The sequence below is a fragment of the Phyllostomus hastatus genome, unplaced genomic scaffold, assembly GCF_019186645.2.
Source record: "Phyllostomus hastatus isolate PE091 unplaced genomic scaffold, TTU_PhHast_1.1 phas_contig_210, whole genome shotgun sequence".
In the NCBI taxonomy this organism is placed as follows: domain Eukaryota; kingdom Metazoa; phylum Chordata; class Mammalia; order Chiroptera; family Phyllostomidae; genus Phyllostomus; species Phyllostomus hastatus.
The window spans coordinates 5,791,134-5,898,321 of record NW_025333737.1 but is presented as its reverse complement, the minus strand read 5'-3'; the positions used below and the strand labels follow the sequence as shown (position 1 = coordinate 5,898,321).

The following is a 107,188-nucleotide window of genomic DNA, read 5'->3' as shown; positions in this document are numbered from 1 at the left end:
AATGTGGATAAAAATTTGGGAGGGGTATCTCAGGAGTGAGGAGTCCCAGCCCCACACCAGGACCCCCAGCCCAGGGTTCCAGTGCAAAGAAGGTAAGTCCCCACATTTTTGTGGCTGCAAAAACCAGCGGGGATTGAGTCAGTGGAAAAAACTTCTGGAGCCCCAAGCAGTTCAAGAACCTCTTAAAGAACCCACACATGGACTCACCTACTCAGGCTCCCTCCCTTTAAGCTCTAGCACCGGGGTAGCAGCTTGAAAGGCACCAGTGGCATACAGGGAGAATGTGAAGTGTCTGGCATCAAGGCAAGCAGAGGCCATTGTCCCTTTGCGAAACCTTCTCCCAACATAGCCAGTAAGCTGGAGTCTGAGACTCCATTAACCTGGCTAACAGTGTTTGACCTTGGAGATCCCCAGAGGCTCTGCTCCACCCAACTTATGAGCCCACCCAAGCTGCTTTTCCATAAGAATGGCTGGTCTTGGCTCCTAAATCCTATCAAACAAGCAGTAACTCGCTTCAAAGAGCCCTAGCGGCAGCCATGTTAGATTCACAACTTGGCTTTGCTTGGGAATCTCCAAGCCCAGAACTAGCAGCCTTCTCAGATTGCTTTACAGCTCAGGCAGGGTGCCCTGAACAAAACACAGGTGGGGGCTGGCCTTGGCCTGAACCACCCAGGAAACCCCAGGGCCAGTGGACAGCTACAGACCACACTGGAGCACCACCACCCTGTCCCTGCACAGCTGATCCTCCATGGACAGTGGAGGTTTGTGCTCAGTGGTCACAGCCAGTCCTTGCAGCTGACTGGCCTGGGTAAATCCCTCCCATTGACCTGCCAGCAGTAATTAAGGCTCAACTGCAAGAGGAGGGGGTGCTCAGCCCACAAAAAGGGCGCACCTCCAGTACCCAGCATGGGTGACAGCAAAGGCTGTGCCACTGGATCCCACAGGACACCTACTACATTAGGCCACACCACCAAGACACGGAGTCAAAGCAGCTCCACCTAATACATAGAAACAAACACAGGGAGGCTGACGAAACAAGGAGACAAAGAAACGTGATCCAAAGGAAAGAACAGATTAAAACTCCAGAAAAAGAGGTAAATGAAATGGAGATAAACAATCTCTCAGATGCAGAGTTCAAAACTATGGCACAAGGAAGCCCAAGGAACTTAGTGAGGACCTCAGCAGCATAAAAAAGACCCAGTCAGAAAGGAAGAATACACTCATTGAAATAAAGAACAATTTATAGGGAAACAACAGTCGAGTGTATGAAGCTGAGAATCAAATCAATGATTTGGAACATAAGGAAGAAAATCAATCAGAACAAGAACAGAGAATCCAAAAAAATGAAAAGCCTCTGGACTAACTTCAAGAGGTCCCATATTCACTTCACAGGGGTACCAGAAGGGGAAGATAAAGAGCAAGAAATTGGAACTCTGTATGAAAAAATAGTGAAAGAAAATTTTCCTAATTTGGTGAAGGAAATAGACATGCAAGTCCAGGAGGCACAGAGAGTCCCAATTATGATGGATGCAAAGAGCCCCACTCCAAGACACACCATAATTAAAAGGCCAAAGGTTAAAGATAAAGAGATACTTTTAAACGCAGCAAGAGAAAAGTAGTTGGTTACCAGATGGTTGCCAGGTGGGAGGGAGGAGGGAAAGAATGAGTGAGGAGGTGAGGGGATTGAGAAGTACAACTAGGTAGTTACAGAATAGCCATGAGGATGTAAAGTGCAGTAAAGGAAATGGAGCAGCCAAAGAACTTATATGCATGACCCATGGACATGAACAATGGTGGGGGAACTGCTTGAGGGAGTAGGGGGTGCTGGGTGGAGGGGGGCCACAGTGGAAAAATCAGGACAACCGTAATAGCATAATCAAGGAAATATAATTTTAAAAGAACAAAGGAGACACTCAGCCACTTCTGCTCTAAATGGTACACAGAAGTGGCGGGGACAGAGGAGGCTGGAATTAAAGTAATCCAGAGGCAGGTTAAAGAAGTAGAGATAAAAAACAGTTCAGTTAGTGACAAAACCTAATTTAGGAGGTTCCCCCTCTATTAACACTCCTGTCCCAAGGTATTTTTCCATTTACAAATAAAAGGTGAAACCATATTCTTCTCAAAAGTGACAATTTAAGAACAATTGAACAAAAATCAGAGTGCTTTTAAGAGTAGTCACAACCCTACTTCCCTCAATCATCTGTCCCTGAAGCAAACCTAACCAGCAAGCCTGCACGCCTCTAAAAGACGTCACCAGTTACCTGGTGACAGCGACCACAAGGGAAAGACCCGAGGACCCGAGAGGCTTCCAGAAAATCTGCTTTGCCAACTTTAACCCCTTTGTAATAGAAACTTCAAAACTCTAGTGGTATTCTTCTGTCATCTCTTATTCTTTCCTTCGTCCTGGCATTTTAAACTGAACATACTACACACTTATAACGGCATAAGATCATGTTGTTAAAGGCTGGCTCCTACCGTGGACACTGTACTAACTGGACGTGTGGAGTCAGGACACGTGGGTGCCAGCCCTGGCCAAGGCACAGACTGACAGTGCGACTCTGGATGAGTCCCTTCTACCTTTTTGCTCAGTGGTACTATGGAAGTATGGAGTGGGACAGTTGATCTTTGTGACCTATTCAAGCTCTGAAGTTTAGATTTTCAAATCTAGAGAAATAAGACGCATCATCATACTATCATGTGTGTGGGGGGGGTGGGGGTACATTCCCCAGATACCCAAACTAAACATTCTTATGGGATTCTTTCACCTCCCAGTGTGCCAGTCATGTAACTGGGCACATGGAAAGCCAACATGGATAAAGTTCCAAAAGAAGAGCTCCAGGTGTGTGCTCAGGAGTGGAACTGATGCTCCCTTCGCTGTCTGCGTGTCGCACAGCCCTCCAGGTGAGCCCCAGCTGGGCCGGAACGCCGGGGTCGGGCGAACAACATCACAAGTAAAAGCGAAACAAAGCCAATACCTTTTACAGGTCCGCTCTTAGTCTTCCTACAAATCAAACATGACTACAGCAGTTTTAAGTTCTTCCTGGTATTATACCTTTTCACATCCCAAGACAATCAGGTCAATTTTCTTAACCAATAGTAAATGCTGCATCAAGGGTTGGTCAAATCTGGCCCACCGCCTATTTTGTACAGCCTGTGAACTAAGGATAGTTTCTACATTTTTAACTGGTTAAAAAAAAATAAAATATTTTGTAACAAGTGAAAATTTTATGAAGTTCGAATTTCAGTGCCCGTCAGTACAGTTTTACTGGAATGGAGCCACACTCATCCATGTGCAGGTCGCCTGGACTCCTTTCTCATTACGGCTGAGTCGAGTCACCACAAGTCTCAAATAACCCTTAACAGAAGCCTCATCTCACCCTTAACAGAAAAAGTCTGTGGCCTGTAAGTTACATCACAGCCTACACAGCCATCTCATTCCAATAATAAACACTTCCAAGGATCACCGATTATAAAAGACTTATGTGTAAACTCTGAATAGGAAAACAGTGAAAGAAGAAAAAGTGTTCCTATGGAATTTGGATCTTTCAATGTATGAAGGTAACACCGGAAATTTGTCATGTGTGTGCATCAATATGCAGCTTTCAAACCTGGAAGGGATGACAACTTCTCGATTTCACTGCCTGACTTCTGCAACTGTCTCTGCTAATGGAGACGATCAAATCTGTAGACCAAACGCCACCACCAGAGAACCCAGCTGCGGAACAGAACAGCACTACACAGGCAGGAAGTATTTCCCAAAGATGTCAAGGTCTCGCCTTCCAGTAAGGTGCCCACACTTTCTGAACCAGAAATAACTGGGACAAATGGTCTGACAAGTGTGAGTGTGCCACGGGAGGCCAGGGGACAGTTTCCGAGCCAGAGGCATCTGAGATGCACTGCTGTGATACTCACGGTGAGATTCCACAGAGCTGAGGGCCGAACAGGTTAACAGACATTTGCTCTCCCAGAGGGAGACTTCTGATAAATAGAATTATAAGAAGACAAGAATTACTCGCAAGCTTAGAGGTTTTAATAAGTGGGCTACTGGGGCTGTGAATCTGGGGATCAAGGTTTTTGGAGTACTCGGGCTACCTGTGTGGAACATTCTCACACTGTAAACATAAAATAAATTTAGCATCTTGACATGTGGTATTTCTCGGAAAGTATCTAGTCCCCAATCAGCTTCCTAGAAACACAGGGATATTAAAAATTAAAGGATGATGTCAAATAAATGTTTAATGAAAACTATGTCACATACTTGTTTTTCAGGTTTACAGGTGTATTTAAAAGACACTTTTACACTGACTATTACTAGTACAATTCAAACAGAAGGGGCATCAAAGCCAACACCAGTTCCGTTCTGAGGGCCTGTTTAGGAAAGATCGATGCCCCACCTAGAATTTGAGCACTTACCTCGGTTTGCCCCCTGCTATTCATTATTCAGCTGCTTTTCCTGAGGCCAGGAAAGTTCTCATTCCATTCAGGACCGGCTCAACAGTATCTCCTTCCTTTTTTGGTGTCCTCCCAAGACAGGCGATTCACACGGTACACGTGTGCACAGAGAAACCCAGAGCCCCCTACGTCTTCCTTCACGGGCCATTTCTGAATGGTTATGTGCTCCCCACACTCCTAACATCAGAGCCGACTCCTGCTGTAGCATTTATAAGCTCCGACAACGTGGGCTACCGCTCATTTTGTTTTGTCAAACGTGAAAGATATCTGAGCGGCAAGAAGCAACAGACCTTTGATGTGCTAAGTAAGGCTAAGTTATAACATTATGCCATGGGACTACAAACCTTCAAAGCGAAGTTTCTTCCCATGACTGCCTCACTGTTCATTAAAATATTATAGCAAACAGCTTCAGAACTGTCCATTTAAAAGATAAGGCAGTTGGTGCAAAGTGAAAGATCTCCTTTTAGCCTTCCATTTTCCTATTTTCTTATTACTCTTACAGCTTGCATACTCTTGAGTAAATGTCACAGCCAGAAGCAGCCTATTCCTATATTTATGCACCTAACTCCTTACATCACCTCATCTCTAAAGGGCACATGAAATGAAAACCATCTGCAGGAGCCTGTGGGTCAGAGAGGAGACCCCCGAGAGCATTCCCTCTGCACACCTGCCCCGCGGGACTGGCGGCAGAGGAGCTGCTGGCCTGGGGGACGTGTCAAGAGCAGGCGAGAGCTAGGGCACTGCTGGGCTGTCTTTTGTGAGTCAGACACTTAAACTTCAAATAAAAAGATTTAAGAGAGAAAAACCTAAATATATAAACACACCACTTTTCATGTCTTGACAAACTACCTTCTTGCCTCTGTTTCTCACAAATGCAGCAATCAATAAGGAATACTCATTTAAAATAATATTTTAATTTGAACAGGAAAGAACTTGGAAGGGAAGAATTAACCGTCATTGGAAGCTGTGTAACTGAGAAATTTATTTGGTAAATGGGATTCTCTCAGAAAATAATGACAACGAGGAGCCCTCAAATTTAGAACAAACACCAGCGGAGGGGAGATAGGGAAATTATGCAGGTAAACATGGCCCACGTTACCTACAAACCCATAGTTAGTGAGTTATGCTGTTAGTAGTTGTTCAAGAAGTGTGATCTTATGAGAAAACATTCCTTGGAATGGCAAAGGGTCCATGCTAAAGGAGAAAATAAACGTGTAAATCACAGCAGAAACCACATTAGGTAGGTATGTGCAGAGGGAAACAATTGGCCTTTTCTAAGAACAGATGTCCCTACAACTTTAAAATAGATTTCCTCTTACACATACAAATCATACTCATCTTCTTTCCTAATGGGTATTATCTTTTTGTATAAAAAATACTTTTCAAGTTAAGAAAGACAGAAACCAGCCCTGGCTGGCATAGCTCAGTGGACTGAGCGTGGGTCGCAAACCAAACAGTTGCCAGTTTGATTCCCAGTCAGGGCACATGCCTGGGTTGCAGGCCAGGTCCCCAGTGGGGGGGCGCATGAGAGGCAACTACACACTGATGTTTCTCCCTCTCTTTCTCCTTCCCTTCCCCTCTCTCTAGAAATAAACAGGATCTTTTTTTTTTTTTTAATTAACTTTAGCCCTGGGTGGTGTGGCTCAGTGGATTGAGTGCCAGCCTGTGAACAAAAAGGGTTGCCGGTTCGATTCCCAGTCAGAGCACATGCCTGGGTTGCAGGCCAGGTCCCCAGTGGGGGGCAAGTGAGAGGCAACCACACATTGATATTTCTCTTTCTCCCTCCCTTCTGTCTCTAAAAATAAATAAATAAAATCTTTTTTTTTAAAAAAGAAAGAGAAAGCACAGGATTTCACCCACATCTGTACAGAAATATTTACTTTGTGAGACAAAAAAACTCAAGATCACAGTACACAGTGGTTATTTATTTAAATACTTGAAAAGGTCAATGATGGAAAAAATAGGTTTATCATGGGAGTTTATATTCATTAGATGTACTTTACCATTTAAAAAAAGTGCTGCTTTCCGGCTGCCCTGGCCGGGTACAGAACACTTCATGACACATGCAGCTACTGGAACGCACTACAGCAGACACAGCCTCTCTGAATGATTCATGTACTTCGGGAGGAAACTCACCAGTAGTAATGGTGACTGTTTATTTAAACTAAAATATCGGTAATATACAAATCTGTTTCTCATTTGATTGAAAGGGCTACAAAATTCAACACAGCGACAAAGGAAACGACATGATCACGTGGTAACACCTCTGGCCTACCGGCCCCTTCCAGGGGGCCCCTGGCTCGGCTCCGCAGCCGTCTGGACCGCACGGTGGCTGCAGGGCTGGCCCGCCCCCCGATGACTGAGAGAGGCTGTGCTGGTAAGCTGACACTGACTCGTTTGCTTGGAATAACGGAGAGAAAATGGCAAAGATCATTCTGAATAAGCGTGAAATAAATAAGTGATCCACGAGTAAACACAATCTGAGCTGACTTAAACCTGGGAGAGTGAGGCAGCTGAGCACTAACAATACCGTGTAGAAACATCTAGAAATATTGTTTCTAGAACTCAGTTTGGGAGACCATATCTTGCCTGAATATGTACATTATTTACAAAATATTCCCTTTTGGCCTCTGGAAGTTAGCCATTTTAGTCTGGCTGTTAAGCTGTTTCTTTCCATACGCTAGTCAATACTGCAGTTACAACTATCATGAATTACAAATAATTAATAAAGTAACTCTGCATGTATAAATATGTCAATATTTCTAGCAGAATTTAAAGCATTCAGAATGTACATAAAAGTATTTGTTTTTGGTAGGGGCCAGTATTTTTTTTTTAATCACCGCTGTTTCAATAATGCTTTGTACATAGCAAAGCCCAAAACGGCAAAAACAGTAGCACCAAAACTTGCTCGAAGCCAAAACGTGGAGCTCTTGAGGTCAGCTTGTGTCACGTGCCTGTAGTCAGAAAATATAATTAATGTTTAAAACATGGTTAGTATGAAAATACCAGTATTAACAGTCTACTTTCAGGGAAGTATTAGCACACTTGTCAGGCTAATTGCATACAGTAATGCTTACCAAAAGTATTTATCAATATAGCCACATGTACACTGCTTAGATAATCATTATCTTATAATGTAGACATTAATACAATTAAATGTCTTTATAATTAGCTACTACTTGGGAGTAAACAACATCTAAATTTTTATACGTTTTCTTCACGTGGGAAATGGAGGACTTAGGCAAATCAATGTACCACTTCATAATACCACCATGGTTGTTCAAGATGAAGGGCAAGATGGGGATCTCACTATTTTGCGAGTCAGCTTCATGGAACTTAATGTGCTTTCTTGAGTCCCCAGGAACTGAAAGCTATCTTGTAAGCAGTTAAGTGACAAGTGACAATACTTTTCTAAGAGCAATGCTTAAAGTCAACTTTGGAAATATTGAGCCCCATAAAAATTTACCAAAATAATGCCAAAGGGGTTGGGTAGGATTTAGCAGTTTGCATTAATTTGGTTATTGCTAATTAAAGAAAGGAAAACAAACAAACCAACAACAAACCAACCAACCAACCCTGGTATTAGACAGGCAGTGACAATGTAACAACTAAAGGACATGATGTTAACGTGACTGACTGAAAAGTAAATGACGTAAAACAAAAGAAAGCCATGTTATGCATGACAAGAACAGGGACAGCCTGTATCACAAACCGAGTTTGTGAGCATGCTCAGTTAATAACGCAGCTAAGCACCCTCAAGAGTCTCAAGTATGACAGCTTACCATGAAGAGGATAAAGCTTTAAAGCAAAGGCTGGAACATTTTATTCAAGTATACTTTGAGGTGAACACAACCGAGGTGATGTAGTAAACTTACAGAATTAAGAGCTTAGAGAGACTGTCTAGTTCAGATTATTTGACAACTAAGTTTAACAAACAGATCTGAAGTGAAAGTCAGACATCATTAAAAGACCAAGACACTGACATATGCAAAAGAGTTAAGAGCCAAGAATACAGATTGTGCAAAAGTACTTTGCCTCAGTAACAAAGAGTGAACAATCAGATTAGTTACCACCAAGTGCAATCTGTGCATCCCTAGAAACAAGATTATGCAATGGCCCAGAGCGCCCCATGCTCATCACCGTGGCAAAGCAACACACTCCAATTGCTGATCCTCCCCCGTTTCTATTAGAGAAAAAAACCCACTCCTTACATAAGTATTATTTTACAAAGCAAACTGATAACGCAAATTCATTCCACCTTGTGAATTAGTTATCGCAACAGGCAATGTTTTATTTATTTATTTATTTTTACTTAGGTTTTAGTTTTTCCAGTTGGAAAAACTGCAACAAGGCCAACCCACTGCTTGTGGGCAATGTTACCTGGCTTCAAGAAAAAGTGGACCATGAGATGACTCCATGAAGATGGAATCTTCAACAGAGCTGACGGCGTGCACCTGGTGAGTAATACTGCCTTCGTCGTCTGCTAACAGCATGGCACCCCACTCAGCTACCCGGGCTCTTAACCTTTTGTACACATGCATACAGTTTGTAGTTCACAGCAGAGCTCACAAGGGGACTCAAAATAACGTCTCTCAATTAAACAGCCCACACGGAAACTGAGTTGCCACCCTTTTAGATGCATCTCACACTTTCTATATTTAAAATAAATGTATTCTATTGCAAATCACAAAACCTAAAGAAAAATCTATCTATATGTACTCTTTAAAACACTTGCATACAGGCAAGGCAACCTAAGGCTACAATATACATTCTCTATGTATCTCTCAAGGCTGGTCTGAGCATTCCAAAATGCTAAGTGAGGGAAGTGGCTGAAAGCAATACCCTAGGTGGTACCTGCCAGTATGTGGTAACCATAAGTATTTGTTCAAAATGAGACTGACAGTTATTAGTCATGAAGTTTATAGATACTTCTAATTTCAGAGTACCAAAAACTACAAAATACATCCATGAAAAACTGAGTCCAACAGCCCAAACTCAGAGACTGCTAGGAACCCAGAACAAGGGTTAGAAAGCTCATAACTCCAAGGCAACTGAGATGTGCAGAACCAACCGTGGGAAGGCAGGTTAAAAGTGCATCAGAGCTTTTACTTCAAGCTTTGGTTTCTATGTGACTTTTGTACATTTTCACTGATGGAGGACTTTTTAAAAACTTTTTTACATTTATTTATTTTTTTTTACTTAGGGAAAGAAAGGGATTAGGATTAAAGCTAGCTGTAATCGCATTAAAATCAGTCAAAATAATTTCTCATATATATTTAAGTATGAAATCTGCTGCACACAGCTCCCTTTGTTGTATTTTAAGAAAGTATTACCATTCAGAAAAAATAATGTATTCTGACTGACTTTATTGCTTAGTTTTCTTTTGCATCTCAAGACAGTAATTATATTCCCCAAGGTGTAGTAGAGCCTTCAATAGGCAAAACAGCAGTTCATATTTATATAAGACAAACAATGTAGAGACATGCTCAGAGATACCTAAACACTTAAGGCAACTACTGACTCAGAAAATATATTTTAATGATGCCACTGATGTCAGAGTTGTTGTTTCAGGCACTGTTAGACATGGAAAACCACTCTTCTAGACCAGAAAGCTACTCAGATAACTATTTTATGCCTTTACCAGGTGAGTTTAAAAGCAGCACTAACTAGGTTCTATTTACAGAAGAGAAAGGTCTGTGATGGGTGGCACTGTGGCCACTGCTGGGCTGACTGAGACGCCTAAGCAGAAACAGGGCCGTCTTAGGGGTGTTCCATATCTGATAGGAACCGAGTCACTGCTGTCACTTTAGGTCACAAGTAGAAGCAGAGTAACAGTTTATAAATGTGCTTCCCAATTCATTTCTAAATTCAAGCAAAAATAATTCTTCCACAATTCAAAATCATAATCCTTTCAAAATAACACATAAAATACCATCTTACATTAAATTATAGTGTCTTATTGCGTACTTTTTAGTTCTTCTTAAAGTTTTAAATATTAAAAAGGTAATACTCATATGCTCATTGTAAGATATGTGCAGAATAAAAGCAAAAAATCACCTACCACCCTAACTCACCTAAAACAACTAATTAAAATTTGGGCTATTTCTTTTTAGACTTTTTCTATGTATTTCTTACACAGATGCAAAATAATTTATGTAATTTTATATTCTTTAAAAACCATTACCTAGCCCTGACTGGTATGGCTCAGTGGATTGGGCATTGTCCAGCAAACTGAGAGGTTGCCAGTTCAACTCCCAGCCAGGGCACATGCCTGGGTTGCAGGCTGGGTTCCCCGTTCAGTGTGTGGGGTCGGGGGTGGGGTGGTGGCAGCTGCCAATCGATGCTTATCTTACACATTGGTGTTTCTCTCCATGTTTTCCTCCCTTTCCTTCTGTCTCAAAATAAATAAAAATCTTTTTTTTTTAAGCAGGATTCCTTTTAAAAAATATTTTATTTATTTATTTTTAGAGTTGGGAAGGGAGGGAGAAAGAGAGAGAGAGAAACATCAATGTGTGGTTGCCTCTCATGTGGCCCCCACTGGGGACCCAGCCCGCAACCCAGGCATGTGCCTTGACTGGGAATCGAACCGGCGATGCTTTGGTTCGCAGCCCAAGCTCAATCCACTGAGCTACGCCAGCCAGGTAAATAAAAATCTTTAAAAAACAAAATAAAACCAAATCTTATGAAAGGTCTTCTCCTTACACAGGTGTGAGAGCAGGTCAACATACCCTTAATAATAACCAAATTAGGACTTGGGTATTATTGAGGCTGCTACTTAATAAGGCAGAGAGAGCAAATGTTTCAAAATTCAGGCAATAAAGAGTAAGAATTGTGTCTATGCCCTGGCCAGATGGCTGAGTTAGTTGGAGTATCATCCCATGCACCAAAGGGTTGTGGGTTCGGTCCCCAGTCAGGGCACATACAGCAGGCAACTAATTGATGTTTCTCTCTCTCTCTCATCAAAGAACATCCCTTAGGTAAGGATTAAAAAAAACCCCTGTGCTTGTGAACAGCCACCCCAGGCATATAAGATGCTTTTTGATTAACTCTGCAATTTACACTGAATATAAGAACATGACCCAAAATCTTTATTGGTTCAATGCTTTTAATCAATAATAAATAAAGGGAATATATCAATTGCAATATTTAGAAACACAAAATAATCATATCCTAAAGTGTTCAACAGCATTAAACCCATTCTAGCTATTCCTAAATGGGGTATTTTCAATTTTTTAAAAGATTTTATTCATTTATTTTTAGAGAGAGGGGGAGGAAGAGGGAGACATCAATGTGTGGTTGCCTCTCATGTGCCCCCTAGTGGGGACTTGAGCTGCAACTCAGGCATGTGCCCTGACTGGGAAATGAACCTGCCATCCTTTGGTTCGCAGGCCCGAGTTCAATCCACCGAGCTACACCAGCCAGGTCATTTTTAATTTTTTAAAAATAATGTGTCACAGGATGTTATATATCTGGGATATGGAAACTATATTAAAGAGATCTACAAGTCTGCAAAAATTAGAACGTCAGGAAGGGGGAGAATTCAGTGACATCCAGGTATCAATTAACCTTCTTGAGGTTGCAGGCTACTATGCAGAAGAAAAGTATAGTAGAACATACTCAAAAGCAACAAAGCCAAGACTGTAGGATGAGTGGTTCGACCCATTTTAATCAGCCCTTCCATACAGCTTGTCAGAAACAAATGTGAATTTCCCATTTTTTCATTTTTCTCACTTACTTTATCCTTTCCAAACAGAACAAAGAAGTATACAAATGCACTAATATGAATGATCTTCTAATTTTATAAATCTGTTCACATATGTACCTCAGGTATGGAGTTTCAAGTTACTACTCTGAAAGAGCCTATTTAATGGTAATGTATGTACCCTAAAGTTACTAGGGCTCACAGATATCATATGTAGCTTTCTGCTACTTCAATTACACATCTCAACTTGAAAACTGTACTGAGGTCAACCAAACTGTAGTTTTATACTTTTAATAACTCCCTTAAAAAAATCCTCACCCGAGGATATGTTTTTATTGATTTTAGAGAGAGAGGAAGGGGGAGAGGGAGATAACGAGAGTAAGGGAGAGAGACAGGGGTGCAGGGGTAGAGAAAAACATCGACTGGCTGCCTCCTGTACAAGCCCTGACCAGGGATCGAACCTGCAACCTAGGTATGTGCCCTGACTGGACATCGAGCCCACAGCCTTTAGATGTGTGGAACCACACTCCAACCAGTTGAGCCACCTGACTAGGGCAATAACTCACTTAAAAAAAAAAACTTTAAATCTCTCTGCTTTTATTCCTTTCAATGCTTCTGCCTGGCAAAGTAATTTGTTGAAATTTCTAATAAAAATGTCTTTACTGCTAATAATTAATTTTAATAATGACAATTCTCCTAATTGAACTAGTAGGCATGAATATTCTATTAAGATATTTCTCAAAACAGGTTAAGAAATCAAAATATAGTATCCAAGAAAGATGAATTACAACACAAAAATCGTAAGAAAGCTGTTAACTGAGCATGCCTGAATAATAACATACCTTGGAAAAGGACACAGGTGTGCATCAATGTCAAAAAAAAATGCTTTAGCAAGCATTAGAAGAATAAAAGTTTGGATGATCATAGGTACACGGGAAATATGCCATGGGAAACACAACATCTATATGATAACTACCGATACTTAAAGATCAGACTAAGCCAACTCCACCTTGTGTGACCTTTAATATATTAACCAAGTGGCAAAAGTATTTTAAATTATAAGCAGCAGCAGCTTATTTAATGAGAACCTGTAACATAATCTCTCGTATAATTTTAAACTTGTGACTATGTACCCAAATTCAAAGAAGGAATACAGAAGTTCCATACGAAACAACACAGGACAGACTTCCTTGCATACAGTATTTCACGGTAACATAATATCCCAAGAATTCTCAAACATTATCCCAAGAATCTCTGTAACATTAAGATCTGTAGGAACCTACCCTTTTCATAAAGCAATCCTACGAAGAGATAGTTTATTTTGGCATGACAACAATAAAATCCTTTCTTCAAAAAAAAAAAAAGTGAGGGCTCTTCTATTAAGTAACATGATTTTGTTTATTTTGGTATGACAACAGTAAAACCCTTTCTTCAAAAAAAAAAAAAAAAGGTGGGGGCTCTTCTATTAAGTAACATGATTTTAAATTGTGTAAAAGAGCTTAGGTGATTATTAAAGCAATATGGGCAAATTAAGTCAATAACAAATGGCTTCAATGTCACATACATTCAACTTAAAAAACACACTAAAACCAGGGTGAAAAATGCAGTGGGTGTGACGACTGTCCATGGCACCACTGGGGCTCTGCAAATAGTCAGTGTGAACTACGCCCTTGGTTTTGGAAGTAAAACGTGGTTACCAAACTTAAGGAGTAACATGAACAAATAATGTATACGGCTAATGCAAATAATAAAATTGAATAAAAGAAATCCTAAAACCAAAATAAACATCAAAGAAATTCACACCAAAATAATAAACTTTAAAATAAACAATTCTGATTGATTTATAAGTTAGGAGGAGTGGATTAGACACAGAAAACTAGCTGATAAAGGGACTGAAAGGAGATAAAAAAAATGACTAAGGGGCAGAGACAAACAAATGAGAATGAACACCTAAAGGAAGGGAAGGAAGGGACAAATTAAAGTTCACAGCACACTACAGTATAATAACATCTTCATGAAAAATAGGAGAGTTTCTGAAGTCAGAATAACAAATACTTAATAAACTGAAATCCTGGGTAGTTCAAACCAACAATCAAGCTCACGCCTAACCATTTTAATGCTTTCACATCAAAAAGATAATTTAAGAATATATTAAGAAAAAAATATAATCAAAAGATATTTTCCCAGGAACATGATTTATCCTATTTGAAATGAAAGCATTGCCAAACATTAAAATCATCTGACCACGTTAATCATCCTCCACATGTATTTAAATTCAAATAATTTCAGGTATTTGTAAGTTATTCTAAAGAAAAACATAAACCTATCCAGATCTGGAGGGGGAGGCCATAATTACCAAAGTTACAGTCAGATACATAGTTTAATGCTTCTTTCATATTTTTTCTTTCTTTTCTTTTCTTTCCTTTTTTTTTTTGTTGTTACCAGACAGGGGTCTGGCCCTAAAGTGGGTCTGCCTAAGGCCAGCTGTAGTGTGTGGGTTCTTGACTTGCCGTTGGAAAGATGTCACAACCCAGATGTCCAGGTGAGGAAACATCTATTAAAGCTGGGGACAGTGAAACAAGGAAGGGATCAGCATAGAAGATGCAACAGGAGAGCCTAGGCTGGGCTGCCTGAGCTCACTGGGGAGTCAGAGGAAAGGGGGCTTTGGGGACAGGTTCGGGGGATTAGTCTGAGACAAGCTGCCAGCTGCCCACTGCTTTAGAGGTTAGGAGAGCCTGCTTGTGGAGAAAGGAGTGCGGGGAGAAGGGAAAGGGAATGGCACCAGCTATTCCCAAGAGGGAGTGTGCACCTTCTCTCATATTTTGAAATCAATATACATTCAATTAAACTGGAAAAAAATATTACTACTTTCTGCTTAAAATCTGTACTGCCAGTAAATAAACTAAAAAAAAAAAAAGACAATCTTTTCTGGTCAAAGACACCATAGCTAGGGAAAAAATGGATGATTTCAGAAATGAATTTATTAAAATTGCCTAAGTGTAAATTAACAGGCTTAAATCCTCTCGTCGTCAGGTTATAAGTACTTCCTTTTTCAGCCTGGGATCAAGATCACTGAAAATATAATTAAAGTTTAAAGAAAAAAAATTAACAACATAATATCTAGAAAGATACTTAAAAATAAGTCCATTATCCTCTTCATCCTCAAATTTTGCCCCAGCTCAACACAGATCCTATCCAAAGCAGGTACTTAGGTATTTACATCAGTAACTCAAGGTGGGGCGTGTGATTCAGAGAAAACTGTCCTGGGACATGTATTATCTCTGGAAGGAACTCCTGGTCCAGCTAGCGGCATTTTCACGTGTGCACTGGAACAATGCACTAATTTGAGACCAGCATGTACATATCAGTATCTGTCTATCGATTTCTTTGCAGACATTTGATGAAACTTTCAGCTTCAATAAAATTTTTAAAACCACTCTTTACAGTTCTAGATCAAATATTAGGCGTGGCAGATTTCTAAAGACCAAAGACGTAAGACATAGTGTTGAGAGAGAATCCTCCTTACTGAATCAGAGTGAAAACTTCTTAAATGACTTGTATGCAATCAATCCTTTCTGTTTCTGTAACATTAAGATATATTTAGCATGGTAAGCCAATGGTGACCAACCACCAAAGGTTACCAAGACCTGAGAAATACTAGGATAAGGTGATTCCATTCTCACCTCATCACCCTGTAATTTTTTCAGATTTTCACGAGCAAGGAGTAAAACGGAAGAGGAAGGGTGGGTGGGAGAGGTTCTCATCCCTTAGGTGCACTTTTGTGTCTGTGTGTCTCCGTTTCACAACTCTGAGCTATAGCTTAAGACTGAGGTTGCGAACTGGTGGCCTATAAACATGTTTTGTTTGCTCTGATTAGTACTTTTAACATTTGATTGCTATTATTTAAATATCAGGAAATTTCACATACAAATCCTGATTCCTAGTCTCATAGAATCAGAAGACCTGGTGATGGCATGGGACCAAGATAATTGAAAATGTAATTAAAGTTAAAAAAAACAAAACAAAACAGATGGGCAGAGCTGAGTTGTGGGTCCTCTTTTAGACAGGGCCATCACAGTCCCCACCCCTCTTATTTCGTGAACTTGGCCATCTTCATTCATTCGAATTATTCATCCAGATCCTACAGGCATTAATTTGGGCCTCCACCCCCACCAGCCTTACCTACATCCTTTTGTAACTAGAAGAAACTTCAGTATACAACTTTAAATTTCTACTGTGCTTCTATAATAAATTACTGAAATGCTACAGGGGTCAGGAAGGAGTTCTTTGAAAGGTACACTGGTCTCCTCCCTCATCCTTTTCATTCCTTCCATGCCTGACTACCAGATGTCAGTGATGTATCTCAACATGATCATTAAATTTCTTCTAGTTTATAAATACATACGACAAAATGTACTGATTTCTCTTCAAGGATCACTGTACAGAGCAATGTACTACGAGCAAGCTCATCCAGTCATGCATACCCAGCCTATTTCACTTGGAAGCTGATTAAACCGATCTAAGAATAAAACTGTCATTAAGATGCTGACAATAAATCAACCTGCAATTTTGGACAATCAAGAGTTTCTAGAATAAATAAAATAGATGGTTTGTGATCAGCAATTACTAGGTGCCAAGGTGGGTTCACCAAGAATAAGACTCCGAAGAGTCACTTCCTATTTAGATAAAATTACTTTGCTGGTAAATAGAAGGAATGTGGTAGAAATTATATAATGATTTTTTTTAAAAAGCCCCCCATGAAATCTTTCAGAAGACAAAATATGGACTGGATAATAAAATATTTTGAAGCGACAGAGTAATCTTTCCCCAGAACTGTGAACCTTTACCCCTGGGAAGAGCTCTCCAGTGGAGTGCTACAGGGCTGCTGGCTTCAGCGCACGCTCTCTCTCTCCAATCTCTGGGAATTCAACGGCATTTTTTAATCAACTACTAGAAACATAAAAAAGACAGATCTACCAAATCTGCAAGTAACACAATGCTGAGAGAGATATATAATGGGACAAATGATAAAAATAATGTTTGAAATGACTGAGTTAGAACAAATGGATCAAAAAGAATGACATTTAAAAGAGATACATATGTATCTGCAATTAGATTCAAAGAGTCAACTAAAAATGGCAGATATATACTTAGAGAGGAGGAGACACTGTCTTAACAGCACTTCAATTGGAAAATATCTGGTTTCAATTAACCCCAAGATTAATGTGCATCAACAGTGAGCAGGGACTGCTAAAACGTTAAGTCACGCAATAGATAAGTGCTGTCCTAACTGTGGAACACAAGTCAGATCATACCTGGAGCACTAATCTCCATTCGCAGTGTCACCTTTCAAGAGGTACTCTAAAAGCCTTAAGGAGCTTTGCCCTGGCTGGTGTGGCTCAGTGGATTGAGCACCAACCGGCCTGCAAACAGAAAGGTCACTGGTTTGACTCCCAGTCAGGGCACATGCCTGGGTTGTGAGCCAGGTCCCTGGCTGGGGGGACTGGGAAAGGCAGCTGATGGGTGTTTCTCTCAGACATCAGTGTTTCTCTCCCTTTCTCCCTCCCTTCCCTCTCTCTAAAAATAAATAAATTAAAAAAAAAAACAAAAAAACCCTAAGGGGCTTTGAGATGAGGACAACCAGGAGTGATGAAGTCACTAAAACATCGAATTTAAGAAAAGGCTGAAAGAAATGGGGATGTTCTACCTGGAGAAGAGAAAATTAGGGGAGGCATGATGGCCGTCTTCAAATGTCTGAAGGATTGCTATGTTGAAGAGGGAGTAGAATAGTCGTATGTTGTTCTAAAGGGCAGAACTAAAACTAAAGGAAAGAAAGTTATAGGGAAATCATTTTAGTTAAAAAAAAAAAAAAAAGCAAAAGCAAAACCCTCTCCAATGAGGAAAGCCATCAGCAGATAAACAGCAGTCTCTCAGGAAGGCATTTTAATAGGAAGTTAGGCCAGAAGGATTTTAGAATCTCTTCCAACTCTACCACTCCCAAATCAGAGCTCCTGAACATTGTTTGGTTTGAACTAGCCTGCAGTTTTTCACAGTTGTCGTGGGAAAATCTGTACTACTGCTTTATGAGGTGCCATTCAAAGGATAGAGGCAGAACTTTACCACCAAATGAGGGTGGTAATCCCTTCAAAGCAGTCGCCTGAGATGGCTACATTCTCATTCCAGAGTTGCTAGTGCTCGAAACCTCATCAAAACTCGTTCAGAAAGCTTTCGTAGTCAGTTTCTGGCTCACATAAGATACAGTCTTGCTGTGTCATAGGCAGGCCCACCATATTAAGCCCAGATGACAGTGACATTGGAATGATTTCAGAATCCTAATTCATCCTTAGATACATAAAAAATTTGACATCAGAGAGAAAATTAATACTATACAGGCTCTTGATTGCCCCCAAAATGTAAAATCAATTTGAACTAACGTAGCATTACCAAAATAAGAATATAACCTCCCAAGTTCATTGCTTTGAGGGAATGTATTTTTCTTTCTTTTATCAAAGTATATTACTTTCTAGGCATATGCCATATTTTGGACTCAATTATAAAGACCTCAAAAACTAGTACTATAGATCTTTTTTCTTTTCCATATTCCTCTGAATCCTTCAAGTTGGTTATTATCCTCATTTCCAGAAACCAAGCTCTTTCAAGTAAATATTCCAGGTTCTTACGACAGATAATTTTTTCAAACCCAAGATATTGTTCACATTACTATGGTTTTAGTAAGTGGTATTATTTGAGTGTAAGCTAAATACAGTATAACATTTGGGATCAACATGTCTTTCTTTTCCTCACTACAAATGTCCTAATCTATTTCTACAACTCTCAGCCAAAAGATTTTAATCTTATACATATTATCCTCTAATACAAAAGATACTTTAATTCCCTTAATGAAAAAAGAACACCTAAACTCTCACAGCGCCCTAAACATATCTATTAATTTGAAGGCATCATTAAGAATGATTCCAATTCTGAACACGCCACCACAGTGAGAATTCTAGTGGAAGGTAGCTGGGCATCAGTCAGCTCGTTGTGTTTGCGGTGAGTATCTATATAATAAACAGGTATCCACTGTTTCCTTTTGTATTTTAACAGAATGCCTGGTACCCAGTAAATAAAGTTAAGAACCTGTTAAGAACTGCAGTGAAGATTTTGTTCTTTACAGATTGCAGCAAGTCTGAGTTGAGGAAGTTCTGACAGATGCAAAATGTACACCTGTTGCAGGTGCACATACAGCGTAACCGGGCATGGCTGCGAAAACACACAGAAGGACAGGAGTTGAGTTCTTACTTACAAATACGGCACAAGTCAGGGTGTGCCAACTTAAAAAAAAAGGCTTAGGCATAAGCAACACTAAGGAAAAGGATAGTGTGGGGCATGCTAAAGTTGTGCAGAATTCCACATATATCAAAAATACAGTCAATAGCCATAGCTCCCACCTCCCTCCCTATAGGAAATCTAAAGACAAGGGGGGCTAGAATTATTATTCCAAGAGTTATAGTGGAATAAATATGCACAGCAATAGATGGCACCCTCATCTAAATTAATAAAAAGAAAAACTGAGTAAGCCATACCACCCACCAAATGGACAAGTTTGCTAACATTTAAATAACCATCCCCTCCTCCTCCTCCCTCAGCATACACACATGCCTGAAAACCAGGAAGGAGAAGAGTGACAAATACACAAAAAAGCCAAAAGATGGGTATATTCAACCCTGATGAGATATGAACAACACTGTTTTCAATTATCAAGCACTCTGGTTCCCAAAGGAAATCAAAGGGCTTCATCTTGAACAAAGTACAGGGTTAATTTCATCTGCTACTAAAACACAGTAGCTAAGGATGATAGCATGAAACTCTGGGTGAGAATGTAAAAATCAACAATGGATCCAATTGGTATTAGGTATGAAATTTAGGGAAGCTTTCTGACTCCTTTCTGGTTGAGTGGAGTTGCACTAGTTGGTACAGGCACGTGGGGCAACCCGCTTCACCTCCGCCCTAGCAACCGAAGCAGGGGGTCTCCAATGACTGTTCAGTGGTCAGAGCCACGCAGACGTACAAAGCCACCACACCACCCCTGAAGAGGCACTGGCGCAGAACCCCCTCAGAAGAGCGCCACCTGATGAATCAATGCCATCACTTCCTGTAACACCTGAACATTTTTTAGAGGCTTCTCAGTCAAAGGACTGGCCCATTCTGACTGGCTTAGCTTGTAAGATCTGGTGAGACCACAGCGCAAGGTGGCATGGTTGTGGAGATTAACAGCATCCCAATAATGCCTAGTTCCCAACATAAAAAAAAAAACAAGAATTAATTTATTAAAAAACTCTTACAGGCTCAAGACATTCCTTTTTAAAACTTTACTTGTGATGATGAACATATAACTGCTACTAAGTCACTACCAGCTGTCATACTGGAATCCATCTGTTATTTTATAAATTGAATCTGACTCTTCAACATATACAGGCTCCACCCACCAAGAGGAGGGATGCAAAGTATGCTTAGCAACAGGGAGATGGCTTCATGAGAAGGAGTTTGGGATTAACCATATGGACAAGTATCCAAGTATGTACATTTATCATATATACACACACATACACACACACACAAATTGCAGTAAAATGTTTTCAAGATGCAGATCTAAAAACACAGTTGCAGTTGTTTACAAGATTAAAATAGTGCATTTATACAGTAAAAAAAGACACCATAATATACAGTTAGGCAGTAAGCCTGACCAAGCAGTGCGTTTCTGACTAATTACTAAATGTTAATTATGGCAAGAAAGGAGATTTGCTCATCTATAAGAAAATATCAACAAAATCCCACCGAAGCCGTAAGGAAAAAGTAACTTACAAAGCAGTTTTTAGAAAGACCCAGATTTTTCTCAAATTCTCTATTCTATCAGTGCTGCCCGTGCCTCGGGAGAGTCTGTCTCTGTAATGATCCTCTCTGTAGATAACATACATGAGAGTTTTAAAGTAAAGGTGAAACACATAATAAATAAGGTTGTGTGTATCTTACAGTAATAGAAATGGCCTGTCTTCCAACATAAATAGAATTTCAAGGGTTTACTGCATTTTTAAAAGTACTAATTAGTCAATGAAACAGCAATACAGTTAACTTTGACTCAAAAAATCTGTAACAAATTAATAACTTTCTGAAAAACCTCAGTTTATAGCACTGTATGACTACTCTATTTCATACTGTAGTTTCCATAAGAAAAATAATTTAGAGAATAATATAATCATAAATAGAATGAACTATAAAGTCCTGAGAAACGCACTGCCTGAAAAACTATCTCGTTACAAAACAGAATTTACACACAGCACTGGAGGAGAAGGTCACTGGCAGCCATGCAGTCCTAAGGCAGCCAGCCAGCCATGGCGGTGGCCACAGGTATGTGCTTGTGCACATGCATGTGCAGATATGCAATAAATGTACACAACACTTGCAGCACAACACAATGGGAAACATTCATATAGAGAAATTCCAATTCCAACTACCTTTCAGAGCACTTAAAAAAGGCATTATGTCCTGAACTCAAACATACCCATAATTTAAATAAAAGATTTTAGAATCTTTCACACACTTAAGGTCAATTAGTTGACATGAAAGTATAAAAATGAACTTTTTCCACATGGAAATGCCTTATAAGCATAGAGCAACATGTGCCAACTCATTTTATTACAGTAAGACTACTGTTTTTTTTAAATGCTGGGTGAGGGGCTGAATTTTATTGTACTATCCTATTAATATAGTTACAGCCTGCTCAAAAATACACAAATGCTGTTAGAAGTAATGTTTATATAATATTATGGCACCCAAACCAAGCTTGCATTTACTCAAATTTGTACCTTCTCATTACAAAGTCTCTTTCTGTTGCTGAACAACTTCTATGTGACAAAGAAAGATTCCACCCTCATGGCTAATAATGGCATGCAATGTTGTTATGAACCATGCAACATGAAAATGGTGACAGAGCAAGTACTTACGGGTACATGGCCATTGTTGTCAGTTTAACAAAGATATCTTTACTGGGTGCATCAGCAGTATTGCAAGTGAAGGCTTGTGGTGGAGGCATTTTGTGTTTCCTGCAGAAATCAGTAGGTGAAATACTATATTCTTGTTTAACTTCATGCAGGTCTGACTTTGCAGCTATGATTAAGCAAGGTATTCTGCTGTCCATAAAGTGTTGCTATGGAATAAAAAATGAAATCAAAATCTGATGACAAGTTCAAAAATCACTCAGTTTAATTAAACGTGTACTAAAACTTTTCTCTGGATAGGAAAAGTGTCAATAATTTCAAAGAGCAAATGAACTAAGAGGCAAAGACTGGCAGCAGTCCAGGTCAGTCTCATAAGACCGGGGCCACTTTTCTAATGCCAATAACAATGTAAACCTGTAATGCTCTTCAGATTCAATAAAATAAAAAAATTTTTTTCTTAAAAAGATACAGTATTTTGAAATAAAAAGAAATCCACCTAAAAAATGCATGTCAATTCCTCTACCCTAAAACATACTACTTTCTTTTTTTTTTTTTTAAGATTTTATTTCTAGAGAGAAGGGTAGGGAGGGAGAAAGAAAGGAAGAGAAACATCAATGGTTGCCTCTTGCATGCCCTCTACTGGGGATCTGGACCATGACCCAGACTGTGACCTGACTGGAAATTCAATCAGTGACCTTTTGGTTCATAAGCCAGCACTCAATCCACTGAGCCACAACAGCCAGGGCAGAGCATAATGTCTTTGTACTACCTTTAGTCATTAAGCACAAGCATTTATATACTATGTTTATGTAGTTGCAGTCATGCTGGATATAAACATTTCAAAATGTATAATACTGAATCTACCATGTTTTCAGAATTCAAAATCATTATTTTTAATGGTTGCTTAATAGTCCGCTGGATTATTTTATCATTTTTTAAAATTGATTGATTGATTTTAGAAGGAAAGAGGGAGGAAGAAGGAGAGGGAGGTAGAGAAAAACAACAATTTGTTCACTTATTTATGCATACATCGGTTGCTTCTTGTATGTGCCCTGACTGGAGATCGAGCCCATAACCTTGGTGTATCAGGAGGACACTATAACTAACTGAACTACCTGGCCAGGGTGGATTATTTTATCTTAATTTGGTAAAGCATCCTTCTATTCTTAGACATTTGAATTACTTCTAGTTTTTTGCTACTAAAAACAATGCTAGAATAAATTCCTTTGAACACATAGTTTTTTGCTTTAGTTGGTCTGAAGGTTGTGGGTTATTGTTAAGCGCAACATATAGTTTTTTACTCTAATTAATTCTTATTGATTATCTCAAAGTGACTAGTAACTTTTCAAGCCTCTTGTTTCTCCCCTTGCTCTATAATTATGCTTGAGGTAAATGGCAACATATAATCCATGTGCATTGCTAACAGCCAAGAGGAGCTTCCATTAATACAGAACTTCATAACCAGGAATGCACATCAGAGTCATGTGTGGAGAAAATGTTTTTAAAAACACAAATGTCTAGCACCTTACTGCCTCAGAATAAAATGAGAATGTTTAGAAACAACACAGATGTATGTGTTTTCAAAAAGCTTCATGAATGATTTTCTTGGTTAGACAACACCACATTACAATTCCATTAAACTCCATATAAAGTTAAACTCAGTTACAGACCAAAAGAGAAACAAACCTTAAAAATCCTGGCACAGTATTCAAAGGATTTGGGGTTACTGACATCATATACCAAGCACACAACATCACAAATGATCTCAGCCTCCGTAAGAAATTCCGATTCTGAAATATCATGCATCTGTAAAAAGAAAAAGATAATGAGAAACAAATATCATAATATCAATGTATAATGAAAGTCATGATGTTTAATTACTTGTTTAACTTGTTCCTAATTTTAAAAATACTAGTTACGCATTAATTTTCAGGCCATTTTTAGAAGTAGGAAATGCAGATAAACAAGTAGCTTCTGATTTTGTGAATTAAAAAGGTGATTAAGGTCTACAGAAGCTGCCGTTTACTGAGTGACTGAAGTGCTCTGGGCAGGCCTTTCACCTGCATTCTCTACATTCCACAGACAGAAAGACGGGCCAACAAGGTTAAGTCAACTGCCTAAGATAGCGCATCTAACAAATCACTAGACCAAAAAGTGAACATAGATATGACTCCGAGCCTATTTTCTTTCTGCATCACTTTTCTTCCCACCAATCAAAAACACAAAGCAAGGAACTCTTTGCACTGTAGTCTTCCTGTTCTACTTTATTGCCTACACTTTTTCAATGTTAACTATAAAATTTCTGAAGAAATATCTCATCTATGATATGGTGATGATCCAACAAGATGAAATTCAGTACCAAGTTATATAAGGTAGTGCCTCTTTGTAGAGGAGAAGAAAGGGGAAGTGTAGTGTCAGAAGTGACTCAATATATTCCAAATAAAACAGAATATAGCATGCGTATTCAGACATGAAAGATACCAATTTACGAAGAATAATAGAAGAATAAAAGCAGGAAAGCTAACAGTCAGCAGTATTTACTGAGTACACACTAGGCAGAACTAGTAGGAAAAGAAGAGGGATAAACTAGGTTTAATAAGAAACTGACAAAACTTTTACCATAAAGAGTAAAATACGTATAAAATTCAACTGATCATTTGTCTGGCAGAATAAATTATTTCCAAAAAGAAAAAGAGAGGGAATGGGCTTTTTCTAGTACCTATCACTTGTTAGGAGTCTCTCAGACTAGCTAACTTAGTAAGAGACTTGGGCTCAGAGGAAGGAAGCCACTTGCTGGAGGTGACAGAGCTAATCAGTGCTGGGCCGATTAGCTCTGTTCAGAGAAGTGTTCAGAAGTGTGGCTGGACAACCCATGCTCTCCTTCCCTGTGTCTCACAGTCCCCTTTCAGTAACGCTCTTCTTCCCCTCGTTTTTTTAGGCTCACGCATTTGTTAACTATGTCCCTTCCCTGCTAAATAGGTAAGATTCGATTCAGGTCAAACATACATTACACCAAGCACTTGCACTAAGTTTTTCATATTAATTTCTAATTAAGAGAAGAGGATAACTTTTTAAAAACAAAAGTGCAAGAAGAAGTAGAAAGTTCTTTTTTTACTTTCTTATTGTAGTATAACATACAACTAAGCACACAAATAGATGCATTTTACTTACAGCTATACCCATGTAATCACCAAACATATCAAGGGAGTTAAAATCAATTTCAGTGGGAAAAAAAATCACACAAAAGTTCCATGTACAGCTATTAAATCAAACCTAACTAGTTTTCAAAGAGGCTTTTAAAAACATACAAAATAATTAATAATTTTTATATTCCATAGAATTTCTTACCAACAAGTACTTCTCTTGCCCATACACATAAACAGTGTTAATCGCATAGTAGGATTTATGGTCATCACGGATTTTCTTCTGCCTCTGAAAATAACCGAAATGTTCAGTATTTACAGTAAGATATTACAGTATCTCATTGTCATCAATACCTATACCTGCAGGTCTGTCATAAATAAGAGGGCATTCTTCCCTACACTATGTATTATTTATGAGTACGAAGGGGAAATGGACTTTATGTTTCTTAGTTCTTAAGGTCTAAGACAAAAGGCGCATCTGTTCAGCACAGAGTGAAAGCAGTAGCTGGAAAGGAAGTCAACACCATTACTGAAATTGTATTCCAGAGCCCCCTGCTGGCAATTCTCATTACATTGTAATTTCATCTGATATGAGACTCATCTGGAAATAACGTCCATCCCCCTACTCGAAGAAGCAGTAGTCAGAATTAGATTTCAGTATTCAATTTGAAGTATTCACTGTACATTTACTTCATGCCAAGCACTGTTGGGGCTTTCACATGTGCATTCATTCAATCCTCATCTAAACACTGGCTTAAAAAAAGGGCAAATGATAGCTAATATCATCAAAAAAATGAAGAATGATGAACACATAATACAATATACAGATGACGTATTATAGAAATGTGCACTGGAAAGCTATATAATGTTACTAACCAATGTCACCCCAACAAATTGAATAAAAAAGAAAGTATATTAAAAATAAAGAGTAAAACAAAACAAAACAAAACAAAGTATAAAGCCAGGTCAATAAGATTATTGTTACACTTTAGATTGTACTAATAATATACATTGGTCACTGAATTCTAGTGATCATCTAATAAGGTTAATGGCTATAAAAAATATGTAAACTTGTGAGTATAAAAAATTCTGAGAATTCTTACCATCAAGTTTCTTCCAAGAAGAGCCTGAAGAACTCCACTTTTTCCACAGTTTTTCATCCCAATTACATTACACCTGAACACATTTCTTTGGGTCTGTTTTTTCTGAAGGTCTATCTTCTTATCTCTTGTTACTAAAAAGAAAAAAAGAACCTACTTAGGTACCACTGAGACTCACTGAGCCTCCATTTTACCTTCTGCATAATAGGGTATTACTACTTACCACCTCTATCAATAAACATACCGTACAAAAGTCAAGATGTGTGTGAAATAAAGGTACTATATAAAGAAGATGGAGGCATAGGTAGATATGCTTCACTTCCTTGCACAACCAAAAGAAGGATAACAACCAATTTAAAAACAAAAAGCAACTAGAAACTGCCAGAAAATCTAACTTTGTGGAAGTCTGACAACCGAGGAGTTAAAGAAGAAGAAACATTCATCTAGGCTTAGGAGGGGCGGAGACCAGAAGCTGGTGTAGAGAGGATACACAGCAAGGCAGCGGCTGGCAGACTGGGTGGGCAGGGCCCTGCCGGTGGACTGGGTGGTCCTACATTCCGGGAACAACTGGGGATCAAGACAGACTGTGCAACCCAGGGTTCCAGCACAGGCAAGACAAGGCCTTAGAACCTCTGGCTGTAAAAACCTGTGGGGGTTGTGGCTGTGGGAGATACTGCCAGACTCACAGGACAGTCCGTTGGAGAGACCCACAGGGTCCTAGAATGTACACAAACCCACCCACCCAGGAATCAGAAGGGCCCAATTTGCTTATGAGTAGTATGGGAAGTGACTGAAAGCATGGCGAGAACCAACCAAGTGGCACTATTCCCTTTCTGAGCACTCCACCCCCACACAGTGCCACAGTGCAGCAAACTGGTCTGCCCCACCCTGGAGAATACTTAAGGCTCCACCCCTTATAATAGAACAGGTGTGCTAACACAAAGAAACATGGCCCAAATGGAAGAACAGATCAAAACTCCAGAAAAAGAACTAAGCCACAAGGAGATAGACAACCTATCACATGCAGAGTTCAAAACACTGGTTATCAGGATGCTCAGAGAAATGATTGAGTATGGCTGCAAAATAAAGGAAGAAGTAAAGGCTAGACAAAGTGGAATCAAGAAAAATATACAGGGGACCAACAGTGAAGGGAAGGAAACTGGGACTCAAATCAACTATTTGGAACAAAAGGAAGAAATAAACATTAAACCAAATGAGGAGAGGCTTAGGAACCCCCGGAACAACTTTTAAACATTCCAACATTGGAATCATAGGGGTGCCAGAAAGAAAAGAGGAAGAGCAAGAAATTGAAAACTTATCTGAACAAATAATGAAAGAGAACTTCCCCAATCTGGCGGAGGAAATAGATTTCCAGGAAGTCCAGAGATTCCCAAGAAATCGGACCCAAGGAGGAACACACCAAGGCATATCATAATTGTCACCCAGGACTAAAGATAAGGAGGGAACCTTAACAGCAACAAAAGAAAAGGAGACAGTTATCTACAAAGGAGTTCCCATAAGACATCAGCTGATTTCTCAAAGGAAACCTTACAGGCAAGAAGGGGCTAGAAAGAAGTATTTAAAGTCATGAAATGCAAGGACCTATATCCAAGATTACTCTATTCAGCAAAGCTATCATTTAGAATGGAAGGGCAGATAAAATGCTTCTCAGATAAGGTCAAGTTAAAGGAGTTCATCATCATCAAGCCCTTATTATATGAAATGTTAAAGGGACTTATCTAAGAAAAAGAAGATTAAAACTATGAATAGTAAATGACAACTAACTCAACTATCAACAACTGAACCTAAAAAAACAAACAAACTAGCAAACAACTAGAACAGGAACAGTCACAGAAACAGAGGTCACATGGAGGGTTACCATTGGGAAGGGGGAGAGGGAAGTATGAGGGAAAAAGTACAGGGAATAACAAGCATAAAGAGTAGGCAGAAAATAGACAAGAGGAGATTAAGAACAGCCTAGGAAATGGAGAAGCCAAAGATGTTGTATGTACGACCCATGGACATGAACTACGAGGGGTGGAATGCTGGAGGGAATGGAGGTACTGGGCAGAGAGGGATAAAGGGGAGAAAAAAATGGGTCAACTGTAATAGCATAATCACTAAAATATACTTTAAAAAAGTACTAAATATAATACAGAAAGGCCTCACCTACTAGAAAAGCTGCATTTCTGAAAGCTGGCTATAAAATGAACTTTTAGTAACCAAATGAAATGTATTTAATCGTAAAATTAGTATACTTTCATAAGGAAAATGATATCCTAAAATGAATTCAAATTACAATAAATATAGTCAACCTTATATTTCATTGATTTTGTGTGTGTATGTATCTTTGAGTTTGCAACTTGTATGTCATAACAAGTTACAAACTCAAAGATGCTCTCTCAAATCTGCACTCTCTTGGATCTATAAATGGCAAAGGGATATGCACTCTGGGGTTCACTGGCCTTTCAAAATGTAAATCTGTAAAAGAGGCAGACCAGAAAATGATGCTGTATCAGCAGAGCAATGGGATCTCTCCCTGAGATAAAGAGCTCTTAAGCTGTAGCTTAAAAGATTCAATTGTAACTAAGCATCCATATGATGACGCATTATTTACCATTAAAGATATATAAAAGCATAATTAGAGATACAGAAAGATGTCCACAGTATTTTGTTGCATAAAAAAACCTCACGCTGGCTAGCAATTAGTTCCTTACTCTTTGATGCTGAATTAAATACTGTCTAATCGGTTAAGTGTTAAAGGGTATTTGCTCTGTCAATTTAACATTAGTTGTCTTCCTATGCTGAAGCTTCCTGTAAGATACAGCATTTTCTCCTCACCAATTAGGAAAGATATGGCATTTTTTCCTCACCAATTAGGATATAAGAAACTCTTCAAATATCAGTTCCCTAGTGTGTTATTTCCATACCGTGGGTTTTTTTTAAGTGGAGGACACTGCTTGGCAAGAATTACAAGATTTGTGAGAAACTGATTAGTGTGGAAAATGGAACAAAGGCTGAGATATGTACTATCAGTTCAATACCAGGATCATGTGTTATTGGCATTGTTTTTAATGTTCAAAGAAAATTAAAACAGGACAAACCATACTTTGAATGCTCATGGCCCTCCCTGATTTATCCGTGGAGTAACCTCAGGGGTAAACTGGAAGTAAAACCTCTACTTTTCCTTTTTCGATAAACAGTAAAATCAAGCCTCTCAACTAGAAGGAAATGACCTAGTCACAAGGAAAACAAATGAGAATGTAGACACAACAACAAGCAAAGACATATTTATTTTCACTTTTACATATAGAAGTAAAATCTTAAAAATTTTTCTAATTTTTTTTTTACTAATCAGTACTTGGACACTCACTTGTAAGTGCTGAGGCCTGAGACTCTTGCTCGGTCAGTATGGAGTAGCCCAGGTAGCCCAGGTACTCCAGGCACCGCTGCACGTCTAAATAGGTCGTGAGCCTGGGAGACAGAAGAGTTTAAGACGCGAGAAGTTCCTCAATGAACATTTATAGAAAAGAAAATGCCAGTAGCTCAAGTAATTTTACCACCAGACCCAGATAAGTTTTATCAGACTACTTTAATTTCCCATTCGCCCAACCACGATTTTTTCTACAATGCTCTTCTTAGGGCCAAGAAGGCAGGAGAATCTAAGACATGGAGGGATTCCTGTATCTGCTCCACCTGCCCAGAGAAATTAAGGCCACATACACAAGCAGTGAGCTGCTGGTAAAATCTAGAGCTGGGATTTTTTATATAATCTGCTTCCCAAGTTAGGGCTGGCCAAAAAGTTTAGGTTTTTTCCATAAGATGGCCCTAGTAGCACTTACAGTCATCTTTAACTTCATTCAAAACAATTTTGTTAGATTATATTTGTAACAGCTGTCACATCAGCATCATTAAAAAAATGATCAAATTGGTGAATTTCTGTGCAGGCATTTTAATATTAAAGATGAAAGAAAATAAGCAATTTTCAGTATATTAAGCTTTATTATTTCAAAAAAGGTAAAAATGCAAACCAAAAGTTTTGTGCAGTGCATGGAGAAGGTGCTGTGACTGATCAAATGTGTCAAAAGTGGTTTGTGAAATTTCATGCTAGAGATTTCTCACTGGAAAATGTTCCATGGTTGGGTAGACCGCTTGAAATTAATAATGATCAAACCAAGACACTAATTGAGAACAATCAACATTATACCACATGGGAGACAGCCAACATACTCAAAATATCCACATCAATAAAGTTATTGGTGGAAATGAAAAATGTGTCTTTTATTTTAGAGAAAAAAACCTTACAGACTTTTTGGCCAACACAAACACAGTATACTGCAACTAATGGCTAGTTGAGAACTTATTTAAATCTGAAAAGGTTTGTGAAAGGAGCAAAAATAACAGAAACGTACTTGAACTCAGTTTATTTTATGATTTGAAAAAGAATACATTCTGGCATTCAAAAAGTTAGTCACCAAGACAAACGTAATTACATGAGTTCATACAATTAAATCATACATGACCAGAAGATTTTCTTAGCACCCGAGATAAAACAGCAACTAAGCTGTACCCAGACTGTAGACAAACCCTCACTAAGAATACATTAAAAACAAACAGCAAAAAACCCTTAAATTAAGTCTTCAGTGTGAAGTAAAATATGCTCTCCCCATATTTTGAAGGTGTAAGAATTGTGCAGTAGCAATGATGTTTCCAATTCTCTTAATCAAAAAAGTATTAAAATTTAGCTCATTTTTGATGTGAGACTTATAACCGTTTCCCTGTACATCATCCAAAAACAAACAGATCCATCCCTTCCTGATAAATTTCTAGAACATCTAAAGTTAATCTTAGAGATAGCAGCACTATAAAGCCTGCTTATTATAACTGAAGCACTTTCTAAGATCGGGAAACTTGCAAATGATTCATGTAATGCACTGTATTTCTAAACTAGTGGTAACTTCAGAGGAAACAGATGAGCTCTATACTCACGTCCACTGGGAGAGGAATCCCTGGTAGGTTATCCAGCCTTTTTCATTGGTACAAACTGTGTTATTCACGTCTGGCCCCCAAGGTATGTAAGGGAAAACTTTAAACAAATCTTTAAGCTCATCAGGTGACAAAGCACAGTCTCTATCCTGAAGATACACAAGGAAGTGCACACAATGTTTAGATATCTAAGCCAATAATTCCCAAACACAAAAGCCCCCAGTCTAGTAAATCTATGCTTCTAAAAACTAACGCATGACAAGAAATTTTACATTTTATCAAGAAAATTTCTTACACGTATATAAGAAAACTTATAGAAGAGTCTATAAAAACCAGACCTTTTCATCTCGAAAAAGTAAAAGTAAATAAATAAAAGAAAGTATTTTTGCTAGTTTAACTTAAGAGAGTATACGCAATTTTTGGCTCTGTGACATAAGTACCCCATAGCTAAGGGAACACAGTTATTAAATGCTCACTGAAAAATATTTTACCAAGGAAAACTGCAGCTACAAGCTTACCAAATCATGCTTGTCAAAGGTACTTTGGAGAAACAAATATGCATGATGATTTAATTCAGTTGTGCAATCAGGAGGTATTTTTAGCCTGTTGATGAAAAAATTTAAGAGTAAAACAAATCATTAATCAAATATTAAAATTTAATTTAAGAAATGAATATAAAACTGTGGTAAATCTTTTTGTGGGATAATGCCATTTACAAAATGTCTCTGCTGGAGCCATTCAGATTTTTCCTGGGAAAAGTCACTAGAGGGGCACAGCAATCCTCAAGGGTCACAGTAACGCTCATTCCCAGGTGACATGTAAGGTTTTCTTAAACATATGTAAGAGCAGGTTGAAATAAAAATTTTACAAATAATACTGATCAAACTGTAATGAGTTTGCTCCTCCTATATAAAAACAAGTTGTAAGTCGTAATTATGCCAACACTGTAATGAACTGAAAATGATGTAAAAAGACATATTTCTGGCTGATTTGACCTTGCTGACCCACCCTAAATTTAGTTCAGCAAACATTTATCAAATGCCCTGAGCTAAGTACTAGGGACACAAAAACAAGACAGGCTTCCTCCTCTAAGAAACCACATTCAAGTGCGAGAAGAACCACAAACAGATAACCGCACTACCTCAACGGAACTAGAGCACAGGCTGAGTGTGGGTCAGCTGAGAACGCTGGGGCAGCCCCCAGGAAACAGAACGTCTCCAGCTTAGGGGTGGAAAGGTGTCAGCACTGCTGAGGGATGCTGTTACCTGAATTAAGGCTTGAAAGACAAGAGGCATTAATTTGAGGGGAGAAGGAGAGAGAGAGTGAAAATACCAAGGGCAAAAGCCTTGAGTAGAAAACAACATGATTGGTGGACTATAAATAGTTCAGTATTTACTTCTAGAATAAAGGCAGGGAGTGAGCATGAGCAGATCATGAATGACCTTGTATACCATGTTAAGAAGCTTGGGCTTTATCCTGTCTTGAGGGGAAGTGCCATGGCCAAATCTGTACTTATGTATCTTTTTAATCTAGCAGCAGTGTGAAGGACAGAGGTAGAAAGTGTAATAAGAAAGCTAGAAAGCTTCAAGTGGTGGCTCTGAGAGGCTGTTCTGCAGAAAATTCAAGGCAGATAACATAAAGAAATTGAAAGAGAGAAGAGTGTAAGCCACAAAGCCTTAAGAAATGGTGTTTCCTCACTGCCATACTTAAGAAAGCAATAAGCAACCCCTTATATAATTTATCACCCCACGTAAGTGGCACAGAAAACTACAAAAGGTCCTGGAACAAACCCAAACATTCATTTAATACAGATTTATTGAAAAATCTGGAAAATTACTTGAACCAAGATTTAATAACTTTGACAAGAGAGGTTTCAACTCAGAACTGATTAATGGACCAGATATCCAACGAGAAGGAACTTTGCTTCCTCAGTGATGGGGGAAGAAAAACACAACAAAGCCTTTCTGAATGCTTACACAGCTAGAGGCGCTATGCTAACACGAAGAAGGACATCATGAAGATTACATGCTAGAAAAGTGAAGAAGAGGCTGAAGCCTCAAAGGCTAGATACTGGGCAGTCACTTCCCTGTTACAGGAGTGCCATCCTACAGCAAGGGAGTCTCCTGTTTTGGGGTGATTCGGGGTCCACTTTTAAACAAACAGAACTTACAATAGCATTATCTAAAGGAAAATAACCACAAATAGACTGATATTAAGGAAAAATCATTATTTTATTTTGAGCTAAGAACAGGCTATAGCCCTGGCTGGTGTGGCTCAGTGGATTGAGCACCAGCCTGTAAACCAAAGGGTTGCCAGTTCGATTCCCAGTCAGGGCACATGCCTGGGTTGTAGGACCGATCCCCAGTAGGGGGTGCATGAGAGGCAACCACACAGTGATATTTCTCTCCTTCCCTTTCTCCCTCCCTTCCCCTTTGTCTAAAAATAAACAAACAAAATCTTAAAAAAAGAAAAAAAACAGAGGGAGGAGAAGGACTAATGAAAAAAAAAGCTAATCAATATATCAATACTTCTCTCCTGATTTCAAAAACACTGCAAAATTCATTGATTTCAAAATTTGTTGTAGAATGAATTTTAAAAAAATTCTTTTATTTTCCATGAGAAAAGGAAAAGTGTGAGCCATGCTATAAATCAGTGGGCATGATTTTCACTCCTGAGGGAACATTCGGCAGTTTCTAGAGATGCTAGACATTCTCGGTTGTCACAGCGGGGGAAGGAGGTGCTAAACATCCTGTAATGCATGGGACTGGTTCTACAGCAAAGAATTATCCAGACCAAAGTGTCAATAAAGCTGAGGTTGAGAAACCTTGTTATAAACCGCTCTATAAATCTAAATTATTCCTGAGTACCTTAATGCCTTCCTATGTGCTAAATAAAACTTGAAAATACTTGGCAAGTGAAATCAATGAGCAAGCCAAAGGTACATACAAGGGGAATAAATACTCAGGTGTCAGATCCAGATCATCATCATAACCGAATCGTCGCAGCACAGTCCAAGTAGTCTCGTGTCTCCCTCTTTGGATAAAAAGTGTGTGTAAAAATAGAAAACCTGAAATAAAATGAATTAGTAAATACAGTTGATGTGAGAAAGGGCACAGAATCCATGGGAGAAAAGCATGGAACACATAATGGCAAGAGCTACATTCATAAACATATGCACACAAGTTTTGCATGTTGAAGGTCAAATAAAAACAAAATCACAAGTGTCTCAATAAAAACAGAGCTGATTTCAGAATCATTTCACGTAACACCCAGGCCAGCAAGAGAAGACCCTGGATGGAAGAGCCAAAAACATATCCCAAGGAATGTATTGACATTCACAAAGTTATATGATAAAAACAAAGGAAACTGTTTTATAGATCTTTGTGTTTTATAATACAATATTCTGGTTTTCATTTATTTTATTGTGATTCTATCACACATTCTACAGGGAACATTTTGTACTTGGTAAATTTTACTGATAGACAAAATGTCCTCCCTAAAAATTTCTACTTGAGATGCTTATCAGTTGAAAAAACTTTAAGATAAATTTCTTTGTACCAGAAATCTCTTTTCCTCTGATGAGCCTCCACATTCCTGAGATCTAACCAATTCCCTTCCTCTAATTTACGCTAGCAGTAAGGACAACAATCCCTACCAAACAGTCTGTCTCTTTCAACTCCTACATATCCAAGTTAGATTTTAGGAACACCAGTACATATTAACATTTCCTTAAAATATAAATATGGCTGTAAAGACTTTCACCTTATGCCAAATTTTGAAACTATGAAGTTCAAAAAGGGGAAAACACCATGCACTCACCTTTCAGTGTCAATCCACTATCAGCCACACCGTCACTTATATGTTTTCTGACTACATTCTTGACATCTTCCAGAGCCTGCGGAGCTAGTGGAGTGTTGAAACAAATTCTCTAGCAAAAATAAATACAGAAATAAATATATATATTTTTTAAAAACTGGCATTAAAACCACAAATAATACACAAAAATATTAATCTACAAAGTAATATTAAATCAGTGAGCTACAACCAAAAGAAACAAATTCTATATTACAATGATCTCTGTCTTATTTATGTAAAATATGTCATACTTAGAAGGAAAGAAACTGTCCCTACTCTCCCCACCACATTTCTAAAACACAGGGCTCTTTGTGAATCTATGTTATACAAAATCAAGAAAGAAAAATAATTCAGAGTTCAGACTTCAAGTCATCCTTAATATATCCACTGTGCACCATGAAAATACAGCTACCGAAGAGTCTCCTTAATTCCTATGCACAAGACAATTTTGATCCTAGACAAAGACTTAATTAAATAGCTTGATGTGAAAGATCGTTTTACATAAAAAAAATTCAAGTTTATCAACATATCATTGTTTAAGCTAATTGTTTAAGCTAATAAATTCTTATAGCTTTACTCAGCTAAAACAAACAAACACCGCCCCCCCCAAAACACCAACATATGCACATGCCAGAAAAAGAGAAGGCCACCTGAAAGAAGTTGAGTTCCGCATCATTGAGTGTGCCATCATTATCTTGATCAGATATTTTAAATATACGAGTAAGGGCTTTTATACAGGCTGGTTTCATCTGCAAATCATTGAGAAGACAAACAACTGTTTTCATTAAAATAGTTGGGATTTTCAAATGACTTTAAGTAAGGCTAAGAATAATTCTGGCTGTTCTCATTGTCATATATGTAACAGCAAATACAACCAACATGAAAAATGAATGGAAGCAAAGCCATTCACTTCTATACCCAAACCTTTTTAAGTAAATGAGGATCTCTATTTGGAACGGTCCAACTCTCCCTTCATGACCACGAGTCTTCCGAGGGTAGTTCATCTTTAGAGAAGATTCGTTCTCCCAGTCACATAAAGAAATATTTATTTATGCCCTCCCTCATTTCATAAAGAATTTCAGTGGATTTATATAACTGAGGGTTTTCCTTCCCAACTTTGGATTTTTTTAAAAATTTCAGCTTTATCGAGGTATAATGAACTCGTGATTTTTGACCATCCACCTTCTGGTATCAGAATGAAACTAAGCGTTTTAACCTGTGTTTCGTGCACGTGTGTTTGTCAAAGCCGGGACATAAAATGTGCTTATTTGCAAACAGGCAGCAAAGCAGTGCTGGTGGTAAATGTAAAGCTTTTACCAGCTTCCTATTATCAGATAAGGGTTACACTGGAAAAGAATCCCACCTTTTGTGGCTCTATACAACTTTTTAAGTATGGCTACTGGAAATATATTTTGACAACTTTCTTAACATTTGTTTTAGGATTTACAATGGATAGAACAAATATCTGGCTATTTAAAATAAGGCCCACAAGCTTCCGTTTTGTGTAACTGCCACAGGACAATCACTGTGAACAACTGCAAGAAAACGAATCTTTCGGGAAGATCATGGAGCTCCGTGTAAACCTGGAAGCAGGTCTGTGACGGACACGCCTGAGTCACAGAAACCACACGGCAAGGTGAGGAAACGCGCACTTATTAACCTCAGCCACGTGGCCGTCCAGAGCAAACAGTAACGATGAGTCCTGACCATGCTACCAAACTCAAATGCAGAAAAGAAATGCCTTTAAACATCGCAAACAGTTATTTTCCCAAACACACACAGACAATCCCTTTTTGTTTTAAATGGGGTCTCTAGGAGAGCAATTTGATGTAATGAGAAAAAGATAAAACCTAAGAAATAAAGAGATTAGAAAGAACTGAGAAAAAAAATTAAGCATTTAGAGAGCACTGGATAGGGCTTCCTTTATAAAAGAGTACTAAGTGGACTATCATGTATAACATCTACAATCATGGGTGAATTGTTTAAAAATAAAGAATGGAAGATATTGCTTCTATTAATGTGATCCTAATACTAGATATTCAAGATTAATGATGATTACATTGTTATATTTTATTTACTCTCCTTTTAAAAATTGTTACATAATAACCTAAATGTTGCAAAAAGTAGCAATAGCTAGAAAAATACAAAAAAAGAATCTAAAAATAACTTTATTTTGTGCAACTGGTTATTCCTCATATCCTAAAAACCTCCATTAGAAATGTAATTCAAAGAAAAATAAAGTGATATATTTTTCATGAAAGCTGGAAACTCATCAGAAGCTAAAGTGTTCTAAGAGATACTGGCTCAGTATGACAGTGAAATATTAACCACCTGAAAATATAACACCAAAAAATGACTCCTTTTAAAAAATACTAAAAATTATTTCATTAAAAGCTGCAACATTTTTTTTACAGTAATAAACTCATTTTCCACATGCATCATCTGAACTCCCACGCAGTAAACATTATTACACAGAAGTCACATATTTTCATTATTAGGTGAACAGAGGCTCCACGGGTCCCTCTGCTTCCGAGTTCATCAACACTGAAAACATATGTGCAGTCTAGGCTTTAATTTTTAATATGATCTTCTTGATGACTCCAAACTGTGTTACAAGGTATTACTGATGTCTAAATAAAAGTTTCTGGTATAGGCTTAGACTCAAAGCTTGTTCTTGTGTAAAAAAGGGAAAGTCTCTAAAGATCTGAAGATTTTACTTCAGGCAGGTTCATCCAAGAAATGAGTAACAGATGGTGGTATTTTATGCAGGGAATTGGAGGAGGGGTAGGGGGTTGGTTAATAGAACTAATAATTGATTTAGAAAAGAGTCGCAATTGAGAACAAACTAGTAGGGGGGATTTAATGTACCACTATTAGCCTGAGGCCTCAGAGGTAAATCTCTGAGACCATTTCCCAAATTTCCTTGATTATAAGATATAGCACCTGGCTGAATCAGAACACAACCTGTGTTTTTAATAAGCATGCCTAGTGATTAAGAAGCAAATCTGGGAAATTCAGGATTAAGAGTAAATTAGAAGGAAGTATTCCAATTAAGGGTCAGTGAACCAGGATTAAGGAAAAGTAAATCAGGGTCAGATTGAGGGACAACTCAGATTAATCACTTATACCAGAGGTCAGCACTCATTTTGTAAAGGGCTGCAAAGCAAATAATTAAGCAAAATCAAGAATGCCATGGAGATACTTACACAGCAAGAGAGAATCAAATTTCCAGTTTTTACTGATGGAATTAAAAATATAATAGTAACTGAGTATAAACTTGCTATATAGGTCTACTAACTAGAAAAATAAAAATCTTTTTGGAGAGTTAACATTTTGCTAAATTGGGGTTCAAAAATTAGTGTTCCCTATCCTAAAAACTGATTTCAAATGTTTATCTGTTAATGCTGATGTGTAATCAGATTTTATATATATTACCTTTGAAAGAGTTATAAACTGCCAATACTGATATATAGCCACAAACATAATTTTTATTGGGCACAGTCATTGCTTGGGAAGTGTCTAGAGGACTACATTAGATTCTCTTCTTGATTTCTGCCTGTTAGTGTGTCATCACACTGCAGACTGATGAGTTCCAATGGAAGGCTGGGCAGGAGCTCCTCAACTGCAGTCAAATGGAGTATGAAACATGGAAATTTCCTTTGCTGGAACCGTAATTTGAGTTTAGAATATGTATCTGCTTTGCCAACTAAAAATCGACTTTTCTCATCCTGTTTTGGCAGGACAGGTAAAGCACTGATAATAAAATAAAACATCACAGTATAGTAATACACTTAGTACTTGAAATACTGTCAAGTTGTAACTGCGTCGGTGAGGTTAGCTCTGCACCAAGCAGCACTCAACAGTTCAGCCGCGCACGTCAGCACTGAGAAGTGACGCAAGTGCCACATAAGCTCTGCTGCCACGACTCAACTTGGTCTTTGCAGCAGGAAGGCAGCCACAGACAGGCATAAAGGAACGAGTACGGCTGCGTTGCAGTAAAACTTCATTCATGAATGATGGAGTCTAAATGTCATGTAATTTTCCCAAAACATCACTTGTTTTGACATTTTTCAATCATTTAAAAATGTATTCTTAGCTCACAGGCTATACAAAAAACTAATGGCAGGCCAAATTTGGCCCACAGGTCAAAGTCAGCCAACCACTCATCTATAGTATAAACTGTTTCTGAAAAAAAACTGCATTTTTATTTCTTAAAAACTCAGCAGCAGAAAGACAACTCACGAATAGGCAAAAGACTTAGACAATTCTCCAAAGAAGATAAACAAATGGCCAATAACCACTTCAGAAGCTGAGCAACACCACTAACCACCAGGGAAATACAAATCAAAACAACAGTGAGACACCGCTCACACCTACTAGGACGACTACAGTAAGTAAGAAGGGGCTGGAGGGGAATGAATGACAGGTGCTGGCAAAGGTGGCAAAACTGGAACTTCATCCAATTTAGTGGTTCCTCAAAAAGTTAAACATAGAATTACCAGGAGAGCTAGCAATTTCATTCCTAAATATACACTCAAAGGAATCGAAAACAGATATTCAAACTTGTCTGTTAATCTTTATAGCAATTCTACTCAAAATAGCCAAAAAGTGGAAACAATCCAGAAGTCCACCAGCAGACGAGTGGATAAACAGAACATGGAACATATCCACACAATGAGGTGTTATTTAGTCACTGAAAGAAATGAAAGGCTGACACGTGCTACAACACGGGTGTACCCTGAAAACATGATGTGAAAGAAGTCAAATACAAAGACCACATACTGTATAATTGTACATGTATGAAAAGTCCATAGAAGGCAAATCCATACAGACAGAAAGCAGGTATCTAGTTGCCAAGGGCTGGAGAGCTGGGGGGGACTACTAATGGGTACAGGACTTCTTTTTGGCATGATGGAATGTTCTGGAATTAGATAATAGTGATGAACACACAACTGGGTGAATAGATTAAAAACCACTGAACTGTACACTTTAAAAGGGTGAATTTTATGGCATGTGAGTTAATTTAAAAATTAATTAATTTTAAAAGTTCTATGGCAAAATACTGTTAAATTTTAGATATTTCATGAAGGCACTACTGTGTTTCTTAGCTAAAAAACAAAACGAGTATCTGAGTTGTGTCACATGTTGGACCCACATCAAATAACTGCACAAGTTTTTCCTTTGTGTGTGTTTCTAAGTTTGTGGACTTTATAGCAGCGAAGCAAGCAGACCCTTAGCTAAGTCTTTGGACTTCTGGTTGTTATTGCTAATTCTTCTGTTTGCTTTAAGGCCATTTTGTGAAATGGTATTTGATCTGGAATACTTTTCTGAATATTTAATGTGAGTACCTGAAGAAAAGTACCTAGAAAATGTAAGTATAATAAGCAATAAATTTCATAAGCTTACAACAATACTTAAGAGTTACCAAAAAATCTCTACCATACCCGAGTCCCTACCTACACATTCCATCCCCTACTAACACACACTGGGGGCCAGCGGGTTACCTCTTTCTCCTCCGGGCAGTACAGGGGCCCTGTGGGATGAAGAACAGCTTTCTGTGCATAATAAAAGAGCTCTGATATGTTCTTCAGGTTTTTTGCCGAACACTAAAAAAAAAAAAAGTTTAAAATTTTACAGTCTGAAAGCAACTATGAGAGCTAAAAACAACTTTAAAACTATCAATACAAGGTAATAAGATTCCCCGAACAATGCATTTTTCTTAGTGGACATCACAAGACGACTGCCCACAGAGAGCTCAGAGGCTGACTTCCAGTTCCCTGGTTTGGTTCACGAGACTTCACCGACAGCAGGAAATGCATCCCCTCTACATCTCCCACTTTCCTGTTCCAAACTTCAGTTTTGTGAGAATTCACCAACAGCAAATTTCAAAATCAAATAAGGCATACCTCCACACAGGTTTCTATTTCAGTGTACTGGTTCATAATAGGGAGGATGGTCTCCATACTACTATATTCCACTAGGTCTGATTTGTTCCCAACCAGTATCAAAGGCAGCCTGAAATGGACAGGGCACGTTGCAATAAGAAAGAAGGCAAAAACCATTAGATTTATATTTTAATGCACGTCACAATCCATTCTAACTAATAAGCTTTACTCAGTCTCCCCAATGTGAACCCTCTATTGTAGTCAGCTCAAGCCCACCAGAGAGCATATTCAACAAATGTTTACTGAGTACCTACGAGAAGCCAGGTGCTGTTCTAGGCAGTAAGGACATAGGCAAAGTCCCATCCCTGTCTAGTAGTAAAAATCAGGAAACGGACAATAATCAAACAAATAAGACAATTTCCAAGTCTGTAAGTGCTATGAAGAAAATAAATAGTGGGATATGGGATAGAGTAATGAAGGGGAACTACCCATATTTTGCTATGTATGATGCACTCCCATGTATAATGCGCACCCATGTTCTTGGCCCAAACTTTCAGGAAAAAACCTTTTAATTTTTTAATTCAATTTTTTATTTCCATGTATTTAGAAACAAAACCAATTATTGTATTCCAATGTATTGTTTTGCATACAGATATAGTTATTGCCTTCTAGAGTTACACTTTTAATGCATAAGCATAAATAAAAGAATTTAAAACATTCATATAGATATGGAATTAGTACTACCCATGAATATTGTGCATCCTTATATATCCCTCACAAATTTGGGCATAAAAGTGTGCATTATACAGAACAAAATATGGTAATTACGTGTGATAGTCAGGGAAACATTTCTCTGAGAAGGTGGCATTTGGATCAGTGAGTGAACAATGAAATGGAATCTGCCATATGAAGAGCCAGCAAAGAGCGGGCTGGAAAGAGCATGTACAAAGGGCCCAGACTGAAAAACATCCTTAGTCCAAAGAACAAAAAAAAAAATCCCAGAGTGGCTGAAGGCTCCCAAGCAAAAGGGAAGAAGTAGGAAATGTTGAAGAGAGGAGCAAAAACCCAAACATGTAAAGACTCACAGATGTAGTAAGGAGTGCAGGTTTTATTGTAAGTATAAAATGGGAAACTACTGGGGGAATGACATGACTGCTGGACCTTTTAAAATGCGGTCATTTGGACTTCCGGCAAGATGGAGGCATAGGTGGACGCACCGTACCTCCACACACAACCAAGATTAGAACAACAACAATTTAGAGGCAGAATAACACCCAGAACTGACATAGAATTTATCTGAATGGAAGTTGGACAGCCAAGAAGTTGAAGTAGACCCATTCATCCAGACCAATAGGAGGGGCGGAGACCACCGCGGGTCGCAGCACACGGAGTGTGGGGAGAGGGGGGCACCTAAGGCAACTGGGAGCTCATAAGCCATCCCCGGCATGCAGTGGGTCCTGAGTATGCAAGCAGCAACTGACGGACCCAGTGAGGCTATGATTGTGGACCAGAGCGGAGAGCGCAGCCCAGGATCCCAGGGAAGGGACTGAGATCCCAGGAGAGTGGGGCTGCCGCCATTGTTCCCCCCTGCCCCCACCCCCACATACAAAGCCACAATCTAGTGACTGGGGTGCCCAGCCCTGGTGAACACCTAAGGCTCCGCCCCTCACCGTAACAGGAGCGACCAGACCAAAAATAGAGAGAGAGAGAGATGGCTCAAATAGAAGAACAAATCAGCGCCCCAGAACTCATCCTTTTGAGCGACCAAGAAATAGCTAACCTATCAGATGCACAGTTCAAAACACTGGTGATCAGGAAGCTCACAGAATTGGTTGATTTTGGGTGCAAATTACATGAAAAAAAATGCAGGTTACCATAAAAGAGATGAAGGAAGATGCACGGAGAGCCAATAGTGATGGGAAGGAAACTGGGACTCAAAACAATAGAGTGGACCAGAAGGAAGAAAAAAAGAAAAGAAAAGAAAACCAAACAGGAAACAATGAAGAAATAAGAATTCAAAAAAAAACGAGGAGAAGCTTAGGAACCTCCAAGACATCTTTAAACGTTCCAACATCCGAATTATAGGAGTACCAGAAGGGGAAGAGGAAAAGCAACAGATTGAACACGTGTTTGAACAAATAATAAAGGAGAACTTCCCCATTCTGGCAAAGGAAATAGACTTCCAGGAAATCCAGGAAGCTCAGAGAGCCCCAAAGAAGTTGGACCCAAGAAGAAACACACCAAGGCACATCATATTTACATTAGCCAAGGTAAAAACAAAGGAGAGAATCCTAGAAGCAGCAAGAGATAAGGGGACAGTCACCTACAAAGGACTTTCCATCAGACTGTCAGCTGATTTCTCAAAAGAGACCTTACAGGCAAGAAGGGGCTGGAAAGAAATATTCCAAGTCATGAAAGACAAAGACCTATATATATCCCAGATTACTCTATCCAGCAAAGTTTTCATTTAGAAGGGAAGGGCAGATAAAGTGCTTTTCAGATAAGGTCAAGTTAAAAGAGTTCATCATCACCAAGCCCTTATTTTATGAAATGTTAAAGGGACTTATCTAAGAAAAGAAGATAAAGAAAAAACATGTATAGTAAAATGACAGCAAACTCACAATTATTAACAACTACACCTAAAGCAAAACCAAAAGAAACTACGCAAACAACTAGAATAGGAACAGAACCACAGAAAGGGAGATCACATGGAAGGTTAGCAACAGAGGAGTGGGAGGAGGAGAGAAGGCGAAAAGGTACAGAGAATAAGTAGCATAGATTGTAGGTTGAAAATAGATAGAAGGAGGGTAAGAATAGTATGGGAAATGTAGAAGCTAAAGAACTTATAAGTATGACACATGGACATGACTAAAGGGGGGATATGGGTGGGAGAGGGTGTACGGGGTGGAGGAGAGTGAAGGGGGGAAAATGGGACAACTGTAATAGCATAATCAATAAAATATATTTTTTTAAAAATGCGGTCACTTGTTATCATTCAGTGAAATATTTAGGGGATGATGTGGTATGTTACAGCTGGAAGATTAGATATGGAGGTTGAGAGAAAGGCAAAAATAAAAAAAAATACAGGTCTTTAGCTAGACAAAATGAGTAGATCTCCTGAGACAGTAAAGATGGAGAGGTCTTTTTTTTTGGTGGGGGGAGACAGGCAGGGAATTAAGGGTTTTGTTTCAGACAAGGATTTTGTTTCTGACCGACCTATCAGAAATCTACATGGGGAAATCAAAGAGAACTAGCATAGTGGAGAACTGTCATTTGTGCCTCTGCAACAGATTTTGGAGTGAAAGCAAATCATCTTGTTGGAACTCCAGATTGCAATAGAAAAACTTACAAGTATTTATTTACCCTCTTAGTGTAGTTATACATTAAAAAAAACCTGACCTACTATATGACCCAAATATATATTCCAAACAGAGACAGAAGAGTTTCCAAAAATGTAGTAGTTTCCAACCAAAGGTATGCTCAGAATAATTTAGGGAGCTTAGAAAAAATACACATGTCCAAATCCTACTCCAAACCTACTGATTCTAATACTCTAAGGGTAGGGCAAAGGCATCTATGTTTTTTTAAAGTACCTCAGATGACAATGATGAGCACCCCCCCCCAATTAAGAACCACTATAATAAGGGAAAAGGGGGATGGGTGAAAAAGGTAAAGGTGAGTAAGAAGTACAAACTCCCAGTTCCAAAATAAACAAACCACGGAGATGTGGTGTACAGCACCAGGAATACAGTCAGTAATAGTGTAGTAACTTTGCACAGTAACAATGGTTACCAGACTTAGTGTGGTGATAACAGCATGAAGTACATACATTTTTATTTTATTATTGTTTTTTAAATTCTCACCCAAGGCTCTGTTTATTGATTTTACAGAGACGGGAAGGAAGAGAGAAACATCGAAGGGAGAGAGAAACATCGACCTGTTGCCTCTCATACCACGCCCTGGCCAGGGATCGAACCCGCAGCCTTTTAGTGTATGGGGTGATGCTCTAACCAACTGAGCCACCTGGCCAGGGACAGGATATAAATTTTTAATCACCATGTTGTAAACTTAAAAACAAATATAATAGTGTAGTCTAACTGTATGTTAATAAAAAAAATTTTTAAACACTGTAACAATGGTCCAAGGAAGTCCTAGGAAGAATAAATGTGGAACAAATATAAACTTAAGGGCCCTGGCTGGGTAGGCCAGTTGGTTAGAGTGTTGTGCAGATTCACCAAGGCTCTGGGTTCTATCCCCAGTGAGGGCACACACAAGAATCAACCAATGAAATCATAAGTGGAACAACAAATCGATGTTTCTCTCTGTCTTTTTTCCTCCCTCTCTCTAAAATCAATAAATTAAAAAAGTTGTTTTAATATAAATTTAAAGGAGGAAGATATTGAAAAGTGTAAGGGCCATATCATAAAGAAACAGACCACCTTGGGACAACCACAAAAAAAATAACTATGCTGATATGATTCAGGGAGGGAAAACACATAGCCACACCTGAGAAAGCTCAATTAGATCTCCAAATGTTAAAAGCTACTTTCATTTTTTTAAAGATTTTATTTATTTATTTTTAGAGAGAGGGAAAAACAGGAAGAAAAAGAGGGAGAGAAACATCAATGTGTGGTTGCCTCTACACACCCCCACTGAGGATCTGGCCCACAACTCAGGCATGTGCCCTGACTGGGAATCGAACCAGCAACCCTTTGGTTCACAGGCCAGCACTCAATCCACTGAGCCACACCAGCCAGGGCTAAAAGCCACTTTCAGATGATACTAAAAGGACTAGAAACCTAACCACAGCATTTTAGGAAGCTGTCATAGTAAAGCCAAATTTTAAATATCCAGTGGTCCAACCAAGTCCTTGATAGATCCTGGCTAAACTGCCTTCTCTGAAGAGTCCCTCCTGGAAGCAGCTTTAATAATTAGCAAGACAAGCAGGTGTCAGAGCATGCAGGTGGATGCTCTGTCTACCACACCCTTCTATGATGACAGAAACGTTCTTTATGTGTACTGTCCATTACTACAATCACTTGAAATGCAACTGAGTATATTCAAGAAACTGAATTTTTAGTTTCATTTCATTTCACTTAATTTAATTTTAAATGGCTACAACTGATTAGAGGTTATTGCACTGGGTGGGGTAGCCCTAGACGGTCATACTGTTCTTTTCTCCTTGACAGTATGTCGCTATGAAGTTTAAAACCAAAGAGGAACAATCAGAGCTGCAAGGCACAGCATACACAATACCATCTCAGTCAAAAGTCTGCTTATGTAGACTTGGGAAACAAGGGTCAGTGACCACGTTCATCTATTTAGAACCAGATCCTTAGGTTTCAAGGCACAAAAATGCCCAATTAAAAAAATAAATATAAAAAAGCAAGTAAGGGGTGGGGGGTATAAAGGGACTAAATGGTAATGGAAAAAAAATATAATAAGAAATAAATTTTAAAAAATAAAATAATAAAAATTAAAAAAGCAAATAAAGGACCAGATGTATACAATACATAGGTATTAGTTGCTTTCCTAACATTTCAAAAGACTCAAATGTTTCATAAATAACATGTTCAATTCATAAATAACATGTTCAATTATACAATGCTACAAGAAAAATGTTTTGTTTCCATTTTGACTTAAAATTCAAAGCATATATACCTACAACTAGCACCCTACTCAGAAAAAAACAGAATGTATGTTCTCCTGCTTTTTCCCTATCATATACATGTCTTCCAAAGAATTTCAAAGAAATCTCCCTGTATGAATTCCTAAATGAAGACCCCTACAGTTTTTTAGAGAACTTATAAAGCACTTACACATGCATTGTTTCACTGCATTCTTAAAGTAACCACAAGAGGTATTACCCTCATCTGTGCTTACAGCTGAGAAAATGGACTCAATGAAATCGAAGTCTTAAAGCTTACAAGCAGCCAAACCAGATTTCAAAGGTCTTTCAATTTCCTCCAAGTCCTGTGCTCACACACACCACACTATGAGCAACCAGTGACAAGGGAAAAGGCCATTACTCATCAAAGGGGCATCTCAAGAGAGGGCGTGTACTTTTCAAGCAGCAGTTTGAGAAAGAAAAATCTAAGATTATCAAAATATTTAATATATGAAATTGGGGATCACTACAGTATCAGAGCTCCATTCTGTGCTTTGCTCTCAAATATCTGTGCTGCCTCAAATAATTCCTCCCCCCAAAAGGAGTGTGTATGTTTGCAAACAGGGACACAGACCTATAGATAAAGCAAATGCAGCAAAATGGTAACAACTGGTAGATTTAAGTGAAGGGTTTACAGGTATTCATCACACTACTTCTTGCAACTCTTTTGTAAGTTTGATATTGTTCAATATACAAAATTTGAGAGAAAAAAAATACCTGCTGTCTTTGTCTGTTCTTTCATTTATGAGAGGAATCCATCGACTTGTTACCTGAAATGAAAATTAACAAGAGCTAAGCCATACGAGGATCTTCTTTGAAAAGTACCTGCCCTCCAGACCCCTAAAATTCTAAGTTGAGGATCAATTCTGAAAGTACCCCCACTGAAATTTAATTAAATATAGTGAAAAAGTCACACGTTCATACCTTATCAATAGAATGCTTGTTGTTAACAGCATAAACTATGCAGATGACATTAGCCTACAACAAAAATTAACAAATTAATAGCATTTTTGTAATAATAAACACTTAGCATGTCTCTAAAAAGAAAAAGTTCCTAAGGACTTACAGCAAAAACACACACTCAAAGTCAGCAATAACAACAAACTAAGTGAGAGAACGAAAAAGCAGACTTTTTCTCACTCATCACTGTTTTCCCACAAAAACCCTACGACTATGTTTTAACTCACCTGTGATATTTCTTGATGAAGTTGTTCATCACTCTGTTCTGCTTCTACAAATGACAAAGTAAAAAAGAGTGTAATATTTTCCACATGTCCACAGAAACTAATGGCCAGGCTAAAATTCACGCGACGCCCGTCTAACACCCTCAAACATCCCACATTCCTCGTGTCCTGGTCAAGCACCAGACTCAGTGGCAAAGACCAGGGCAAGCCAGGGGAAGGAGAGATTGATAAGGAAGTGGCTGGCACCGACAGACAAGTTTACAAGAAGGTAACTCAGACAGAGAGGAGCAGAAGGCATTGTGTTATAAATCTAGGCCGGTATCTGACCAGAGTTGAGAAGGGTCAGGCAGGAGAGATCAGAAACCCAACCTAGAAAACTGGGTGCTGAGAAGTCAGAGGCCCAGACAAAGAGTCTATCCACACACAAGGTTAAAGGGCCACATGAGAATCTGGGCAGTACAAGCTTGAGACCCATAGAGCAGATCTGAGTGATATTAACCCGGTCCCAGAAGCAAAACTAGAGCATGAGAATGAGGAGTCAAGAATTCCCTCTGTAGAGTGTATCTCTGGCCAGAACTGGTCTCAGTGAGCGGGTGCGCCCACAACCCCAAGGTGCTCGAGATATGCATGACACAGGTAGGACAAAGAGGCACATGAATGGAGAGCAAAGCCATTATTGACACATCAATTCTGATCATCTTACATTACATTTCCCCCCAATGTCCTTGTTATTTGAGCTACACAAACTAATATCATAAATGATTTCAACTGTACTTTACATTATGCTAAATAATTGGTCATTTTTAATATCTTATTAAAAATTGGTCATTTTTAATATCTTTTAATATTCATATGTTGAATAATCAGTAGGTTAAGATTCCAATTCTAACACTGAAGTGAATCTAATTATATGACCACATATATTAAAGAAGAATAATTCTATAAATAAAGCTAGAGATGAAACTGTAACAGAAAGCATCCACCCCCCTCAGACTCTAATACAGTGCTCTCCAACAGGAATGTAATGCAAGCACAGATATGGAATTTTTAATTTTCTAGTAGTCACTTCAAGAAAAGTAAAAAGGAACAGGTAAAATTACTTTTATTTAACCCAAAATATAAAAAATATTAAAATACCAATATATTCTCAGAAAAATTATTAATGAGCTATTTTACATTTATGTTTCATGCTAAGTCTTCTAAACTCACTTGCATTTCACACAGCACACTTCAGTTTAGGACTAGTCGCACTTGAAGTGTTCAAAGCATCTCGTGTTTCGGACTACACTGTACTAACGTTTCTGTTTTAGGCTACATGGAATACTATTTTAGCAAAACAAAGTATTACCAACATAGTTAGACCCATTTTAAAAAACAGACTTAGGTTCGTAGCAAAACTGAGTGGAGGGTACAAAAATTTCCCATATACCTCCTCCCTCCACATAGCTTCCCCCATCATCAAAATCACCCATCAGAGTGGTACATGTTACAACTGACCCTTTAAAAGAAAAAAGTCCCAGGCGGCAGTAAAGGGTAAAGGGGGACAAATACATGGTAATGGAAGATGATCTGAGTTTGAGTGGTGGACACACAATGCAACATACAGACTGTGTACCACAGAGATGTACACCTGAAACCTGTATGATCTTATTAACCAATGTCGCCCCAATAAATATAATTTAAAAATAAAATAAAAAGTCCCAGCACAAAACAATTTAATAATTAAAAAGTAGTAGTGTATATAAAAAATTTAAGTTATTAAAAGCAATATAGATGTGCTTCTATTATCGTACAATGTAGTAAGAAAGCTTACAACTATCTTAACTATTATTTTATTTGGGACACAGGCTGAAAAAGTAAAGAACAAAGTTAGAATTCAACAAGTCTTAAATCTGGAACTCTTTCCAAACCATCGTAGCATGCCTGATAACAAAACATGCCAATTCAAGGAGGGTAATGATGTACCTACTTCTTGTCATTTACCATCCCTCCTTCCTTTTCACTATTGCTGAACACAACTTAATGGATTAGGGACAGAACTGAAAGATGGAGCCTTTAAGAGGGCCTGGGTGGGAGTTAGCAAGAAGATATAAATAAATGAGACAAGAACAGTAAAGGACCATTTACTGCTGGAGAAAAAGGATCACTCCTCTTTAACATTTTCTAAAGCTGAGTAAATACCTTTTCAAGGATGATTAAATTATCCCTACAGCCTCACCTCCAGTAAGTCAATAGGTCGTTCATTACCTGAGTAATCTACAATGTGTGTCGGGACTCTCTCAGGGGTAACATCAGCTGGAATGGTGATTTCTTCTGCCCGGGGAGGAACCTTCATTTGAAAACAAATACAGAAAAGAAAAACCTTTGGATATTATCCATCAAACCTGTTCATAGATTACGTAAATTCATCTATATATAAGCTCCTTTCATCCATACCTATCATTACAGGTATGTGTTGTACTTTTAAATGCTTATTTTTGTTAAAAAATGCTTTACTTTGTTCTTTATCACAGACGCAAATATATATTAATGCTATATGATAAACCATTTAAAAAATACACATCTGTATGAGCACAGCACATACAAGGATACTTCAGATCTGACGCAGCCTGAAATAGTATCTAAATTTGGTATTTCAAACATTAGGTTTTTAGCCCTGGCTGGTAGGCCTCAGTGGACTGAGCACCAGCCCACAAGCCAGAGGGTCGCTGGTTCAATTCCCAATCAGGGTACATGCCTGGGTTGTGGACCAGGTTCCCAGTAGTGGGTGCATGAGAAGCAATCACACATTGATGTTTCCTTCCCTTTCTCCCTCCCTTCCCATCCTCTCTCTAAAAATGAATAAATAAAATATTTTTTAAAAACATTCAATTTTTAAAAAATATGTTGTTTTCATTCTATTTTGTTGAAGGCTTTAGATACTCTACAAATGAGAAACTATGTCAATCTAAAATAAATTCTCAAATAAAACAAATAAATTATCGCCCTAGCTGGTATAGCTCAGTGGATTGAGCACGGGCCTGTGAACCAAAGGGTCACTGGTTCGATTCCCAGTCAGGGCACATGCCTGGGTTGTGGGCCAGGTCCCCAGTAGGGGGAACATGACAGGCAACCACACATTGATGTTTCTCTCCCTCTTTTTCCTTCCCTTCCCCTCTCTCTAGTAAATAAAATCTTTAAAAAAATGATCAAAATTCATTTCTTCTGGAGGATAACTGATTGGCTATATAATAAATCCTATTCTTGTTTCTTCTTTTTTTTTTTTTCAACACTGTCTAAGTCTGTATAACGGCTTGTCTCATGGAGGAGAGCGCCGGAATAGGTTAGACTGTTGCTGTAGCAAGCTCACATTGAATAAGTCTTATTCTTAATGATTACATTGTTTAGAAAGACTGGATGATTTTACTCATTTAAAAATCCCTTATTCATACCCAAGAGGACTATCCTAAAATGGCAATTCTAAACTAAATTAAACTATCATAGAAAACTTTTAGGCATTACATCCTGCATGATCATAATTAATGTTGTTAATTCCATAAACAATAATACCATAAACCACATGAAAATACGCTTCATTTCATGAATTAAGTAGTTAGTTATTTAACCATCTTATTTAACAAGAAAAAAAAGCAAAAGAAATAATGAATGGTTATATGGCTACTGTTGAAAATACTATCCCATCACATTTCTGTCTAAATACTGAAATTATACAGATATTCCTACCTAAACAAAATTTTTTAAAGGATAAATATAAACTGTGGCACTAATAACACCTGGTATGTGAAGAAAGAATATTTAAAAAGTGTATTTTCATCTCATTTGCCTTTGTCCCATTCCCCACAATAATATCCTGACTACCTAAGGCCATAAGCAATGATCCCTCATAATGGGACTTTCAAATTGTAAATATATCTGTTGCCAGTAATATAATAAAGCCACCTTACCTTTGGTGGCACTCCCACTGGTAATCTTATCTCATTTGAGACCCACCATAACCCTCCGAGGTAGGCCAAGATGGAATGAATCAGTTTCTCCACTGGTGAAATGATGGAAGTAGATAATAATAAAGGTTTTCAAATGTGTATCGGAATCCTAGTGGTTCTCTCAAAGATTAGGGGGTGTCAGGTGAAAGGCAGGTGGGGATCCAGGCCTTTTACCCTAACCTTAACTAAGGAATACTCATCTGTTTTGTTCTGGGCTTATGAGTAACGTTTTATTTTTAAGAAACAATTTACCCAGAACAAAAAAGAGAGGATTATACGGATTAGATTACCTCTAATACCCCTCTGAGCTCCCATTTCACAGATGAGACAAATCAGGCACAGAACTGACATATATCCTAGCCAAGGTCAAAAGCAGGAAATGCAAAGGATGGAGGTGAACTCAGAGCTAGCGTGGTTCTTTCCCCTACACTGTATTTCCAAGATGTCTTGTGTAAAATAAGATGAGCCTTTTCAAAGTCATGATTGTTAGAAAGGAAATGCATGCAAAAAAGGAAGAATTTGTTTCGTTTTAGCTCGATTTTGATAAATTTAGAACATTTTAAAAATAGAAAAGAAATAAAAATGTTTACCTCTTCTGGGAATTCTTCACTGACCAGAGACATAATCAGTGATGTCTTCCCAACTCTAGCTGTGAAAGTAAAAATGACACTGCTTTAATCAAGTGTCCAGGTTCTACATAAACTCAAATTCAGCAACCACATAGAAAGTCTGTTGTTAGCTAAAATCAGAGCCACCGAAATTACAAAGTTTTAGTACAATAAAGTATACCTCTTTTTCTGCTTAGAAAAATTACACATACTCATTGTTTAACAAAGAATTACCAAAACTTATGATCTAAAAGTAAAGTTCTTCCATAATGTCCCCCATTAACAGTTTAATACAGACAGTCTCCTGGATTTTCCCTACACTTAAATTAACATATTATAATAATTCACCACACTGGAACCAGAATCCACACTATTTGGCAGTCCTCCTTTATCACTTAATTATGCATTTGGGCAATGTTACATGTCACCTTATAACAATCTCTGGGTGGGGGGTAGTTATTATTTAATGGATACACAGTTTTTGTTGAGGATGCTAAAAAAGTTTTAAATCTAGAAAGTGGTGATGGTTACATAAAATTATAAATGTATTCGTTGTCCCTGAACTGTATACTTACAAATGGTTAAAATGTTAAATATTATGGCTTCTATATTTTATCACAATTTTTAAAAATAGCAATGATAAATCCATTTTATATTAACATTTAAAAAGCTTCCTACCTTATTTTTTGATAGTTGTATAAGAATCCATTGTATGCTGTGTTCATCTAACAATGCACACTGAGTTTTCACTTTCATAAACATTGCTACAATGAGTATTTCTAGAGATGGAAATTAATCTCTAGAATTCATTCTACAATGAATTTCTAGAAATGGAACTCAAGTTGGCATGCATAATCTTTTGTTTTTAATAGATATTACTAAATTACCTCCAAAAAAGGATAAACCAGCTTACATCCTCACCAACAGGTCAGCGTGCCTACTTCTGTATAGCCTTACATTCTTTGTTTTTTAGGGTATCACATCGAAAGGATTAGTAAGAGCAAAGACCCTTTCCTGTTATCTTTTCTAGCCTACCTTTTTTTTTGCACAAGCTAAAAATCTTAATTTTTATTCTGAAATGTGATCTCTGTTCCCATCACTTTCTGATCATATAATTACTACCACAGACATCCAACTGCTTATCAACTAAATCCTTTTGTTATTCTAGAGGAAAGCAGTCCACCTGCCTATTAATCTCTGCTATAATAGCAAATTACTGTTTCCAAAAGTAAAGTCTAAACATAAAAGAACTAGAAGATTTTAAAGTTAAGTCACACTCTTTTTTTTTTAATGACTAAAAGAACGGGTGAACTAAAAAACACAAGTCCCTAGGAAAACAACAAACAGCTAGAAAGGAGCATACTGGCCAAAACTGAAAAGGTGTGCCATGAACAAGGGAGTGCCGCTGGTGGAAGGACAGGCTAGGTGGTCTTCTAGCTCTGGTTTCCACAGTTCTTTACAGCCGACTTGTGAGGGAACGCTTGGGCCTTCTCCTTGTGGCTGAAAATAAACACTGTCACTGAGTTCCGACCATGCCAGTGAATCCAGGAGCCATTGTCACGGAACTGCTAGAACCTCGTCATCGATGTCAGCTTATCCAGCTCCTGCTAAATGTGTTCAGGTGAAGACCTTGGGGCCCTGGACAGTGATTTCCTCAGGATCTCACTAAAAGGTGAGTTGCACACCTAAGAGAATAATCCATTTCCTGGTGGCTAAGCCAGTGTTCTTTCTCCTTGTTATGCCAGACTTTAAACAGTATTAACACAAGTTAAAAAACACAGAGAAGGAATGGGACCTGTAAAGTCAGCAAGCACTGCCTACACAAATACTGTTATACATAAGTTAATTAAAATAGTCATCGATTTACTGCTAACTAACTCAGCAGCTCTGGCTCAATTTTTATAAAACTTATTTTGAGAAAATTTTAGACTTACAGAAAAACTGCAAAAATAGTCCAAAGGAGTTAGGTCTATCCCCTAACTAAATTCCACGTATGTTAACATTTAATCACATTTGCATTATCACGCTCTCTAAATATATATATGCTTTAAAAAAAATTAAACCACTTGAGAGTAAGCGGCAGATATGATGACCCTTTACCCTTAAGAACCTTAGTATGCATTTCCTAAAGCCAAGGTCATTCTCCTACATAACCATAGTGCATTGTCAAGCCCAGGAAATTAACAGCAATACAACACTACTACCTAATCTACAGACTTTATCACATCTCGGGTCTGTCCCACTATTATCTTTGATAGAAAAGAAAAATCAGGGTGTTTTTTTCCTGTCCAGGATCAAATACTGCATTCTGTTGTCATGCCTCTCTAGTCTCCTTTAATTTGGAAGATCCTCAGCCTTTTTTTTACCTTTCAAGACCTTAATGTTTTTGAAAACTAAAAGCCATTTAATTTGTAGAATATCCCTCAGGTGGGCTTGTATGGGGCCATCTCATGGTTAAGTTCAGGTTTTACGTTTTTGGCAAGAATACCACAGGAGTGATATTGCACCCTTCTCAGTGCACCACAGCAGGAGAGAGATGATGCCAATTTTGTCCCGTTACTGGTGATGTCGGCTGTCATCACTTGGAGGAGGTGGTGCCTGACAGGTTCCTCCATCACAAAGTTACTATTTTTCCTTTTGTAATTAATAAGTATCTTATGAGGAGATACTTTGAGACCATGTAAATATCCTGTTTCTCATCAAACTTTTGCCTACTGGCTTTAGCAGCCATTCATGACTTTCCTAAAATTTTTTATTTCTATCAAACCTTCTACATTACTTTGCATTCTATCACAGGGAAAGACTTCCCTTCTGACTCATATTAGCATGGTCTCACGGATTATTCCACAGTTTATAATCTGTTACTGTCATTATTTGGAGGCTCAAATTGTTCTAATTTACTTTTTTTTTTAAGATTTTCTTTATTTACTTTTAGAGAGAGGGAAGAGAGGGAGAAAAAGCAGGAAAGAAACATCAATGTGTGAGAGACACCTGGATCAGTGGACTCTTGCATGCTCCCAACTGGGGACCTGGCCTACAACCCAGGCATGTACCCTGATTGGGAATTGAACCAGCGACCCTTTGGTGTGCAGGCTGGTGCTCAATCCACTGCGCCATACCAGCCAGGTTCCAGTTTCCAATTCTCTATCCCCCTTCTCCAATCTCTCTTCTCATTAATCTACCAATACAAATGCCAATCCATGTTTCTTACATATTCTTTTCATTTTCTAACTCACCTTATCAAAAGCCTTCCTTGAGTCTCAATTACCTACCACATCAAGTCGAAACTATTCTACTGGCCTTTGAAAATCATACATAATTTAACACAGCTCATCTATTTAATCTCATTTTCCACCATTCCTCACATGCACAAATTGCTCCAATAAGGCCATACGGCTGTGTGTAAGTACAAAGAAGCCATGATATATCCTGTCTCCTCACATGTATTTTTTTCTTCACCTAAAACACCATTATCTCTCTCCCCTCTACTTCTCCAAGTATTAACCATCTCTCAAGGACACCTCAAATCCTACCTCATCCCTAAAGACATTCCAAGGCTACTATATCCCTCCCCTTCTTCCTTTGAACTACTCCTGTGCCACATAGCTTATACCAAACTGTTATGAACATAAGGTACATACTTAACATGTATGCATTTACATTAATGCAATACCCATATATTTGGAAACACCTGGATGATGAATTGAATTTTCTTACTTTTATGACTAGGACAAGGACCGCTATCAGGTCAACCAGACTGAATGAACTGCGTCACTTTGCCTGACACCAGAGTATTGCTACAGCCTCGGCACTGCTGTTTGGGAAACGAGTTCCACCTCCTGGAGGTTCTGGAACTATCCCTTTCAGCGCTTTTCTTAAGAGCAATTGAAGAACTGTGGATAGTAGATAACTGCTCAGGCAATTTAAGAAATTCTAAAGTTACTCTGTTCAATCTGTTTTCAATAAAAATTAATTAACATTGCAATTTCAAATAACGTTAAAGGAGGGTGTCATATAATAAAGAATACACCTGGTCTTTATCCCCAGTTTCTGGAATAGAGCTTCAAAATCTCTTGGGATTTCCTAAGCGACAGGAGAGTCTTCTGCTAGTCTCTTTCAGCCACACTCGAGCTGACCCTCCAACTGTGACTCACTGTGGGTAAGGGGGGGCCTGGATTGCTTCAGGATGGAGGCTGGTTGCCAGAAAAGCCAACCATGTGATGACAGTGTTGGGAATTCCAGCCTTACCCCAAAACGTCCAGGGAGGGGGAGGTGCTAGAGATTGATTTCAATCGCGTGCCCAATGATTCAATCAATCATGCCTACATAATGAAGCCCCATATAAACACTCTGGACATTAACACTCAGGGGAGCCTTCCAGTCCGTGAACACTGACGAGCCAGGGAGGTGGTGCACTGGGACTCCACAGGGACAAAGCTTCTAAGCTCGGGACCCTTTCAGACCTTGCCCTGTGGTGGTGCCCTGTACGCCTCATCTGGATGTTCATTTGTGTAATCGTACGTGTAGACCTTTCCTGAGTTCTGCAAGGCACTCTAGTGAATTATCAAACCTGAGGGGCTTATGGGAAGCCCCAAATTTGTAGTCAGCCAGGAATAAGTGTGGGTAGTCTGAGGACCCCACTTTGCATGCTGATGTCTAAAGTAAGAGTAATCTTGTTGGAAACCTTGACTTTTAACCTATGGGATCTGATGCTAGCACAGGACAGTTATTGTCAAAACTGAATTGAATTGTAGGAGACCCAGTTAGTATCTGAAAACTGTCAGAATGCAGAGGGTATGGGAGTTTTGTATTTATAAAAGGAAGTGATGGCTGAAAAACTGAGAAGCACTGTAACAGAAATTCTATCCAAGAGTATGAGTTCCACTCAGACACATTTGCCATCTACCTAAACCAAGTCTTAAGTGGGGATAATACGGAAAATGTATTAAACAGGACAGATAAAACTGCCACACAGAGGTAAGGATCGAGTGCTATGTTCCATCACTCTAAAGAAAGGAAGGGGAGGCAGGAAAGCACAGGAGGAGAAGGGAGTATCTACTTCTTCTAGAAGGCTGGTAACATAGCAGGAAATAGAAAAGCTCGTAAAAGAGAAAAGGCATGTGTGTCCTCAAGACAGTATCGTGCCTGTGTAATACCCAGGCAACCTTCTAGCATGGCACCAACGGTTTCCTAAAGGACTTCCTAGCTGTCCTTTGTGAAAACCTGGGTGGTTTTTCACAAAGGGTGTTTCCGGAAAGATTAACGAACAAGTATTTCACTACCACCTACAGGAAACCCCACAAGAGCAGGGAAGCTGTTTTTCTTGTGCACTGCCAAATCCCTAGCTCCTCAGAAATACACTTAGTAAACGGAGTTGTACGGCTCTGTGGTAAAGGACATGGATGTGAGATTCTGTGCCTGGCTACTTTTGAGGGAAAGAGAGGTAAATGCAATGGGGTGGGGGCTTCACCTTATCAGTTATGTTTTATTTCTTAAGCCAGCTGATGGGCATTTGTTGTATTACTTTTTATACCTTTTAAATAAATATTATACCAAATCATTATTGGTGAAAAAAAACAGAGAATACATCCTTTGGAATCAGCCAGAACTGGACTGAAATCTTAGTTCCAGTGCTTACTGGCTGCGTTTCTTCAGGCAAGTCATCAGTCCCAATGTGCTCATCTCAAATATGATGCTGAGAAGCTTCACTGAAGTGGTTAAGAGAATTAATTAAGATGACAGATGGATAATGCTTAAGACAATGTGTGACACACATTAAATACACACATGTTGCTGTGATGATGATGAGTTTGAATTAAAGGAATTAAGTGAGCACTGGAACGGGCCAGAAAACGTGGATTTGGGAACCTGTTTGGTCATTAACGGTTGACCCGGAGTTGTCATTGACACTCTCTGGGCTTCAATTTTCTCATCAGTCTTTTTTTTTTTAAACTACATGGTATAAATGCTTATATTCTATGGTTAGTATAAACCATCCTGTATTACACCTAGAAAACAGGCCTATAACAGATGAAAAAGTACAAGTTGCATTAGATCACATACCTGAAAGTAGCCTAGAAATAGACTGATCTCCAAATTGTATCTGTTAACTGATGAACTGTGTGTGGGAAAGTGATTTGGCGGGAATATTCATCTATCTATAAGAACAAGTGGGACCCGCCAAGCCAATGTGGGGTCCAGTAATTTCTAAAACTTGTTGACTTATATGCAGCATTTCATAACTTTTTTCCTTAAATAACTCCTTTCATCATGGCTTTGCAAAGGGACTCAGCAACCCCAAACTTTCAGCTAGCTCAGCTAGTATTCCTCTCGACACCCACAGCGGTCCATCCTAATTCCACATCATTCTGCACAATGGAGGCAAAAGTTACATTATGTAAAATGAGTCATGCCACTGTCCTCTTTGTCCAGCATCCCGAAATCTAGAACTTGGGCCTCCTGTCTATTTTTTCTTCTTGGCAAGTAATGCTGCAGAGCAAGAAGAGTACCTCTGGGAGAGAGCCCTAGCAGGGTTCCTTGCAAAGAGTGGTGATGTCTGGTGAAGACAAGTAACACACAGCAGAGCTCCCTGTCAATCACCAGACAGGAGAATGCTTCTGCTGTGAAGTACAATCAAGTCCACAGGGCCCTGTACTTTATGCAGCTCATCTGAGTAAGGAATATTAACTTCCAGGTAGTTAAAACAAGCCTTTTAGAACATCCAATGGCTGTACAATTCCTGTGACCTTTAAACTTCTGGGCCTTCTGGCCCCAGGAGAGATGCCTGTTTTTTCCCTAGTGTCTCCAAAATCCCAAAACTTCTAATAGCACAGATGTTCCCAGAAACTTTTCCATTTTTGAAGAACTCTCCTGTATACCTTATATACCTCTACATTCTTAACCTTATCTACTATGTTGGGAATGGTAAAAATTAATTAGATACTCAGTAATTCAGATGCTCCTAGGTAATCAAAAGGAAAACAAGCCTCACTTTTGCTTGGCCCTTGAGAATTCTGTCTGCCTTAATACCTTTAAGACCTTGATCCTTCTCATAATCCCCTTTTCAGAATTACGTTTCTAAATCACTTATATCCTACAACTCCAAGGCCCTCAACAGTTTCCGAAGAAAGCTACCCCACTTTCAACAGTTCATAATGTTAGACAAAATGATCGAAGTTAAGTCAATCACCAACATCAAAAGGACTACTAGTTTCCACAGAGGTTAGGACTTGTTCTCCTGTATCAGACTCACGGAGAATCCCTTGGCACAATTCAGGCCTTCAGTGGGTGTTCTATGACACCTTCAAGTCCCTGCCTTTACCATAATCCCGACAATTCTTCCTCTTCTTTCTTGTGAAAACTCATTAGCACAACCTTTTCCTGGCCACAGTCCCTTCCTGCTTTTTCCCCCTTCATCCCTACTGGTATTTTCAGAAGAGAAAGACCAACATTCTCAGGAAATTCAAATTTCTTCTCAGCTCAGCTCATCAAGGCAGTTCTGGCTGCCCATACACAGCAGGCTCCGGCCAGAGTCCAAACCCGCCACCAGGTCTATTCCAACAGGGCAGGCCACGGAGACGGGAAAGGAAACACCTCGGCAGCACGGGAGGTACTGTGAAGACAACGGCCGTGAAAGAGCTTTACTTGTGCTTGGTCATACAGACGTCCAAGACAGGGCCACAAGAGTGGGGATGTTCTGATTCAGGTTGTTTATATGAACACTCCCCACTCATATCTTGCCTCGCTAGTTAGAGAACAGGAGGTAGCTTAACACTCACTACAATAAAACAATTCCACCTAGTTTCTGAGGTAATTGCATAATAAAAGACCTTTTAAAAATAAACATAAATCTTTTCCACATAAAAATACAAGAGCAATTTCCTTTTTTAAAACAAGTTCAAAATTAGAGCAAGAGAGTACAGTGAGTCTGGGAGAAAATGAGCGTGTTTTCATTAGCACCACTTCGGGTTTCCTTAGGAAGAACGGTGAGATGGCAGATACTGCAACTAGTAAAGGGTCGCAGAGGTCGAGGGTGGGAGGTGGGATGGCTGGTGTGGGAGGAAAATGGGGACAACTGTACTTGAACAACAATAAAAATAAATTAATTAATTAATTAAATAAAGGATCACACAGATATGATTTAGTTAAGAAATGCCTAAGTGAAACTAATCTAGGGCTTTTTGCTTCTCTTATGCCCACCTAACCTAACCTTGAGCGAGACCACCAAAACATAATAATAACCATCACAACAACAATAACAAAAAGCAGGTTTAAAATTAAAATAGGCCAGCCACTTTTAAGCTAATTTTGGTTGAGAACTGAATGAGTGCCTTAAAGATAAGCAAAAACACTTTAGAATTTTAAAATTCTGAATTTAAAAAAATTTTAAATTAAATATTTATATAAGCCTATAATCAAAAAGTTCCCTTAAAAATGGCAGATGAGCATAAACCCAACATATGTTTAACTGATAAGTTAAAATTTTCACAAAGGAGCAAATTCCCAAGCTCTTCTCTAATTACTGTGCCAGTTAAATTTTATATTTACTATAAAATACAGTATAGATATTTTATCTAATAGTTTTGTAATAATTTCATTTAAAATTATATACAAAAAGCATACAGTATTTAATATAAATATTAATATGAAAAACAAAAATATAATTCTTTGCCAGCCAGCCATCCAATCTCTATTTCCTCTGTTTTGCCTGAGAAATAGTGCAGTAACCCTATAGAAAAGAAGCATGGCTACAATCATTCCCAAGGACAGAAGGCCTTCTGATTCAGTTCAGCACAACATGCCACAGTTCTGTGTGAGACGCCATGCTTCTAAGTAGGTCATCCATGGGAAACATAATTCATCACTATAGAATTATCTAGATTTAGCCAGGCTAAAAATTTCTTTGTCTTTCATCACATCGTTTGAACATCTAGTTCTAAATGACAGCAAATTCCTAATATTCGTAAAGTGGAAATAACATTTTCTGGTTCCAATCACCACCCTACCAGCCATATAGGCTATTTTTCTTGATAGCAAACACTGCATGCTTCAGTGGGGCCTACTCCTCACTTTTATTTGCTTTTTATTAAGAAGACTTGTTGGCTCTTCCTAAGTTATTGAATTAGAATACACAGGGAGGAGGAGGGTGACTATGGAACTATAGCTTTAAATGGAAAACTTTAGCATGTGGAGAAAGGCTGAGCATTGTTCCAAAGGAAAATTCTATTGACCACATGCAGATGAACTGCAGGAGGGCTAAGACTGTGGTTCATCCCTCTCCTTCACACCAGATCCACAGCACTGCCTGCTGGTGCCAGAGGAGCAAAAACAACAGCGAGAAAGGCTGCATCCTCGGTCAGAAAAATCACCCAGGGACTAAACACAGTATCACTGAAATTGAGCTGTTTAATCTTCAAATATCATTCTTACAAAGACCAGAATTGAAAGCTATATGGCTTTAACAGGACCATAGGAAGTTTTTTTCTGAAGTAACTACTAGTAGCTCTGGCCGGGTAAGTCAGTCGGTTAGAGGATCATCCCAATGCACCAAGGTTCTGGGTTCAATCCCCAGTCAGGGCACATGCAAGTGTCAACCAATGAATGCATAAATAAGTGGAAAAACAATAAATGTTTTTCTCTCTCCTTTCCTGCTTGTCTAAAATCAATAAAAATAAATGTTTACAAAGAAAAAAAACTACTACCTTATTCCTAAAGTCTGACTCTTATCCCTAGCTTATTCCTGAAGAATCTTTCCCCAACTCCTTCAAAACTAAGATGACTTCTGGTGTTTCAAAGAGAAGCTGACCTCTTTTTGGCAAGGACTATAATTCCTGGCAGCCAAGACATGGAATAGACATGACATTGTCATTGTAAGTCACTGGTCTACTTTGTTGCCAGAACACAGGAATCTCCCAGAGAAAATAAAGCTAAGGACAGGAACAAGAGACAGGACAAGTGCTACCCCTTCAAATTCTAACAATAACCACAACAGACTGGATTTAACAAAGGAGAAAGATCAAATTTTTCTGACTGAGGAGTGGTGTGAAAAACAAGGAAAGTCTAAGAAAGTACTGAACTGGCCTGAACTCCGTCATTCTTTCAGCAACTATTTGCCTACTCTGTGCCAAGTCTATTCTAGGCACTGGGGATATAGCAATCAACAAGGCAACTCCCCTGGCCTCCTGAAGCTTACTTTCTAGCCCAGAGAACAAAACAACAATAAAAGCCAAGTGAACAAATATGCAGAAGACTGGTGGTAATGCCTGGGTCAGGGCCTTCTTGCAAAGAAAGCAGTGAAGGAGAGAGTAATACAAGAATAAAGCAAGGGCCAGATTTTGAATGACTTTGTAAGCCTCCACAGAGAAGCCAAAGAACTTATACGCATGACCCATAGCCATGAACTAAGTTGGGGAATTGCTGAAAGGAATGGGGGTACCAGGCAGAGGAGGGCAAAGGGAGAAAAACTGGACAACTGTAATAGCATAATCAATAAAATATATGTATTTTTTAAGAGTTTGGACTTTAGCCCTGGCTGGCATAGCTCAGTGGATTGAGCGTGGGCTGCGAACCAAAGTGTCGCAGGTTCGATTCCCAGTCAGGGCAAATGCCTGGGTTGCAGGTCATGACCCCCAGCAACTGCACATTGATGTTTCTCTCTCTCTCTTTCTCCCTCCCTTCCCTCTCTCAAAAAATAAATAAATAAAATATTTTTTAAAAATTAAAAAAAAAGTTTGGACTTTATTCTAAGTGAAAGCACACATCACAGGCGGATTTTAAAAATGGGTAACAGCCCTGGCTGGTGTGGCTCAGTGGACTGAATGCCAGCCTGCGAACCAAATGGTCGCCAGTTTGATTCCCAGTTAAAACATATGCCTGGGTTGCAGGCCAAGTCCCCAGTTGGGGGTGATGAGAAGTGACCAATTTGTGTTCCTCTCACAAATCTGTGTTTCTCCCCCTCTTTTTCTCTCTCCCTTCCCCTCCCTCTAAAAATACATAAATAAACTCTTAAAAAAATATGGGTAACAAGATCTGAAATACTTTTTAAAGATGACACTGACTACTACATGGAGAAAGGACAAAATTAGAAGCAGGGAGACCAGTTAAGGAGATATTACAAAAGCCTAGGTCACCCTGAACTAGTTTGGCAAAGGTTCCAGTTGATAAACTAATTGGGTAAGAGCTACCAGAAACATTTAAAAGGAGGATAACAGTTCTACTTTCCTACTGAATCTAACCGGTAGAAAACAACTGTATCTCAATTTCATTTAAAAATAACACCTCACTAAACTAAAACTATCTTATGTGCTTTCAATGTAGGTAATAAGGCTCGTGCTAATTTTATGGTAACAAGGACATTTGTTAAGGATTCTAATGCAAACCTGGTTAAATACAAATTTTGGTCAACAAATTTGCCCATGAAAACCTATAACCTGAAGAACTAAGTTTGGCGTGGTAACATTTTTAAAGATTGTTAAAATTTTATTTTGGCTCTGGCTAGTATAGCTCAGTGGACTGAGTGTGGGCTGTGAACCAAAGGGTCACCAGTTCGATTCCCAGTCAGGGCATATGCCTGGGTTGCTGACCAAGTCCCCAGTAGGGGGTATGTGAGAGGCAACTACACAGTGATGTTTTTCTCCCTCTCTTTCTCCCTCCCTTCCCCTCTCTCTAAAAATAAATAAATAAAATCTTCATAAGAAATTTCACTTTAAGGATAGTAATTTTTTTTGGCCTACATGATATTCAATACGCTCAATTAAGATAAGGTGAAGATGATATTTAAAACACTTTGGCTTTCTCTGCAAATAAACACCTAAAAATTTACAGACAGCCTAACTTCTCTGATTTAATTGCTAAATAAATATCAAGCAATTAGTTAGCAGTAAAGCCTGGATGGGTCAGAATCCAGATTCTAGATGGGCATAAAAAAGGCCCATTTCACCTTCAGAGGACAGTGTAAGTTTAGCAACAGAATGTTGAAACTATTCACAACTATTTTGGGCTTTGATGAATGAAGCTGCTGTTCTGTGGCTTCAGGGACAGACACTAATAGCAATAAAATGCACTGAAGTGATAGAGAAGAAATACGGTTTACAACAATACCAGAGATGATGTCCCTCTTCCTTTATTTTTTTCCCATTCTCCTTAGTTAACATCTTAAAACTACAACTGAATTACTACTTTTTCCTAAAGAAGTGGTTTTCTGACAAATCTGCATTAGCAGACCAGCATTATTTAAAATAGCCTTAGTCACACTTAGAGTTACCTAGCATTTAAAAATGCTACAGTTAGGATAACAGCTGCCAAATATTTACATTAAATCTCAAAAAGTAATGCTTCAAACACCCCCCCCATGCCATCCATTAACATAGCTAATTACAAAGACATATATCAAATAAGTGTAACTCTTCCTGGTATTTTTAAATGTAAAAATAAATTACATATATGGTAGCTGGCCTAAAGTTTCTGGTACCACCCTTTCTAAGAAAACTGTCCTTCTCAAAACCTAAGGCTTTCTCTAGAGTCAAGTTTCTCCCTCTGATCAAACTCTTGCATGTGTACTTTTATCAACTCTTTTGTTTTCATTTCTGCAGAACACAGCCTGTAATTTTTCTAATAAGTCTTTAATTCTTTTACGTATTTCTAAATAAATAATGCTATTAACATTTTAACTTAAATGACCTAAGGCTGACAATATCTTATACATGTATAGCATTTTTATTAGGTGTTTTACAAAAAAATGATTATACATAATTGCCTCCTATATTTAAAACTCATGAAACATTGCATTTCAGCTTTTCAAAAATTAGCATTAAAAATGACTAAACTGGGGGGAGGGGATGGGAGGGGACTAAATGGTAATGGAACTATATATATAATAAAGACTTTATATATAAAAAAGTTACTAAACTATAAAGCCATTTTATGATACAATTAAAGACCAGTTTTTTAATCAGATCATCTGCTCACTTTTCCTACCCTGCTTTTCCAAATGCACCTGTATGAATCATGTTAAATAACACCTTCCTGAACTTTGTCAAGGAAGTCCATGCAAAATACAGATAAAGATATAGTTATAAATAAAGACTAAAATTCACAACTGCGAATCAAAAAGCAAACTGGCTAAGTTTACTTCTAACTCCTGATTCTAAAGGAAGACTGCTCCAAACAACAGGTGAACAGAGATTTCAATGACCATCAAACAACACTACACGAGAGGGCAAGTATGCGTTAGTTTTCTTCCTTGGGAGTGGATCACAGTAGCCCGGAGGGGCTACTCTAGAATGGAACGGGTTTAGAATAGAATGCTTCAAAACAGCAATGGCAGAGCATTAACTAAATGTACTTGAAAACAAACAATCCCGTCCTGCCAGTGCACTTTCTTATTTTAGTCCTACCAATTGAGTCATGTAACTTGCACAGTGATACCAAGAAGTTTGTTCAGTCCCCAAGGCAGTGAACAGAAGGCATTTCTCCTTTATTATATCTTCACAAGGTGACATCTCTAAGGGGTCTCGTGCGTATGCGTGTATGTTGGGTCTCATGTGTGCCTGTTGTTATTTATAAGTTAATCACCAAGGAGCTATGAAATAATGCTTAAAACGAGGGGGGAAAGTAGGTTTTAGGGTAACAATAATTCTCTCAATTGTAGGACCTTTCCCAGATAATTATTCATTCATTGAATACTTTTATAACTTCAAGTTGAGAGTAAAATAATGAGGAATTATTGAGTGTACCAGGAGTTATTCCAATGCAAAGTACAAGTATCATTAAAAACTCTGTATATCTTCATGCCAATGCTTAGAAGACAGCGCTCAAAAAAAAAGGAAAAGAAAAGGCAGAAACCTGACCTTGCCCACAAGTCGACAGTCCTGCACCCCTCCCCCTAGCTTTCCCGGGAGCCGGTTCACGCCATCCCATTGGTTAGTGTGCCCGTTCCGGCACCTGCCTTTGCAGTGACAAGGGAATCTCCACCGAAGGCGAGAGAGTCTGGAAGGAGGCGGCCTCAGAGACGCTGAGGCCCAGAAGGAGAGGATTTGAAGAGGAAAAGAGGGAGAGGAGCTTAGAAGGGATGAGGCCGGGCGGGCAGAGACTAAGGAGGACACGGCTTGGGAGGCCGACTTGGGGACAGGAGAGGGAGGCGTTAGGAGGGCCCAGGTGAGGTAGGAGGCTGACGGCCGCCTGCAGAGTTAAGGGGCTTGGCGCATTGGGGGCGCGGATGGAGGAGAGTGGGGTGACGGGGGACGAAGAGGCCCGGGGCAGCAGGGGCAGGATGGCAGGGGCTGCGGTGGCCGCCGCCAGCTCCGGTGCGCGGACTCACGTTCTCCCACCAGCAGGATCCGCACGTCTTTCTTCATGTCGGCGGCTCGTCTGGGCCGGGTTCCGCCCGCATGCATGGAGCGGACTCCTCTTGCCGGGAGCGCCCACCCCAAGACACCGCTCTCCCCGCGCAGCCGGCACTGCCTGCCAGCCTCCCCAGCCGCCCCGCCCGAGCCTCCGCCACCCGAGGGCCGCCGCACCGCCTACTCCACTGCAAACCCACTCGGAGCCGGGACAGAGCCAGCTCCACCTCCTCCGGCTCCGCGGGCGGCGGCGGCCGGGTCGACGGGGCGCCGCGAGGGACAAGGACTTTCAGAACGCGAACGCCCTTCTGACTTAAGCAGCGCCCCTGCAGTCAGGCTAGCGCAGCGCAGAGGGCAGGAACCTCCCCTCCCCTCCTCCGGGCACAGTTGCTAGCGTGACGTTTTGAGAAGAGAATTTGAAACTACGAAGTCATATTCCAGGATGGATGCAAATAACATGGGTGGAAATGTGAGATTCAGGAGGCTTGATGACATGATTTTTCAGGGAAAAGTATTCCTCCAAATTGTAGTATTATAAATGTTTGAGTTGGAATGACCCTTACAGAGCACCTACCTATTCAAATCCCATTACAATGTAGGTAAGACAAGCGAAGCCCACAGTGGACTAAAGCCCAAAGGCAGTACAGCTTAGATGGAGCCTTGGCTCTGTCATTCCCAGTGCGCGACTCTGGGCAAGTCACATCACCTCTGTGTGCCTCAGTTTCCTCTCCACCAAATGAAGTCTTTAATCTCTTCCTAACCTACCTCATGAAGTTCTTTGGAGGATCCCATGAAATAATGTATATGAAAAGGTTTTACTTAAAAAAATCATACACATATCAAATCACAAGAGACAAAGTCCTTTTACAGTGGAGCAAATTCTTTAGGGCCCTGTTCAGCCCAAGCAATACTTTGAAGAGAATCTGGACCCCAGGAGCTTTGCATCAGCATTGCCTTTGGATGACAACATTAATTACATGGGGCTTCCCCAAGAGTGTGAGAAGAAGCAGGCCTTTGTGGTGTTATACATGTGTGCTGGGCAAAGACTTTGACAAGGAGAAATGTCTGGAAGACCAGAGACTAGAAAAAAAGAGTTTATTTGGAGGGAGCATTGCAGAGATAATGTTGTGAACTCCTTTGTAAATAAATTTTACTTAAAAATACAGACTCAAGGGCTGTAAAAAGGAAACAGCAAGCACTTACAGCAGGCAACAGCCAATGGTTTGGTACAAACAGAGGCCAACACTCACTAGAGTGGGAGGGGAGTATCCAATATGCCAGAGTGCGCCTCCCAGGCAATACAAGTTTCTTTGTACAGCCCCTCTCCATCTCCTGATCAGCTATATTTCTGAACCTGTAACCTCCTCCTTTGAGCTTTATGTCTTTCTCATATGATAACAGACATCCATCAAGGGTCACTATGAAATTTTCCTAGTGATTTCTTTACTTCCTAACAGCAAGGACTCCGGGTTCAGCCTGCCTAGGTCTGCAGAAGCTCAGCTTTGTCAGTTACTAGCTATATATCATCAGCCAAATTGTTTAACTTTTCTGTAGCTTCAGCTGCCAAATAAGAATAATACCTCACAAAGTTGTTATGAAGACTAAATGAGTTAATGTAATAGGAAAACATATAATAGGAAAGAGTGACTATTTCCTATTAGTGATTACATAAATGTTGGGAAAATATAATGTGAGGGAAGAGATTTCTACACACCTCTGAGCCTAAGAATAGAGCCACATGATGACACATACTGCAGCAAAACATAAGCCTGAGGATGGAGTCACTGGCAGTGGGATTTACTGTTGGGATATTACAGATTGATTTCTGTATATCAAGTCTGTTGGATAAAGCTAAGAGAACAGATTGGTATCCAAAAGGCACTGATGGAATTTTCCTCTAGGATGCTACTAGGAAGGAGCTCCATCATCACCAGGCAGGCTTCATGCCTCCTCAACTACGCAGGGGACGCAGGGAGGTCTGAACAAAGTACTTTTGCCAGGAGATGAGAGGATCTGTCCTTTATGTGCGTCAAAGGAAGAACTTGCAACACAGCCACTCTCTGAATCTCAGCCCAGTGGAACACCCAGGGCCAGTGAGCAGGCCTGCTGGGTAGAAAATACATGTTTATTAAATGACTGACATTGGGAGGAACAAGAGGCTGGCCTCTGACTGGTGAGTTAGACACAGTTCTGGGAAGGAGGCCAAATTAGACTTGGGTTGGCATCAGCCCCACCTGTCAGATCCATCTATCTTTGGTCTCTCAAGTTAAACTGAAAGCAATATCCATCATCTGCCCATTCTTCACTTTTGTCCTCCCATTCTTCCAGGAAGGCTTTCTTTTCCTGCCAAGCCCGCTCTAGTGGAGTAGAAAAGTTCAGCACTTTGATACAAGGTAACTATTTTATCTTGCCTTTTAATGCATTTGTTCTTGGGTCATTGTTCAAACATCCATGTCCTCTGCATAAGTCACATGGACTAGCCTCTAGAGGACACAGATTCTGTTTGCTTGATTTGGCTGGAAGGTACATCACTCAGCACAATTACTTATTAAAAGGCATTTGATTATAGCTAACTCTGTTGAAAGGAAATTTTTCCAAACAAGATTCTCATCTATTGATGAGGTTGTATACAGTTTTGTTTTTCATTTTCTCAATATAGGATTCAGATACAGCTTGTAAAACAAATGCCCTCAATTAGGAGGTAATTGATATTGAGAAGACTCTCAGGCCATCCTCCTCCCAAGTGGCCTGAACTCCCTTATTGGAATGGTTAAGGGCACAGGCTCTGGAGTCCTTGTTTCATCTCTAATACTTTGCTAGCTGTGCAACATTAAGCAAATTATGTAACTCCTTTGAAAAACCTTAACTTCATCAGCAAAATGGAACTATAGTATAGGCATTTTCTGAGAATGAAATAAAATAATGCAGGTAAAGCATTTATCACATTGCTCAATACGTACATCATGCTCACATATCACCCATAACAGCTACTTTTTAAAATTTGGAATTAATTTATTGACCTGCATTATCTTTCCAAAGGAAAATTGATTAGCCTGCCCACCCAAATTAAAAACCCTGAAAGGCAAAAATGCATTTAATGTAATTTTTAATCACCATAGAGACATTAAAATTTTTGCTGAGTTATAAACCAACCAGTGATTCTCAAAAATGTTTAGGCCACAGGTTATTTCTACAAAATAAAAAATTCCATAGAATATAGTAAATCTATCATTTCTGTTTATCTCTGCAAAGAAATCACTACAATTAAATATATTCTAAGAAAATAATTCAAAAGAAGAAATATATATACCTATACATGTTCTATTTATAGCAACTTTATACAATGGTTTAAAAATGAACAAAAATACAATTAAAAGGGAATAGTTAAATTAAGTATGACAAAATAATTGGAACTTTTGCAGTCATTGAAACTAATGGCTATTAAAGATATGGAAAAGAACTTACAAAACAAGTGAAAAATAGAAATATAAAACCATAGCTATAATTACTATATAAAAATTAAGTATATGTTCATTTGTGTAACTCTTACCTTCTATACTTGGCAATTTTGAACTTTTACAAGCATACACATGTGTTAATTGGTTAATTAAAAACTAAGGAATGTATGCCTTGGCTGGTGTGGCTCAGTGGATTGAGTGCCAGACTGCAAACCAAAGGGTTGCAGGTTTGATTCCCAGTCAGGGCACATGCCTGGGTTGTGGGCCAGGTCCCCAGTAGGGGGCACGTGGGAAGCAACTACACACTAATGTTTCTCTTCCTCTCCTTCTCCCTCCTTTCCCCTCTCTCTAAAAATAAATAAAATTAAAAAAAACCCTAATGGATGAACAGAAATATCAGAGGAAAATACAAAGAAAAATGTTAAAGATTATGAATTAATTTTTAGTACAAGCATCTTTTGTATAATGTCAAAGTGAATTTCATAATTACATTTTTAAGTAAAATTAATAGAAATATTTAAAAGAATAGCAATGCTATAAGTAAGACATTAAAGTAGGATGTCCCGTGTAAGTCACTGAACGAATATTTGCTGCTTTCACGCGTGAGGCTCTGTGCCAGGTGCGAGGGACACAGCAGTTCGTCTTTTGGGATCCATCCATCTTCTCACCAGAACCCTCTGAATTGTTGCCTATGTACCTAAACCTCCCCTTTCAGAAACGTTCCGTAAGAGGTGGCATCTCATAGTCTAAATCTCTCTATCTCCTCTGTCCCCACCCCACCCCTAGCTAAAACCAGACACACTTGTGTGACTGTCCCATTCCTTCTGCTCTCCCTGCATGGCTGTGTTCACAGATGACCTCCCACACAACACAATTCCATACCCCATGCAAATATCCCCCAGAAAGCGCCTAGGAAAATGACCATGGTTTTAGCCCGAGTGGCCTGACTGTGTGTTAGCGGGTCAGCTTTGGTCTGGTGTAAGCTCGTTGTGCACTATTTTCAATGAGCAAGGGGGAAGACACTCCAGGCCAAGCGAACCGGGCCAAGCAAAAGTTCATGATATGATACCAAGCAGGGTGGCTGGGGTGGACAGTGGATGGAGGAGGATGATGGAAAGGGGCTGAATTTGGTAAGAGTAGAGGGAGGAGTGGAACTTTCTGCTGCAGGCACTGGGAGCACTGGGGAAGTTTAAGCAGAGGAACAACGAGATCTGATTTGTTTTGGAAAGCTGGCACTAGCAGAATGAGATTAGATGGGAAGGGGGATCTGACTGGAGTAAGACAGGCTCAAATTAAAATAACCCAGTGGAGCCCTGGCTGGTGTGGCTCAGTGGATTCAGTCTTGCCCTGTGATCTAAAGGGTCACCAGTTTGATTCCTGGTGAGGACACATGCCTGGGTTGTGGGCCACGTCCCCATTTGCGGGTGAACAATAGGCATCTAATCAATGGTTCTCTCCCTTTCTTTCTCCCTCCCTTCCCTTCTCTCTAAAAATAACATTTTTAGAGAAAGGGAGGGAGAAAGAGGAGAGAAACATCAGTGTGTGGTTGCCTCTCATGCGTCCCCAGCTGGGGACCTGGCCTGCAACCGGGGCCTGTGCCCTGACTGGTAATCGAACCAGCAACCCTTTGTTTTGCAGGCCGGCATTCAATCCACTGAGCTACACCAGTCACGGCCAAAAAAGTAAATAAGTAAAATCTTTTAAAAAACAAAATAATCTAGCAGAGAAGTGATGAGAGTCTGAACCACAGTGCAGACACAAAGGGAAGAGGGACTGGCTTTGAGATGACTGGAGACAGCAGAATGCAGTCAGAAGTTGGTGGCCAACAGCACAGAACATGGTGAGAGAAAGGACCCTTTGCTAACTCCCGGACACCCTGCCCTGGAGATGGTCACTGATGGAAGCCCTAAAGGTTTTCTTCCCCGGGGAGGATTTACTATGAAAAACAAAGGTGAAAGCATTTCGCTGTGCAGGAACGGAAGACACAGTCTTCAGTGTTTCACCAGACCAATCTCTTAGAATCCTGGTTCCTGAAGTGGTGGAATAAGAGATGAGTGTAAATGGTGTGGGGACATCAGAAACGGGGACTCTTATGCCAGAGAGTGTTTCCCTTTTCTATTGTTTCCATCCTGATTAAGTCAGGGTAAAGTTTCAGTACATCTTTAACACTTGATAATCTCCTTTTGAGAGAGAGAGAGAGAGAGAGAGAGAGAGAGAGAGAGAGAGAGAGAGAGATCCATCCTGAGCAAGCCTCAGGTTCAGAGCCTTAGGCAGATGACAGTATCAAGCTAGTCAGCTTGTTTCATTTCCTGGAAACATACATATCAAGTTACCCCTCTGTTTAAGACACAGGATTCTGGTTTCCACTTACATAAAAATTTTAAAGTTTTCTTTTGAAATAAATGTACCTGGGGTGGGAGGGGGAGTGAGTTGGTTTAGGATAAAATATTAAGGAAAAAATGGCACAGGACATAAACAGACGTCACGGGAATCGTGGCGCGTGAAGACTGAAGCTTGAGAAAGCCTGTCCTAAAGAAACCTGTGGCTCATTAGGAAGGTGAATCCCAGATTAAAAACGAACCTTCAGCATTAACCTAAATATAACTCAAGAACGATCCTGCAGTCCTATAAAAGGAGAAGAAAATCGAGCCGCGATTAGGGTTCTGAGCAATTACGAACGCGAACGCGGATGAATTTGGGGCTTGGGGCTGAGGGCTCAGCAGCAGTGGGTGATGACAGAACTGAGCACACACCAGGGAAGAGTCTCTTTTTCCTGTCAAAGGTCTCAGGCGCACCTGGGGAAGGGACTTCTCCCTCCACCCGAGTGAGAGGGCCAGAGACGTCTCCCAGAGAGCACTGCGGTTCTGTGTTATGGTTTGTTTCTGTAATCAGCTAGGAGACAAAGACTTCAAATAAGCTCTTCCAGAAAAAAAAATTATTTGAAGAGAAGCAAGGGACAGATAGATGTAACTGTCTTAGAGTTTGTTGTGAGCTTAAGAAGGTGGAGGCTGTCTTGGCCGAGTAGCTCAGTTAATTAGAGCATCAACCCAATACACCAAGGTGTGGGTTCCACCTGTGGCCAGAACACAAACAAGAAGCAATCAGTGGATGCATAAATAAGTGGAACAACAAATCGATGCTTCTCTTTCTCTCTCACTTTCTCTCTCTCCGTAAGAGCAATTAAAAAAAGGAGGGTATTGGGTTGTGGCTTCCTGCTTAGCAGGTGGTTCTTCCAGGAACCCAAAGCCCTGGACCCCAATAAAGGCACAGCAGTGCGTTCCAGTAGCTGCCTCAGCAGCTGGTGAGCGTGAGTATGTGTGTGTGACTGTGTGTGAAGCACAGGGGAAGAGAGGGAGAGAGAGAGGCAGCCCTCTCCACGGACAACCTGACCTCCAGAAAAAAAGCACTGAACAGAGAGAAGGCCTGAAAGAACACACAAACTTTTGAGAGAAGCATCTCCAGGTAGGGTGAGAGGCTGCGCACGGAGTCCCTGGTGTCCTCCCTTTGGAAGAGCCTTTGCTCCCCACACAGGGCGTGCCCAAGTGAAAGGTCCTTCTGCTTCATCTGAAAAGAGCCATTTCAGCGTCGGCTCTCCTTTGGGGGATTGCACATTTCGTTCCAGGGAAGGGTGCCATTTTTCCATAGTGTACTGAAAGGGATATACTGACAGAAAACTCGACACAAAAGCAAGGGAACCCAAAGTGATAACCTTCCTTCTCTACCTTTATGATTCTTGGGCTTTGGCTCCAGTTTGGGGAAATCATGTGACCAGCTGATAAACCCCATGCTCACAGAGGCCCCATTATCCAGGCACCTGAAAGGGAAGTATTTAAAGCAAAGGACCTGGAGAGGCTGAAACTCTGGCCTCTACATTCTCAGCACTTTTACAAGACAAACACCATGGCGACTCTAGGTGAGAAGATAAAAGCTCCATAATGCAGAGAATGTGAGAATGCAGAAGCTTGTTCAAAAACCTTGTTTTGTTTAGTTTTTCATTTTATTCATTGATTTGAGAGAGAGAGAGAGATCGCTCTCTTTGTGGTCCCACCCATCTATGCATTCATTGGTTGTCTCCTGCACATGCCCTGATGCAGCCTTGGAGCATCAGGACAACACTCCCAACTGAGCAAGCTGGCCACGGCACACAGAGACTCTTAATGGTCATCAGGCACAAACAGAGAAGCCCTGTCCCTGCTCAGCTAACCCTAGACCACTCTACTAATAGAGAACCACCACCAACACCAAGCAGAGGAAGGAAGAGGACCTCACAACTGTAGAGCTAACTGTGTCCTATCAGAGCGGAAGTCCAGGTCCTGCTCTTGGCATGGGACGAGGCCACACCTGAGGGTATTAAGGTTACAGATTTGAGAGTGGGAAAACTGGGTCTGATCCCGGCTCTGCCACACTCTGCTGTCTGACCCTGGCCCAACCACTAGCCCTGTCCTGGACTCCACCTCCTCGTGTGCTATCAAGGAAACAGTAAAATTCACGACGCGGGGTGGTCATGAGACTAAGAGCAAATTATGCAGAAGGTCATCACACAGAAGAATTCTGCTTGCCCTCTTTTAGAGGATACGTACCAAAATTAGGTGTGAATCTCAAGATGTTAAAGGCCAAGGTGCATGATTATTAAAATACAGTTCTTCCATTGTCGCTGTGGCTGTAATTGCCCTGGCATTTCCCCTGTTTCCTCAGCAACCCCATTCAATTCTTTCAGCAACCCTTTGAAGAAGGTGAGGAAAGGAAAAGAATTATTTCTGTTTTACAGGGGAAAGAGAGGCGAAAAGGTTAAATGCCCTGTCAAAGGTTGCCTGGTTGGTTTGTGTGCCAGAGCCCAACTCAGTGCAACAGAACTGAATTTTCACATATCCATTATGGGTGCTATGCAGCCTGGCATCCTACAGATGAACTGTAAAGAAAAGAGAGGGAAGGGGGAGGCAGGGAGGTTAGGAGACTTCCAAGACATACCAACTGCTAATGGGTATGAGCATTCTTTCTGGGGATGATGCAAATGTTCTAAAATTAGATGATGGTGATGGTTTCACAACTCTATAAATATGCTACATAACGTTGATCTGTACACTTTTAAAAATTTTTTATTTATTGATTTTTTGAGAGAGAAAGAGAGAGGAGAACAACTATTTGTTGTTCCACTTACTGACGCATCCATTGGTTGACCCTTGTGTGTGCCCTGATGAGGATGGGACCTACGACCGTGGCGTATCGGGAGGGTGCTCTAACCAGCTGAGCTACCCAGCCAGGGCTATCTGTACACTTTAAGTAGGTAAATTTTACAGTATGGAAATTACATTTCAACAAAGCTGTTAAGAAAAAGACATCAGTTTTTTGTTCTGTTTTTGTTTTTTGAATTAGACAAAACTAAACTCTGGTGGCTAGGGATGCATAACTTTAAAGAAATGCAAGGAAGTGGCCATTATAAAAGTCAAGATTCCTTTCAGGTGGAGGGAGGGTTTTGTGATTGGGATGGACTACATGAAGGAGCCCCTGGGGTTGGGGGCAAGCTTTTATTTCTTGACCTGATAGTGTTTACCTTATAATAGTTAATTCTGCTCCACACATATTTTGTGTAGTTAGAAAACTATCTGTTCTGTTACATATAATAAAATGATTTTTAAAAATAGGAAGAGTCATGCCCTGGCTGGTGTGGCTCAGTGGATTGAGCAGCGGCCTGCAAACCAAAGAGTCACTGGTTCAATTCCCTGTCAGGGCGCATGCCTAGGTTGTGGGCCAGGTCCCTAGTAGCAGGTGCATGGGAGGCAACCACACACTGATATTTCTCTCCCTCTCTCTTCTTCCCCCCTCTCTCAAAATCAATCAATCAATCAATAAAATCTTTAGAAACAAATAGGAGGAATCAAGTACAGAATGATATATCTTGTGCTGGCCAGATCGAAAGATAGCCCTCGTGACCCCCCACCCCGTTTTGTTTTGGGGGAAAATTATGCTCAGAGACTGAATTTGTCTTTGACAGTAGTTTATTTTAACACGGCTTTGCTATGGGAGTTATAATAATTTCACAAGCCAATAGCATACAGGAAAATGTCTCTTAGTAAGCCAATAAAGAAATAACATACTCCGACCCAATGATAGATTCATTACACTATTGTCCCAAGCAAGAGGAGATGAAAGGAATAAAGTCCAAATTTAGTTGAGATGTACCTTGATAGGACTTGATACTTAAAAGAGAAGGCTTAGCCAACCAAGAGCTGCCAGGGCAAAAGTAATAGTCCCCCGTCACTAGAGCACATTGCCAGGGAACGATGGCACCAGTGTTAGGCAAGAGGATCTCCTTCCAGAGGCTGTTACAAGGCTTTTGCTGGTGAGTGTCACCTTTACCAAATGGGAGTTAATGCCCAAAAGTTAATTTAGGTCTGGAAAGGGTTGCCTTGCCTAGGCCGACATTCTCAGATATTCCCTGCAAACTCTCAGTATTGATAGTCTTTTTTTCAGTTAATATGTATTTAGCATTTAATGTACAGCTCTATAAGGAGAGAAATATATGGGGAAAAGTAAAATTAGAATCTTTCCTCATTCTGAACATTCTTAAGGAATCTGCTTTGCCACAGAGATAGCAAAGCACGTGCGCATGCGCACGAGCACGCGCACGCGAAAGCCCAGCAGTGCCACTGTTGAGGGTAAGAAACGTCAAGTTTCACTCAGTACTTGGCAGTGATGTGGACTAGGGAGGAATGGTGAGGACTTCTGAGATGTAGTTTTATTTTGGTATAACCTTAAACTTGTCTATTGCTTCTTTCCTTGAACAGCTTTATCTTCTGTTTGATAGCCAGCTACACTCAGAATTGGAAACAGTAAAATTACTTAGTGATTCCATTTGGAATTTATAACCATACAACCAAGACGTTTTGAATATAATCCTACCCATATGCCAGATAAACTTTAGGAACTCCTAGTATCTCTTCTTTTACAGAAATTCTCTTTCTATCCTGATGGAGTTTGGTTAAAGGCAAGAAAGCTAACTTCCTTAAATGAGGCAAAAAAAAGTTTTTTCAACTACAACTGTAAATAAGAAATCTCTTTTAAATACAAAATCAATTTTCTGAACTATACAATGAGTTCTAATTTGATGGTTTTTACTCTTATAATTCACTTTAAGCAGTGACCTACACAGTTTGTTTAAGCAATAATAAGTTCCTCTTCTGATTCCTTCAGAATAAAAAACAATTAAATGTGTTGAAGATACTACTAAAAATATTTCCCTTTTTGAACATGGCCTCTCCATTGCAATATACAGGAATTTTTCTAATTAACTTTCAAATCTTCCCAGAACCTCTATTTAAAAAAATATCATCTTGAAATAATTTAAATGAATGCTTTAACAAAAACTAGTTCGGAGTGCCTATTACCATAATCATCAGTTTAGACAAGTCTCCTAAATATGTTCTGCATCAATTTTCTTGATTATAAGATGTCAATAATATGGAAACATTTGTGACAGAATATCTGATTACACAGTTTCCCATCAACACACAAGCCATCTGATGATGACTATATTGGCCACTGCCCTTGGCTGGCAGGAGGCTCTTCCACTAAAGGCTCCCATTGCTTCCACTGTACCAATTTTCCCGCCAGACTTAGTCCATTTTCAGCCTGGAGAACACCTCTTCTATTTGGCCCCCCTGAAGTTGGTCTTCCAATTTTTTAACGTCTGGTTCTGCTTTAACCATATCCAGCTTCTCACTTGTAATCTGTTCTGTAGACTTCCTATATGCTGCATTTTTAGGGATTTGCTCCAGAATCCTTGTGTGCAACGTTCTTAGCCTCTGGTGCAGACTGACACACAGCCAATCCCACACGGCCAGCAGTCTTCTTCAGCAAGCCGGCCTTGGCCCCACCCACGGGCGCGTACTGGCAGCGTTTGCAGTCTAAGTGTCCTTGTGCTGTCGTGCTGTTGTTGCTGCTCCACTTGTCCTTATCAATAAACCCCCAGCAGGGCCCCTGAGCAGTCAAGCTACTGAGTGCTTATCAACAACCACAGGTGAAACCATGGCATCCTGACACAACCGACTTCATTCTTACACATCAAAACAACTTTCTTTCTAAAACCATTTTTTTGTCTTTGCCATAAACAGGGTTAAGAGAACTTCACTTAAGTCATAAACAAATGGATTTAAAATCATATCAAACCAATACTCGCCAGAAACAGAAGCCCTGTGAAAAAGTGAATGTCACCCACAACCCCGGGAGACTGGAAGCAGATCCGCCCCCAGTTGAGCCCCAGATGACACTGTGGCCCCAGCTCACACCCTGATTGCAGCTGGTGGGACCCTCTGACCCAGAGGCCTCAGCTCGGTTGTGGCTGACTCCTGACTCACTGAAGCTGAGACAGGAAATGTATGTTGCTTGAAGTCACTGTGTTTGTGCAAACATTATTACACAGAGATCCATAACATGTCCCTTGTGTTTGGGGGTCCCTAAAACGACTCTCAGGTTCAGTGATTCACCAGAACTCAGCAAAGCTTTATACATTTGGTTACAATTTATTACAATGAAAAGATACGTATTAAAACCAGTAGTAAAAAAAAGAAAGGCACATAGGGCAGGAGCTAGGAGACAGCAAAATCCTCTCCCAGTGGAGTCAGAGGAACAGTGCTTCATTCTCCCAGCAGCAGTGTGTGCCAGCGTGCGAGGAGCACTGTCAACCAGGGAATCTCACCCAGGCCGTGACATCCAGGGCTTCTAGTGGAGGAAGGCAGTCAGGTAGGCAGGCCTCGCCAACCAGGTGGCTGACCTTGGTCTCCAGCCTCTCAGGAGGTCAAGCTGGTGATACCTGCTGGCCCAAGGCCCCCAGGTAAACAACCTCTTATCAGGCAGGATATTCCAAGGGATTAGAGACTGCCTCCCAAGAGCCTGTCAAGGGCCCTTCCTTTCTCTAAAGTGCAGAATTGAACATCCCAAGCCTGCAGCGTTAACTCTTTACTGCGCATCCCTTAATGTCAGGAGTGGGATTCTTGTCAAGTTGCTATCCTGCTTGAAGGCACAGAGAGAGGACCAGAAACCCCTGTGCTTATTTAACCTTTATGCCCTTACTGGCCTTATAGTCAGAAAATTTCCAGGATGTAAACCATACAGCCAGAAGGCAGGGTGCAGGGACGAGGAGGCAGGGACTGTGCACTCCCACAGAAGCTTCTCCTGATCAGCCACCGAATAGAAGGCCAGCTTTCCCAGGTCAAGGTCCAGATAGATGCCCACCACCTTAGGTTTTTCTGAGCCGAGGACGGTTTCCTTGACCATGTGCCACACAGAGAGCTGGCTCGTTCCCTTCCACTCTAGACACGAGGAGTCCCTGGTCCTTCCCAGGATCTGGTCTCGACTCATCTCCCAGGAAGCCACGCCAACCGCCCAGTGACTGCAGTGCTGAGTGTCCACTTCCCAGTAGTGCTGCCCAGAAGAGAAGGCTTGGGAACAGAAGACCTGGCAGGTCATGAACCGGTCACGACTCCAGGAATAAGGCTGTTGGAAGTAAGACACTGTCACCTTCCGGCAATCCTCGGACACCTCCAGGCTACACGAGAGGCTCCTCAGGTCGAAGGTTGGACTGATGAACCCTGAAGAAAACATAAGACCGTGACCAGACATCTCCGATTGTCCATGCTGAAAGGTCCTCAAATAGCAAAAGTCAGCTTTGCATCTTTGGCTGTGATCCAGGTTTATTCATGCTGGCGGTGATTTGGTATGTCAACTTGCTATTCTCTGTCATTACCCCGATGTCTACTAACAATACCCCTTTCCTCCTTAATCTCCACTTACGGTTACCCTTCTTTCAGGGAGTCCTCTCTGAATCCCACCCGGCAAAAAAGTGGCCTCTTGCTTTTCTCAGCACCTCTAGTGTTTTACCTGTTTCCTAATATGTCATTTTCTACTTGTAGTACGGGAACTTATCACCATGGCTGTTTACCTCTCTCTAGCTGTACATAAGCTTCCTGATAAAGGATCATAGCTTATTCATTTTTGTGTATTTCACATTGTTTCTTGTTGAGTAAATAAATGCTAATACGTAGCATCGCTATTCTAGGCACACATTTAAACATGTCCACTCATTTAACCCTCGTGACAATCCCACGAGGGAAGTAAGTACTATTATGTCCACCTTCCAGAAGACGGAGCCGAGGCTCTGGGTGCAACTGGTCCAAGATCACACAGCTAGTGAGCACGGCAGCTGGGCGTCAAACCCAAGCGGTCTGGCTCCAGGCAGGATCCAAGCCCTCCGTGACTGCCCCAGACTGGGACAAACACCAGAACTAATCAAGTTGGGGAATGGGCAGCTGGCTGTATGAGGTGACCCCAGCATGGATGCCCACAGGCTGCCTGGGCTCTGAGTGCTCACAGGTCCAGCTTAGCCTGGTATTTGGGAACCTTTAACCCCTCTGTCTTTGTAATCCGCTCCCCACGTGGAGGGACCTAGTCTGGGGTGGGCAGGCCCAGCAAGCAAGGAGATGGACACTGCATGCTCTCACAGCTCCTCTCTGCGGCAGGCCCAACCCGGGTTTTTAGCAGACCTCGAACTTACCCCGAACAAGACAGGATGCAAGGCGGCCCTGGTCAGTCTGTAGGCATGAGGTGGAAGGCGGACTTTCCAGGATTTTAACTAGGGAATCAAAAACAATTGGGGGGGGGGAAGTCCCATTTAAAAAAAAGGCAATGGGAAAAATACAATAAAGATTAAATTTTTTAAAAAAGCTATTAAAAAAAGGCAAGTAGAAGGTATGTAAACATCGTGACCAGGGCACGCGGCTTGCCCCGTCTGCAGCGGCACGTTTCGGTGTCGGACGTGTCCAGGCAGCGCAGCCAGCTCAGGTGTGACCCGCCCCCTGCCCTCGCTGTGCGCTTCCCCATTCCTTCCTCGCTGAGCTCTGAGCTCACTGCTGGCTCCTCGTTCATCTCTGTGTTCTAAGAACCAAGCCTAGCGCCAGGTACATAGGAAGTGTTTGATGTATATTTATCAGATAAGTTAACTAATACAGTTCCAGGGGATCACAGTACCCTGACACCCAGAATATTCACGAACCCCACATCAACGCTTTAAACTGTTATAAAAACCAGGAAACGTGAGTTGGTGTGAGAGTCATCTCACCTCACTGACACCTTCTACTTCCCTCGCAATGTACTAAAGTTTAACTGCTAACTTAAAGCTGCTGTGTGCTTCCAGTGCCCGTGTACCAGGTAGACAAGGAGAAAGAAAAGGAAGTGTCAGAGTGTGGACTGTGAAGGTGAAATCTTCCCCCATTTGTAGTTTGAAGTAAGAGCAGCTTAAAGTGAACCTAAGAGTCAGATTATGAAGAGACAGAAGGCCCTGTCTCAGGTGTGGGCTGCGAGGAGACTGGAGCAGGACAGCTATCCTTCAAGACGCCATGATCAAAATTCAGCTGGGCAACACTGTTCTTATATTGAGCTGATAGGATTTTTACTTATTGTTAATCATAGTGTTAAAAAATGTTTTTAGCTGAGTCACCATGTTTTCCCCCTACTGATAGGGGACAATAAGCTACACTTTACTGGTTCTTGAAGATACTTTGAAAAAAAAAAATGACAGAAGCCCTGGCTGGTGTGGCTCAGGGGATTGAGCACTGGCCTGCAAACCAAAGAGTTGCCGGTTCGATTCCCAGTCAGGGCACATGCCTGGGATGCAGGCCAGGTCCCCAGTAGGGGGTGCACAAGAAGCAACCACACATTGATGTTTCCCTCTCTCCCTCCCTTCCTATCTCTAAAAATAAAGAAATAAAATCTTGTAAAAAATTATAGATGATGTAAATGCATAAATGTTGAGTAACTATTAAACACTGGTAACCATTAAAGAGATGAAGTTTTATGACATATTAAGTTCTCTGGATATAACCTCAATTGTTTACCCACTGGTTATGGTAGAGTTTGTAAAAGGAAAAAAAATGATGCTTCAGCAAGCAGTGGATTTTACAGAAATGATTATTATATAAATTTAATTAGTAAGGAATTTCTGTATACTAGTATCTTAAAAAATCTCATTTTCTATTAAAAGAAGAGAAGAGGCTACAGGCTTTTTCCTTTTTAAAAAGTAGCCAGGACCCCTTGGGAATATAAAATGATGCTCCACCAGGAACAGTTGTCGACAGCACTGCTCTGTTTACCTTGACTTGTTCTGCATAGAATGTGGTTTCCATGCAGCGCACGGAAAAAGGAGTCCGAAGGTCAAAGGAGTCCATTGTGATGGGGCTGTCAAATTGCCTGGCAGCTGTTAAAGCAGGGACTTGAAGAACAACTAATCTATTGTTTTAAAAATAATCTGGTGAAAATATCAGGGAATGGTGTTTCAGGAAATAGGGATATATCCAGATTCTTTGTTTTAAAAATGTTCTGGGCTGGCCCAAATAATCAAAACAACACAATCACAAAGAAAGAATATACCGTACTTGCTAAGGCACACTAACATCTTATAAGTTGAATTTAAAAAAAATACTAAAATATACCTAATTCCTCAAAAAAATTGAAAAACAGAACTGCCATATGATCCAGCAATTCCACTTCTGGGCACATATTCAGAAGAACTGGAGGCAGGATCTTGAAGAGATACTTGCACACCCACGTCCACAGCGGCCTCATTCACCACAGCCGAGAGGCGGAAGCAGCCCCCTGCCCACTGCTGGTTAAATGGACAAACAAAGGGCAGTGTGTGCGCATGGCGAATGTCAGCCCGAAGAAAGAAGGAAACTCTGACACACGCTACAGCGCGGATGACCCTTGAGAACATCATACTGAGTGAAACAAGCCAGTCACGAAAAGACAGTAACTGCACCCATATTCCACCAGATTCCACCCATATCTGGTACTAAAGCAATCAGATCAAATTCATAGAGGCTGAAAGTGGAAGGGTGGTTGCTAGGGGTTGGGGGGATGGGGAGTTACTGTTTAAATAATATAGTTTCAGTTTTTCAAAACTGGAAAGACCTGGAGCTTGGTTGCACAGCAATATGGATGTACTCAACACTACTGAACCGCACACTTAAAAACAGTTAAGGTGCTGGATTTTATGTTATGTGTGTATTACCACAATTAAAACTTGAAAAAAATTAAGTGCATACTTAAATAATGTAGAAATTGATCATTTCTTCCAAAAAATCATGTTTCTCCTGTTAAAAGAGATGCAACTTTCAATCAGGCCAACATCATTAAATATAAAAACAGGACAAAAGGGATGTCTTTGAAGTGGAGTTATGTAAACTTTATTTAAAATTCACTGGGACACATGCCAGGACACACTTCACGCGAGTCAAAGATCGAAGTGTAACATGTGAAACCAAAGATTTAAATGTAAGATATAAAGTAGGACAACAGACACACAGGGGAAAATTCCCTTCTAAACTTGGGGTGGTAAAGTTTTCTAACAAAAATGTAAAATCCAAAACCCATAGGAGAAAAGATTGGTAAAATGTATTACTTAAAAAAATAGAGAAGTATCTATGTGGTAGTCTGAAGTCTTGCCAAGCAGAACAAAGAGGCAAATGACAAATTGAGGGGCAAAATTGGCAATTTATCTCACACACAAAAGGTAAATAATCCTGCAAATTTATAAAAAAGTTCCTAAAAGCCCATTTTTAAAAGATACAACACAAGATATAAACACAATTTGTGGAGAAGTGCACATTAAAAGTATGGAACACTCATATATTACTTTTCTTAACCCATCAGATTGGCAAAAAAGAACAATCACAAAGGTCTGACCACCCATGCAGTTGGCAGCCTCTGGGGACACACATTGCTTCTGTGAGAGCAGAGATACAACCCAACAGAGGACAATTTGACAATGGATATCAAAATTACAAATGAATTTACCCTAGGATTCTGTAGCCCTTACTGGCACTTTGTCTGCACCCATATAAAATGATGTATGTACAGTTTTTAACATTGACATTGTTTGCAATTGTAAGCAATCAGCACCAGTCATGCAGCCATCAGTAGAGGATTGGGTAAACCAATGTTGGCAAGTGCATGAGCTGGAATAGCATGCAGCTATAGAAAAGAGAAAATGCTTAAGGTACCGATTCATATATGTATCAAGGTATATTAAGTAAAGAAGAAAAGCAAAATGCAGAACGGTATACGCAGTATGCTACCTTTTGTGTGAAAAAAGATTCAGAGAGCTAAGGATATAAATTCAGAGTTGCTTGTATTTGCATAAATGAATTCTGAATGGACATTCGAGAAACTAATAAATATAGTTAACTGAAAAGGGGGTAGCTGGAATTGGACAAGAGTGGGAAAGACTTTTGTTGTATGTCCTTTATATTGTTTTGATTTTTCAATTTAAACATTAATTTTAAAATTTTAAGTTCAAAGCTATACGTTGAATTTTAAAATTAATTTAAAACTCATATGAATAAATAAAATCACTAAGGAACCTAAATTCAGGAGTACACAGGAGTCAAGAGGGCACTTATTTCTCAGATCATTTTTGTAACAAGAAATAAACTGTGCTTACTTGGTTTCCCAAAGAAAATTTTTCCAAGGGATCATGCTTCTCCACTTAAATAAGGAATGACTTTTTAAGCAGAGCAAGTTCATTTACATTTTTTAAAAAGCTGTGAGAGATATGTCTCTAAAGTGTATAAAGCTGGCAGTGGCCAGAGCAGGGGGCAGAGCCGAGGGGAACCAGAGCTGACATCCACGGGACGGTGTTCGTTGCTTCTCCCTAATGACCGACTAGGGGAACAACAGGGGACCTACAGAGTCAGGACAGAAGGGTGCTTGTCTACACTGTTACTGTTCAGTAGTAACAAACTCTCCAGAGATTACATTTTAATAGAATCAATCAAGAACTTCTTACAAAGTTGCATGTTTGTTCATACCTTCACTGGTTAAAAATAAAAAGCATCCTATTTCTGAATCTCCTTCGACAGGTAACACAGATGAGTGATAAGTGAGCCAAATCTGGTGCAGATTCCGGATTTATTTATAGGTCTTAGAAAATAAGTTTCTATCGCTTCAAGGGCCTGTGTTACTTTACACCTCCAGTCACTCCCCAAAACACAGCCAGCCACGAAATACCTCAGCCCGTTCCTTCCTTATTTACAACACCACAGCGACAATGCCACTGGGTTCTGGGATCACATCCCCCCAAAAAACAAATCCATGGAACACTCTACGACTTCCACCCAACCCATGTATTTAATCCTCCCCTCCAAATAAATCAGCTCACCCTGCCTTTGTTCTTCCAGGCACTCTTTACCCAGGAAGTTCTCCTGTAATTTTCCCCGGATATCTTCTAGGTCATGCAGAATGTCTCTCATTCTTTTCTCCGTCGTGCCGGAAGCCACTAGCTTCGGAGAAGCCAAGGAATGGTCTGCCTGTCAATGAAACATTTTTTTAGAAAATGATGAAAGTCTCCTCAGGAATACACCAAATAGTATATTCCAGTTCTGCAACCATTATATAATTTTCCACTCATATCCTAACAAGTTTTTAAAAACATAATTAGGCCCTGACTGGTGTGGCTCAGTGGGCTGGGCATCATCCTGTAAACTGAAAGGTCACTGGTTCAATTCCCAGTCAGGGGAAATGCCTGGGTTGCAGGCATGGTCCCCAGTTGGGGCACACACAGGGAGCAACTGATCAGTGTTTCTCTCCTTTTTCTCTCTCCCTTCCCTTCTCTCTAAAACTGACTGACTGACTGACTAACTAACTAACTAAATAAATAAATGTTTTAAAAACCCCACATAATAGGCCCTCAGATTATATGCCTTGAAAACAATCTGGAATAACACATAGTGCAGCAAAAATATTAAAGAGCAATGGGGTTATGGATGATTTTCACTTATTTTCTTTCAACTGCTATGTATTTTCTAGTACTTCATATAACAAATATTAATTTCTTAAGCAATGCTGAAAAAAGTTAAAAGTTGTTAGGTCCGTATAATAGCGGCTTCACAAAATAAACAACACAGACGGCAAGCCGCTGAGACGAGCTCCACAGGTGAGACCGACTGCCCTGAGACCGCGGTCGTCATATCCGTATGGTGCCGCCTCTCCAGAGCCAGCAGGAGCCTGTTGTCTGCGCCAGCCCGCTCGCCAGAGCCTCCAGCGCATGCTCACCGATTTTCTTTGACCCCAGGTCCTCTTAGTCCCCAACACAGCCTCCCATCTGCTCCTTCCCACCTGCAGCCCCGGACTTTCCTGCCCGACTTCCCATCCACCGTTTCCCCTTTCTCCCACCAATCCTAACAGTAATAGGCACCAGTTACTGACTGCCTTCCACTGCTCACTTCTAATTTGCATAACAACCTTTCGAGGTAGGTTTATTGTCCCCATTTTGCAAAAGAAGCTAGAGTTCATGAAGTTGAACTAAAAATTGCCATGGTTAATTTTATTGTTCTACATTTCACATTGCTAAAGCACTTCCTTATACAAAATCCCTTTTAATCCCCACATCAGACTAATTAATCTCCTTATTCCTGTTTTACAGATAGGAACCTGAGGCTCAGAAAGGTGAAATGACTTGCCCAAGGTCATAACACGGGTGAGTGGCAAGACCAGGTCTGAAAGTCAGACTCTCAGACTGACCTTCCACCCCGCACACTGCATCCCATGTTTGCTGGCGTTCAGTGGGAAGTGTCTAGCGCTGTTCTAGACCCGGGGCTACCAAGGTGAACAAAAGAACAAAAGCCATCAAGGTCTCTTCCCTCCTGAAGCTTTCAGTCCAGTGCAGGAGAAGAGGAAGGACAGACGTTAATGAATTGTGGCACTGATTATTAGCAAGTTGCAGCTGAGACAGCTGCTATACATGAAAGGTACATGAAATCATGAGAGCCCCTAATAGGGGGATTTGACTCATTGAAGGAAATCAGTGAAGGGTTCTCCAAGAAACTGGTGATCTAGTTGGGCCCTGAAGGATGAGCAGGCATTACTGGGTGACAGGTGAAAGAAGAACATTCCATGCAGTGTGCTCTGTAGTGGGAAAATGTGGGACAACACCCTGCAGGGAGTGACATGGGCCTGTGTGGCTGGAATTTGAAGAGCCAGGAAGAGCCAGGTGAACTGAGATGGGAGACACGTTGATTCTGTGAGGGGGGGCGGGTTCTTAATCCCACCCAGACAGCTGTCACTGGAGCCTGCTAAGCAGATGAGTTACAGGATCAGATTTGTGTTTAAGAAGGTCACTCTGATGACCACAAGGACAGCAGACTAGAGAGTGGAGCAATTAGGAGGCTGCTGTAGCAAAATCCAGGCGAGAATGGTCATAAACTTGGATTAGAGAAGTGTCAAAGGAGGGATGTTTCATCAGGTGAGGGAGGAGGGGACATGATTCCCAGATTTCTGGCTTGCGCCAGAAGAGTAACAGTGCTGGGAAGGTGGGGAATTCCAGAGAAGGAACGGTTTGGGGCATGTTAAAGTGATGTGCCTTTGAGATGCCAAGGGGAACATACGAGAAGGAAGACACCAGACTAGGGCTTGGGCAGTGGCCAGGATGGAGCTCTGTTTGTGCTAATGAAAGCCATGGTGTGGGGAGGAGAAAGGGACCCACAGCTCAGCCTTGAGGAACCCCAGCATTTCGCTGCTAAGCAGGGGAGAGTGAGCCTGCAAATCAGACGGAAAAGGCACAGCCAGAAAGAAACAGGGGAAGGCTGGAAGACGCGTGTCGCAGAAGCAGAGGGAAAAGAAAGCTTCAAGAGTGAAGGTGGGGTCCAACCATGCTAAAGGCTGCCGAGAGGACTAGCCTATCTGCAGGGTTTACATAGAGGCCACAGGAGAGCTTAGAGCTGGTTGGATGGAGTGATAAGGATGGAACCTGGGCCACTTGAAGCTTTCCCAGCTCACCTCAAGCATTCCAAACTTCCAGCCATCCCGCTGGGCGGTAAAGAGAATGGTAAAAGATTGAGACTTAGTGCATCCTTCCACTGCAAACATATTCATGTTGCTCCAGGTGGAAGCTGTCCCTAGCCCTGCCCACAATGCCCCCCGCGCCCCCGCCCCCGCCAACAACCTTTCCCTCCCAGGTGAGCCTACCGTGCCCGGGATGTTCAGTTTATTGTCTGGTCCAGAGTCTGGGAGCTGTGTCTGACTTTGAAGGCTCCTGACAATGTCTACAAGCTGTTCCGCCAGCTTTGCCAGCTCCTGACCTACTTCTGTGATGTTCCTTGGTGCTGTCACCTTTAAAAGAGCAAAGCAGAACACAAAGCTGGACACAGGAACCAGCTCTAGACAGAGGGTAAAGACTGGATAACAGAGCAAGCAAGGGAGTGACAGAAATATTCAGAGGACAAGGAGGTAGGCTCCCCAAACCTTTTGCACACCCATTTCCCTTAATGATCGTCCAGTAGCCATAACAGGAAACCAGAGTCCATCTGTCAGGACCCAGGCGAGGGGATGGAAGTGTGACTCGAAGCCTAGGGGTCACTACGAACAGAGAAAGTCAGAGAAGAAATGGGTATGAGCCTGGACATTTGGCAGGGTAGGTGGCAGCTGATAAAGTGAGTGGTGCAGTGGAAGGCATTTGGCTCAGGTTTAAGCTCCTCTCTGGCCTCTGACTCATCCCATATCCACCCACTCCTTTCAAAAGTGAAAGTGCCCATCCCTCCCTCTCAGAACTCCACAGGGAAAGGATCCACCTAACTGTTCACAGTGAAAGGACCTTGGAGACTCTAAAGTGATGGTAACACTGTTTGCTCTGAAATCTCCAGGCCCTCTCCTAAACATCCAAGCAGCCAGAACTCTGGAGTGGACCCCTTATCCAGGCACCTGAGCAAATTAAAAACTTAAAAAAAAATAACTGCATTGCTTTTTCTGTCTGTAAGAGAAATGCACACTTACCATGGCAAATTAAGTAAATCCAGAAAACGAAAAAGAAGGAAAGTCCTACCCTCCAAAGACCATCATTTTAATGCAGAAGCCAATGCAAAGTATATTCAATCACTCTAAAGTCTATCAACAAAGAGTTTTAAGAACTGGAGGGATAATGCTATATATGTGACTTAAAGTAGAGAACAGGCTTTATTCATAATTGCAAAGAAAATGGAAGCAACCGATATGTCCATCAGAAGGTGAATAGAGGAAATACTGTTCAGCAATAAAAAGAAATGAGCTATGCCACAACACTTCATTTTGCTTTGTGGAAGAAGCCAGTGTGAAAAGGCTAGACACCGTATGATTCCAACTACATGGCGTTCTGGAAAAGGCAAAACTAGAGAGATAGTAAACAGATCAGTAGGTGCCAGAGCTAGGGTCAGGGGTGCACATAGGAGGCGTGCAGGGAGTTCTCAGGGTAGTAAAACCGTATGACTACTCAAATTGTACATACATGACCTCGAACACTTGTCCAAAGCCACAGAACTGTACAACACGAAGAGTGAACCCTAATGTCAACTATGGATTTTAGTCAATAACAATGTATGAATATTGGTTCATCAATTGTAACAAACGTCCCACAGTAATGCAAGGTGTTAATAACAGGGGAAACTGTTCAGGATATATAAGGACTTCCTGTACTATCTACTCAATTTTCTGTAAATCTAGAACTGCTCTAAAAATTAAAGTCTATTAATTCATTTTTTAATAAAGAAGACATAACCTGGCTAAACAAGATAACCTCAACTCTGTTTAAAAGGACTTCAGAGAGCCCTGGCTGGATGGCTTAGTTGGTTGGAGCACCATCCTGTGCACCAAAAGTTTGTGGGTTTGATCCCCAGTCAGAGCACGTGCCTGGGATGCGGGTTCCATCCCTGGTCGGGGTGCGTATGTTTCTCTCTTCCTCTCTCTCTCTCAAATCAATAAACATATCCTTGGGTGAAGATTAAAACAAACAAACAAACAAACAAACAAACAAAAAAGGACTCCAGAGAACAACAAAAGGGTGGTATAAGCAGCTCCAAGCTCTCAACACCCACACCCCTTCCTGGGCCCCACAGAAACACTGGAAAACAAGCAGAAACAAACTGCCAGAACAAACTTTGTCAAAACTCTGGAAAACACTGAATCAAAAAAAGAGCAACCTGGCAGTAGAAAAGCTTGCAGTGTTTTCCCTTGCCCTTCCCCACTCCCTCCCTGACTCAGTGACAGCATTGAAGATTCCCAGCCTGGGGCCCGCTGTGGTCCTGGTTCTGGAAGGAGCAGAGCAGACCTTATTCGCAAATGGTCATGTGTGTCTGTTCTACGCTGGCTGGGGGCTGCCAGGAGGAATGGCACAGGATGTTCATCTTTGCTTCGCCTGACTTGGGGCTCAGGCCAGAAAGGCAGGCGGTAGGGCATGGCTCACAAATGCTGCAAGCTGAACGGAACTTGCAGATGTCTGGGGCGAAAGATTACAGTTGAAACCCCTAAGTCCCAGGAGCAAAAGCTGGGGAAAACCGACCCCTCCTACTTTGTTGGTGGGAATATAAAATGGTATAGCTGCTGTGGATTACAGTTTGGCTATTACTCAGTAAGTTAAACATAGAGTTACACTATGACCCAGCAAATACAGTCCTAGGTGTTGACCCAAAAGAAATGAAAATAGGGACTCGGATACTTGTGTACCAGTGTTCACTGCCACATCACTCACAATATCAAAAGGTGGAAACAATCCGTATGTCCATGGATGCATGAGTGGATTTTTAAGAAATGTGGTACATACAAACAAAAGAATATTATTCAGCCACAGAGAGGGATGAAGTTTGGACACAGGGCACATACATCGTGAACGAAACTTGAAAACTTGGTAAGTGAAAGAAGATAGACACAAAGGGACAGATGTATGATTCCACTTATATGAAATATCTAGAGAAGGCAAATTCATAGAGGCAGTGAGTAGATTATAAGTTACCAGAGGCTAACTTCTAATTAGGCGGGGGAGAATGCAAGTTACTGCGTAGTGGGTACAGAGATTCTGTTTGCAGTGATGAAAATGTTCTGGAAACAGTGGTGATGATTGCATGACATTGTAAACATAACCAAAGCCACTAGATTATACACTTAAAAATGGCTAACATGGCAAAATTTGTTATATATATTTTACCACACTAAAAATGTTCTTAGGGACTTCCGGCAAGATGGAGGAATAGGTGGACGCACCGTACCTCCTCGCACAACCAAGATTAGAACAACAATAATTTACAGATAGAATAACACTCAGAACTGATAGAGGATTTATTTGAATGGAAGTCAGACAGCCAAGAAGTTGAAGTAGACCCGTTCATCCAGACTGGTAGGAGAAGACGAACTGGGCGGGCACGGGGCTGGTGCAGGTCAGCGGCGCGCAGAGGTCGGGGAAAATTTGGCGCGAAATCGGCGCGACAGCCAACCGGGGCGCAAGAATGCAGCGGTGATCTCTGAGTACACAAGCTGCGGCTGGCGGACCCAGTGAGGCAGCAATTGTGGACCAGGGCAGAGCTCGCAGCCCAGGATCCCAGAGAAGGGTCTGAGCCCAGAAGAATGGAACTACCGCCTTTGTTCCCTCCCGTCCCCACTCCCGCCCCCGCCCCCACATATAATGTCACAATCTAGCGACTGGGGTGCCCAGCCCCGGTGAACACCTAAGGCTCCGCACCCCACTGTAACAGGAGCAACCAGACCAAAAAAGAGAGAGAGAGAGAGAGAGAGAGAGAGATGGCTCAAATAGAAGAACAAATCAGTGCCCCAGAACTCATCCTTTTGAGTGACCAAGAAATAGCCAATCTATCAGATGCACAGTTCAAAACACTGGTGATCAGAAAGCTCACGGAATTGGTTGATTTTGGGCGCAATTTAGATGAAAGGATGCAGGTTACCATAAAAGAGATGCAGCAAGATACACAGAGGAGAGCCAATAGTGAAAGAAAGGAATCTGAGTCTCAAAACAATACAGTGGACCAGAAGGAAGATAGAATCAACCAAGCAGGAAAGCATGATGAAATAAGAATTCAAAAAATCGAGGAAAAGCTTAAGAGCATCCAGGACACCTTTAAATGTTCCAACATCCGAATTATAGGGGTACCAGAATGGGAAGGGGAAAAGCAACAAATTGAGCACGTATTTGAACAAATAATAAAGGAGAACTTCTCCATTCTGGCAAAGGAAATAGACTTCCAGGAAATCCAGGAAGCTCAGAGAGCCCCAAAGAAGTTGGACCCAAGAAGAAACACCAAGGCACATCATATTTACATTAGCCAAGGTAAAAACAAAGGAGAGAATCCTAGAAGCAGCAACAGATAAGGGGACAGTAACCTACAAAGGAGTTCCCATCAGACTGTCAGCTGATTTCTCCAAAGAGACCTTACAGGCAAGAAGGGGCTGGAAAGAAATATCCCAAGTCATGAAAGACAAGGACCTACATCCCAGATTGCTCTATCCAGCAAAGCTCTCATTTAGAATGGAAGGGCAGATAAAGTGCTTTTCAGATAAGGTCAAGTTAAAGGAGTTCATCATCACCAAGCCCTTATTTTATGAAATGCTAAAGGGACTTATCTAAGAAAAGAAGATAAAGAAAAGACATGTATAGTGAAAGGTCAGCAAACTCACAATTATTAACAACCACACCTAAAGCAAAACCAAAAGAAACTAAGTAAACAAGTAGAACAGGAACAGAACCACAGAAATGGAAGGCACATGGAGGGCTAGCAGCAGGGGGGTGGGAGGAGGAGAGAGGGGGAAAAGGTATAGAGAATAAGTAGCATAGAATATAGGTTGAAAATAGATAGGGGGAGGGTAAGAATAGTACTGGAAATGTAGAAGCTAAAGAACTCATAAGTATGACACATGGACATGAACTAAAGGGGGGAAACGTGGGTGGGAGAGGGGGTACAGGGTGGAGGGGGAGAAGGGGGGGAAATGAGACAACTGTAATAGCATAATCAATAAAATACAATAAAAAATAAAACACTGCTTCCCTATGGACATCTCTTTCAAGTAATACAGTTTGGATTCTGCCCAGTTTGGAATTGCCTCACTGGTGGGAGGGGAGGGGGGAAGGACAGGGAAAAAAAATAAACAAACAAACAAACAAAAAGTTCTTAGACAGACAGTGGAAAGACTGGAAAGAAGTATAACTGTGTCAAGGAGTAGAGCAACGAGGTTGACAGAATTTCAGATTTGATTTTTTTTCCCTGCTTCTTCATACTTTTCTGAAGTTTCCAAAAGGGCAGGTTCTACTTTTAGATGGAGAAAAGTAATTTGAAAGTAGAAAGGATGAGGGAGGAAGAGCGATGGAGGGGAAGGAACGGGTCGGGCGATAGAGGAGAGCCGGAGTCGCTACCCTACCGACTGCGGCGCGGCGCGGCCTGGGGGCTGCGGGGCGGGTCCGGGGGCGGGGCTCGGGGTCTGGCCCGCGGCGCCCTCCTCCTCGCCCACCGCCCGGCTGTACTTGATCGCCAGGTCTTGCAGCAGTGTGTTCTTGCGCAGCTGTAGCGGCTGCGCGCTGCCCTCCCGGCAGGTGGGACACGACCAGGAGGGCCCTGCGCCCCACAGGCGCTTCAAGCAACCTCGGCAGAAGCTGTGGCCGCAGGGCAACGTGACGGGCCAGGCGAGTAGCCCGTGGCAGATGATGCAACCCAGGTCATCCTCGGCCAGCCACACGGGAACGGTCAGGCCGCTGTCCAGGCCAGCCATGGTAATCGGGCCGCCGCCCGGAAGCAAGACCACACCGGGGACCGCCCCCCCGCAGCTACGTCTCCTCCGGCTCCTCCCTAGCTCTTCCTCTGCCCTGCTCTCTCTGCCTCTTTCTCTCCTCTTAGCAGTCCTCGCTTCTTTCCTTTCTCCCGTCCTGCAGAAAGCTGACTTGCAAGACCCGCCGCCCAGCGCACGGCGCCCCCTTTGCAGAGGGGGCGCCACCGCAGCCCCCTGCGCTGGGAAATCAGCTGACCCCAAACCATCAGGAGCCCGCTGGGACTCCACAGATTTCCTCTAGCTCGATGTCCCCTCATTGAAATGCAACCCCGACAACACTTGGGAGAAGAAAAAGGATTCAATTTCAGATTCTTTTAAAAGAATTCGTCCGCTAGGTGTCATCAGCCCCAGAACAAGCAGTAAGGGATTGAAGAACACCCAGCGCACCAAGCTAGGAAGCTCTTTAAAAATACCACTGTTTGGGCTCCGCTCCCAGAAGGTTTGGGAAGGAGGCCGGCCACGGGTAGTTTAAAAAATCTCCCCCAAATGAGCCAAACATTAAAAGCCGAGTGACCCTAGACTTAAAATCGCTATTACAATGCAGGCTTGTCCGGCTGTCTCCTTACTGCACACTGCTGGCGTGTTACCTAAGCGTGTCACAACCAGAAAACCGCTGGAGCTGGAAGAGCATCAAATCCTCTCCGAAGACCCGAAGAGGCGAAGGAGCTTCCAGGCCCACATGACAATAACTGGCAGAGACCAGAACCCATTTGGCTCTGATCTGTTGAAATGAATTAACAATGTCTTATATTTTACCCTTATCTTACATGGTCTCAAAGTAGGTACCATATACTACAAATTTGTGGCTATTTCCAATACTGGAAATGACAAGGAGTAGTCAATAAAACTTAACCTATTAGCTGTGCTCACCTAAGTTTCCAAATCTTGCCCTTTCCAAACCTTGTACCTGATAGGATTGGCACTTCTCTGACCCACTTGAAACATGCAGAAACAATACTTGTGAACTTCCCATCTTCTTAAAAGCTAGTGAGTATCATGGTATCTCTTTCTGCCAGCTGTCCTGACTATGGAGATGAAACCATCATCTGGTGGCCAGGGTCTCAGCGGCGAAGATGAGCAACCCCCTGCCAACCCACACTAGGACAAGCGGTAAGGAGAGAAACAAACTTGAGATGTGTTAAGTTAACTGAGATTTAGTGGGTGTGGCAGCACAACCTGGCCTATCCCAACCGCTGAACAACTCAGTGGTTAGGAACACCAGTGACCCCTGGGCAGTCAAAAAGCCCAGGTGTAACTTTTGACTTACCCCAAACTTAGTTGTCCCTCAGTATCCATGGAGGGGAGGAGGGTTGGTTCCAGGACCCCTGTGGATACGAAAATCCACAGACACTCGAGTCTCCTGTGTAAAATGGCTTAGATCAATGTGTGCAGTTGGCCCTCTGCATCTGCAGACTCCCAGGAAGGAAAACATGCAAGTGGATCCCAGCAGTTCAAACCCATACTGTGCAAGGGTCAGCTCTATGGCCTGGGTTTAGTTCCAGGGTCTCCTCATTGGGAGCGAACTCACGGCTTCTTTGCCCTGCTCTTTTCTGAAAAACAGGTGTGATACCTACCAAACACGTGGTCAAATCTTCTGTCTTAAAAAGTAAAATTTCCTCTGCTATGGGCCTCCCTCTAGCTATCTCTCCTCTTCTCCATTACACACCTGTGCTTTTTCAGAAAGTGGATGAACCAGTGATCTTCCAACTTTTTTCTTGGACACCTCCTAAAAGTTTTAGGCAAAAACATGCAGGAAAGGTAGGAGTAATCAGCCCTTGCTATAAAAATCATGAACAAGTTTTTCATTTACATCAGAAATCTTACTATTCTTTCATCTTCATGAGCCTGTATTTCCATTGCTCTTTCTCCACAGCACTATATTCTAAGGTAATATATGCATAGAAGCCTTTTATAATGTTCTAATCACTTTTATCACTTTGTATTAATTCTCAGAAGCAAAAATATGTAAACATATTGAAATTTTAAATCTGTTTTACTTATGACAAAAAGCCTCTTGTGAAATTTTTCTTTCAGATCAGATTGTCACTACAATTATTATTAGGTGTTAATCAAAACAGAAATACATTGTAAATGTATATAAATAATTGCTAAACAAAAAGTAAAAATATTATTGGAATTATAGCTCTATGACATGGATGGGCTGGTTCTTTTTCAAATGCATTTATCTGTGGATAAACAATAATTTTTGTTCCCTGGTTTGAGATGTAATTGACATATAACACTGTGTAAGCTTATGGTGTATATCATGACGATTTGATATCATACGTATTGCAAAATGATTACCACACAAAGGTTAGCAAACACCTCCATCACCTCACATAACTACCTTTGGGGGATGAGGGTAGTGTGAGAACATTGAAGCTACTCCTCATGCCCTGGCTGGTGTGGCTCAGTGGATTGATTGCCAGCCTGTGAATCCAAAGGTCACTGGTTTGATTCTCAGCCAAGGCACATGCCTGGGTTGTAGGCGAGGTCTCCAGTTGGGGGCATGCGGGAGGCAACCAAACTATGTTTCTCTCACACATCCATGTTTCTCTCCCTCTTTTTCTCCCTTCCTTCCCTTCTCTCCAATCATTTATAAATAAAATCTATTTAAAAAATAAAAATCTGAGGCTACAGATTTAACTCATTTAATTTATGCAAAAATTTGCCACATAACCTAATTGGCAAGACCAGTTCTCACAGTCAAACCAGTCTGTCAAATCAGACTCATTTTCTGTCAGAGAGTCTGACATCATTGTTAAATTCAAGTAAGTTTTTTTTTAAATATTTTATTATTCTTAGAGAGAGGAGAAGGGAGGGATAAAAAGAGGAAGAGAAACATCAATCAGTTGTCTCAGACCTGCAACCAAGGCACGTGCACTGACCGGGAATTGAACCTGCAGCCTTTTGCTTTATGGGCTGATGACCAACCCACTGAGCTATACCATCCAGGCTCAAGCAGGTGTGTTAATACACATACCGGTGGCACTGGGTTCTAATGCTGTTAGGTGAGTGAGGACAAGGTCCTTGAGTTTGTGCACTGAATGAAATAAGGTGCAACTTTCCTTAACATCTACTAGTGCTTTCTTTGCTTTGCTCTTACTGGATTCTCTCAGAGATGAAGCATATCTTGTCAGGGGAAGAAAGACTTGTTAAATATACATCATTCTTACTTCTACTCCACTTTATAATATATGAATTCAAAACATTCAACCATAAGTCAAACGAAACACCCAACTTTTAATGCCAAACGTTGTCACCAATAAAAATCTGCAGAAATTAAAGGAATGTAATAAACCTTGACCTTGATGCCTTCATTAAAGAAGGATTCACTGGGCCCTGATGATTGGGTGTGGCTCAGTTGGTTGGGCATGGCCCTGCAAAGCCAAAGTTCGCCAGTTCAATTCCCGATCAGGGTACACATCTAGGTTGTGGGCTCAGTCCCCAGCTGGGGCACGTATGAGAGGCAACCCATTGATGTTTCTCTCTCACATTGATGTTACTCTCCCTCCCCATCTTTCTAAAAACAAATAAATAGAATCTTTTTTTAAAAAAAGAAGGCTTCATTGACACTGTGAAGAGAATGAAAGGTTTGGGGGAAAATATTTGCATATCCCATGTCAATATCTGCACCTATGTCTGTCAAAAGACTGGTATCCAGTGTGCATAAAGAACTCTCAAAAATCAACAATAAGAAAACATACCATCCAATGAAAAACATGAACAATGACACAAACCATCACTTCTCCAAAGAAGATGTAAGGTTGGCAGATAAGCACATGGAAAGATATTCAACATGAGAGCCACTAGGGAAATGCAAATGAAAACCATGGAAATAGCATGGTACACCTATTCAAACTGTTAAAGTTAAAAATACTGACAACACCAAGTGCTGGTGAAGATGCAAAGTAACTGAACCTTCATACATTGCTTGTGGACATGTGAAACGGTACAGCTACTCTGAAAAACAGTTTGGCCATTTGTTATAAAGCTAAACATATACCCACCACATGACCTAGCAACCCCAATCTTGGATATTGTCACCTGTATCAATAATTCCCTCCTTTTCATCTATGAATACTATTCCACTGGATAAACGAATATGGTATATCCATACAATGGATTACTACACAACAGAAGAAATGAAAGAATTATTGATACATGCAATGACTTGGATGAATAGCAATCACACACAGAGTGAAAGAAGCCAGTCTCAGAAGATTACATACTGAATGATTTCCATTATATGACATCCTCAACAGTATAAATCTGTACTGATGAAGAGGTCAGTGGTTGCCAGGGGGCAGGGAATGGCTGTGTCTACAAAGAATGCAAAGGAGGTTTTGAGGTGCTATAACTGGTCTTCATTTTGATTATGGTAGATTACATGAATCCACACATGCATTGAATATTAAACTTTATAGAACAGTACATAGAGTCCATTTTTACTATTTAATGTAAAAACTAAAATTGTTTCAAGGCTTAATTTTTACTAGTATTTCAATTTGTTTCTTTCTTTGGCATCGTACTACTTTTTAAGCCTCAGAGCAAGGCACTCTGTTAACCATATTTGGGATGAGTGAGAGGTGTTCCTTTCTTTTCCAAATAGGAAAAGGATGTGTAGGAAAGACAGGTGGGGAAGAAGAGCTGGCGTGCTGCCTCAGACATGGGTCCGCAGTCGCACATCATTGTGCTGTTCTGGCTCTACTGCAATGGCCTCCTGGCTGGCCTGTGTTCTGCCTGTGCTCTGCATCGCTGCACTGCCTTTCTGCAGTTCAGATCTGCTTCCTTGCTTCATGTCATCAGTCCAGACACCTTTGAATGGTTGATAAAGCCTGGTCTGCTGCCAGTCTCTTCAGTCGTGTCAGCAGTTGTGCTCTCTCTCTCTCTCTCTCATGCTCTCTTCTGTGTTTAGCTAGAAGTTTCTCATTTTTATTGATCTTAAAAAAATACACTTATGGCTTTGCTCATTTTCTGTATTATTTGTCTGTTTTCTCTTTCATTGATTCTGCTTTACTATTTCTTTCCTTTTATTTATATTGGATTTATTTTTCTCTCTTTGTTCAACCTTCTTAAAGTGGAATCTGAAGTCAAATGCTGTCCTATAGATATATAGAGGGTGGAGCAAAAGTAAGTTTATAGTTGTTCATATGAAACATAATACAATAATTAATAAATAATAATACAAGAATAAATTCAGTTTTGCATATCCATAACAGTAAGCCTACTTTTGCCCCATCCTGTAATGTGCACCATACATGAAATTAAAATTTTTCAGTACCCATATCTCAAAAAGTAAAAACAAAGTTAATTTATATTATAAATATATTGTGTTTAACCAACATACCCAAATATTGTCAGTTTTTTTAAAGACTTTATCTATTTATTTTTAGAGAGGGGGAGGGAGGGAGAAAGAGAGGGAGAGAAACATCAATATGTGGTTGCTTCTCATGCCCCCTACTGGGGAACTGGCCCAGAACCCAGGCATGTGCCCTGACTGGGAATCAAACAGGCAGGCAACCCTTTGATTTGCAGGCTGGCACTCAATCCACTGAGCCACAGCAGATAGGGCACAACTATTGTCATTTCTACATGCAATCAATATAAAACATTTTAATTAGGTATTTATATCAAAGTTTTACTGAGTCTTTGAAATGCAGTGCATGTTTTACACTTACAACACACCTCAATCTGGATGCTAAATTTTCATTGGAAATACTTGGTCTGCAATTAGATTTCCTAAATCTTATAGTTGAACAAGTAGGTTCACATACCCAAGTTGTTCCAAATATGCTTAAAATTTTTCCTATAATTGTCCTGGCTGGTGTGGCTCAGTGGATTGCATATGCATCCAAAAATTTTCCTATAATTGAATCAACTGTCAAACTTAATCTTTTAAACACAACTGCATTAACAAAACTTTTTCATCTTTTGGGAAAAATGGATTTAACATTGCAGCAAAAACTTATTGTTTTGAAATTGTCTGTTCAAGTTGAATAAATTCACTAACTCTAGTATGAATTCAGTATTATTTCAAAGGGATAGTACCTAAATTTAAAAGCGACATTTTAAAAGAAAATTTTATTTATTTTTAGAGAGGGGGGAAGGAAGGGAGACAGAGAGGGAGAGAAACATCGCTGTGGGAGAGAGTGGTTGCCTCTCACAAACCCCCAGCCAGGGACCTGGGCCACAACCCGGGCTTGTGCCCTGACTGGGAATCTGAATTGGCGATCTTTTGGTTCACAGGCCGGTGCTCAGTCCACTGAGCCACACCAGTCAGGGCTAAAAGCAACTTTAATATCAATAAGTGTTCTTCACAATTTTCTTGTAGCTTTTGTGGCCAATTTATATATTGTTGTTGAGTATAGTAATTAACTTTTTCTTCACATTAATTCATGTTAGAAAATATATAAAATTATTATTATTGATTTGTATTATTAAATGTTTTTTTCAACATACCTTTTTTTTTTGAGAGTACATTTGTTAAAGCTGGGGACAGTGAAACAAGGAAGGGCTTAGAACAGAAGAAACAACAGGGGAGAACTCAGGCAGAGCTGCTTTGGCTCACTGCAAAGTCAGAGGAAAGGGGGCATTGAAGACAGGGTCCGGGGCTTAGCCCAGGATGAGCTGCCAGCAGCCCATTGTGCCCCTGGTTGTAAGTCTCCCGGGTCCCTTAGAGTTTAGGAGATGCAAACCTGAGAGGAAACAAAAGCGTAGGTGTGTTCCCAAGAGGGAGAACAAGCCTCAACATAAGTGCTTCTTAAAGTTTAGTTGAGTCACAAATTAACAATTCCTTTCCTTGGAGCTTCAAAATCAACTCATTCATACACAGGGCGATATCAGAAAACACATAATCACATTGTCTTGTGTTTTTGATTATTGAGTATTTTGGAAGCATTTCCATAGTTTGAAGAAAATCTTGAGTTTAAATTAACAGTACAATAAATAATTGTAACTTGTCAAACTCAAACAAAATCATCGGCAAAGAACATGAGACCGCTAAATTGTTTTCTGTCTTTTTCAACAGCTTCATAAACTGGCAGGCCCCTGTGAAAAGCCAAAAAAATAAGAACCTCCCCCACGCCACTCCTTGCTTTCTAGTGGCAACTTCTCTCTAGTTTCTTCCTGCTTAGGTCTTTTCCAGGGCCTTCAGTTGTTTTGCTGTAGCCTGTACCGAGTTTCTAACTATTATCTGTGAAATGGTCGTTCTGAATTGGCTACTCCACCTTTATGGGAAGCAGACCCCCTCCAGTCTCATCTGTTCTTACTCCTTCTTTCCCCAACGACCTGGACTCTGGCCATACTCAATTATTTAAAGTTTCCAGAACAGCCCTGGCAGGTGTGGCTCAATAGATTGAGTGCCCACTTGAGCATCAAAGGGTTGCAAGTTCGATTCCCAGTCTAGGGCACAAGCCTGGGTTATGGGCCAGGTCCCCAGTGGGGGGCGCACAAGAGAAAACCACACATTGATGTTTCTCTCCCTCTCTTTCTCCCTCCCTTCCCCTCTCTAAAAATAAATATATAAAATAAAGTTTCCAGAACAGGCTGTGTTCTCTCTTGTCTATGGGCCTTGGTACATACCTCTTTCTCTTTCTTCCCCCACCCCAATCCAAGTATCTTTTACTCATTTTTTAGGGTTCAGCATAGATATACCTGTTCTGGAGAGCTTTGTGAGGCAGTCCTGACTCAAGTAACAGAAACTTCCTTGTGCTAACAAGTTGAAGGGAGAAGAGGATTTAGTGTAAGAGTACAGAGGAATCCTCTGGACACCCAAAGGCAGAAATCCAGCCAGGCCTCCACCAGGCACTCCATTCCATTGGGACTTCATCTCCATCTCTTGTATCTGTTCTCTGCCCCTCAGAGGAGCTCCTAAGAATCCCAGTTTCTCTTAAGTAGCTTTACTTCCCTTTCTTGAGGGCAGAACTATGCCTTTATTTTCTCATCCTAAGAATTTAGTAGAATACAGCCAACAGAGCTCAGAGGAGGTAAAAAGCAGACAAGCAAACTGACCTTTAATATACCTTGGAAGTGTTGAAACATTTCCAAGATGCTTTAGGAGCCAGAGGAGGAAGCAGCCACTTCTCTATCTGAGCAGTCGGGAAGACTCAGAAATGACACCAAATGGCGTTGCTTGTCCTCTGATTGGGAGACCCAAAGGAAAATACCACAAAAAGCAAAGAATCTCTTAAAAAATCCCTCCCAACCCTTTAGGTCTCCACTGAAATGAAGAGAGAACACCCAATAATGTCTTTCTACATAGTATTTGAAGAGAACAAGAATCCTAAGCGGAGACCTTGATGATTGATTTCTGTACCAGTTCAGCCAGATTTCTTCCAGTTCTCTTCCTCATCTTGGAGTCTTCACACATTTGCCTTCAAACACTCTTGCCTCCGTCTAGAGTGTTTTCCTCATCCTAAACCTTTTGACTCACCTCTAAACAGCTTTAAGCTTTCAACTTCAATGTCACTTTCTGGAGAAGGAGGAGGTCCCCTTCTCCCCCCAGTTAGGGTAAACCCTAGTGCCACACACTCCACTGCAGCCCGAGCTTCCCCTTTCTGAACACTCACCTCATTGTCCTGCCCTCCTGCGCAAGGTCTGCCTCAGGCAGTCTGTAATCAGTGTCGGCAGGGACCCTGTCATCACGTTCCTGCCCACTGCAAGGGCTTGACACAGAGCCTGGCACCTTGGAGGTGCTCAAAAATACTTGTTGCTTCCATTGAACTTCAATAGTTAGTACAACTTCCTCATTTGAAAGGGAAAAAAAAAACAAGGCACAGAGATGGGGAAGTGAGTTTTCCAGCAGGCTTCAGTTTGTGGCCAGGCAGACCGGACACATGGGCTGAAGAGCTCCCTGCTCTGGGATCCTGTGGAGCTGTCTCGTTGGCTGTCTTCTTTCTTTCCAGAACGAGTGATGATCAATGTGAACATTGGAGACTTTTTGTATTACTAGGCTTTTATTTCTTCTAAATTGTGCACAAGGGTGGAACTCTCCCAGGAACATTTTTGATTCATGTAGAGAGAACACTGATTTTTAGTAGTGAAAAGGGGATGTATGTGTGTGTGTGTGTGTGTGTGTGTGTTTAAAGATTGTATGTATTTTTAGAGAGGGGAAGGGAAGGAGAAAGAGAGGGAAAGAAACACCAGTGTGTGGTTGCCTCTCACACACCCCCTACTGGGGACCTGGCCCACAACCCAGGCATGAGCCCTGACTGGGAATCAAACCAGTGACCTTTCGGTTCACAAGCCAGTACTCAATCCACTGAGCCACACAGTGGGGGCAGAAAAACAGACTTAAAAAAAGAATTAAAAATCCCCCCCCAAGTTTTAAATTTGAACACTTTCAAATTTATAGGAAGTTTGCATGAATAGGAAGGACAAGAGAAACCCATTTATACTTCATCTAGATCAGCAATTTTCACCTGATGTGCCAAAAGAAATTTAAAAACATGCAACGCCATCTAAGCTGGATCCACCATGCCATGGTCCCAGAGAGACCAAGGACAGCATCTTTCCTTCTGCATGCTTTGCCTTTGCATGTTATACAAAGATGCTATGTTAAATTGATCATATAAGTAGATTTTATGTTATTAAAAAAGTTTGGAAGCCAAAAAAAAAATAACCCCCCAAAGCATGACTATTTAGTCAGGGGCTCTGACCTCTTCCCCTTGGACTGCCAAATTAAAAGTAACAACAGCCAACACAATAACTATCTGGTGTGAATAAATCAAAATTATATGTATTTTTTTTGTCAGATAAGCAAAAAATACATTTTTGGTGTGCTGCAGAATTTTAGTGATTAGTTTATGTGCAAGGAGATGAACAAGTTTGAAAATCACTGCTGTACATTCATCAGCTGCTCACGTTTTGCACAGCAGCTGTCTCTTTTCCCCCTGCATGTGTGTACGCACACGCACACACATATATACACCCACATGTGTGCATATAATATATATATATTCCACCTTCCATATATCACAGTGTATATAGTACATATATGTATATTCTCTCTATATGTGTATGCTCTATACATATACATGAATGCATACACTTATTTTTTGCTGAACTATTCAAGAGTCAGTTGTGGATGGAAAATTTGTTATATTTTACCCTGAGCACCTCAATACATATGCCCTAAGAACAAGAGCATTCTCCTACACAAATATAACACAGTCATCACAGTCTTACAATACTATTTGCTAATATACATCCACACTCAAATTTACGTCCTTTATAGCTGTTTTATAAAACCCAGGATCCAATCGAGAATCACAAATTGCACGGTGTTGCTCTCTAGTGTCCTTTAATCTCCAACAGTTTGCCCACCACTTTCTCTGTCACCACACGGACATTGTCGAAGAGTCCAGGCCAGTCATTTTGCAGACTTGTCTGACTACTTCCTCATGGTTGGAGTCAGATGAAACTTTTTGGGGGGAGAAGCTGGACAAGCATGCCACTTGTGTGATGCTGTGGGGTCCTTTCAATTGCAGCGCCTTCACTGCAGATGTCCTGAGCCTGAGGACCTCCTGTACTAGACCCCCGCCCCCAGGGCTGGGCAGAGGTGAGGCCCAGGGAGCCGGCGGGTGAAGGCCAAACTTTAGCCTTGACAGAGTCAATTGCCAGCGATGGCTGCCAACGGCAGGGCATTCCTTCTGGGTAACCAAGGCCGAGCTGAGCACTCCTTCCCACTGAGAGCTCCCATGGCCCACGGCCAGCCCGTTGCTCAGCCAGTGGGTCACCTGCTGCTGTGGCCACTCTCTGTTGATGCAGCTGCAAGGGGAAAAGAAGAGGGGTGAGGGGGTGGCCATGCCAATGCAGTCCTACAGGAGGGAAAGGAGAGCAGGGGACAGGGAACCACAATTTTAAAAGGACTGAAAGGGTGAGAGGCAGAGGGGACACACAGCAAAGAGCAGAGCAGAGAGTGAGACACAGAAACAGACAGACTCAGACACACGGGCCCCAGGGGAAGGTGCCGGCTGATGAGCTTCAGAAGGAACAGGTCCTGAGTCTGTTTCACAGGTATGCTGGCTCTGAGATTTTGGAAAGTGAGGCGAGTTTGTGTTTATGCCGGTCAGACTCAAAGGGCACGAGGGTTTCTCCCAAGGGGCTGTGTGGGGTCACTTGCTCAGTCCGTACTTTTCCAAAACACAGAACTGCTCCTCAGGGCCCCAGAAGACGGGCCCTGGACCAGGAGGTTCCTACTCCAGCTCAGAACGTCTCCCTTTTATTTACAGGGCTGTTGGCAGACAGGGAAGACTATGTGGGGCATGTGTGGAGGGAAGGAGAGGGGCAGAAGAAGAGAGCAGGAGAAGGGCAGGCAGAAGGGAGGACCCAGAGAAAAGGGCCCTAAAAATAGCCTTCCCCCTGTGAGTGGGGAGGAACCCGAAATCCTGGGAGCTGCCCAGCAGGTGTGACCCGAGCTAATGATAATAGGCTCTTTTCCCAGGAAAAGGGCCTTAGCAGAGGGGGCTGGCGGAGACAGAAGCTGCTGGGCCCCTGGACTCAGCAGAGTGGAGAGGGATCTAACCAGGCCCTGCCAGAGCAAAACTCCTCCAGATGCTGCTGGGGAAGGGCTCCTGAAAGAGGAACTTAAACATGGACATGGACGGAGAAGGCTTTCCAGCAGTAACGCACACTGTCTGCACTTTCCATTGGCAGGAAGAGAAGAAAATGGAAAAGTGCAGTCAGGAGCCGTGACCTGGGAGTCAGGGCTCAGAGCTGAGCCCAGGAGAAGAAGCCCCTGCCTGCCCTCTGCCTTTGACCCGGAGAGCAGCCCCCAGGCCCTGCATCTTACCGAGGAGGTTGAGGGGTGTCAAGGGACTGGAGAGCACATCCCGAAAACTCTCCAGCCACTCCTGCTGCTCTCTCTCGCTGGGGCAGGTGAAGACGAATCTGCGCTCAGGGGTGACCACGGTGATGCCGGCTTTCCAGCGGTTCCCTCGGATGCCCTTGGGCAGGTCTTCATACACTTCGTACCCCTGCTCCTTGCTCCCGAGAAACACCTGGCCCAGCTCAAAGGCGTCCTGAAAATAGAGGACACCTGGTCATCAGAGGCCACACCTGGGGCAGAGGGAAACCTACAGGTGTGATAGCCCCCCAGCCCTATTTTAGAAAGCGGTGCAGGGGTGGGGGCGTATCCCTGCTGGGGATTTCTGCTAGGCGGGACCCAGGATTTGAAAGGCTGTGACTATAAAAGAGATCACACTATGCACCAGGAGTTCAAGTGCTTTACAGGTAGTAACTCATACAATTGTCATGGCAACCTCTCAGGAAGGCATTGTTATTAAGCCTATTTTCTGGAAGAGGAAACTGAGGCACAGAGAGCTCAGTACTCTGTCCAGGGCACAGCACTAAAAGTAGCAGGGCTGAATACAGAGCCTGGACAGCTGAGTTCTAGAGCCCACACTCCTAACCACTATACTTCCCAGCCTTCTGCCTAGAACTGGAGACTAGAGGACAAGAAACAACCTATTTAACTACATTCTGGATATACATAAAGGCCTTCCTGCAGGTGAGAGGAGAGGTAGCCTGGTGCCCAGGAGATGGCTTAGAGACAAGCAAAGGTGGAACTGCGTCCCCTGCCAGGGCTCTCTGGCCCCGTGGCTTCACCACAGTCCCTGACCAGCACTCGCCTCACCTCCAGCTCGGGGTGAACTGGGGAGGGGCCAGCAGTGGTTCTTACCAGTGGGTGCTTGTAATAGAGCAGTCTCCGTTCCTGGGGGTCCAGGGCAAACCACCTTTTCTTGAAAGGTTCTCTCTGCTGCAAGAGAGGGAACCTTGTACCAGGGTTGGCCAAGCTGAAGAGCACAAGGTAAGAGGGCTGGCCTCCACTAGCCCAGGCAGCAGGCCAGTCCCTGGGCAGTCACCCCAGGGCGCCTCCCTGAGGCCCTGGAGTTCTGAAGGCCCTGCCCGCCTCTTCACCGCTGCCAGCTTCACCCTGCTGCCTTCAGGTGCAGCTGAGGGTGGAAAGAGGCACTTTCCTCTTTCTTAGACTGTGGACAAGAAGTCTCAGAAAAAGGAAGCTGGGATCTATCAGAAATGGCTACTGCTCAGCAATGCTGAGAGCACCAGCCTCGGCCAAAGTCTAACCTAGGTCAGGGCAAAGAAAGCCTGTGAGCAAGAACCCGGGATGGGCGTGCCCTGGCTGCTGAAAGAAGGAGGCAAAGCCTGCAAGCCTTCGACTAGTTTTCAAGCTGAGGTTTCCTTTCACA

The 107,188-nt window shown here is 40.9% G+C and overlaps 3 protein-coding genes and 2 pseudogenes across 11 annotated transcripts in view; all 5 read right to left on the bottom strand.

Moving 5' to 3' along the window:
• Positions 1-6,356: 6,356 nt before the first annotated feature.
• RHOT1 (ras homolog family member T1) lies at positions 6,357-67,162 on the bottom strand. Of its 9 annotated transcripts, none has more exons than XM_045836171.1 (22): positions 66,879-67,162; positions 52,544-52,602; positions 50,218-50,299; positions 47,974-48,017; positions 47,711-47,764; positions 47,504-47,556; positions 41,140-41,248; positions 40,738-40,839; positions 35,884-35,982; positions 35,198-35,306; positions 34,325-34,445; positions 31,897-31,981; positions 31,382-31,527; positions 29,766-29,866; positions 26,396-26,526; positions 25,498-25,581; positions 23,836-23,955; positions 22,156-22,358; positions 21,017-21,112; positions 19,292-19,414; positions 8,833-8,976; positions 6,357-7,406 (listed from the first exon to the last, which is right to left on the bottom strand). In XM_045836171.1, the coding sequence occupies exons 1-22, from the start codon at positions 66,952-66,954 to the stop codon at positions 7,289-7,291; spliced, it is 2,259 nt and encodes a 752-aa protein (XP_045692127.1). In that variant the 5' UTR covers positions 66,955-67,162; the 3' UTR covers positions 6,357-7,288. The 9 variants fall into 9 exon arrangements, with proteins under 9 accessions (XP_045692127.1, XP_045692130.1, XP_045692129.1 ...); XM_045836174.1 differs by having other exon boundaries at positions 8,833-8,906; positions 66,879-67,161; XM_045836173.1 differs by lacking the exon at positions 8,833-8,976 and having other exon boundaries at positions 66,879-67,161.
• Positions 51,241-51,350, bottom strand: LOC123817786 (annotated as a pseudogene).
• Positions 67,163-76,336: 9,174 nt separating the features above from the next.
• Positions 76,337-79,324, bottom strand: LOC123816836 (annotated as a pseudogene).
• Positions 76,337-93,965, bottom strand: RNF135 (ring finger protein 135). Its single transcript, XM_045836520.1, has 5 exons — positions 93,573-93,965; positions 88,371-88,514; positions 85,567-85,714; positions 80,908-80,985; positions 76,337-79,945 (listed from the first exon to the last, which is right to left on the bottom strand). The coding sequence occupies exons 1-5, from the start codon at positions 93,918-93,920 to the stop codon at positions 79,416-79,418; spliced, it is 1,248 nt and encodes a 415-aa protein (XP_045692476.1). The 5' UTR covers positions 93,921-93,965; the 3' UTR covers positions 76,337-79,415.
• Positions 93,966-104,061: 10,096 nt separating this feature from the next.
• Positions 104,062-107,188, bottom strand: part of ADAP2 (ArfGAP with dual PH domains 2) — a 25,139-nt gene continuing 22,012 nt past the window's right edge. Inside the window, exons 9-11 of the mRNA XM_045837316.1 lie at positions 106,660-106,737; positions 105,772-106,000; positions 104,062-104,747 (exon numbers count right to left, since the gene is read on the bottom strand). Of these exons, the coding sequence (XP_045693272.1) occupies positions 104,713-104,747; positions 105,772-106,000; positions 106,660-106,737 (342 nt within the window). The 3' untranslated portion in view covers positions 104,062-104,712. The remainder of the gene's footprint in view (positions 104,748-105,771; positions 106,001-106,659; positions 106,738-107,188) is intronic.

Bases quoted from the DNA above. Each gene is read 5' to 3' on its own strand.
- RNF135 (XM_045836520.1), bottom strand. From the start codon at position 93,920: ATGGCTGGCCTGGACAGCGGCCTGACCGTTCCCGTGTGGCTGGCCGAG. The intron at 80,986-85,566 runs GTGAGCTGATTT...TTGATTCCCTAG, and splicing joins CCTGGAAGAACAAAGGCAGG to TTAAAATCCTGGAAAGTCCG. The intron at 79,946-80,907 runs GTAAGTTCGAGG...TGTTTTCTTCAG, and splicing joins TGCATCCTGTCTTGTTCGGG to GGTTCATCAGTCCAACCTTC.
- RHOT1 (XM_045836171.1), bottom strand. From the start codon at position 66,954: ATGCATGCGGGCGGAACCCGGCCCAGACGAGCCGCCGACATGAAGAAA. The intron at 25,582-26,395 runs GTAAGAATTCTC...GGTTATTTTCAG, and splicing joins TTCTTGGAAGAAACTTGATG to AGGCAGAAGAAAATCCGTGA. The intron at 23,956-25,497 runs GTAAGAAATTCT...TTCTTTTTACAG, and splicing joins GGCAAGAGAAGTACTTGTTG to ATGCATGATATTTCAGAATC.